Source organism: Zonotrichia leucophrys, unplaced genomic scaffold, assembly GCF_028769735.1.
Source record: "Zonotrichia leucophrys gambelii isolate GWCS_2022_RI unplaced genomic scaffold, RI_Zleu_2.0 Scaffold_53_334942, whole genome shotgun sequence".
NCBI classification, from domain to species: Eukaryota; Metazoa; Chordata; class Aves; order Passeriformes; family Passerellidae; genus Zonotrichia; species Zonotrichia leucophrys.
In genome coordinates, this window is record NW_026992258.1 from 158,142 (window position 1) to 298,175 (window position 140,034).

Here is a 140,034-nt window from a genome sequence, read left to right on the forward strand (position 1 = left end):
TCCCTCAGTGTCACAGCAGCCTTCACATGGAGCCCTGTGGGTCAGAGCATTTCCCAAAGGGGCCCTTGGGGCAAACAGGGAGATCTGGTCTGGCAGGATGTGTAAAACAATATCCTGTCAGATCTCCTTGCTCTCACACAGAATCCTTGGCTGCAGGGACACATTCCCATTGCTCCTGCCCAGGTTTCAGGACTCAGAGCTGTCTTCCTAGGAGCTGCTCCTTCAGCTGCCTCGGGAGGGCCTTTTTCAGGTCCCTGAAATTCAGCTAGGGCTATTTTAGACCCACACTCTGACTCCATTATTAGGGCTGCTGGATCCAAACCCTTTATCTCCAGTGGTGACTGGAGCTGGATCTCCTTTTTTCACAATCGTTCTTAAAATTGCAAGATCAATAATTGTGCTACCCTGTCATGGGGTTGAATAATCCAATCCTGATCACTATTGTTTAACAGAATTACTGTAATTTCTCCTTGATATTCTGCATCAATTCCTCCTGACATGACAGGAACACTTTGCAAGGCCAACTCCAAGAGAGCAGTTACCAAAGCAAAGTGTCCTGGAGGAATCTGAATTCCTGTTTCAGTATTGATAGCTCTCATTTGCTTTGAATTTATCCTAATGAATTCCAATGCATGAAGGCCCAGCCCTGCAGCCTCTGGGCTGGCCCTGCCAGGGGCCATCACAGCCAGAACAATTTCCCAGGCAGCCCAAGTCTCACTGCCCATGGTTGGATTTGCAAGTTGGGGGCAGCCGTGCACAGCCAGGGGGTTTCCATTTCCCCAGTAGGCCATTGTTAAGGGCATGGAGTACATCTGGGAGATGGGTTCTCCATGGGCAAAGGTTCCCATCTCCTCATTTTTTCAACTGCTCTTTTAACAACCCCTTCACCCTTTCAACCAATCCTGCAGCTTGTGGATAGTCTGGAACATGAAAAACCCTGCAGGCAAAACCACTGTATTTTTCAGAGGAACAGACAAAGCACTCTGCATCACAGTATCAGCAAACCCTGTAAAAATAGCCAATTTCCTCCCTTCTTCCTTTTTCCATTGTATACAATCTCACTAAGTTGACCACTGACATTAGGGTCCTGGCCAATCCTGTTCTGTAGGGTATTTAGTGTTACATCCCTGAGCAGCCAAAGATACCAAATTAGTAATGTCAGCACTATTTCACATTATTATTATATGTACATATTTATATAGAAATATAGATATAGACATACATATATATAAATCTATAAATATAAACATGAAGGTCTTATTATATTATAAATCTGTATATAGCTATTTATTATATTGCTATTTCACTTCCACAAGTGCATCTGAGCTCAAGATTAAAATCTTCTTCTGTTGCTCCATGTGGGAGCATTCCAACAATAATTGCCCCTTCTGAAGGTGCTGTTTCCTAGGTACTCTCAACAAATTCATCTTTGTCTGCCCAAACCCACAAGGTCTTTTCCTCTTCCATGTGCAATTTTTGGATGCATTTGAAGCCAACCAGGGGTGCAGCTTCTTTTACCCGACTGCCCCACAGCTCCCACGGGGCTCCGACCTCAGCCCAGTCCAGAGCCAGGGAACTCCAGGGAAGGGCTTCCCAGCTGGGAATTTCTGATGGGACTGATTCCTCGCATTTACACTGAACAAGTGACATTTTGTTGGCATCTGGCCGGACTGTGCCAGTTTTGTTTTACCAGTGTGCAAAATCCGCACCAAAGACACAGACTCCAACTGAAGGAATCAGTGTCATTTCCTGCAGTTCAGAGCAGCAAAGAATCACAAAAGGAGCAGCTCAGCAATGCATCCAACCATCCCCACCAAAGAGTGCCTGCAGTGATTAGGAAAGATCCAGCAGCATTTACCCTCAGCCTTTACCGTCCCCCAGACCCACAGAGCAGCTGGGGAAGCTGTCACAGCCAAGGGCTGCAGAGCCACTCCTGGGCACTGGGAACTCCTGCAGGTGCCTCCAGCCCCAGGAGAGGCTCCAACCCCGCTGGGAGTGGGCCCAGCTCTGACAGTGCTGAATGAACAAACTGACAGCACTGCTAGTGTGGCAACATCTGCTTTCATCCTCCTCTTGGGTCCCTCCCAAAGCCTGGCCAGGGCTCAAGGAGGAACCAAGGGAGGTGACTTTGACCATACAGCCCCAAACAAGGCCAGACGTCAGATTTCATGGCCTTGTCTGGCTTCTAAATATACAAAGGTCAATACATGTTTCACTAATGAGTGGCTACATCTATCACAGTGCTAATAACCATGCATATTTCATCAGGGAGCAGATACAAAGATAACCTTTGCTTGGAAGGTTCATCCAGAGGCCGCCTTTGGCTCAGGGCCTGCTGTCCAGGCCTCACTCAGGGCTGGTGTCCAGGCCTTGGCACTTCAGGGACATGGTTTAGTGCTGGGCTTGGCACTGATGGGTGAGCGGCTGCACTGGGTGAGCTCAGAGGGCTTTTCCTGTGATTCCATGATTCTATCCACTGCATTCAGCTGGGGCTATTTTAGCAGCATTACTTTGCTCCAAAAGTTCCCTCTTGCCCAGCTCCTGTGGCCTGAGGCTTCAGCTCCTGGTGCTGAGCTGCTCATGCTGAATGAGACGACTCAGAGAGAAGAACACAGTCCATGCAATTCCTTCTGGGACACGGAGAGGGGAGGCTGTGCAAACAGGAGCATTGTTTGCTGTGGCCTCCTCTCTGCCCTTCAAGCCTTTCAGTGCTTTGAAAGCCAAGAGCTTTCTCCAAGAGTGCAATGGAGCAGCTGTTCCTGCTCCCAGGCCTGGCTCTCTCCAGTCTCTGACCTTGCCTGGTTCTGTCCCTCGTGCTGTGCCCTCTGTTCCCCCAGGGCTCGCTGGCTGCTGCCCAGGACTGTGGCACTGGCACAGATCCAGTGCTCCAGAGCCTCCTTTCTGTGCCCTTGGAGCTGCTTGGGCACAGCAGCCTTTTCCATCTGGAAGTTCCCCAGGGACAGGGAGTGCCCAGCTCCGCTCCCTGCACAGCCTCCAGGAGCCCAGGGCTGCCATCTCCAGTCCCTGCTGGCACTGGGGGCTCCCAGGTGCCTCAGGCTGCTGTGACACTGCTGCACACGGGAGGGAAGAGGGGCAGGGGCTGTGCTCAAAGTCAGCTCCATCTGCTGCTGCTGCTGCTGCTGCTGCTGCTGCTGCTGCTGTGGGGTCACTTGTGCAGCCCTGGCCCAGAGTCAGGGATCAGATCCTGCCAGTCTCTTCCAGCCCTGGCTGCTCAGAGTTTGGGCCTTGGAGCCTCAGGTGGCCAAAGGCAGCTGCTGCTGGTCCCTCTGTGTGCCCGTGTTCAGCAGTGCTGCTCCATCAGTCTGTGCCCAGTAACAGGGAAAAGCCTCAGCCGTGCAGGGCCAGGAGCTGCCGGGCTCTGCCTGAGCAGCTCAGCCAGCAGGAAGGGAGCTGCTCCACACGGGAACCAGGAGCAAAGGACATTCCTTTGATAGGACATGTTTTCTATTGAAAGGAAAAAAAAAAGGAAAAAGGAATAAAATAGGTAAATTGTAAAACATAAGAATAAAATCATAAAATATAAGTGTTAGTGAAAAAACATAACATAATGTTAGTGAAAAAAACAAAACATAAAGGCAAAGTTAAATTCTTTGCATTAAGAGGTAAATGATCTTTTTAAAAAGAGAACCCAGATATTTAAATTGTAAATGTGCTGATGGCATGGATTCATCTTACTGACCTAAGCAGCCTCTTAAAAGATTTTGGGCTTTATTTCCAACATTGGTATTTGAAATTGTGCTCGAAGCAAGAGGAAATTCCTTTGTGCCCTTCCATCTCCAAGCAGGACTGGGAATGGAAACCCTGCCAAAGCCCAAATTCTTTACAAGATGACCTTCCTTCTCACCCTGCGAATGAGCTGCACATTCCTTTTGAAACTTACAGGGATTTCTTAGAGTCACAAAGTCCCACTTACGGCTTTTTGCTCTGGTTTGGAAGTGCAGAAGGGCAATTCTCCATCCACCAGCTCCAGAGTGCACTGCCTCAGGAGCACGGCCCACCCGCCAGCTTTGGCCCACTCGTGGCACTTCTAGAGGAGGAAGAAAGTGCAATTGCACAATTCCAGCCAATAAAGAGGGAAGAATGGGACAGAAAAAACACCCTGTACAGATCCAGGCGTTCAGCTGGGACTGTGGAGAGTTTGGGTCCTTGCCAGTTGGATGTGTGTCCCCAGCTGTAATCTCTGGGCCTGCAGCAGAGTCTCACTCACCTGCCAAAGCAGAAAGATCAGGTGCTGTGCTCGTAACGGGCTCACCTGATGCAGAGCTGTCAGAACAATGTGAGGGCAGAGCCAGCCCAGCTGGGCCCAGGGCTGAGCCCAGCAGAGCCCTGGCAGAGCCCAGAGCAGCCTCAGCACCCGCAGAGCCCGGCTGCAAGGAGAGAAAGCAGAAAGTGCCCGTCAGCTGAGGGCTCCTGTGCCCTTGTGCCAAGGCCTGCGGTGCCCAGGCCATGCTGGCTGTGCCCAGAGCTGCGCCCAGAGCTGCCCATCCCTGCTGCCTTTGGCAGCAGAGCAGGAGGGCAGCACATGTGCCCAGCCTGCAGCCAGCCACGGCACATCCAGCCCTCAGCAGCTCCCCAGAGCAGGATGCTCCTGTGCTTGCTGCCATCTCCCAAAAGCTCTGATCCCACCCTGCCAAGCACACAGGGACCCACCTCACGCCACCCACGGCTGGAAGAAAAGCTGCTCCCAAACCATGGCCTCAGCCTTCTCCAAGGGCACGGCCCATCCAGACCACAGCTGCTCCCCAGCACTTCCCCATCCACACTGGACCACCTCAAATGCTTTCTCTGGAAAAACAAAGAACACATTCTTGAAAAGAGATTAGAGACAAAAAGGCAAAACAAGAAAACAGTAAAAACTCTTATCTCTGTCAGGGACTTGAGGAAGGCCCAACTCCTGCATGCCAGGGAAAAACCCAGCCATGGGTGAGGGAAGCCCACACTTTCTCTCTTCCCCCCTGCACTGCTCCCAAAATCACGCTGACCCCAAAGCAAACAAGGGCTGTGGAGCAGCCCAAGCGCTTCCTTGCCTGCACAGCAAAGCTGCTGTGCACAGGTTCTGGAGCCCCACCTCTGCTCCCACCATTGGGTTTGTTTGTGTCGGGCTGGCTGCCCCAGGCCCAGCCCGGGGCACGGTGGGTGCTGGGGGCCGTTGGCAGGGCCAGGAGCCCACTCCCATTTCGTACCCACCCCAGCCCATCCTCCCAGCCCTGCCAAAAGCAGCTGGGCAGCGACTGAAGAATGAGTTGCATCTGCCCCAGCAAAGGGGGAGCCTTTGGTTCCCAGCAAGGCTGGGCCATGCCCAAATCTGGCAGAAATTCCCCAGGTGCGGACTCATCTGCAAATTCCCCGTGGAGTTTGGCTTTCAAAAAGGTGCCAGAATCAAAGTCATTCACCTTCAGCCTCCCGTGGGGTGAAGGCTGAGGAAGAGCTTGTCATCCTTGATGTCACCCTCGCTGTCTCCAGCAGCAGCATCCCCACCCGGTACAGTTTCCCCAGGGCCTCCTTCTCCTTCCCTGGGGGGAGCCCAGGCTCTCAGGGCTCCGCCGACGGCCCCAGCTGTCAGAGAACCAGGACAAGCAAAATCAGCTCAGGCGACGGCCACCAGTGCTGGGCAGAGCAGTTCAGCTCCAGCACAAGGGGTGCCTGTTCCCATCCCATGAGCCAGGTGCAGTGACACCAACAGCACAAAAAGGGCTGCATTCCTTTCTATCTGACTGCCAAGGCATGTGTGGAGCAGGAAATTACCAGGGCCCCATTTTACACCAGGGACCTGGAGAACCATTCCCAGCAACTGGGAAAATCCTAGGTGGTCCAACCACCCATAGATGAGGTCTCCAAATTTGCCCCGAAAGTGGGTCCAGCTTTTATAGGCCAAAAAGAGCAAGTCCAAGTGTCCTGATGATATTTTCAGCCCAGAAAGCCCTGCTGCTGATGGCACACTTGACAACCAGCAGGAGACACAGCTAGGCAAAAGCCCAGACCTCTGCTGGGAGGCTTTCTCCTCAAACACCCTTCAACCAAGCCTCCATGCAAGTCAGTTGGGAAAGTTTCTTCAAATGATCCATGTCTGGCATATAACTACACAGGGTTATGTGAAAGATTCTAAAGCAGCAGCTCTGGACTCAAAGAGCCAGCACTAAGAGTCCCTGTCATCTGTTTGTAGCTAAATCACACGTTGGGGGAGCTGAAGGAGTTTGGAACGAGCTAGAGAGCGGACCTCTGAGTGTTTTAGATGATGCCATTGCTTTTTCTTCTCTTCTACATAGACAGGCAGGGTGAGTTTGGCTCACATCTCCACCGCATGGCTCACAGGGCCGCAAGACTTGTAGTTACAAGAGCTTTGAAGGATTTCTTGGCCAAGAAGACACGGCCAACAAGGATATTTATGTTTTACACCCAATCCTTCAATATTTCGTCTTACGGACTCATGCTCTGGGGGTCTCTAGCTGGTCAGAGTGACTCCAGATAAGTTAGAAAGTCTCTTTTCCCAGCCCGGCGGTTGAAGAAGGAGTCGGAGCTCTTCATTTCTCGGTCTCAAGGTTGTTTATTGTATCTTATCTATACCATTCTTTCTCCTGTCCTGCCGAGGTCCGCTCAGCAAGACAGTCTAAGGCACTCTGCCTCCCCCGGGGCGGTGTTATCTTTTTATACTAAAAACAACTACGTGTACAATATTTGCAGTTCCTTTCCAATACCTATCATCTACGTTAGACAGTGAGCTTCTACACTAAACCAATCTAAAAGTGCCAACATCACAGCAGAAGATGGAGGCCAAGAAGAAGAAGGAGAAAGGCTGGACATGCCCAGAGTCCTCCATCTTGCCCCCTGAAGCCCCATTCTAAAAACCCCCAAAATCAATTTTTCCACTCTGTGATAAATTCACTATCATTCTACTTAAGCTTTTGTGGCTTGTCATTCTTCCTACAAGGTTGGTAATTGTTTTTGCCAAGGGCTAAATCAAAGGCACAAGGGTCTTGGGCTCTGTGTCAAAGTCTCTGAGCCCTCTGACAGGGTCTCGAGTCTTGCAGGGCAGCCAGAGGAATTTCCTGGGTTCCCACATCATGCTACATTGTAAGCCTCCTTAGCCAATCATGCTATGGCACACAAACCTACCGCGCTGCATCCTAAACTTCTTGTTTACAATTGTAACTACTTGGATTTTTTCTAGATCTTGAACTCTAAAACCCTTAACTTTCCTCCCTGTGTCTCTGCTATAAACTAGAAATCCGCATTCTTGCTTCTAGCACCTAAGTTTGGGAGCCCTTTCCAAGGTCTCCGATCAAATCCTGTGTTTAATTCTAAGCTTTGCTGACAAGACCAAAGGTCTGAGGTTTCCCTGCATTTGGGTTTCCAACAACACTGATGCTGTTAATTCCAGAGTGCCCGGGATGCGTCTTGCAAGTCAACTCTGGCAGGATGAAGGCGGCCGCCGGGGGGCTGCTTGTGGCCTCTGACAGCCCATTGCTCGGGGTTTGCCAGCGCCCCAGCCCTTCAGGGGCTGCCCCAGCCCGGCCAAGCTGCCCGGCAGCAGCGCCGCAGCCCCACCGCAGCTCCAGAGCAGCCCCATCCAGAGGCACCTGGGAGCCCTCAGCAAGGCAGCCGGCAGCACACGGGCACGAGGACACGGGTGGCGCTTCCTGCCTGGCACAGGGCTTGTGGCCATCTCCAGGCACCGCTCTGGCAGGGATGCCCGCAGCTGCGGCCCCTGCCCAGCCGCTCTGTGGGCAGCACAAAGGCTTCAGCAGAAGCACCACAGGCCAAGGGGCTTCTGGCCATTTTCCCTGCAGCACTGCACGCCTGGGCAGCTGGCTGAGCACGAGCACCCTTTTCCCCCTCCTCCCCTATGCCCTACGGACCCTGGGCAGGAAAAGAAAGATCCTGGGAGTCTGTTTATTGTAACACATTCTATATTTACATCGTAAAGGAAAACAAAAGAAGAAAATAACAGTCTTGAACACAAGGAAAATCCCTGCTGGCTCAGGGCCCAGCAGACAGAGCCTCTGGGATCATCTCTCCATAGAGCTCCAGCAGCAGAGGCGGCCAAGCCCTGAGAGACGAAGCCTTTTTTTCCACGCCCTGCGGAGCCGATCCTCCAGGTCCTCCAAGATGGAATATCGAATTGTAGCTTCTGCCCTGAGAATGTGTAAAGTTTGAAGAGCGAGGCTTCTGACAGAAAGGCTGATGTCATCTGCCATTTCTTCAAGGGCTGCAAGAGAGAGGAACAGAATCACGGTCAGACGCCGGATGGGCGGGGAGCCGAGGAGAGCCCCCTGCCAGGGCCATCCCAGCCGGCTCTTGCCATGGCCAGGAGGGAGCAGGGAGCAAGGGGATCAGCCCGAAGCTGCTGGCCACCAATGGCCCTCGTGGCCCTGAAATCTCAGTGTGCTCTGCCCACGGGAGCAGAGCCGTCCGCAGCCAGGGCAGGGCTTGCAGCTCCCCCTGGCAGTCCCTGCTGTCAGCCCGCTGCCCTCACTCACCAGTGCAGATCCGCTGCAGCTCCTGCTGCTGCCCCCTCAGGTGCCGCCCGGCCATGCCTGTGAACACAGAGCCTGTCACGGCTCCAGCGGCACAGCTCCCTGCCAGCGGCGCTGCCGGCGCTGTGGCCACACGGGCTGCTGGCCCGGCAGGGCTCAGCCCGGCCCTTGCCTCACGCTGCCGCCCCAGGGCACGGCTGCCAGAGGCGGCAGCAGCAACGCCCAGGCCAGGCGGGGCTCCACGGTGCCGCGCCCGGCTGGCGCTGCCGGGGCAGCAGGCGGGGCCGGGGATGAGCTGCTGCGGCGCGGCGGGCCGGGCCGGCGAGGGAGCCCGGGCTCGGGACTCACCCATGAACCTGATGGCCGCCTCTCGCAGGGGCTCCTGTGGGCTCCGCAGGTAGCGCAGGGCCCGGCGCAGGTGCTCGGCCGCTCTGCTCCTGTCCTCTGCCAGCTGCAGAGAGCGGCAGGAGGGAAGCGTTGGCGTGGGCTCAGCCCCTGGGCCGGGCGCCGCCTGCACCCGGCCCCGGCCTCCCCTGCCCGCACAGCCCTGAGGCGCGGCCCGCAGCCGCTGGCCAAGGGCTCCCGAGGGCAGGGGGCAGAGGGCGGGCTGCTGCCCGGGGAGCCGCGGTGCCGCCCCGCAGCCCCGCCGGGCCGGGGCTCCATGGGCACCCGGCTCGGGCCCACGGGAGCCTGGAGAAGAGCGCGCGCGGCTTCTGGCTGCAGCAGCGGGCAGGGGCACAGCTGCCCGGCCTGCACACTGAGCACTGCCCTCAGGGCCCTTCTCCAGGCTGAGGATTCTTGGCTGCTCTTACCAGGCTCTCGCCGAACCTCCATGTCTCATCCACCTTTGGCATTTGTTCGAGATTCCTTCTCTTCAGGAATCTGGCTGCAGAATGCAGTACTACACAGGAGGCCTGGAGAGCAGCAGAGACGTGCAGATGGCCCCACAGGCCAGGGCAGGGGAGCATCCCAGTGCCACAGCCTGGAGGAGGCTGCAGCCCGCAAGGTGCCACGGCAGGAGGCAGCCCAGCCCCTTCCCAGGGGGACAGCAGCTGGCCACAAGTCCTCACCTCAGCAACAATCTGATTTTCATCATGGCAGTGGAGGTAGAGTGGGACCAGGCTCTGGCGCACGTGGGACTTCAGGGCCTTTCTTCCATCTTTGCTTAATGAGTCCAGAATCTCTTGAAAGATACACATGGAGCTCAGCTGCACCTGGCTATCATCCTGTGTGGGAGGAAGGGCAAAAGACCTCAGCATCAGCTGCTTCAGGCCCCCCAGGGCACAGGCCTGCATCTCCACAGGGCACCAAGTGTCCGGGCAGCAGCCAGTGGCCGTGGCTGTGGACACAGAGCCTTACATGGTCAAAGAGTGGCAGGAGTGCCGCAGCCAGCCGCAGGGCAATGGGGGTGGGTATTAGGGCACCATCATCCAGGAGCAAATATCTTAAAAGAAGAATGGTCATCCCAATCATGTCACTATCATTTTCCTGCAGGAGCTCCACAAGACTTTCAGTCAGGCTCCACATTTTTTCAGCCTGTGTGGAACACAAGTTTGTGAAAGGCCGCCCTGCTGCCGCAGGGCCCAGAGGCCAAAGGCCTGTCCCGAAGCACTGGGGCAGCTGAAGCGGGAGGCAGGAGAGCTGGGAGCAGCTGCCCCAGCGCCTGAAGCCCAGGCAAGGCCAAGCGACTGCGTTGCCCAGCCCCACGCTGCCTGCACGGCTTCAGCCACTGCCCCCTTCTCACCATCAAGGGATTCTTGCCCAGCACTACGAGGCCTCTGAGTGCCAAGTAACGCCTGGCGCTGTGCTCGCTCTGCAGGTTCTGTGCCATGATCTCCAGAACGCTGTCACTGCATTCCCTCAAGTCCAGGCACTCGAGGACCTGAAAGGCACAGGGCAGTGACAGGGAGCCGGCCGGTGACAGGAGCCCGGAGCCACACAGGGCCGGGCCCAGGCAGCAGCACAGGGCACGGGCACCGTCCTGGCAGCTGTGCCTACGAGAGGGCAGAGAGCTGGGAGGCAGCTCAGCCAGGCAGCGCTGGCCTTGAGGCTCACCTCCACAAGGAACGCCAGGGCAGGGAAATCCCAGTATTGCATCTCTTCACCGAGCATGGCGAGCAAGTAAAATGCAATCCCGGAACAAAAGTGTATGGCTGAATGGCAAAGTATCCTGACGAGAGGAAAAGGAAACAAGACCCTGAGCCAGTGGGGCAAACCTCTCCCAGGAGTGACTCACAGAGTCCTCATCTTTCCCCACCACCTTTCCAGCAAGGGGAGCTGGGCCACTTGAGAGTTGGTTGCTCATGGGCACCCTCCTCTCCCAGCCTTTTCCAGTGTGCTTGGCTGTGCCTCAGTGACAGGGCCTCCTGGCCCATGACCACGGGGACTTTGTGGGACACCCTGGGCAGAGAGCACAAATGTCAGAGGCAGTGGGGAGAAGGGGCTCTCACCTGGCCAGCAGAGCCACGGCAAAGTGGTGGGTGTCAAGAGAGAGCAGTGTGTCCCAGCCACACCTGCGTTCCATTGCCACCACCACATCCTCACAGCGGAGAAGGCAGAGCAGGGACTTCAGGGTGCGCACTGCAAACCTGTGTGCGCAGCAAAGCCCAGGTCACACTGGCAGCACTGGCTCCTTGGCAGGCCACGTGGCAGGGACAGGAGGAGTGGGATGGAGCACCTGTTGGGGCTGGTGGCAAGGCCGTGCTCTTCCTGGCATGCCTTCCAGAATGTATCGACCTCCTCTGGCATATCCAGAGTGCTGAAGAACACTTGGAAGAGGAGATGCACAAATAGGCGGGGGAAATACACCTTTAATATCCGTGGCAGACAGGGCACCTGGAGGATCTTCCACATCACCACGGTTGCCTGCAAAGGACAAAGCCCCCCGAGACAGCGCTCAGTGCCGAGGTGTGCGTGTGGCTGGGCCCGAGCGTGGCAGGGAGAGGCCTGGAGAGACCTTGGCAGGGAGAGCATGGGGCCTGGTGGGCCTGAAGCTGCACTGGGCCAGGTTTCAGGCCCAGGGGCCTGAGGCAGGCAGATGCAGTGGGGGAAGGAGAATGGAGAGCTGCTGGAGAGGTGGCCTCGGGGCCAGCAAAGGCCGGTGTCAGAAACTCACAGCCAGGGCAAAGACAGCCGTTTCGTCCCCATCGGAGGTGCACGTGCTGTGCTCTGGCCAGCTCCCCAGCACATCCAGGAGGATCAGCTGCGCCAGCTCCGCAGTCCTGGCTGAGCCCATGATGGTCTTCCACATGGCCATGGCAGCTCTGCGGGGTCAGAGCTCTGTCTCAGGGGTGTCTCAGACACAGCACCGGGGGGAGCTGAGCTGGCTGCCAGTTCTGCCTCTGCCCACTGGCCCTGGCCAGCAGCAGCCAGGCAGCCCAGCCCTGTGGGCGCAGAGCCCTGAGGGGCAGGGAGGGAGCATGGCAGCAGGCTTGGGGGCTGACGTGCCTGGGCTGGGAAAGGCAGCAGCCAGAGGGCCCGGGAAGTCTCTGTTGGTCAGACACCTGGGACAGGCTGTACAGGGTGTTGGGCTGGGGAGGCCTGAGCCCTGTGGGCAGGTGGGCCCCATACCTGTCACAGGACGGGGCCACACGCAGGAGCGTCATCACTGCGTCATCTGGCTGTGCTTCCGTGAGATCCAGCAGGGCCTCGTCCAGCCTGTGCTCAGCACAATCATTGGCCAGGAGCCACTGGTGGATGAACCTCACCATGGCGGGCACCTGGATAGTTGGATAACAAGCACCAGGAGACTTGGAAAGCTGCCAGAGGGAGCAATGTTCCCAGCTTCCCCAGAGAAGTGCTTCCCTTCCCAGCCCACTGCCATGTGGCCCAAAGGCTCACAGCAACCAGCATTGCTTGGCTTGGGAGGCCAAGCAATTCCTGGGAGGATCAAACCCTGCCCACAGGCTGCTTACTTGGTTTGGATAGTAAAACTTTTCCTCTACAAGCATACACAGGAGGGCAGCGCTGGGCTTGGTTTGGAAGATGGGAGAGTAGGGTCTGAGCCCAGTGCCCATGGCGATGGTCTCTTCCTCCTGCATTCTCTTGATGAATTTCCAGACAAGCTGTAGGAGAAGGGCAGGAAGCCGGGGATGTCGCATGGAGCGCTGCACACGCGGTGCTGGGCTGAGCAGGGACAGCAGGCCCCGCCCAGGTGAGGGTGGCTGCAGGTACCTGGGCTGTTCTGCGGAAGCGGCCACGGCTGGATTCCTGCTCTTGTGTGCGCTCCAGGGCTGCATCTGGCAAAGAGCGAGCGCAGCCAGAGCTGAGGGGCTGCGGGAGAGGCCAGGGAACACAGCCCAGCCCTGAGCTCCCCAGGCAGGGAGAGCCCCGGGATGCCCCAGGGGATGGAGCAGGGCCACTGCGGCGTGTCTGCCCGGCCCCTCTTCCGTCCTGTCTGTGGGCATTTCCTCAGGGGATTGCATGGCATGGCATGGCATGGCATGGCATGGCATGGCATGGCATGGCATGGCATGGGGCCAAGCTGGCTGCAGGCACCAGTCCCACAGTCAGGCTCTGCCACTCACCCTCCTGCGGTGGATTGAACGGCACCACCTCCTCGGTCTCCTGTGATGGGGCAGCTCGTGGGCCTTCTTCCTCCTCCTCCACCCAGGCCATCTTGGGCACTACCGGGGGTCTCTGCTCCATAGCTTTGACTGGGTTTGGGGCAACTTGCAGGAGAGATGCCTTGGAAAAGCTCCAAGTCACCAAGTCCTGCAGTTGTGCCTGGAAGGCACCTTCAAGAGAGAAGCCTCAGGAAGGCTGCAGGACAGCAAGTCCTGCACTCGCTCTCAAGGGCTCCTGCCACAAGGACAGGAGACTCCTGTCAAGGATTGTGGTCTGGCCTCGAGGCCACCTGCAGAAAAGAAGCCTCAGGGAGACCACGGCTCAGCAAGTCCTGTGGTCTGGCCTCGAGCTCAGCTGCAGGAACAAGGCCTCGGAAAAGCTCCGGGTGGAAGTGAACGAGCGCGCTGTGCGGGGGCTCCTCACGGCACCGCTCTGTCCCGTCCCGTCCCGTCGCGTGCTCCGAGCACTGTGGCCTGCTCTTGTCACTGCCAGCTCCTATGTCACCACGTGTCACAAAGGGCCCTTGGACACCCGGTTCCATGTCACAGTGACTGTGCTGCACCGTGTCACCAAGGGCCCTTGCACACCCTGCCGCCCGCCCTGGGGCCGCCCCCAGCCCAGCCAAAGTGGCCCAGGCTGGACGGAATGCCTGGCCCCAGGTGTCTAAGGCAGCCCGACAGGATCTTTAGGAAGGGCTCAGAGCATCAGCAAACGCCGCCTGGCTCTGCCGGCTCAGTCCTACCCCCATATCTTTTCCTGAGAGCATTTGAATTTCTAAATGAGAATCATTTGAAGGGAGGGGATTTACATTTTCCATTTCAGAGAAGGCTTCTGCCTTCCTTAGCAGACACGTCTCTCTTCAAACCAAGACAACTGCTTATCATTTTGCAGATGTGCAGTTGCTGGGCAGCCCCATTTTACACCAGGGACCTGGAGAACCATTCCCAGCAACTGGGAAAATCCTAGGTGGTCCAACCACCCATAGATGAGGTCTCCAAATTTGCCCCGAAAGTGGGTCCAGCTTTTATAGGCCAAAAAGAGCAAGTCCAAGTGTCCTGATGATATTTTCAGCCCAGAAAGCCCTGCTGCTGATGGCACACTTGACAACCAGCGGGAGACACAGCTAGGCAAAAGCCCAGACCTCTGCTGGGAGGCTTTCTCCTCAAACACCCTTCAACCAAGCCTCCATGCAAGTCAGTTGGGAAAGTTTCTTCAAATGATCCATGTCTGGCATATAACTACACAGGGTTATGTGAAAGATTCTAAAGCAGCAGCTCTGGACTCAAAGAGCCAGCACTAAGAGTCCCTGTCATCTGTTTGTAGCTAAATCACACGTTGGGGGAGCTGAAGGAGTTTGGAACGAGCTAGAGAGCGGACCTCTGAGTGTTTTAGATGATGCCATTGCTTTTTCTTCTCTTCTACATAGACAGGCAGGGTGAGTTTGGCTCACATCTCCACCGCATGGCTCACAGGGCCACAAGACTTGTAGTTACAAGAGCTTTGAAGGATTTCTTGGCCAAGAAGACACGGCCAACAAGGATATTTATGTTTTGCACCCAATCCTTCAATATTTCGTCTTACGGACTCATGCTCTGGGGGTCTCTAGCTGGTCAGAGTGACTCCAGATAAGTTAGAAAGTCTCTTTTCCCAGCCCGGCGGTTGAAGAAGGAGTCGGAGCTCTTCATTTCTCGGTCTCAAGGTTGTTTATTGTATCTTATCTATACCATTCTTTCTCCTGTCCTGCCGAGGTCCGCTCAACAAGACAGTCTAAGGCACTCTGCCTCCCCCGGGGCGGTGGTACCTTTTTATACTAAAAACAACTACGTGTACAATATTTGCAGTTCCTTTCCAATACCTATCATCTACGTTAGACAGTGAGCTTCTACACTAAACCAATCTAAAAGTGCCAACATCACAGCAGAAGATGGAGGCCAAGAAGAAGAAGGAGAAAGGCTGGACATGCCCAGAGTCCTCCATCTTGCCCCCTGAAGCCCCATTCTAAAAACCCCCAAAATCAATTTTTCCACTCTGTGATAAATTCACTATCATTCTACTTAAGCTTTTGTGGCTTGTCATTCTTCCTACAAGGTTGGTAATTGTTTTTGCCAAGGGCTAAATCAAAGGCACAAGGGTCTTGGGCTCTGTGTCAAAGTCTCTGAGCCCTCTGACAGGGTCTCGAGTCTTGCAGGGCAGCCAGAGGAATTTCCTGGGTTCCCACATCATGCTACAGTGTAAGCCTCCTTAGCCAATCCTGCTATGACACACAAACCTACCTCACTGCATCCTAAACTTCTTGTTTACCATTGTAACTACTTGGATTTTTTCTAGATCTTGAACTCTAAAACCCTTAACTTTCCTCCACTTCAACTTTCCTCCCTGTGTCTCTGCTATAAACTAGAAATCCGCATTCTTGCTTCTAGCACCTAGGTTTGGGAGCCCTTTCCAAGGTCTCCGATCAAATCCTGTGTTTAATTCTAAGCTTTGCTGACAAGACCAAAGGTCTCAGATTTCCCTGCATTTGGGTTTCCAACAACACTGATGCTGTTAATTCCAGAGTGCCCGGGATGCGTCTTGCAAGTCAACTCTGGCAGGATGAAGGCGGCCGCCGGGGGGCTGCTTGTGGCCTCTGACAGCCCATTGCTCAGGGCTTGCCAGCGCCCCAGCCCCTCAGGGGCTGCCCCAGCCCGGCCAAGCTGCCCGGCAGCAGCGCCGCAGCCCCACCGCAGCTCCAGAGCAGCCCCGTCCAGAGGCACCTGGGAGCCCTCAGCAAGGCAGCCAGCAGCACACGGGCACGAGGACACGGGTGGCGCTTCCTGCCTGGCACAGGGCTTGTGGCCATCTCCAGGCACCGCTCTGGCAGGGATGCCCGCAGCTGCGGCCCCTGCCCAGCCGCTCTGTGGGCAGCACAAAGGCTTCAGCAGAAGCACCACAGGCCAAGGGGCTTCTGGCCAATTTTCCTGCAGCACTGCACGCCTGGGCAGCTGGCTGAGCACGAGCACCCTTTTCCCCCTCCTCCCCTATGCCCTACGGACCCTGGGCAGGAAAAGAAAGATCCTGGGAGTCTGTTTATTGTAACACATTCTATATTTACATCGTAAAGGAAAACAAAAGAAGAAAATAACAGTCTTGAACACAAGGAAAATCCCCGCTGGCTCAGGGCCCAGCAGACAGAGCCTCTGGGATCATCTCTCCATAGAGCTCCAGCAGCAGAGGCGGCCAAGCCCTGAGAGACGAAGCCTTTTTTTCCACGCCCTGCGGAGCCGATCCTCCAGGTCCTCCAAGATGGAATATCGAATTGTAGCTTCTGCCCTGAGAATGTGTAAAGTTTGAAGAGCGAGGCTTCTGACAGAAAGGCTGATGTCATCTGCCATTTCTTCAAGGGCTGCAAGAGAGAGGAACAGAATCACGGTCGGACGCCGGATGGGCGGGGAGCCGAGGAGAGCCCCCTGCCAGGGCCATCCCAGCCGGCTCTTGCCATGGCCAGGAGGGAGCAGGGAGCAAGGGGATCAGCCCGAAGCTGCTGGCCACCAATGGCCCTCGTGGCCCTGAAATCTCAGTGTGCTCTGCCCACGGGAGCAGAGCCGTCCGCAGCCAGGGCAGGGCTTGCAGCTCTCCCCCGGCAGCCCCCGCTGTCAGCCCGCTGCCCTCACTCACCAGTGCAGATCCGCTGCAGCTCTTGCTGCTGCCCCCTCAGGTGCCGCCCGGCCATGCCTGTGAACACAGAGCCTGTCACGGCTCCAGCGGCACAGCTCCCTGCCAGCGGCGCTGCCGGCGCTGTGGCCACACGGGCTGCTGGCCCGGCAGGGCTCAGCCCGGCCCTCGCCTCACGCTGCCGCCCCAGGGCACGGCTGCCAGAGGCGGCAGCAGCAACGCCCAGGCCAGGCGGGGCTCCACGGTGCCGCGCCCGGCTGGCGCTGCCGGGGCAGCAGGCGGGGCCGGGGATGAGCTGCTGCGGCGCGGCGGGCCGGGCCGGGGAGGGAGCCCGGGCTCGGGACTCACCCGTGAACCTGATGGCCGCCTCTCGCAGGGGCTCCTGTGGGCTCCGCAGGTAGCGCAGGGCCCGGCGCAGGTGCTCGGCCGCTCTGCTCCGGTCCTCTGCCAGCTGCAGAGAGCGGCAGGAGGGAAGCGTTGGCGTGGGCTCAGCCCCTGGGCCGGGCGCCGCCTGCACCCGGCCCCGGCCTCCCCTGCCCGCACAGCCCTGAGGCGCGGCCCGCAGCCGCTGGCCAAGGGCTCCCGAGGGCAGGGGGCAGAGGGCGGGCTGCTGCCCGGGGAGCCGCGGTGCCGCCCCGCAGCCCCGCCGGGCCGGGGCTCCATGGGCACCCGGCTCGGGCCCACGGGAGCCTGGAGAAGAGCGCGCGCGGCTTCTGGCTGCAGCAGCGGGCAGGGGCACAGCTGCCCGGCCTGCACACTGAGCACTGCCCTCAGGGCCCTTCTCCAGGCTGAGGATTCTTGGCTGCTCTTACCAGGCTCTCGCCGAACCTCCATGTCTCATCCACCTCTGGCATTTGTTCGAGATTCCTTCTCTTCAGGAATCTGGCTGCAGAATGCAGTACTACACAGGAGGCCTGGAGAGCAGCAGAGACGCACAGATGGCCCCACAGGCCAGGGCACAGGAGCATCCCAGTGCCACAGCCTGGAGGAGGCTGCAGCCCGCAAGGTGCCACGGCAGGAGGCAGCCCAGCCCCTTCCCAGGGGGACAGCAGCCGGCCACAAGTCCTCACCTCAGCAACAATCTGATTTTCATCATGGCAGTGGAGGTAGAGTGGGACCAGGCTCTGGCGCACGTGGGACTTCAGGGCCTTTCTTCCATCTTTGCTTAATGAGTCCAGAATCTCTTGAAAGATACACATGGAGCTCAGCTGCACCTGGCTATCATCCTGTGTGGGAGGAAGGGCAAAAGACCTCAGCATCAGCTGCTTCAGGCCCCCCAGGGCACAGGCCTGCATCTCCACAGGGCACCAAGTGTCCGGGCAGCAGCCAGTGGCCGTGGCTGTGGACACAGAGCCTTACATGGTCAAAGAGTGGCAGGAGTGCCTCAGCCAGCTGCAGGGCAATGGGGGTGGGTATTAGGGCACCATCATCCAGGAGCAAATATCTTAAAAGAAGAATGGTCATCCCAATCATGTCACTATCATTTTCCTGCAGGAGCTCCACAAGACTTTCAGTCAGGCTCCACATTTTTTCAGCCTGTGTGGAACAGAAGTTTGTGAAAGGCCGCCCTGCTGCCGCAGGGCCCAGAGGCCAAAGGCCTGTCCCGAAGCACTGGGGCAGCTGAAGCGGGAGGCAGGAGAGCTGGGAGCAGCTGCCCCAGCGCCTGAAGCCCAGGCAAGGCCAAGCGACTGCGTTGCCCAGCCCCACGCTGCCTGCACGTCTTCAGCCACTGCCCCCTTCTCACCATCAAGGGATTCTTGCCCAGCACTACGAGGCCTCTGAGTGCCAAGTAACGCCTGGCGCTGTGCTCGCTCTGCAGGTTCTGTGCCATGATCTCCAGAACGCTGTCACTGCATTCCCTCAAGTCCAGGCACTCGAGGACCTGAAAGGCACAGGGCAGTGACAGGGAGCCGGCCGGTGACAGGAGCCCGGAGCCACACAGGGCCGGGCCCAGGCAGCAGCACAGGGCACGGGCACCGTCCTGGCAGCTGTGCCTACGAGAGGGCAGAGAGCTGGGAGGCAGCTCAGCCAGGCAGCGCTGGCCTTGAGGCTCACCTCCACAAGGAACGCCAGGGCAGGGAAATCCCAGTATTGCATCTCTTCACCGAGCATGGCGAGCAAGTAAAATGCAATCCCGGAACAAAAGTGTATGGCTGAATGGCAAAGTATCCTGACGAGAGGAAAAGGAAACAAGACCCTGAGCCAGTGGGGCAAACCTCTCCCAGGAGTGACTCACAGAGTCCTCATCTTTCCCCACCACCTTTCCAGCAAGGGGAGCTGGGCCACTTGAGAGTTGGTTGCTCATGGGCACCCTCCTCTCCCAGCCTTTTCCAGTGTGCTTGGCTGTGCCTCAGTGACAGGGCCTCCTGGCCCATGACCACGGGGACTTTGTGGGACACCCTGGGCAGAGAGCACAAATGTCAGAGGCAGTGGGGAGAAGGGGCTCTCACCTGGCCAGCAGAGCCACGGCAAAGTGGTGGGTGTCAAGAGAGAGCAGTGTGTCCCAGCCACACCTGCGTTCCATTGCCACCACCACATCCTCACAGCGGAGAAGGCAGAGCAGGGACTTCAGGGTGCGCACTGCAAACCTGTGTGCGCAGCAAAGCCCAGGTCACACTGGCAGCACTGGCTCCTTGGCAGGCCACGTGGCAGGGACAGGAGGAGTGGGATGGAGCACCTGTTGGGGCTGGTGGCAAGGCCGTGCTCTTCCTGGCATGCCTTCCAGAATGTATCGACCTCCTCTGGCATATCCAGAGTGCTGAAGAACACTTGGAAGAGGAGATGCACAAATAGGCGCGGGAAATACACCTTTAATATCCGTGGCAGACAGGGCACCTGGAGGATCTTCCACATCACCACGGTTGCCTGCAAAGGACAAAGCCCCCCGAGACAGCGCTCAGTGCCGAGGTGTGCGTGTGGCAGGGCCCGAGCGTGGCAGGGAGAGGCCAGGAGAGACCTTGGCAGGGGGAGCACGGGGCCTGGTGGGCCTGAAGCTGCCCCTGGGCCGGGTTTCAGGCCCAGGGGCCTGAGGCAGGCAGATGCAGTGGGGGAAGGAGAATGGAGAGCTGCTGGAGAGGCGGCCTCGGGGCCAGCAAAGGCCGGTGTCAGAAACTCACAGCCAGGGCAAAGACAGCCGTTTCGTCCCCATCGGAGGTGCACGTGCTGTGCTCTGGCCAGCTCCCCAGCACATCCAGGAGGATCAGCTGCGCCAGCTCCGCAGTCCTGGCTGAGCCCATGATGGTCTTCCACATGGCCATGGCAGCTCTGCGGGGTCAGAGCTCTGTCTCAGGGGTGTCTCAGACACAGCACCGGGGGGAGCTGAGCTGGCTGCCAGTTCTGCCTCTGCCCACTGGCCCTGGCCAGCAGCAGCCAGGCAGCCCAGCCCTGTGGGCGCAGAGCCCTGAGGGGCAGGGAGGGAGCATGGCAGCAGGCTTGGGGGCTGACGTGCCTGGGCTGGGAAAGGCAGCAGCCAGAGGGCCCGGGAAGTCTCTGTTGGTCAGACACCTGGGCCAGGCTGTACAGGGTGATGGGCTGGGGAGGTCTGAGCCCTTTGGGCAGGTGGGCCCCATACCTGTCACAGGACGGGGCCACACGCAGGAGCGTCATCACTGCGTCATCTGGCTGTGCTTCCGTGAGATCCAGCAGGGCCTCGTCCAGCCTGTGCTCAGCACAATCATTGGCCAGGAGCCACTGGTGGATGAACCTCACCATGGCGGGCACCTGGATAGTTGGATAACAAGCACCAGGAGACTTGGAAAGCTGCCAGAGGGAGCAATGTTCCCAGCTTCCCCAGAGAAGTGCTTCCCTTCCCAGCCCACTGCCATGTGGCCCCAAAGGCTCACAGCAACCAGCATTGCTTGGCTTGGGAGGCCAAGCAATTCCTGGGAGGATCAAACCCTGCCCACAGGCTGCTTACTTGGTTTGGATAGTAAAACTTTTCCTCTACAAGCATACACAGGAGGGCAGCGCTGGGCTTGGTTTGGAAGATGGGAGAGCAGGGCCTGAGCCCAGTGCCCATGGCGATGGTCTCTTCCTCCTGCATTCTCTTGATGAATTTCCAGACAAGCTGTAGGAGAAGGGCAGGAAGCCGGGGATGTCGCATGGAGCGCTGCACACACGGTGCTGGGCTGAGCAGGGACAGCAGGCCCCGCCCAGGTGAGGGTGGCTGCAGGTACCTGGGCTGTTCTGCGGAAGCGGCCACGGCTGGATTCCTGCTCTTGTGTGCGCTCCAGGGCTGCATCTGGCAAAGAGCGAGCGCAGCCAGAGCTGAGGGGCTGCGGGAGAGGCCAGGGAACACAGCCCAGCCCTGAGCTCCCCAGGCAGGGAGAGCCCCGGGATGCCCCAGGGGATGGAGCAGGGCCACTGCGGCGTGTCTGCCCGGCCCCTCTTCCGTCCTGTCTGTGGGCATTTCCTCAGGGGATTGCATGGCATGGCATGGCATGGCATGGCATGGCATGGCATGGGGCCAAGCTGGCTGCAGGCACCAGTCCCACAGTCAGGCTCTGCCACTCACCCTCCTGCGGTGGATTGAACGGCACCACCTCCTCGGTCTCCTGTGATGGGGCAGCTCGTGGGCCTTCTTCCTCCTCCTCCACCCAGGCCATCTTGGGCACTACCGGGGGTCTCTGCTCCATAGCTTTGACTGGGTTTGGGGCGACTTGCAGGAGAGATGCCTTGGAAAAGCTCCAAGTCCTGCAGTTGTGCCTGGAAGGCACCTTCAAGAGAGAAGCCTCAGGAAGGCTGCAGGACAGCAAGTCCTGCACTCGCTCTCAAGGGCTCCTGCCACAAGGACAGGAGACTCCTGTCAAGGATTGTGGTCTGGCCTCGAGGGCACCTGCAGAAAAGAAGCCTCAGGGAGACCACGGCTCAGCAAGTCCTGTGGTCTGGCCTCGAGCTCAGCTGCAGGAACAAGGCCTCGGGAAAGCTCCAGGTGGGACGCGAACGAGCGCGCTGTGCGGGGGCTCCTCACGGCACCGCTCTGTCCCGTCCCGTCCCTTCGCGTGCTCCGAGCACTGTGGCCTGCTCTTGTCACCGCCAGCTCCTATGTCACCACGTGTCACAAAGGGCCCTTGGACACCCGGTTCCATGTCACAGTGACTGTGCTGCACCGTGTCACCAAGGGCCCTTGCACACCCTGCCGCCCGCCCTGGGGCCGCCCCCAGCCCAGCCAAAGTGGCCCAGGCTGGACGGAATGCCTGGCCCCAGGTGTCTAAGGCAGCCCGACAGGATCTTTAGGAAGGGCTCAGAGCATCAGCAAACGCCGCCTGGCTCTGCCGGCTCAGTCCTACCCCCATATCTTTTCCTGAGAGCATTTGAATTTCTAAATGAGAATCATTTGAAGGGAGGGGATTTACATTTTCCATTTCAGAGAAGGCTTCTGCCTTCCTTAGCAGACACGTCTCTCTTCAAACCAAGACAACTGCTTATCATTTTGCAGATGTGCAGTTGCTGGGCAGCCCCATTTTACACCAGGGACCTGGAGAACCATTCCCAGCAACTGGGAAAATCCTAGGTGGTCCAACCACCCATAGATGAGGTCTCCAAATTTGCCCCGAAAGTGGGTCCAGCTTTTATAGGCCAAAAAGAGCAAGTCCAAGTGTCCTGATGATATTTTCAGCCCAGAAAGCCCTGCTGCTGATGGCACACTTCACAACCAGCGGGAGACACAGCTAGGCAAAAGCCCAGACCTCTGCTGGGAGGCTTTCTCCTCAAACACCCTTCAAACAAGCCTCCATGCAAGTCAGTTGGGAAAGTTTCTTCAAATGATCCATTTCTGGCATATAACTACACAGGGTTATGTGAAAGATTCTAAAGCAGCAGCTCTGGACTCAAAGAGCCAGCACTAAGAGTCCCTGTCATCTGTTTGTAGCTAAATCACACGTTGGGGGAGCTGAAGGAGTTTGGAACGAGCTAAGAGAGCGGACCTCTGAGTGTTTTAGATGATGCCATTGCTTTTTCTTCTCTTCTACATAGACAGGCAGGGTGAGTTTGGCTCACATCTCCACCGCATGGCTCACAGGGCCGCAAGACTTGTAGTTACAAGAGCTTTGAAGGATTTCTTGGCCAAGAAGACACGGCCAACAAGGATATTTATGTTTTGCACCCAATCCTTCAATATTTCGTCTTACGGACTCATGCTCTGGGGGTCTCTAGCTGGTCAGAGTGACTCCAGATAAGTTAGAAAGTCCCTTTTCCCAGCCCGGCGGTTGAAGAAGGAGTCGGAGCTCTTCATTTCTCGGTCTCAAGGTTGTTCATTGTATCTTATCTATACCATTCTTTCTCCTGTCCTGCCGAGGTCCGCTCAGCAAGACAGTCTAAGGCACTCTGCCTCCCCCGGGGCGGTGGTACCTTTTTATACTAAAAACAACTACGTGTACAATATTTGCAGTTCCTTTCCAATACCTATCATCTACGTTAGACAGTGAGCTTCTACACTAAACCAATCTAAAAGTGCCAACATCACAGCAGAAGATGGAGGCCAAGAAGAAGAAGGAGAAAGGCTGGACATGCCCAGAGTCCTCCATCTTGCCCCTGAAGCCCCATTCTAAAAACCCCCAAAATCAATTTTTCCACTCTGTGATAAATTCACTATCATTCTACTTAAACTTTTGTGGCTTGTCATTCTTCCTACAAGGTTGGTAATTGTTTTTGCCAAGGGCTAAATCAAAGGCACAAGGGTCTTGGGCTCTGTGTCAAAGTCTCTGAGCCCTCTGACAGGGTCTCGAGTCTTGCAGGGCAGCCAGAGGAATTTCCTGGGTTCCCACATCATGCTACAGTGTAAGCCTCCTTAGCCAATCATGCTATGGCACACAAACCTACCTCACTGCATCCTAAACTTCTTGTTTACCATTGTAACTACTTGGATTTTTTCTAGATCTTGAACTCTAAAACCCTTAACTTTCCTCCACTTCAACTTTCCTCCCTGTGTCTCTGCTATAAACTAGAAATCCGCATTCTTGCTTCTAGCACCTAAGTTTGGGAGCCCTTTCCAAGGTCTCCGATCAAATCCTGTGTTTAATTCTAAGCTTTGCTGACAAGACCAAAGGTCTCAGATTTCCCTGCATTTGGGTTTCCAACAACACTGATGCTGTTAATTCCAGAGTGCCCGGGATGCGTCTTGCAAGTCAACTCTGGCAGGATGAAGGCGGCCGCCAGGGGGCTGCTTGTGGCCTCTGACAGCCCATTGCTCAGGGCTTGCCAGCGCCCCAGCCCCTCAGGGGCTGCCCCAGCCCGGCCAAGCTGCCCGGCAGCAGCGCCGCAGCCCCACCGCAGCTCCAGAGCAGCCCCATCCAGAGGCACCTGGGAGCCCTCAGCAAGGCAGCCAGCAGCACACGGGCACGAGGACACGGATGGCGCTTCCTGCCTGGCACAGGGCTTGTGGCCATCTCCAGGCACCGCTCTGGCAGGGATGCCCGCAGCTGCGGCCCCTGCCCAGCCGCTCTGTGGGCAGCACAAAGGCTTCAGCAGAAGCACCACAGGCCAAAGGGCTTCTGGCCAATTTTCCTGCAGCACTGCACGCCTGGGCAGCTGGCTGAGCACGAGCACCCTTTTCCCCCTCCTCCCCTATGCCCTACGGACCCTGGGCAGCAAAAGAAAGATCCTGGGAATCTGTGTATAGAAGACAGTCTATATTTACATCGTAAAAGAAAACAACAAAGTGAAAAGAATATTCTCGGAGTAGAAGAAAATTTCTCCTGACTCAAGTGGCGTGTTCTGGTTTGACACTGGCACAAGGCCAAATGCCCACATGAAAATACACCTTCTCTGGTGTCTGCTGTGAGATTTTGACCAGGAATAAACAAAGCAGGCTCTCACTTGAAAAAGAAGAAAAGTTTATTAACTAAACTACAAAGACAATTACTAAACTACACACAAAAGGAAGAAAAAAGAAAAAAAAGAAAAACACAAGGAAAATGAAACCTCACAAAAACACTCTCCTCCTCCTCTTCCCCCCCAAATTCCCAATACAATACAATCCAAAATCAATTCTGGGTCCAGCACCACCCTTTAGAATGCTCAACTTCAGTTCCTCGAGAGGAGAGGGAGTCCTTCCATGTGTCGTGGTGGCCTTTTCTGTCCTTGTTCCGGTGCTCTCACCACCGGACCAGAAATCAGGGCTGCTTCCAGGGTTGTCCTTTAAAGGAGGCTGTGTCCAGTTCCAGAAAAGCTCAGTCTCTCACCTCTGGGACATCTGTCCCCCCCATATTTTATATACCCCCTGGGGCCGAGGGGTACCCACACTGAATCTTCTTTGGCTCTGGGACATTTCTCCCCCTGGTCTCAGTCTCTGTATTCCAGGGGAACATAGCTCTGTCCATGGCTACACAAAAGAGTCCAGCATAAAATGCCACTCCCTCTTCTCCATCTTCCTAACATCTCTCACTCTCTCTCTCTCTCTGGTCCAGACCTTCATCACTCGCTTATTTCCTTCGTCCTCCTCCACTCTTATCTCTCATCTAGGAAGGGTTAGTGTTCTGTGAAGTTTTCATTGTCCAAAGAAAGGGTTAAAAACTCCTCCAAGCGGCTGGACTCCTGGCTGCACCCCCCCTCACCATCTCCTCAGCCGGGCTGCCTGCTGCCAGCACATGTTTACTGCTTTCAAGGTAACGGCACACAAACACCGGCACACAAACACCGGCTGCACTCTCTCTGTCTGTCTCCAAGGTGGCGGGGGGGGAACAGGCTGCCCATTGCTTCCCGGCATTTCCTCTTCCTTCCACCCTTGGGGGGGGGCCAGGCCTACCTCTCCCGGGCCGGGCCGCATGGCTTTTCCCCTCCCCCAGCCCAGCCAGCAACTGGGCCGGGGGAGAGACTCAACTCCTTCACCGCCGGAAATCCAAAGAGGAGCTGCCAGGGGGAGAGCCCTGCTTTTACCCTGTGTTCTCGGAGGTGGACCCAGTGCCCAGTGGTTAGGCCAGGTGGCAATATTCAAATCTGAACACTCATTGGCCCCATCCACACAGCATCTCAGAAATCCTGTTTCCGGGTCAAACCATGACATGGCCCCAGCAAAAAGAGCTTCTGGGATCAGCTATAAATACAGGTATTTATAGGGATACTCATCAGATTTTTCATCAATTTCTATTTTTAATTTTTACTCATCAGCAGTTTCTATTCCCAATTTTTACGTCACAATTCTATACACAATTGTGATTTAATTTTTCTCAGGATGTATCTTCATGGAGTATCCCCAGATGGTTGGGGTCCGGTTTCCGAAAGAAGAAAGACGAATCCCATCTGGTGGGGTCCAGCTCTCCAGATGTGAGTCCACTTTTTAATTGCAGAGACTATAAATCTAATAACAGTGATGTCCAGCTTCCCTTGGTTGAAACCATAAATCCTTGAGGTGATGTTCATCTTCCTTTCTCAAGCTGTTTTTCTCTGCTTCAATAAGGCGTGAGATAAGCATGTTTCCTTTATAAGTATGGTAAAGCTATAGTTTCAAGGACACCAGCAATATTCTAAAATTTAACTTCAAAAGGTTATTATTGCAGAACTATTTAAGGATTAACTACAAGCAAAAAGCAACATCCTTAACGCTTTAATTCCAGTGCTCCTAAATCAACTAAAGATAATTGCAAACAAAGGATAGGTTCAAAGGCCTTCTTCCACGCTTTGCTTTCCTCAGTTATTATTGGAATTTGCAACTGTCCCATTGTCGGTCTCCACACATATCACAATCACAAATACCCACATTGCCTGTATGTAGCTGACACGAAACACAGCTTTGTATTTCACACTCCCAGCTGCTCCCTGCCCTGGGCCGTGCGGGCCGGCTCGGCCCGTGCTGGGCACAGGGAGCGCCCGCCCGAGGGGCAGAGCCCGCACCGAGCCTCCCCTGTCGGCGCTCCCCGCAGCTGCTGCAGGACGAGAGCCGAGCGGCCGAGCACCTGCGCTGGGCCCTGCCGCGCCTGCGGAGCCCACAGAGGCCCCTGCAAGAGGCGGCCGTCAGGTTCATTGCTGAGCCCCGAGCCCGGCGCCCCTCCCTGTCCCCGGCCCGGCTGCTGCCCCGGCTACAGCGGGAGCCGCGGCCGGGCCGCTGCAGCCCCGCCCGCCCTGGGCGCTGCCGCCGCCCTCCCGCAGCCGTGCCCTGGGGCGGCAGCGCACGGCAGGGCCCGGCAGGAGCCCTGCCCGGGAGGAGGGCGTTCGGCCGCAGGGCTGGCAGAGCCCGTGTCGGGCAGCTGTGCCGCCTGGCGCCGCCACATGATCTGTCTTGCCAGGGGTGGCCGGAGTGCTCATGATGGGGCAGAAGGAGGAGCTGCACGTCTTCACTGAGGGTGAGTCAGGGCAGCCGCGTGGCAGCGAGCACTGCTGGGCGGGGGCAGCTCCAAATGCCGGCTCCGCAGCTACAATCCCTGCCCGGGCTGCCCAGGGCTCTGCTCCCTGTACGGACGAGGGGCGGCGGGGACAGAGCCCGGAGAGCTGCCAGGGACACGTGGGGGATCCGTGGCCAGCACCTTCCGGCCGAAGCCATGGCAAGAGCCGGCTGGGATGGCCCTGGCAGGAGGCTTTCCTTGAATTCCCTCAATCTGGCCTCTGACCTTGGCTCTGTTCCTCTCTCTTCTAGCTCTTCAAGCCCTGAAGGAAGATGAGAGTCCATCGTGCATAAGCAAACTGCTTCAGATGACCTTTGATAGAAGATCTGCAGGACTTTGTTTGTCTGATGGATCAGATGTACCAGCGTCCATTAGCGATTTCCAGTGCCCATTGAAGATGGGAGCACCTGCAGAGCAGGATGGACCCGCTGGAGCTCCAGGCACAGCTCTGGCTGCTCAGAGATGAGCCTGTGCGAAGCTCCAGGAGCTCCTGCCATCTCTCTCCCTGTTGACAGCTCCTTCCCTTCCCTGCAGCCCTCAGGCCCTGCTCATCCCCTTTTCTGCCTCCCACCTCACCCCTTCGCTTCGCTTTCCCTTAATAAACTGTTTGGGTTTTTCACTTGACCCGCGTCTCCGTGGAGCTGAAGCGACGCAAAACCTGAGCCTGGGGACACGCAGGGCCCTGCTGCCGTTCTCCTCCGCGCTGCGTTCCGTGCACGGACAGAGAGGAACAAGGGCAGCTCAGGCTGCAGAGGTTCCTGTCCCGCTGCTCCCGGGGCCATTTCCAGCCAATCAGAGCGTTTGTCGCTGATGACTCATCAGTTGCCAGGAGAGGAATTTGGGGCGGGAGAGGTGGCCCCGGGGATGGGGATGGGGCGTGCGGGGGCAGCCGGGGCCGCACTGGTGGCACTGGGGGTGCTGGGAGCCCCCCCGGCCGCGGGGGGAGCGGGGGGCTGGGGGAGAAGGTGGGCCCCAAATTAACCCAAAGGGGGGTCGGGACTCCCAAAGGGAGCAGGAGGCGCCTGGAACCCCCAAAACCAAGCACGGGGGAGGGGACTGGGGACTGGGGGAACGATGGGGAAGGGGCGGGAGAGCGGGGGGAAGGAGGGGGAGGAGCCCCCAAACAGGATCAAGCCAACTTGATGTGGCCACCTTCAGAGGGGGACGGCAGCCAAAGGTAGCTAATGGTAGCCAGAGCTTTTTCCCAGTCCGTGTGAACCCAGTCTGTGCAATCCCAGTCCATATAATCTCAACCCAGTTTATCCCAGTCTGTATTGTCCTGGTCTGTATGGTCCCATTCCATATGGTCCCAGCCCATATTTGATCCCAGACTGCGTGGTCCTGCACACACGCCCAGGGTCTGGAATTCCAGTTCCCAGCCATGAAAAAATGTTCCTACCCTTGAAATTCCTTCCTATCCTCTCAAAAAAATGAAATAAAATTATAAACAAAAAAAAATTAAAATTGAAATTGAATAAATTATTATAAAAATACAATATAAAAATTTCAAGTCTTCTTTACAATACTCCAACAATGATTCAACCCAAACCAACAACTATTACTATAATATTACCAATGCATATAAATAAACAAATTATATACCAAGAAATAAGTTTGAAAGTCTTAACTCAATAACTAATATACTTTAGATAAAAAATATCTAAAAAAACTAACATACAATCTAACACACCTTAGGAAAACAATTCATATTACAAATACACTAAACAGAAAACCAAACACCACTATAATTTTTCATACATTTTAAGCAAACAATTAAACTTTAATAACATCCTTAAGTACTCTTGGGAAATTAATTTTTTTTTCAAACTTCTAATTTCAGGTGCGTGGTTTTATTTGGATATTGGTTTTTGGATTGTTTGGGTTAGATGATTTAAAAAATGAGATTTTTATAGGAATTTAATCAGCTGAGAAGGCAGCACTCTGCAAACAGAACTGACCGAAAATGAATCGGACAGAAATAAGTAACTCTGAAAGTTTTCTTTGCTATCAGATACATTCCACCCAGCCACCCTACACAATCCCCATCCCACTGCTCCAAATTGGGATCCCACTTCTACCAATCACCTCCCAATCCCAACTCACCCTGGTGGCGGTGGAATCAAGTGAGTCTGGCGTGAGACTGAGTTTTTGTGAGGCAGGAATAAGCAATTTGAGGTGGGATTGAGCCCTGTTGGGTTAAAATCCAGTTGTTTTCAGTGGGATTTGAGTGGTTTTGAAGTGACAGATTGATCCCTCTTGGCTTTTGGAGAGCAAAGACATGCAGAAGAGAAAAACATTTAAGCCAAACCAAAAGGAGAAGCAGCCAGGTGTGTTCCCAACATGGATCACAGGGAATGTGAGTGACCAGGGCTGTGCCCAAAGTGCCTCCTCCAGTGGGGGATGGAGCTGGAGCAGCGCAGGAAGCTCTTCCCGCACTCAGGGCACTCACAGGGCTTCCCTTAGTGGCGCCTCCGTTGGTGTCGGGTCAAGTGAGAGCTCCTGGAGAAGCTCTTCCCACACTGGGGACACTCGTAGGGCCTTTCCCCAGTGTGGATGCACTGGTGTCTGACGAGGTGGGAGCTGTCCCTGAATTGGAAGGGCCTCTCCTCTGTGTGAATCCGATAGTGCCGGAGGAGACCTGACTTGATCTGAAACCCCTTCCCACACTTGGAACACTCACAGGGCCTCTCCCCTGTGTGGATCTTGTGGTGATGAATCAGGCTGGAGCTGCGGCTGAAGCTCTTCCCACACTCCCCACACACATAGGGCCTCTACCCAGTGTGGGTCCTTCGGTGCTGTGTCCGGTTTTCGGCTGTTTGAAGGGCCTGGAAAGGCCCGGGGTGGCCTTGGGGCAGCCCGCGTATCAAAGGACGAGAAGAGGCTTCAGTTCTTCTTTCGGTCTCTGTGTTTATTAATTGTTTATCTAAAAGATTTTCTTTCGGCCCGACAGAGCTCTGCTCAGCAGCCAGCCATGAGCACACTCCCGTCCCCTCCGGACAGTCACCTATCTTTATACCCAAAGTTGCGTGCACAATATTTATCATTTTTCCCCAATACCTTTCACCCTTATTGCCCGGTGCACTTTTAGTAATGACCAATCCCAAAGTGCCACCATCACCACAGAAGATGGAGGAGAAGAAGAAGAAGAAGAAGGACAGGACACGCCCCAATTCCTCCATCTTACTTCTCTAAACCCCCCTGTACAGAAATCCTAAACCCTGTGTCTCACTCTCTAACTAACTAATCCCTTCACCATTCACCCCGGTGAAACCCTCCTATCCTCATACAGGTGTCGTCTCCTGTGTAGGATCAAAGTCCAGCCACCAGACACTTCTGGCAACATTCCAGGACTCCCGAGCCCCCCAAGGGTGGTCTCGGTGACTCGGCACCTCAGTCCTGAGGTGCTGAGATCCCACAGTGCTGGATCAGAGTGGACCCTCAGACTGAAGCTCTTCCCACATTCCTCACACTCATGTGGTCTCTCCCCAGTGTGGATGCGTCGGTGCCTGACAAGACTGATATTCTGCCTGAAGCCCTGCCCGCAGTCGGGGCAGCGGAAGGGCCTCTCCTCTGTGTGCGTGCACTGGTGCTGGAGGAGATTGGAGCTGGTCTGAAACCTCTTCCTGCATTGATCACACTCATAGGGCCGTTCCCCAGTGTGGCTCCTCTGGTGCAGGATCAGGTTGGAGTTCCACCTGAAGCTCTTCCCACACTCCACACACATGTGGGGCTTCTCCTCACCATGGAGCTGCTCATGGAGCACCAGCTCCGAGCTCTGGCTCCATCTCCATTCCCCCAGGAGATCAGGTGTGTATGCTGGCAACCGTTTTGCTAGCACTGAATCAGTTCCCTAAGGGAGATGAAACAAATAGTCCCGTTCAAAAACACTGGGCCAACCGAACGCTAGAGGAGGGCCCACAGGTGGTAATTAGAAACGAGCTGGGCGAATGGGAACGGGGCAGGAGGCTGATGCTCACGGGGAGAGGGTACGCAGCTGTCAAAAAGGACGGCAAAATCAGGTGGTGTCCACTTAAGTCAATTAAGGTGGACCTTCATCACGAGCAGAATGAGACTGACGAGAGTTGCGAGTTTCTGTTTACAGGACATGCTCATGGGACGTCCTCATGACGCGTACATGCCCATTCCAGAGGAAAGTGACAGACCACCAAGCCGCCAGACAGCGCCCGAGAGACCCGCATGGGTCAGACCCAAGCATCAAGGGTGTTTCTGTGTGATTTTGCTGTTGGGGCTTGTCACCAGAGGGCAAACCAGCCCAGACCACTACCCCCATTGGCCATTCAGGTGGGTCATGCGACACCTTAGTAGCAACAAGGTGCTCAGGGAAATCACCACACCAAACACCCCATCCTTCGTGCTCCGCATTACCGACCTGTTCCCAGGACAACCAAAGGTAGACCCCAATTCCCCACACGCCACACACATGTACCTATCCTACTGGTGCCCAGCTTCAAACCCAGGAAAAAGCTACTGCAATCAACCAGGGTGGGGATATTGTGGGCACTGGGGCTGCGAAACCATTGTTACAGATGCCAGACTGTCGGGGCCTGGGTGGGATCCACAAGAGCCCGACAAATTCTTACAGTTCACCTGGGAACCCAGCGGATGCAAAACACCTGTCTTCCTCCAGGGAAGCTTTTATCGCAATCGCCATAAAATCCCAAAAATTCGGAAATGCACTAGCTATAACATGACGGTCTTGCAGCCATATCACCCCAGTTGGGCCATAGGCAGAACGTGGACAGTAGTCCTTCAAGGGTCAAAAGAGAGAGTGAATGTGCGAATTATCAGGCTCCAACTGTCGGCGCCCCGAGCGGTCGGACCCAACAAAGTGATTAAAAGGGTGCTGAAAGGGAGAAACGCAACTTACCCTAAAACCTTACCCACAGGGGTCAGCAAAGTCCCAACCGGCCATGCGGAAGCCTTTCAGATAGACCCCTCAGCCAGGTCGGACTCGGACACAATCCTTCGTATGTTAGAAGCTACCTTTATATCCCTGAATGAATCCAACCCTAACCTAACCGAATCCTGCTGGCTTTGTTACAATGTCAAACCCCCCTTTTATGAAGGAGTCGCTTTAAACACTCCCTTCAGTTACTCCACAGCCGATGCCCCTCACCAGTGCAGATGGGAAACCCCTCGGAAAGGAATCACCCTGAGTCAAGGCACAGGCCAGGGCAGATGCTTTGGCAATGCAACCCTAGCTAGGCGGAGAGGCAACGTCTGCACCAAAGTTGTCGAGCCCGACAGGAAAAACAATAAGTGGGTAGTCCCATCCGCATCTGGGATGTGGGTTTGCCAGCGATCTGGAGTGAGTCCCTGTGTGTTCCTTGCCAAATTCGATGACTCTAACGAATTTTGTGTCCAAGTTCTGATTGTTCCTAGGGTCCTGTACCACTCAGACGAAGAAGTGTACCACCTTTTTGAGGAACCCAGCCGACTCCACAAAAGAGAAATAATAACAGGTGTAACTATTGCGATGTTGCTCGATTTAGGAGCAGCAGGAATGGCAACGGGTGTCTCAGCCCTAGCGACCCAGCACCAAGGACTGTCCCAGCTGCAAATGACCATCGATGAGGACCTGCAAAGGATTGAGAAATCCATCTCCTTCCTGGAGAAGTCAGTCTCCTCACTCTCGGAAGTGGTCTTGCAGAACAGGCAAGGTCTGGATCTCGCACAAAGAGGCCTGTGTGCCGCCTTGAGAGAGGAGTGCTGCTTCTATGCAGACCACACAGGAGTCGTAAGAGACTCCAGGGCAGAACTCCGAAACAGACTGGCTCAGAGGCAGAAGGACAGGGAAGCCCAATAGGGCTGGTTCGAGTCCTGGTTCAATCAATCACCATGGCTAACCACTCTGATTTCTACCCTAATAGGACCGCTGGCATTGCTGCTTCTAGCGGTTACCTTCGGACCATGCCTGCTGAACAAGTTGGTCTCATTCGTTCAGACCCGCCTGGAACGGGCCAACATCCTGTTCATCGGCCGGCGAATCCAACCAGGGAACACTGCCAGCCACAAGTCCTAAACTTGTCTGGCAAAAACTTACTCAGGTTTACCAAACCCCTTTCCCTTACCGAACTACAACCTTATACCTCATTTCAGTACCTATGTATATGACTACCTCATTCATTTGTGCAAAAGGAGGGGGGAGATGTGATAGATAGGGTCAGGCGTTTGGAAGTTTTCGCAATGTTACGGGAAGGCAGGGCCCCTGTCTCCTTAGATAAGAAAATTAACATAGCAATGCAACCCCCTAAACCAGATGCGGGTAACTTTCCATTCCCTACCCAGTAACTTTCTACCACTTACTAACCATAGATGGTAAAGACAGACCCCCTATGATGTAGAAAAACCCTAAATTATAAAACCCCACGAGAAGAGATAATAAAGGCCATTTGACCGTCCACCACATTGGTGTCTGCGTGTTTCATAGGCCCGAGCGACCCTGGAGAGTGGGTCGCCGTGCCGCATCCTCAGAACTAGGTCGCCAGCCTTGTATCAGAAGGCTACAGTTGTGAATACTGCTTGTAATGTAATAGAGTTTAGAATTGCCTATTCTTGTGTTGCAGAGAGTGTGACACAGTTAGCCCATAGAACTTTGCTTCTTCCAAAAAAAAAAAACAGGGGAAATGTTGGGAATTTAGCTGACTAGAGACTGGAAAACTACAAGGCCATGGCTATTCCAAGTCCTGCACCTGCAAGATAGTGTGTCCTTGGGCCTAGCTGAGTATCATAACCAAGTGGACAGAGAGACGTGAGAAGTAGAGAACGTAAGCCCAAAGAAATGAGGAAGAGTTGATGGTATAGTTCAACCAATAGATCGCTTGGCTTACAGAATATTCCTAAGCTTACTACTTGCTGTATAAGTGTTTGATGCTTTCTTCAATAAACGGGACCTGTGGTGAACCATCTGGTGTCCTGGTCTCCATCCTTCGACAGTCCAGTCCCTCCCAGTATGATCCCAAGATGAGCTCAGTGTGCTCCCAGTCCCTGGCAGCATGAACCAGTTGTGCTCCACCTTGTTCCAGTTGCTCTCTTTCACACTCACTTTCCTTCCAGTCACTCCCAGTATGTCCCAGTGTAGCCCAGTTCCCTCCAGCATGTTCCCACTCACTCCCAGTTCCTTCCAGTATGATCCCATTTCCACCCAACCACTCCCAGTCAACCTCAGTGTAGTGGAACTCACTGCCAGTATGATCCCTGTCACCTCCAGCATGATCCCAGTTCTTCCCAGTATAAGTCCAGCAGTTTCCAATCACCCCCAGCATGCAGTCAGTCACTCCCAGTGTATCCCATTTGCCTCTAACATGGTCTCAATTTCCCCTTTTCAAGCTCCTGCTCACTCCCAGTATGATCGCAGTGCAGCCCACTCCCTGGCAGTGCTGTCACTGCTGGGATCCCCCAGCCCTGTGTGAGTTCCCCCCTGGCGGATGTGCCGAGAGGAGCCCCAAGGGCTGGCAGTGGCCAGGCAGGGTCCCCAGCAAGGCCCAGTTTGGATGTGCAGCCCCCAGTTTGCCCAGTTTGCCTCTCCTTTGGCCGGGGCTGGGTTCCCCCCGCCCGCAGCGGCTGGGAGCAGCCGAGAGCCCCGCGCTGCCCATCCCGACCTGTCCCGGCTCCATCCCCGCTCCTGGCACGGGCTGCGAAGGCTGTGGGAACGGGGCAGCGAGGGTGTGGCTGCTGCTGGGGGAGGAGGAGGAGGGAGGGAAGGGCAGGGATGAAGGGGGAGGAGGAGGCGGGGTCGGGGGGAAGAGGAGGAGGAGGGGGAATGGAAGGGGTGGGATGGAAGAGGAGAAAGAGGTGGAGATAAGTCAGAGGAAAAGGAAGAGGGGGAATGGAAGAGGGGGAGCGGGAGGATAAAGAAGAGGGAAGGAGGCGGGGTTAGGGGGAAGAAGGAGAGGGAGGAGAGATGGAGGAAGAGAAGGAGGTGGAGATCAGACAGAGGAGGAGCAGGAAGAAGAGGAAGAGGAGGGACAAAGGCGGATCAAGGCTGAGCAGACGGAGGCGTGCTCGAGCCCTGCCTAAATTCGCAGCTCCCACCTGCTGGATCATCGCCCCGCCCCCGTCGCGCAGGTGAGCCAGGAGGGGGATCGCGGCCCGGATATCCCGGGGGTCCCTGGGTTGGGTTTTTGGGGGGATGTTTGGAGAATGAAGCAGTCCAAGGCTGAGCGGAAAAGGCCCCTCGGGGGGACATCGGGGGGTGCCGGTGGCGGCTGCCGGCAGAGGCAGCCTGGAGGAGCAGAGCCCTGTGTCCCCCAGGAGCCCAAAGTGGGGAGCCCAGAGAGGGGGGAGCGCCGCCATTGGCGGGAGCCTCAAGAGCCTGGAGAGGGGCAGGGGGCACTCCTTGGAGCCGCTGCAGCCCCGAGCAGAGAATGAGGGGAGAAGGGAGCCCGGGAGCCCAAAGAGCCCCGGCATCCCGAAATGGGGAGAGCCAAGAGGGGGCAGCTTTTGGCATTGCTGGGACTGCCAGCAGCCTGGGCAGGGCGGGCACCGAGGAGAAGGGGGAGCCCCAGTCCAAGTGTGACCCCAGCAGCGGGGACAGGGGGGAACCCCCAAATACCAAAGGGGAGGGACCAGGGACAGGCAACTCCTGTGAGGCTTTTTCAGGGCTGAATCTTGGTGTTTGGGAGGGATTTCTGGAGCCTAGGTGTCCGGTGACTTGTACAGATGGACTTGGGCAGAAGGACCTTGAAACTCATCATGTGCTGGGGGAAGATAAAACAGGGAAGCCTTATAAATATGATTGTCTGGCAAAAGAATTTGGGAATATAGAAGCTATAAGCAAGATTGAGATGAAAGCAAACTTTGGGATACCTTAGTTACTGAGCAACTGGAAAACAATGGTGTGGCCCAACTGAAGGTAATCCCCTTTTGATGAAGCAATTCCCTCTGCTTGCAGCCTGATCCAAGGGTCAGAGCAGACCCTACTAGCTTAGCACAAGGGGTCCAAAGTGTAGTTTGTAGGGCTTGAAATGTAACACAGTGTGGTGATGTAATGCTTCTTAAAGGCTGTATGTAAATGCTCTAGGATTTGTATCTTGTACTAGATTGGTTAGTGAGAAATAGAATATTCAACCCAGAAGAATATTTATTGTGTTGTAACGGGAACCTTACTCTCTTACACTCTTACCCTCTTCCTATCTCACCCTCTCATGCTCTCTACCCCTCTTTTCTCTCGGACCTGCTCCAAGCTGTGGCTGGCAGCTCCAAGCAGGCCTGCACCCAGGCCTTTGCAATAAACTGCAAGTTCCATGACCTGCTTCAGAGATCCTCGTCTCCGTCCGTCCGACTGCTACCCCCCAACCTCTACAACGTGCTCTCCCTTGTTTCCCAATCCGGGATTTCCATTGCTAACGCCTGGAGGCTATGAGGAAGAGGAAGATGCCTGGGACACTGAGGCAGGTGAGGAGAAGTCAGTGCCCCATTTCCCTCTGTGCTGCTCATCCCACCCAGCATGGCCCAGCTGCAGCTCAGCCACGGGGATCTCTTGCCCTTGCCTGTGGCACGGAGCAAATCCCATCCTGTCTTGTCCTTCCTCCCCAGAGCAGGAGCTGAGCATGGAGAGCAGGGAGGACAAATGCCGCGGCAGAACCTGTGGCAGAGCGTTTTGAGCGCTCACGGCCACGAAGCCAACGGAGGAAAGCCGCGAGATGCCCACGAGGAGTGGCTGCAAACGCAGCTGGCGGATCTGAGAGGGAAGAGCCAGCCTGGCCGGAAGGCGGCCGAGATGGAGCCAAGCTCGGAGCTGGTGCTCCATGAGCAGCTCATGATGGGAGAAGACCAACGTGCGTGGAGTTGGAAGAGCTTTAGTGAGCTGCAGGCTGATCCAGCACCAGAGCCCCACACTGGGACTGGCTCTACAAGTGTGGGGAGTGTGGGAAGAGCTTCAGGGAGCTCAGCCTGATCGTCCATCAGAGGAGCCACACTGGGGAACGGTCCTATGAGTGTTCAGAGTGTGGGAAGAACTTCAGCTGGAGCTCCCAACTGATCACGCACCAGAGGATCCACACTGGGGAGAAGCCCTATGAGTGTGGGTGTTGGGAATTTAGCTGAATAGAGACTGGAAAAGTACAAAACTGTGGTTAATTCCAAGTCCTGCACCTGCGAGATAGTGTGTCCTTGGGCCTAGCTGTAGTATGATAACACATAGTGAAAGAGACATGAGAAAAGAGAGATGTAACCCCTAAGGAATGAGGAAGAGTTCATGGTATAGTTTAACCAATAGATTGCTTGGCTTACAGAATATTCATAAGCTTATTATTTGCTGTATAAGTGTTTGATGCTTTCTTTAATAAACTGGACCTGTGATGAACCAGCTGGTGTCCTGGTCCCCTTCCTTCGACATGTGGGGACTGTGGAAAGAGCTTCAACCAGAGCTCCCACCTTATCCAGCATCAGAGGATCCACACTGGGGAGAGGCCCTATGAGTGTGGGGAGTGTGGGAAGAGCTTCAGCAGCAGGTCTGACCTGTCCAAGCACCAGAGGACCCACACTGGGGAGAGGCTCTATGACTGTGGGGAGTGTGGGAAGAGGTTTCTGACCAGCTCCAATCTCCTCCGCCACTATCAGAGTCACACAGAGGAGAGGCCCTTCCAGTGCCCTGAGTGCAGGAAGGGATTCAGGGACAACTCCACCCTCATCAAGCACCGGCGCATCCACACTGGGGAGAGGCCCTACAAGTGTGATACGTGCAGGAAGAGGTTTCAGACAAGCTCCCATCCCCTCCAGCACTATTGGATTCACACAGAGGAGAGGCCCTTCCACTGCCTCGACTGTGGGAAGGGATTCAGGGACAACTGCACCTTCATCAGACACCGGCGCATCCACACTGGGGAAAGGCCCTAGGAGTGTCCTCAGTGTGGGAAGAGCTTCTCACAGAGCTCTCACTTGAACAAACACCAATGGAGGCATCACTGAGGGAAGCCCTGTGAGTGCCCCAAGTGCGGGAAGAGCTTCGTGTGCTGCTCCAGCTCCATCCCCCACTGGAGGAGGCACTTTGGGAACAACCCTGATCACTCACATTCCCTGTGATCCATGTTGGCAACACACCTGGCTGCTTCTGCTTTTGGTTTGACCTTAATTTTCTTCTGCTTCATCTTCATCCCTTAGAAACAGCCAAAACAGGGTTAAATAAAATAATGTGATCAAAGATGTCTAAAGTCCTAGAATTTCAGAGGTTTTTAAAGGGGAATTGATGGTTAGGAGACAATATTCTGGAAGATTTGTGCGGTCTGTGAGGGGGTCTGTGTTCTCCATCTCTTTGCAGTCCAAAAGCCAATATGGTCATCCCAAAAAAATTAAATCCCGTGCCAAACAACTGAATTTAATTCATACAGGCTCAATCCCACTTCAAAATGCCTTGTTCCCACACTAAAAAACTCAGTCCCATGCCAAACTCACTCCATTCCACAGTCACCAGAGTTAGATGGGGTTGGAAGGAGATTGAGAGAAGTGGGATTGCAATTTGGAGCGGTGGGATGGGGATTGTGTGGAGCTGGCTGCGTGGGATATATTTGATAGTAAATAAAACTTTCAGAGTTAGTGATTTCTGTCGCATTCATTTTTAGTCAGTTGCAGTTCTGTTTGCAGAATGCCACCTTCTCAGCTGATTATTTTTGTGTCTTCCTTTCTCTTCTGCCTCTCTTTCCTGCTCTGTTTCTCTCTCAGTGTCTCTCTTGAGCCAGGGCAGCTGCCACCAAAGATCCTCCCCTGATTTAGGTGCCGGTCCCGGTCTCAGTCTTGGTCTCAGAGCGGTTCTGGACCCAGTGCTGCTACGGGTGCTGGTCCGGGTCCCGTGCACTGCCAGTCTCGGTGCTGGTTCTGGTGACGGTCTCGGTATCAGTCCTGGAGGGCTCCCGGTCTCAGTCCTGGTCCCGGTCCCAGAGCAGTCCTGGTACAGGTGCCAGGTTCCAGTCTCGGTCCTGATCCCAGTCCTGGAGTGCTGCCGGAGCCAGTCCCAGTTCCAAAGTGGTCCTGGTGCCAGGCCCAGTGTCAGGCTTGGTGCCAGTCTTGCTCCCAGTGCCAGTTCTGGTGCTGGTTCTGGTCTGGGTCTCGGTCCTAGTCCTGGTGCTGGTCCTGTAGCGCTGCCAATCCCAGTTCCAGTGTCAGTCTCAGTCTTGCTGCGGGTGCTGCTGGTTCTGCTGCTGGGTTTGATCTTGTTCCTGGAGAATTTGGGTCCATTTGGGTGATTTTAGGCCAAACTGGTCAGGTTTAGGGTGGGCGTCAGATCCCTTGCAGGGATTTCAAGCCTTTTGGGTGGATCTTAGGCCTCTTTGGCTGATTTTAGGCCAAATCTGATGGGTTTGAGGGTGGATTTTAGATCCCTTTGGATGATTTCAGGCCCATTTGGGTGGGGGTTGGGCCTGTTTGAGTGATTTTAGGATAAACTGGGCAGGTTTAAGGTGGATTTTAGATGCCTTTGGCTGATTTTAGGCCCATATGGGTGGATTTTAGTCCTCTTTGGGTAATTCTTACCTTTTAACGGTGATTTTAGGTCCCTTTGTGTTATAGATGGCTAATGAGATGATTGGCTCTCACAATTAAGGGATGAATGCTGTGTGAATATTAAGAGAAGCTTTATTGATGTGTGATTATGTTTTTGCAGTCTGTTGGTTAGATGTCCTCTCTTCTCCCCACAGTCCCCTTTTCCCCCTATTGTTGCCATCAGACAGCCTGAGCCATCCAGGACAGGTGGAAGGAAGGCAAGTACAAAAACTTGTTTCGCGGGGAGGGGGCGTGGCATGACAGCACCTGACCCTCCAATGAAGCTGCAGGAAATCAGAGTCCACCAATAAACAGCAAAGAAGAGTTGACTGACAGACTGGGGGAGGGGCCAGGGTTGGCTGATGCAATTCCCTGGGATATAAAAGGCAAAGCGTCCATCTTGAGGACGAGCCAGGCACGTGGTAGGCAGCCATGAGGGAAGCTCCCAGGCCTGTTCTTCCTTATTTAGTCCTTTTGTTTTAATTTCTGTTAAGGTTGAATAAACCTTTTAAAATTTTGAAAGTCAGCAGGCATTTCTCACAGTAACCACGGGTTCCTTTACTGGAGTTTGGTGTGCCAGAGAAACACCAACCATATATTCTCAAGAGGTCAAAATGACAGAAACTTTTACTGGCAAAGTACAGAAAATCAAGAAATTTTCGACAAAGATTTAATAAAAGATCCAATTCAACATAAAACACCATAGCAGTAACTTCATTAACTCAGCCCGTTGCACCTGGAAACATTTAATCACTTAAGTTGTTGAGTTATCACAAAATGTTCCGTATCAAGAGCATTAGAAGAAGAAGACAGAGAGACAGGAGGACAGAAGCTCTATAGAAAGAAATGCACATGGCTACCAACTGCTGGGGTTCCAACGTGGGTGAGACACAAACCCCAACCACAGAGCCCCTGTGACACATCAAGGCCCCTCTGGAACAAAGAAACCATTGCTGACAGTCCAGAAACTCATGGAACCAAGGGCCATTGTGACAATGCAGATCCAAGGACACCACGGTGGCACTATGGAACCTCATGGGAGCAGAGAGACCATTGTGACACTCTGGTGCCTCACGGAGTCGGAGGGGACCATTGTGAAACTCAGGCCCCCTGTGGAACCAAGGGCCAAGGATGAAGCTGTGGGGCCCATGGAACCAAGGAGCCATTGTGACACAGTGGGGCCATGGGGAGCCGAGGGGCCATGGGGACACATTGCAAGGGCTCAGGGAAGCCAAGGGGGTGTTGTGACACTGCAGAAGAAAGGAGAACACTGTGACACTACAGGATTCCTGGAATCAAGGAGACCATTGGGACACTGTGGGGCCCCATGGAACCAAGGGCACAGGGAGCAGGTGTGGCTGGTTTGGCCTCCCGGGGGCTGCTGGACTGGTCTGGTCGACCTTGGCATGTGGAGGGTTGCTCCTCATCTGCCCCTGAAGCACTGGGGCACTGGGCTGTCCTTCCTATGGGAGACAACTGTCCTGATCCTCCTCCAGGGCCCTATGGCCAAAACTGGGATTCCTTCTCCAAATTCCCTTACATGCACAGATTGTTCCCAGATGAAATCTGCCAGGAGAGACAGATCTGGCTGCCTTGGCTACCAGGGGCCACCTCTCATCTGCCTTTGAAACCCTGGGACCATCTGCTTTTCTTTCTTATGGGAAAAAAACATCCGTCTCAACCAGGCACTTATGCCAAAATTGGGCAACTGCCTCTGGAATTCCCTATATCCAAGGATAGCTCCCAGACAAAAGCTGCCAGGACTGACAAGTCTGGCTGGCCTTGGCTTGCTGAGGGCTGGCCCTCATCTGCCTCTGAAACACTGGGGCTCTCTGCTTTCCTCCCTAGTAAAAAGAATTCTTCCTGTTCAGGCGCCCATAGCCAAAACTGAGATTCCACCTCGAAAATGCCCTATGTCCAAGAAAAGCCCCTAGACAAAAGGTGCCAGGAGACACAGGTCTGGCTGGCTTGGCCTGAGGGTGGCCACCTCTCATCTGCTTCCAAAACACTTAGACTTTTTGTTTTACTTTCCTATGGGAAAAAAACCAGCTATCTTGACCATGGCCAAAATTGGTATTCCATGCTCAAAACTCAGTACATGCAAGGATTGCTCCCAAGTGAAAGCTGCCAGGACAGACAGGTGTAGCTGCCCTTGTGCTCCTGGGGGTGCCTCTCCCCTGCTGTCCAAACACTGGGGCTTGGTGCTTTCCTTCCTATGGAAAAGAACCATCTTTATCCATGCAGAAACAGCCAAAACTGGGGTTCCACCTTCCAAATTCCCGATATCCAAGGGTTGCTTTCAGACAAAAGCTGCCAGGACAGAGAGGTCTGCCTGGCCTAGGCCTCTGATGGCCCCCATTCATCTGCCCCGGAAACACCACTGGTGTTCTGTGCTTTCCTTCCTATGGAAAAGAACCATCCTTCTGCAGTGTCCATGTCTGAAATTGGGATTCCACCTCTGAAATTCTGAATATCCAAGGGTTGCTCCCAGGCAAAAGCTGCCAGTACCGTCAAGGCTAGATGGACTTGGCCTCTGGTGGCTGCCCCTGCAACACTGGGGCTGGGTTCTTCCCTTCCCATGGAGATCCCTGGGACACTGTGGGGACCTCATGGAACCAAGGGGGTCATTGTGGCACAGAGGGGCTTCATGGACCCAGAGACCATTATGACTCTGTGGGTCCTGATGGAACCTTGGAGACCATTCCAACCTTCAGGGCCTCGTGTCACCAAAGAGACATTATGACACCTGAGGGCCTCATGGAAGCAAGGAACCATTGGGACACTGTGGGGCCCCATGGAACCCAGGGAACATGGAACAGTTCTGGCTGGCTTGGTCTCCCAGGGGCCACCTGACAGCTCTGGCTGATCTTGGGATGTCAAGAGCTGCCTCTCATCAGCTCCTGGAGCAGTGAGGCTCCGTGCTTTCCTTGCTATGGAAAGGAAGTCTCTGACTTTTCAGATGCCTATTGCCAAAATTTGTACTCTCTGTGGAGAGTTTGGGATATGTGTGTGGAAGAATTCAGGCTGTACGGTCAGTCAGGACATCCCCCCCCCTGCAGTCAGACCTTTGCTCCGTACCTGGCCACACCCAGCTGGACATGAGCAGAAGGAAATGACACTGACTGCCCAAGCCATAAAAACCCCTGAGACCCCTCAATAAACACCATTTGCTGTCCACCACATTGGTGTCAGGAGCATATGGACCGAGTGACCCTGGGGTTTGGGCCACCGTGCCGAAAACCCGGGACACAGTCACCGCCCGGGGTTCGGGGATCGCCGGGACGAGGAACCGGGGGCTGCACAGCTGGCCTAGTGCAGCGGGTGGGACGCTCCCGGACCAGTGAGGAGCATGGACGCTATCGCGAAGGTCGTAAGTCAGATCCACACGCAGTGGGGTATCGAGTGTAAGCTTAAGGATATTTTTCTCGCAATGCCGAGACTGATAAAGCTAGGGGATATAGAAAGCCCGGCAGAAATTCTCCATCTGGAGATATGGGATAATTGCACGAAGGCTCTGGCCAAGGAAACCATGTACTCAGGCTACGGGAAAAACCTCAAATTGTGGAGCAGAGTTATCCAGGCTCTGCAAAAAGCTCAGCAAAAGCAAGAAACCTGGAAAGCCACGCAAACTTGTCTATTAGCCACGCTGCAGCTGGGGGTAGGAGCAGCAATGCAAACCACGGAGGACTTTGACCCTATCGGGCGCACGGAGGCGCGAACGCCGGAACTCCCTCAGTGACCAGGCTCACCATTGGAGGGGGGAAGCGCATGCGGACGTTTTGGGAGGAGCTAGCAGAGGAGGCGCGGAATGCTGCTATAAAATCGGACCCCGAAGCGGTTGATAAAAATGCACCCCCGCCATATGCGTTTGAAAATGGCGCCGGAGCGTGTGACCAGGGCTGGAATGATGACACGGGGGGTGGAAATGCAGAAGGCTCACTGAACAGCGCCAGCGTGGGCGAGCGGGGAGGTGGGGCGGCCCCTGAGAAGGTCAAATTAGGTCCTTATAGGGCAAGAACTTCCCCCAGCAGGAGGCGGGGGAACCCAGGGGGAGGGAATGGCCAGACCCCAGCAAGAAGGGGCGGGGTCGGGGCCCGAGGAAACGGCTGAGCAGCCTGGAAATGTCCGGCCAGTCGGCTTCCAGCTCGGACTCTGAGTCGAGCTGGGACGGGCTCGGAAGGTGGTCGAAGGATTCCGACACCAACTTGGGCTTTAACAAAAAGGGAGCAGCGGCATACAAGATCACTAGCTGCAGCGCTCCGGTGTGGGTTAAGGAGATATCAGAGAAAGATCGAACCCCGCTTACAGACTGGTGGAAAATAAAAATGGCTTGCACGGAGTGGGCTCCGTCTGCCATGCTGGTGTTCCGGGTCCGTGTGGGGGGTGCAGGCAGAAATCAAAGAACCTACTCCCGGTAAACCCGAAAGATGTACAACCAATTATTAAAGTGATGGCAGACAGGGGGATAAATTCTGCCATGGTTTCCACACTCATTGACAGCGTTTTTGGAGGCGATGATATGCTTCCCTTTGATATCAAACAGACTTGCAGCCTGATTTTCGATGGGGCGGGGATGATCGTTTTTAAACAGGAATGGGAGGACAACTGTGTAAAGCAGCTAGCCTTAGTAACAGGGGCAGACCATCCACTGCACAGCTCCAGCATACAGAGGCTAATGGGCACAGACCCCACTATGATCACCCCCCAGGCTCAGGCTGAGGGCCTGCAGGCCCATGAGGTTATGACAACAACCCATGCTGTCCGAGAAGCCATCCGTGTTGCTTCCAAAGTAATAGCCAGACCATCGCCATGGTCCACTATAAAGCAGAGTGAGAGTGAGAGCTTCACTCAGTTTGTGGACCGCCTTCAGGCAGCATTAAATTCCTCTGCATTACCCTCAGAGGCGAAGGGTCCTGTGCTAGCAGACTGCCTACGCCAACAATGCAACTCAGCCACCAAAGACATTTTAAGATCACTGCCACCTGGGTCCAATGTTGCTGCCATGATCAGACATGTTGCAAAGGAAGAACACCTAGCTCCCATCCAAGCAGCAGTTCGCACTGCAATAATCAGTGTGATGGCATGCTTTAAGTGTGGCCAGGCAGGCCACGTGGCAGTAAACTGCCCCCAGTCAGGACGCCCACCAGAAGGGGATCGCAGCTAACAGTAGTTCTAGCCACAAAACAGAAACGCTTAAACTTACCTCCTCCGCATCCTATCCCTTAGCCAAACCAACCCTCTCCAATCCATTCTTAAGTGTGGTAAATGCTACCTTCTTATCATTAAACCAATCCAACCTGAACCTCACAGAGTCATGCTGGTTATGCTATGATGCACCACCCCCTTTTTATGAAGGTGTTGCCCTCGATCTCCCATTCATCTTCTCAAAGTCAGACAATCCACGCCAATGCAGATGGGACACTCCCCGGAGAGGCATTACCCTAAGTCAGATTACGGGCTAAGGCAAATGCTTTGGCAATGCAACCTTGGCAAAGCAGATGGGCAACGTCTGCCGGGAATTCGTCAAACTTAAGGAAGGGAAGTTCCACTGGGTGATCCCAGCTGCATTGGGAATGTGGGTCTGTCAACGATCCGGGGTAAGCCCATGTGTACTCCTTGACAAATTCGATCATTCTACTGACTTTTGTGTCCAAGTTTTAATTGTCCCCAGAGTCCTGTATCGGCCAGGAAGAAGAGGTGTACCGCTTGTTCGAGGAACCCGACTGGCTCCACAAATGAGAAGTGATAACAGGCATCACCATCGCAATGCTCCTTGGTTTAGGAGCTACCGGCGCTGCCACAGGCATCTCGGCCCTTGCAACACAACATCAAGGACTGGCACAACTGCAGATGACTGTCGACGAGGACTTGCAGAGGATCAAGAAATCCATCTCTTCCCTTGAAAAATCCCTTTCCTTGCTCTCAGAGGTTGTCCTCCAAAACAGGCGAGGACTGGACCTCTTGTTCATGCAGCAAGGAAGCCTGTGTGCCTCCTTGAGAGAGGAATGCTGCTTTTATGTGGACCACACGGGAGTCATCAGAGACTCCATGGCCGAACTTAGAAACCGACTAAACCTAAGAAAAATGGACAGAGAAGCTCAACAAGGCTGGTTCGAGTCATGGTTCAACCGGTCGCCATGGCTCACCACCCTGATTTCTACCCTAATAGGCCCACTCACTATAATCTTACTAACCCTAATCTTCGGGCCTTGCATATTAAACAAACTGGTACTATTCGTTAAAAAACGTTTAGAAACGGTTAACATTATGTTTGTTGAGTGCCGACAATTACTTTAAGGTGTGCCAGTTACTAACACACTTACAATTTTATTCTAATTTTACTAAGCCATGAAATTTTGTAACCTCTACTGTTGCGGTGTGTTGCAATGTCCTGTTTTACCTTCTCCCTTCCCCCTCGCCCCTCGCTGAGTGTGCCCTGTCAATCAGGCTAACATACCAGCAAGGCGTCGTGTGATTGGTCCCTCAGGCCTGGGGGACATTGGCCCGTATAGGTGTCCCTAGTCCCTTGAGACCCTGCCCCTTCACCTGGTTGGTGGCTCACCTGTCCCTTCCCCTTCCCCTGCCCTGAGCTTATAAGGTTAATGAGACCATGCGGCCTCTATTCTGTTGGAGGAATTGCCCCGGCTCAGACCTCTGTACCCGTGGAATAAACATCTGGATATAACCCTCCAGCAGAATCCACTCCTTTCTTCTCTTCACCATCGCCAGAAGCTCTCTCTCCTGAGGTAAACTGAGTTCCTGACAAGCCTGGACTTGCGTCTGTGTCCCGCTGCAATCTCCGCCAGCCAAGGTATCTCTGGGGTAAAACACCACAGTGCTGCCTTTGGCCCAGCAGCGAGGGTCAGAACTGGCCCAGGCACCATCTAACTGGTTATATTGGGATTCATATTCCAATATATTGGCGTCCCTGTGGGTGGGCAAAGTGACTTCGCAGCCCGAGAATGGACTCGCAGTTCCTCAGAGAAGTTTCTGCCAGCCGTGCATCTAGCTGAAAGGAGCCTGGCTTCAAGACTCCCAGCTAGAGACTTTGGGAATATTCCCAGAAAAAGTTTCGTGGACTGTTCGGCGCTTCTGAAAAGCCCAGCTTCATTGTAGTGAGCAGATTTTCCAGAGGAAGAAAAGGGTAGCCTCTCTTGCACCCAGAGAGAGGTACTTTTCCGGTGGAGACCTGCCTGCCTAGACGCAGCCTGCAGCTTCCATTTCACGTGAGTATCTCTGCTTTCGGTAGAGCAGAAGCTCAAAAACAGACTCTGCCGCGAGTTCTGTTCCTTTTTTGCCTTTGCATTTTTGGCTGCGCAGCCCCACAGACGGGAATTCATAGCGTTCTAGCTTTATTTTTTGCCGCGTGGTTTCACTGTCTTTTAGAATTCGCGCCGGAGCGGGATCGCTCTCTGCCCTTCCCCCCCGGCTCAGCAGCGTGCTCGGACACGTGTTAGGAGACTCTCTTTCTTCCTCTGCTCCGCGGGGGAGGGGGGGGCGCTCTCTTTCTACGTGGCCGGGGGAGGGGGGGGCTCTCAGCTCTCCGCGGAGGACTCTCTCTCTTTCTCTGCACGCGGCGGGGGGGGGCGTCCCAGTTTCGGCTGCCACGTGGAGTGGCTGCTGCCTCTGCTCCGCGGGGGGGCTGCATTCCACGGCAGGAGAGGCTTTATTTCTGCCTCGGCTCGGCAGGGCGTGCCCTGCTGCTGCTGCCCGGGAATTTTAAAAGCAGTATATACAGCTGCATTGTGAAGCTTTTGTCTGCTCGTTATCGCTTTCTATCTGTGTTTTTTTTTTAGAAACTGGTAGCTGATTTTAGCTTTGTTTTTGGTCAGGCAGGATTAAGTACTTTGCTTTTTACATCTAACATGGGTTCCAAACTTAGCATTGTACAAAGGGGAGTGTATTATAATATTGTTAGCATTTTAGTCAAGAGTAATGTGAAATTCTCTAAAGGAAAATTGAAACAGTTTATAAGATGGCTTTTTCTGCAGTTCCCAAACATTTCCCCTGAAGAAATCCACAATATTCAATTCTGGGATAAAGTTGGGAATGAATTGATAACCTTAGGACAATCTGGCAAATCACCCTCAGCTAAATTTGTGTTCTGGAGTTTACAAATTCGAACAGCATTGCTCAAACAAAAGGAAATGGAGAAAAAGCCAAATGTAAAGCCATGTACCTCTGCTCTCCCTGTTCCTCCCTCTCCTAGCCCTAAAACCCCTAAACCTCTTTCCCCAAAACTTGGTATTTTAAAGAGTGCAAACTCATTGGGAAGTCGGCTCCCAGAGTGTGCAAGAATACCTGAGTTGTTTTGTTCACAAAGCCCTGGCCAGGCTGCGTGTCTTTCCCAATCCCCTGTATCCCCCTCCTCTAAAACCCAGAGCACGTGTTAGCTTTCCGGAGAGCAGTGATGTCCAAAATGGCCCCCAGTCCCTAGGGGGTCCACAAGATGGTGGATGCCATGTGGCATCTTCCCAAACCTGGTCTTCTTCTTCCCAAAATCCTCTTAAGCATCCCAAAATTCCTGCCCCATCCCCCTCTCCTCCTGTTCCTCGTGACCCATTCCGCCCTTCCCCCGCCTTTCCTGCAGTACCCTCAGCTCCGCCCCTCTACTCCTCCCAGGGGGCGTCTGCTGACGTGATGTCACCAGGCGTCCCCGCCCCCTGTTCCAACGGTATCCCCGCCCCCTGCCAGCTCCTTGACCCCGCCCCCTGTTCCCATGGTTTCCCCGCCCCTTGCCGGCTCCCTGTCCCCGCCCCCTCCCCGGGTTCCCACGGTGGGGACACACCCACTGCCTGTCCCCAAACCTGTAGCTGTGATCCCAATGCTTCTGATTCCAGGGATACAGAGCAGGGGACAGCAGACCCAATGCACAGTCCCATGTTGTCACTAGCCCCTGTTACGTTTCAGCCTGCAGCTCAGGGAGGAGCAGCCCCAACTGCTAATTGGAGCTCCTTTGGACGACAATTGATTAAAGAGATCTGTAAATCTCATAAGGAATATGGTCCACACAGTCCATATTTCCGTGGCCTTTTAAATTCTGAATTAGGTAGGACTGTTGTAATTCCACATGATTTAAAACAGCTTTTTTCATGTCTCATGACATCCACGGAATTCAAATTATGGGAATCAGCATTGAAACAACTGCTAAAAGATGCTCTCCCAGGCTTACAGGCTGATCCAAACACAGCGAAAGACAACAGTGGTAACCCTATCACCATAGAGCACCTCTGTGGTGAGGGTCAATGGTCTTCTCCCTCAGTCCAAGCTGCTGCATTTCCTGCAGAAACACTTGAGAAAGTAAAAGAAGCAGCTGAAAAATCATTCTTTTCCCTCCAACCTGAGGGGCTTTTTGAGCCCTATAGTAAAATCAAACAACTACCATCAGAGCCTTTTTTGAAATTTGTAGAAAGGCTAACTAGAGCCATTGAAATACAGGTTAAAAAGGAAAATGCTAGGGAAGCAATTTTAGAAGAAATAGCGTTTACAAATGCAAATGAACAGTGTCGAGCGGCAATCCTGAGCCTTCCTATGGAACCTTCCCCTACATTAAAAGATATGCTTCTAGTCTGTAACAGGAAAGTGCCTCTGATGACTGTGGCTGAAGACACCAGACCAAGGCTGCTGCCAAGACCACTCCAGCGTGTTGCTGTTGCCAGCCCTGCATCCTTTCCCTCAGCACAGCAGTACCCTGGGCAGCAGCGGAGACCAGCAATAGTTGAGCCCACTAAACCATGCCTGCTTTGTAATAAGCTAGAACACTGGAGTAACCAATGCCCCCTGAAAAAGGAATTTGATGAATTTAAAAATAGCAGGGGAGGAGAACTACAAGCCCTCCCTGAGGGTCAACAACAAAAAAACGAAGAATAAAGCGCCAGCCTGCCAGGCGTGCAGACATAAAAAGAGCAGGCCAAGAGAATAAGAGTAGCAAAACAAATCGAGCGCACGATAATATTAACATTTGTGTAAGTGAAGCAGGTGCTTCAAAGACCAAGTCTGCTAGTCCACTGTTGAAAGTGAAACAAAATAACCTTTGTTATGATTTAAGTGATTCTGTATTAACCACATCTTCCGTCAATGAGCCTTACAGGTTGCAGCTGACAGAGTCACTCCACCTGAAGGACACTGATTGGCATTTTGTCTCTGTAAATCCTGAACAGAAGGGTATTTGGAACCAAATTCGTTGTAAGTACATCGTCATTGGGGACAAAAACACACCACAAGAGATCGAAATTTCTCCGGGAATGACAACATCAGATCCCAAGCAATTTGTTCTCAGCCTGCACTGTTTCCACCCACCCCTGTTTCTTCCCAAGGGACAAATTGTTGCTCAAGCTATCCCTGTGCCATCTTTACCTGAAAATGTCGAAAAACAGGGGCCCACAGTCTCCCGGGTCCAAGTTATTGGGACAGATAAACCCAAATTGTGGTGCAATGTCAGTGGGGGTGGGGAGTCTAAACGCATTGAGATGCTTGTAGACACAGGTGCAGACTGCACAGTGATTCCAGTACAAGACTGGCCAGCACATTGGCCTTTACAAAATGTTGCTGGTCACCTTCGAGGTGTAGGAGGTCTGCAATTGGCAAAACAATCCAAAAGCATTATTCAATTCGAGGGTCCAAACGGACAATTGGCAAATATCCGTCCATTCGTGTTAGATTATTCAGAACCTTTGTTAGGGAGAGATATAATGGCCCAGTGGGGTGTCACAATTAATATTCCAGACTCTCCACAGCATTTTTGTGCAGCAGTCATTGAACAACAGTGCCCCACCCAAAAACTTAAGTGGAAAACAGACGAACCAGTTGATGTGAAACAGTGGCCACTCAGTAAACAAAAAATAAAGGTGCTTGAAGAACTAGTAGAAGAGCAACTAAAAAAGGGCCACATTGTGGAGACCATGTCCCCATGGAACTCTCCAGTGTTTGTCATCCAAAAGGCTGACAAAAAGAGGTGGCGACTCCTCTGTGACCTCCGACAAATTAATAATGTAATTGAAGATATGGGTTCTCCCCAACCTGGTATGCCTTCCCCAACAATGCTTCCCCAAGATTGGAAATTAGCTGTTATTGATATTAAAGATTGTTTTTTCCAAATCCCATTGCACCCTGATGATGCACCGCGTTTTGCATTCTCAGTCCCTTCTATCAATTCAGAAGCTCCTATGAAAAGGTACCATTGGACCGTTCTTCCTCAGGGATTAAAGGTGTCTCCAGCTATCTGCCAGTGGTATGTCTCTTCCCTGCTTTCCCCAGTGCGTGCAGCCGCAGAGAAGGCCATCATCTATCATTATATGGATGATATCCTTGTGTGTGCCCCCAATGATGATTTACTCACACATGCGCTTGACCTAACGATCGATGCATTGATTGTTGCAGGGTTCGAGCTCCAGGAAAAGAAAATTCAAAAGATGCCACCTTGGAAGTATTTAGGCTTAGAAATTGGAAATAGGACCATTGTTCCTCAAAAACTAGAAATCAATCCAAAGATCAAGACCCTTGCGGATGTCCACAAGTTGTGTGGGTCTTTGAATTGGGTAAGACCATGGCTTGGTCTGATTAATGCAGACCTTGCCCCTCTTTTCAATTTATTGAAAGGGGGAGAGGACCCAGGGGCTCCTAGGTCTATTACCCCAGAGGCACGGAAAGCTCTAGAAAAGGTTCAGATTACAATGTCCACAAGACAGGCCCACCGATGCCGGCCTGACCTGCCATTCAAATTTATCATCCTAGGTAAGTTGCCACACCTCCATGGAATTATTTTCCAGTGGGAGAAAAAACAAACACCTAAGGCAAAGGACACACCAAAAAAAGGACCAGGACCAGAGGGACTCTCTCTTGATCATAGAATGGGATTTCCTCAGTCACAAAAGGTCCAAGAGACTGACAAAGTCTCAGGAACTGGTAGCAGAACTGATCCGGAAAGCAAGGACCCAGATCAGGGAGTTAGCAGGATGCGATTTTAAGTGCATTCACATTCCAGTTGAGTTAAAATCAGGTCAAAATACTATGAAAATACTGGAACAATTGTTTCAAGAAAATGAAGTGTTGCAGTTTGCTCTGGATTCCTACTCAGGACAATTTTCGGTAGCACGACCTGCTTGCAAATTGTTTGAACAAGATGTTCAATTTACTTTAAAATTAAGAACTGCTCTAAGTAGGAGACCTTTAAAAAGGGCTCTAACTGTTTTTACAGATGCGTCCGGGACGTCCCACAAGTCCGTTATGACTTGGAAGGATCCTCAAACCCAGCAGTGGGAGACGGACATTGCTGAGGTGGAAGGTTCACCTCAGGTTGCTGAATTGGCTGCGGTTGTTAGGGCTTTTGAAAGGTTCTCAGAACCATTTAATCTGATTACAGACTCTGCATACGTGGCAGGAGTAGTATCCAGAGCAGATCAAGCAATACTGCAAGATGTATCTAACATCGTACTTTTTGAATTGCTTTGCAAACTGGTAAAGTTAGTCACTCACCGAGAGCAACCCTTTTATGTGATGCATGTCAGGTCACACACTGACTTGCCAGGGTTTATCGCTGAAGGCAACAGAAGGGCAGATGCTCTTGCTGCACCTGCAGTGATGGCCACTCTCCCAAATGTTTTTGAACAGGCAAAAATCAGCCACCAGCTTTTCCACCAAAATGCACCTGGCCTGGTTCGCCAGTTTAACATCACTCGAGAACAGGCCAAAGCGATTGTGGCCACGTGCCCAAATTGCCAGCAACATGCACTCCCTACAGTGAGTACGGGAGCAAACCCAAGGGGACTGAACAGTTGTGAACTGTGGCAAACAGATGTAACACACATACAGGCTTTTGGACGGCAGAAATATGTTCATGTTAGTGTAGATACGTTTTCTGGAGCGGTCTATGCTTCTGCCCACACAGGAGAGACATCTATTGATGCTATTAAGCACCTCTTACAGGCTTTTTCTTTCATGGGTATCCCCAAGGAGCTGAAAACTGATAATGGGCCTGCTTATAAATCCAAGGAATTCGGGAGCTTCCTGCAGCAATGGGGAGTAGAGCACAAAACTGGCATCCCCTACTCCCCTACAGGTCAAGCCATTGTAGAAAGAACTCACTGTGATATTAAAAGGGTCCTGGACCAGCAACAACAGGTTCTGAAAGTAGAACCTCCCCACATCCGGTTAGCCAGGGCACTATTCACAATCAATTTTCTGAATTGTTCTTTTGACAGCCTGAACCCACCCATCCTACGCCACTTTGGGGGGAGCAGTCACAGGTTGATAAAGGAAAAACCTCCGGTTTTAGTAAAGGACCCTGAGACTTGGAAAATGGTGGGACCTTACAAATTGGTTACTTGGGGACGTGGATACGCCTGTGTGTCCACCCCTCTGGTTTAAGGTGGGTTCCTTCCAAATGGGTAAAGCCCTATGTTCCCAAAGTCTCAGAGAAATCTGCAGAAGCGCCCCAGGTTGCTCACGCTGCCTGGAGAAGAAAACGCCGCACGCGTTCTCTGGAGGAAATTCCATTTAAGCCTCCTATCTGGAATAGCTTGTAATATATGTCTGTCTCAAGTTCCTTGTACCAGTTTAGATCCCACTGTTCGTGTGAAGCCTCGAGATGCCATGAGACCAAGCCTGCTTCTCGTCCTACTCGTGATCATCCCACCTGCGATCTCCTACCGCAGCCCAAACCACATATGGACTACCTTGACAAAGGCTCTCGGACATCAACAGAGAAACTGACAATGAGCTGAATGGACTGTTCAAAGGCTGGGGACTCGCGGGCTGGTTGGGATCTATTCTGAAAACTGTGTTTTTAGTGCTGTTTATTTTAGTTATAGTTATTGTAGTTTTTAGCATTGTTTTTGGACTAATCAAACACATGGTTCTCAAGTTAATCTCAAGCTCATCTCCCCCTCCTGAGGTCTACCATTTGGAAGCCCTCAGTGCTCCAGTGGATGACCTGGAAGCCTCAGTAGAAAACACTGACCCTCCTGTAGAAGAAGAACCGATTTGCCAACCATGGTTTGGCAATCATTCTGCACCATAAACACAGTCCTCTTCTTTTTAAACAAAACTAGGGGGAGATGTTGCGGTGTGTTGCAATGTCCTGTTTTACCTTCTCCCTTCCCCCTCGCCCCTCGCTGAGTGTGCCCTGTCAATCAGGCTAACATACCAGCAAGGCGTCGTGTAATTGGTCCCTCAGGCCTGGGGGACATTGGCCCGTATAGGTGTCCCTAGTCCCTTGAGACCCTGCCCCTTCACCTGGTTGGTGGCTCACCTGTCCCCTCCCCTTCCCCTGCCCTGAGCTTATAAGGTTAATGAGACCATGCGGCCTCTATTCTGTTGGAGGAATTGCCCCGGCTCAGACCTCTGTACCCGTGGAATAAACATCTGGATATAACCCTCCAGCAGAATCCACTCCTTTCTTCTCTTCACCATCGCCAGAAGCTCTCTCTCCTGAGGTAAACTGAGTTCCTGACAAGCCTGGACTTGCATCTGTGTCCCGCTGCAATCTCCGCCAGCCAAGGTATCTCTGGGGTAAAACACCACAGTGCTGCCTTTGGCCCAGCAGCGAGGGTCAGAACTGGCCCAGGCACCATCTAACTGGTTATATTGGGATTCTTATTCCAATACTCTACATTTTATAATTTTATGTGACTTTTACTAATCATGAGGGAGGGGGGAAATGTGTAGAGTTAGGGACATGTGTGCGGAAGAATTCGGGCTGTACGGTCAGTCAGGACATCCCCCCTCCTGCAGTCAGACCTTTGCTCCGTGCCTGGCCGCACCCAGCTGGACGTGAGCAGAAGGAAATGACACTGGCTGCCCAAGCCATAAAAACCCCTGTGACCCCTCAGTAAACGCCATTTGCTGTCCACCACGTTGGTGTCAGGAGCATATGGACCGAGTGACCCTGGGGTTTGGGCCACCATGCCGGACTAAGAACCAGGTCGCCATGCCTTGAGAAGGCAACAAAAAGCCATCCCGATTTCCCCAAAAGCCCTCGCAAAACCCAAAAATCCCCCCAGACTCAGTGGGGCAGGCCTGGATCAGGGGGCATTGGCCAGTGGAACAGGAGCCACTTCAGGGGGCCCTCGGAGCTTTATGGGGAGGGGACACCATGGGAGAACCCCCAAAAACTGGGGGGGAGGGGAACCCCTGCAGTGCTTCCTCCACCTGAAACCCCCAGACCCCGGTTCAGGGTGGGCCTGAGACCCCCCAGGGCCCCCAAATCTCCTCCAGGACCCCTTCAGGAACCCCAAAGCTGTCAGAGCTCCCCCAGTGTTGGCCCAGAACCACCCTGGACCCCAAAAACCTCCCCAGGACTCTCAGACCCCCCCATTTCTGCCCACAAAATTGACCCCAGACTCACCTGAGACCCTCCCGGAGGAGGGTCTGGGGAGCTCTCAGGGGGTCCTGGGCCAACACTGGGGGTCTCTGGAGGGTTTGGTGTTCTGGGAGGGGTCTGGGGGAGATTTGGGGGTCCTGGGGGGGAACCCCCACCTGAACCAGGGTCTGGGGGTTTTGGGGGGAGGGGGCACTGCAGGGGTTCCCCCCTCCGGTTTTTGGGGGTTCTCCCATGGTGCCCCCTCCCCAAAAAGCTCCGAGGGCCCCCTGAAGTGGCTCCTGTTCCACCGGCCGGTGCCCCCTGATCCAGGACGGCCTCTCTGAGTCTGGGGGGATTTAGCCAATTTTGGGGGGCTTTTTTTGGGATTTGGGGATTTTTGGTACATTTGGGGACTGTGAAAAATTCCAATAACTTGTTTTTAAAATTTTTACAAGTTTAATAGTAATAAAATGGTTCAAAAAATAGTAACACAATTAGTGTAATAACAATTTGGACAAATTGAATTAGGACAATATGAGACAATAGAAACAAAGAACTATGGACATCCGGGTACCTTTTTCTGGGCATAAGGAGCCCGAAAAAGGACCCCCGTTAACAAAGGATTAACCATTAAGAACAATAGCCCGTTGCATATTCATACACGTCATACATGATGCATAAATTCCATTCAAACACAGGATTCTGTCTGGTCATTGTCAGCTTCTTCCTTCTAATCCTAACAGCGCCTTCAAGGTGAGAAGAAGTTCGTTTCTTCTGATAAGAAGGCAATAAATTCTTTTCTCTGAAAGATTTAGGTGTCCTCTGGCTGCTATCTCACTGCAAGCCCTTTCTGTTAAACAAAGCATCTTACATAACATAGTTTCTATTTTAACAATTTTTGTAACCTAAAACTATATTTAACATAGTACTTAAGGGAATTAATACAGCATTACTTTCTAACACAACACATATTAATTTTAATATTAGCCAAAAGCCAATCATAAAAGACATACATTTTTCACAATCCCCACTCTTATTCTTTGTAAATCATTTGGCTTGAGCAATATTTCTTATCTACTTGCATCTTCTGGACCAATTTTAACACAAGATGTATCACATCTATTGCTTTTTGCTTTTTCAGCAGCATTTAATTGTTTTAGCTTTACAAACTCATCCTTCAGGAAAAAAAAAAAAACCTTCTCTTTAACATCAAGCAAAACACACAAAAGAAAAAACAAAAAAACCCCTCTTACTTAAGGAAAACAAACCACTTTGTGAGGTTTGGGGAGTCAGCAATCTCTGCTTTGATTTTATCTTTCAGTGCTGGCCCCCTCCCCCTCTTTCACAGCCTCGCTGTCAATGCGGTTCTAGGCCCTTCCCCCGGTGCTGCCCCTTGGCTGCAGGGCCGGAGCCGGGGAGAGCAGCCCCGGGCATGGGGACCCTGGGGGCTGCCCTGGGTCTCTTTTGCCCTCTCTCTCTCTTCTCTCCTTTTCTCTTTCCTTCTCTCTCTCGGCCCCCTTACCGGGCCCACGCTGCCATCCTGGGCTCGGGATCCCCACAGTCTGGGAGCACCCCCGGCAGTTCCGCCCCGGAGCCAGCCCGCTCCTGGCCGCAAACCTGTGTCCTCTGCTGCAGCACCGCCCGGGGCACCTCCATGGATCGGTCCCCGCCGCAGCCCCCGAGACCCCGCCGCTCTAGGGAGCGCTCAGACACCTCCCAGCCTTGACAACCCCAAACTTGGCGTCCCCACGTGCTCCTGGCATTCTTTCTCTAGGCAACTTATCCTCTTTTCTCTTCAAGGAGGGCCCGTTCTGCTAAACCCTTTCTGAACCTCAGTTCGGCATTGAATAACCTCCTAACAACCATGTGTTAAGACACTTCCCTGCCTTTCATGCAAAAACCTAGCATTCACACTCCTGCTCTTTTCTAGCACCAAGATGCCATCACTTCACATTCCAACATGTCAGAGTTTCTTAACCACCTCCCTACTTCAACTTCTCTCTTCTCTTGTTACTTTTTTTTCTTTCTCTGATTCAACACACCTCAGATGGTACGAGGTGAAACTAACTAATTTCCTTCCAAAAGTAAGCTTACAACTTTCTTTTACTAGGATTGCAGTAGCTGTTATAACTTGAATACATACTGGCTAGCTGTGGCTTACTGGGTCTAACATCTTTAATATATAAGCTACTAGATATTATTTGCTCTTTCTCACTCCTGAATTGAAATTTTATGAGCTACTCCATTTTCTGTATTTATGTATAAATGATAAAGGATTTTTCAAGCAAGGATAAGCTTAAATCTGGAACTTAGACTAGTTTTAACTTTACTCTTTTAATTTAACAATATCTTCCTTGGTCCATTTTATAACATCTCCTTCTGTCAATTCTTTTTCATACACAAATTTTGCTACCTGTGTGTACCCCTCAATCTATAATCTATAATATTTCAATAATCTAGGTAATTTTCTGATCTCCCTCTTTGAAGAGGGAGAGAGAAGGAATAAAATTCTTGCAATTTTCTCATGGTTGGGTTTTCCAGCTACTTTTATTTATTAAGTGTCTAAAATATTTTGCCACTGGGTAGTGAGTTTGGGTTCTTTTATTAACCTCCCTTAAATCTTGTACTAGTCTATAACTCCCATCAGACTTTACTGGGAGGATAGGGGTATTATGAGGAGTCATACAAGGTTCCAATGCCCCATCCTTTATTAGTCCTTCTATTGCTGGCTTCAAACCTTCCCATCCTTCTAAAGATACAGGATACTGATGTACACATATGGGACAATCTTCTCTCTCAATTGTGACCCTTATGGGGTCGATATTTAATCCTCTCCTATTTCCTTCTCCAGACCAAACCTCTTTGTTGATTTTTTTTTTCTCTTGGCCTAATTTTAAAACCCTAGCTGTCATTTTCCCATTTTCTGATATAACTCCTATTCTTAATTGCACTTGTAAGACTCTTCCCAATAAATTGCTACCTGCCCCTTGGACCAATAAGACATCTCCCATCCAAATTCTAGTTTCTTCCCTCAATTACCACATCTTTAATGACCACAAATGTAAAACTTTCTCTTTTTGCCCCTGTTACTTTCACTGTATGTTTGCTCACACTATAACCTTTTGGAATATTTAACAGGCAGGTTCTCTCTGCCCCTGTGTCTATTACAAATTCCAATTCTTCTTCTTGGGGACCCACTTTTAGAGTTATCAGAGGCTCCAGATGGTATTTGTCCCCTAAAAAAAAAATAGAGCCTATGACCTCCCTATTCCTCCTCTGTGCCCATCTCTTTAAAGATTTTCAGATCATCCGCTTACTTAGGACCATTTTCCTTTTTCTCTTAAGTTTGTTTATCTATTTAGTTGGAGTTTATTCTTTCCCCTCTAAAAGCTGTCCTTCAAAAACTTTTTGTTTCGCATTTTGCCTTTGATATGCTGTCTCATTTATTCCCTTGGTTATGTAATTACGATAATTATTCATGTGTTTACTCCCCTCCTCATTATTTTTGCCCCACTCAGGAGGTACAGTTGGCATTTTGTCTTCTCTGAGGGTCCTTGCAGATTATCTTTTATTTCAGTTGCTCTGATGAATTGCTTTTCCTCTTGAGAGAAATATTATTTTCATTACAGACTACATCTCTTCTCAAGTATAAATGTTTGGACCTAAAAATTGGTCTAATTGTTCAGCTATGCCTATGGGATCCTCAAAATATCCCTTTTATTTCTTTCTTAAAATTTTAGACCTCAGACAAAGTCAAAGGAGCATTTACAAACCCTGATCCATCCCCTCCTATGAGAAGCTCTCTTAATGGAAATAGATCAATCCCTTTATCCTGTTTTTTTTTTGATTTTTATCTTCTATAGCCTTTTTCCCGCATTTTTAGGAAGAATTAGGAGAGGGCTTTCTTTTAACTGAACTTTTAGTGTTGGGATAAGGTGATTCCTTCAGAGAGTTCCCCTGGCCAGCCGGAGCTGTGGTTACCAAGGGAATGGAGCTCGGGGCAGGACGGGGAGACTCGGCACAGCTCAGGGTGTGGGTGCTCCAAAGGCGGGGTGTGCAGCCGGGACGGCCCGAGGGGATCGGCACAGCTCAGGGTGTGGGTGCTCCTAAGGCGGGGTGTGCAGCCGGGACGGCCCGAGGGGATCGGCACAGCTCAGGGTGTGGGTGCTCCAAAGGTGGGGTGTGCAGCCGGGACGGCCCGAGGGGATCGGCACAGCTCAGGGTGTGGGTGCTCCTAAGGCGGGGTGTGCAGCCGGGATGGACCGAGGGGATCGGCACAGCTCAGGGTGTGGGTGCTCCTAAGGTGGGGTGTGCAGCCGGGATCGCCCGAGGGGATCGGCACAGCTCAGGGTGTGGGTGCTCCTAAGGTGGGTGTGCAGCCGGGATGGACTGAGGGGATCGGCACAGCTCAGGGTGTGGGTGCTCCTAAGGTGGGGTGTGCAGCCGGGATGGCCCGAGGGGATCGGCACAGCTCAGGGTGTGGGTGCTCCAAAGGTGGGGTGTGCAGCCGGGATGGACCGAGGGGATCGGCACAGCTCAGGGTGTGGGTGCTCCTAAGGTGGGGTTTGCAGCCGGGATGGCCCGAGGGGCTGTTCCGGTGCAGACCGAGCTGGAGCGGGGATCGCCCTCACTCGGCGCACGGTGGCTGATCCGGCACAGACAAAGCCGGGACTGACCCCGCCTGCAGCGGCGGGAGCCGACAGAGTCAGGGCAGCCGGGGACGGGACAGACGGGACTCCCCTCGGTGCGGTCAGCGCGGTAACTCCGGTCTACACGGCAGGACAGACCCCCAGCCCCTGGCACGAACTGCGGAGCGGGACTGGGACAGACGGACTGCGTCGCAGCCCGCACAGGGGCTGGGAGGGCTGGTGCGAACGAGTGGGGGAACGGACGGGAATGGATGAGGTAATTTGTTCTCAGCTTTATCTTTCTCCGTTTTGCTTTTATTGCCTTTCAAAAATGTTATTTTCTTACGCCCCCCCCCCCTCCCCAGCATGTGGTATACTCTTTTTCTTCTGGATAAAACGGTTTTTACAAATAAATCCAGAGCTTAACAAATCTAAACTTCTGCTTGAATACTTTGAAATGGTCGACGAGCTAACTCATGACCTTCTCATATTGTTTTTCTCATCACCCTTTTATTTATCTTTTGGCAAATTATACATCTTTCAGGTACTTGTTTTTCTATGCTAAAAATCTCAGTGCACCCATAGTTCTTTAAAAAATGATCACACAAAGCCTGAGTATCCCACCGGGCTTTTTGATGCATGTCCTCTGCTATTCCCTAGTAAGCATTTTATTATCTAATTGTCTTCCATCAAGATGTTTCCCCGATTTATCTTGTTCACCACCTTACTTGTTTTAATTCCTTTTTTCTCTGCTTCCCTAAACTTTGGAATTTCCAATTTTTCTTTCAACTTGGAATTTCAACTCTATTTAGAGTTAATATTAACTCTTTCAGCTCCATTTTCTGCTGCATCTTTAGCTTCCTGATCTGCCAAATTATTTCCTCTTATTTCTGGGTCTTTACCTTTTGGTGTTCCAATATGTACTATGGCTATCTCTCTAAGGTATTTTAATTCCTCTAAAACCTCTAAAATAAGTTTCTCATGTACTAATCCTTTTCCTCTTCAATTAAGTAATCTCCCTTTTAAAATTTTTCTTAAGGTATGTGCTACTCTAAAGGCATCCCTTGAATCAATATATAACTCCTTTCTTTTGTGTTAAATATTCTAATGCTCTTTTTAAAGTATGTAATTCACAAGTTTGCATGTTTTTTTCTCATCAACTTCTGCATACCCTGTATTTTGCAAGGAGCTGTATTTCTGTTTGCTAACATAACTCCCAAAGGGCTATCTTGGGGTATTTCTGTTGGTAATTTTTTCCCACTTCTCTTTCCTGTATCCAACTTACTGGATTTCTGTCTCATTTTTCAATATTCTATCTATTCATCCCCTGCTTCTGTTTTTCACTTTTTACTAACAACTTTAATACTGCTTTTCTTTCAACTACTCACACCCAAAAAACCCTCTTTTTCTCACACTGCTTTTCAATACAATCCACCTCCCTCCAAGGAGATATGGTAAGGCTTAAAATGCACAATCCACATTACCTATACCTTCATTCGTCTACATTCACTCACTTTTATTTCTCATTCACTTTCACACATTCCTTCACACCCTCAAGACACAAAGTGGATCCTTATTGCTAGAAAATCACGGGTCCCTGTGGCCCCCCTCACCTTGGGGTTGGCCTCTAGGTCTCAGTGTCACCAGGTCCCCTAGAAGGGCCCTGACTCTGGTGGCCTCTGGTGCCCGTTCACCTGTGAGGCTGTCTGCATGTCTTTCTTCAACTATGGCCCCCTCACATGCCCGGGGAGCACTAGCTTAGTTTGCAGGTCACTCATATCCTTCGGCCCAAAAGTCCCCACCTACCCAAGAACTATAGCCTGGTGTGCAGGTCACTCACTCCTCTTTGCACTGTCTCCCCCTTCCCACCCACCTGGGAAGTTGAGGCTGACTTTGTGTGTGACTCACTCTCACACACCACAAAACAACAATAAGGTACCGTTTACTTTCACATCACCTATTACAAGTTTAGGTGTTACTGGCCAGTCCCGGTGCTATTGGATATCCCTCAACCCAGCTGTGTTGTCCAACCCCAGATGCTCTTGGGCATTTTCTGTCCCTCAACCCAGCGGTGTGGTACAACTACAGATGCTCTTGGGCATTTAATTTGTTTTGCTGTTGTCCAACCCTGGAGGTTCTTGGGCATTTTTTTATCCCTCAGTCTGGCTGTGTTGTTCAACCCTGGATCCTGTTGGGCAAAATTTTCATCCCTCAATCTAGTTGTGCTGTCCCACCCCGAGTGTTCTTGGGCATATCCTCACTCCGACAGAATTCTGCTCAACCCTGCTCTTGGATGCTCTTGGAATATAAATCCCTCAACCCAGCAGGTTTTAGGGGCCCCTCCTGTCCCGTTTCCTAGTGGATTGGGCTAGGAAACATTGCTCCCTACCTCTGAGGGGTCCAACTCCTCCCTGAGACCCAGTCCCAGTTACCCCGGGGGATTCTTTCAGTCTCTTATCACTCACTTTGTCTCTTTACTGGCCGTTTTTCTCGTGGAGAGTGGGAAACGCAGTGTGGGAGACTGCGCACTCACTTGGCAGGTCTGGGACAACCAGCCCGCCTCTCATTCACACACATTCATCCCCCTGTACCTGCCCCCCCGCCCCCCCCGAAATACTTACCAATCCCTTTCCCTTCCCGGGTTCTTTGTGCACACTATTAGTCTTAGGGGGCCAATTACCACTGTTGTAGGGAGCCTTTTTCACTTCTATTTGTGTTATTGTCTCCTTTTGTCCACAGATCATAACCTGCATCTGTCGGTCACTTCAGGGGAAACAGAGCGAGGCTGCCAAAGACAGCAGGGCACACCATCCCCACTCTGACTCTCCTAAAGCACAGGCAGCGAGGTGTTAGTGACCATCCTCTGCCACCAAATTGTGAAAAACGCCAATCACTTGTTTTTACAATTTTAAAAGTTTAATAGTAATAAAATGGTTATAAAAATGGTAGTACAATTAGAGTAATAACAATTTGGACAATTTGAATTAGGACAATATGCAACAATAGAAACAAAGAGTTATGAACGTCTGGGTACCTTTTCTGGGCATGAGGAGCCTGAAAAAGAACACCCGTTAACAAAGGATTAACCCTGAAAAAAAATAGCCTGTTGCATATTCATACACGTCATACCTGATGCATAAATTCCATTCAGGATTCTTTCTGGTCAGTGTCAACATCTTCCTCTGAATCCTAACAGCGCCTTCGAGGCGGGAAGAAGTTCATTTCTTCTGATAAGAGGGCAATAAATTCTTTTTCTCTGAAAGATTTAAGTGTCCTATGGCTGCTATCTCACTGCAAGTCCTTTCTTTAAAAAAAGAATTCTACATAGCATAGTTTCTATTTTAACAATTTTTATAAACTAAAACTATATTTAACACAGTACTTAGGGGAATTAATACAGCATTACTTTCTAACACAACACATATAACATTCATTTCAATATTTGCGAAAAGCCAATCATAAAATACAAGCATTTTTCACAAGAAGTAACCAAATAAAACAATGTAGCAATAAAGAAGAGTGTTGGCTTGTGGCTTCTTTCTTCTTTGCATGAGACGAAGCATTTCATGGGGAAGAATTGCCTCTTCTAACAATTTTGCGAGAGTGGACAGGAGTAGAACATTTGATTTTCAAGTAGAAAAGGGAAATCGTGTCAGTAATGTCATCTCTTTTTATCCTCTGTTGACACAGTTGCAGGCTGCCAAAAGACATGGTCTGCAGTGTGGAACTTGGGGCCAAGTTTTTTTTCTGCCAGAGGATGAGGAGGGGAAGTATGCCAGAATCATGGAGTTGTGGCATGGTTTGGCTTGGAAGGATCTGAAAAATCTCATGGCTGCAACCCTTCTGCATGGCTGGGGACCCCTTGCACTGGACCAGCTTGTCTAGAGCTCCATGCAGCCTGGCCTTGAATATGCACACTTTCTCTGTGCAACCTCTTCTAGGAGAATCTTTTTTCTGAATCCCTTATCTAAACCTACTCTCTCTCCATTTGGATCCATTCTCCCTTGTCCTGTCCCTGCTTGCCCTCGTACAAAGTCCCTGTCCAGCTTTCTTGCAGGTTGCCCTCAGGTACTGGAAGGCCACAGCTGGATCAAGGCTCGGACTCTTTCCCAGGCTGCAGAAGCTGAGCTGTGTCAGCCTTTCCTTGCAGGAGAGGAGCTGCAGCCCTGGCACCATCTGGGTGTGCCTGCTGGGCCCCTGCTGCAGCGTGCCCATGTCCTTGCTGTTATAAATAGACTCAAGAGGAGTGAAATTTCCAATTTGAATTCATTAATTCAAGGCATACAGCATAAGCAAAAGTTTCAGCGCTGGACGGCAGGGGAGTCTCCGCTCCACCAACTGCCGCACCCTCATCCCCAACGACCCCCCTTTTTAAGTCCTTAGTGCTTCCGGACTGCTATGTCATTTTGAAGTACTCTGTGCCTGCGTTGATTGTTGCTAGGGGGTCTTCTCTCGCCTCCTGGTGGTTTATGATGAAGGTCTTGGTAGTCTTCCTCGGTTGTGTCCTTTGACCTGATTCCATATTTGGTAGAAGAGCTTCGCCTTTTCTCCTATAAAACGTACTTAAGACCTTATGATTACCACGCGATTATGCAAGCAAAAAAAGAATTGTGCAAGCTAGATAAATCAAACAGGCACTTAACCACATCCTTATTCTTGAGGGTTTTTTTGTGTAGCAAGCTAGACAAGCACTTAATCACATCTTCTATTTTTAAGGTTTTCTGTGTAGCAAGCTAGACAAGTTAGATAAGCACTTAATCACATCTCCTACTTTTGAGGTTTTCCGTGTAACGAACAAGAGGTTTTATCTGTTTCACTTGCCGTCCATGCCGGGGAGCCCGGCAGAGCCGGCGGCAGTGCTGCAGGTGCAGGGTCAGCGGCAGGGAGGAGACACGGCCCTGCAGCGGCTCTGGGAGCAGCGATTGGCGCTGGGCCGCCCGCACTGCAGAGAGCCAGGGCCCTTGTGCCTGCCCTTGTGCCCAGGGCACCTTTCCCCGCCGCTCGCCTGCCCGCCCGCTCGGGGGAAATGCCCCCGTGCCGCCCCCCAGGGCCGCCCCTCGCCGCTGCCCCGGGGGCTCCCCGGCGGCAGCTGGAGGGCCCCAGGCCTCGGCCGCACCCTGCTCAGCCCAAGGCCTGGAAAAGCAGATTCAAACACCCACCCAGAAAGTGCCCCAGGATGCCAAGGTCAATCTTTTCTCTACAGCACGGGTTTGTTTTCAGAGTCTGCACGGGAAAATCACCAGGAGAAAAGAGCATGAACAAGTTCTGCCTTGGCAATCCCTCAAGGCTTTGAGGGAGAGGCTCTGTGGTGCTTACTCGCTCACAGGGACGCACAGAAATTGTTGAAATGGTAAAAATAATCAAAACCCCTTAGAAAGAGACCTAAGGGAGCTTGGCCCCGCAGAAATGATGCTGGGGAGAGGCCCTTTTGCTGACCCGCAAGCTCAAGCATGTTCGCATACTGCTATTTTGCACCAGTCTCAGAAACTTGCAGGAGAGGCTTCTCATGCAGTTCCAGATATGGGACTACCACCTCCATCTTATACCACCACTGGACAAGAGGCAAATGAGACTTTCATGAGTTTCTGAGATCGCCTCAGAAATGCAATAGATCGGGCTCCAGGAATGTGCCCAGAGGTTAAAGCTGTGCTAGGAATGTAATTAGCAGTAGAAAATGCAAATCTCACCTGCAAAAGGATCCTGCAAACTTTGCCCAGAACAGCTCATTTGGTAGACACAGGAGAAGCTTGTGCCAGAGTAGGAACTCCAGAGGACAAGGCCACCTATCTAGCAACGCAATGGCAACTGCCCTTGAACCACTTGTGCAGCACACGAAAAACAGCCCCCCCCGATCGAGTTTGCCTTCGGTGTGGCAGCCAGGGGTGCAAAGTTAGAGCTGTAAAGAAAAGTAACAAACAGCAACAGCTACTGGTTCCAAGGGAAAGTGCAGCAGATGTGACAAGCACGGGCACCAAAGCAGCAAATGCAAATCCACAGACAAGAGAGACGGAGCCCCTGGGAACCGTGGCACCGAGCGCTAAAGGGGGCACGCGTGCCACAAATGCTCCCCACAACCAGGTGGCTGCCTGGACATTCCTCAATCAGCCCCAGCAGGGAGTGCAGGAGTCGATGTGGCAGCAGCAGTAGAAGCTACCTTGGAAAACACTGACGTGCAAATCATCCCACCTACAACAAATGGACCTTTGGAACACTGTCCTAGGGTGATGTTATGATGCTTGTATCCCCATTCGTGTGTTGTTTTTATGCTGGATATTATGTTCTGTGCCTTCAAGACTGGCTCTGAAGAGTGAAAGTTTTGGTTTCTTATCAGCCTGCTCCCTCACGGCTGGCGGGACGCACAGATGGGGCAGTACATAGTGCTGCTTTTGCTTTTCGTTTGGCTTTTTGCTTTGCCCCTGCTCCTGCCTTTTGCTTCTGCTCATTAGTTAGTCCAGCTAAGCAGTCCGAATTTTTCCCTGGACTGTTTTTCCTTTCCTTTTCTTGGACCTACTCGAACCTGCTCCAGACTGGGATCTGGGAACACCGAGAGTTTGCACCTTGTGGCTGCAGCAGCTGCCCCAGTGCCGGAGGGACTGAGAAGAGAATGATCAACCCCAAGAGAGACTTTCTGAATTTGTCATCTTTTTCAGAGTGGTGTCATCGGGTATTGTTCATTTTGTGTGCTGGGGGTGCTGTGCCTGTTCAATAAACAGGTTCTTTCCACATCTCTGCAAGGAATTCCTCCTGAACCGGTTGTGGGGAGGGGCTGTGTGGGTTTGCTTTCTGGAGGGGCCCTCCTTTGGACATTCTCTACCAAATTTGCCCTCAACCAGGAAACCTTCTTTCCACCTGTCCTGGATGGGTCAGGCTGTCTGATGGTAACAACAGGGGGGAAAGGGGACTGTGGGGAGAACAGAGGACATCTAAACAACAGACTGCAATAACATAATCACACATCAGTAAAGCTTAATATTCACACAGTATTCATCCCTTAATTATGAGAGCTAATCATCTCATTAGCTATCTATAACACAAAGACACCTAAAATCACCATTAAAAGGCTTGGTTCAACATAAAATTACCCAAAGAGGACTAAAATCAGCCAAAGGCATCTAAAATCCACCTTAAACCTGCCCAGTTTATCCTAAAATCACTCAAACAGGCCCAACCCCCACCCAAATGGGCCTGAAATCATCCAAAGGGATCTAAAATCCACCCTCAAACTCACCACATTTGGCCTAAAATCAGCCAAAGAGGCCTAAGATCCACCCTAAAAGTCTTGAAATCACTGCAAGGGATCTGAAATGAACCTTAAACCTGCCCAGTTTGGCCTGAAATCACCCAAATGGACCAAAATTCTCCAGGAACAAAACCAAACCCAGCAGCAGAACCAGCACCAGCAGCAAGACTGAGACCAACACTGGAACTGGGATTGGCAGCGCTGCAGGACCGGCACCAGGACTAGGACCGAGACCCAGACCAGAACCAGCACCAGAACTGGCACTGGGACCAAGACTGGGACCAAGCCTGACACGGGGACCAGCACCAGAAGCGCTTTGGAATTGGGACTGGCACCGGCAGCGCTCCAGGACTGGGAGGAGGAACTCAGGACTGAGACTGGAACCTGGCACTTGCACCGGGGCTGCTCTGGGACCGGGACCAAGACCGGGAGCCCTCCAGGACTGAGACCGAGACCGTCACCGGAACCAGCAGCGAGACTGGAAGCGCTCTGGGACCGGGACCCAGACTGAGATCGGCACTGGGAGCACTTCGGGACCAAGACCGGCACCTGTCGACTGAAGGGGACCAGGACACCAGTTGGTTCATCACAGGCCCTTCAGGTCCGGTCCGGTCCCGGTCCCGGTCCCTCAGGTCTTTCTGGTCCAGTTTATTGAAGAAAGTTATACAGCAAATAATAAGCTTATGAATATTCTGTAAGCTAAGCAATCTATTGGTTAAACTATAGCATTAACTCATCTTCATTCCTTAGGAATTACATCTCTCTTTTGTCATGTCTCTTTCACTGTTTGTTATTATACTACAGCTAGGCCCAAGGACACTGTTATCTGTGCAGGTGCAGGACTTGGAATTAGCCACAGTTTTGTACTTTTCCATTTTTCTAGCAGCTAAATTCCCAACAGGCACCAGCAGCAGCACTGAGTCCAGAACTGCTCTGAGACCGAGACTGAGACCGGGACTGGCACCGCTCTGTGATTGAGATTGACACAAGAACCAGAATCAGCACTGGGAGTGCTCCGGGACTGAGATAGAGACCGAGGCTGGCACTGGGATCGGGATCAGCGCCAGGATCACTCTGAGACTGGCACCAGGATCGGAAATGGGATTGGAAATGGGATTGGCACTGGGATCCCTCCCAGACCTCTGTGTTCGTTCCAGGGAGCTTTGGCTGCACCCCTGGGCAGGATGGGGAGGGACCCCTGGGCAGGGCGGAACCCTCTCGGTTCACATTGATCCAGTGCAGCCATCCCGGTCTATATGGTCCAGTTTGTATGATCCCAGTCTCTGCTCCTAATCCATACGGTCCCAGCCTGTGAAATTCTGGTCCACGTGATCCCAGTCTGTACAATCCCAACACATACAATCCCAACCCATACAACCCCAGCCGGCATGACTGCAGTCTGTACGGTCCTGATCCGTATGATCCCAGTTTGTATGATCCCCGTCTGTATGGTCCTGATCCATACGGTCCCAGTCTGTGCAGTCCCAGTCTGTGGGATCCCAGGCCATATGATCCCAGCCTGTATGGTCCTGCACGGCCCACACCCCAAGGGTCTGGAATTCCAGTTCCCAGCCAGGAAAAGTTGTTCCTGCCCTTGAAGGCAAAGCTCTTAAGAAGGGGCCGAAAGCCAAGTGGAGCAAGATCCTACAGTGACATTTCACTGCCAGCCTTCAGAACTTCACCCATGGCTGCTGTAGCTCCTGCACTGGGAATTAAATCAGGGCAGGGTCTTTGGTGGCAGCTGCCCTGGCTCAAGGGAGACACTGAGAGAGAAACAGAGCAGGCAAAGAGAGGCAGGAGAGAAAGGAGGACACAAACTCAATCAGCTGAGAAGGTGGCACTCTGCAAACAGAACTGCAGTCTGAAAATGAACGGGACAGAAATCAGTAACCCTGGAAATTTTATTTACTATCAAATATATCCCACGCACCCAGCTCCACACAATTCCCATCCCACCACTCCAAATTGGGATCCCACTTCTCCCAGTCTCCTCCCAACCCCATCTCACTCTGGTGGCTGTGGAATGGAGTGAGTTTGGCAATGAACTGAGTTTTTTAGGGTGGGAACAAGGCATTTTGAAGTGGGATTGAGCCTGTATGAATTAAAATTCAGTTGTTTGGCATGGTATTCAGTTGTTTTGAGGTGACCCTCTTGGCTTTTGGAGTGCAAACAGATGGAGAACACTGTGAAAAATCTCCCCCCTCAGACCACACAAATCCTCCAGAATATTGTCTCCAAACCATCAATTCCCCTTTAAAAACCTCTGAAATTGTGGAACTTTAGACATCTATGATCAATTTATTTCATTTAACCCTGTTTTGGCTGTTTTTAAGGGATGAAGATTAAGCAAAAGAAAATTAAGGCCAAACCAAAAGGAGAAGCAGCCAGATGTGTTCCCAGCATGGATCACAGGGAATGTGAGTGACCAGGGTTGTGCCCAAAGTGCCTCCTCCAGTGGGGGATGGAGCTGGAGCAGCGCACGAAGCTCTTCCCGCACTCAGGGCACTCACAGGGCTTCCCTTAGTGGCGCCTCCGTTGGTGTCGGGTCAAGGTAGAGTTCCTGGAGAAGCTCCTCCCACACTGGGGACACTCATAGGGCCTCTCCCCAGTGTGGATGCGCCGGTGCCTGACGAGCGTGCAGTTGCGCTGGAATCCCTTCCCACAGTCGAGGCAGAGGAAGGGCCTCTCCTCTGTGTGAATCCAATAGTGCTGGAGGAGATGGGAGCTGGACTGAAACATCTTCCTGCATTTATCACACTCATAGAGCCCCTCCCCAGTGTGGATGCGCCGGTGCTTGACAAGGGTAGAGCTGTGCTTGAATCCCTTCCCACACTCAGGGCATTGGAAGGGCCTCTCCTCTGTGTGAACCTGAAAGTGCTGGATGAGATGGGACCTGATCTTAAACCCCTTCCCACACTTGGAACACTCATAGGGCCTCTCCCCAGTGTGGATCCTCTGGTGCCTTATCAGGATGTAGCTCTTCTGGAAGCTCTTCCCACACTCCATGCACGTGTGGGGCTTCTCCCCATCATGGAGCTTCTCATGGAGCACCAGCTCCGAGCTCTGGCTCAATCCCCAGCCGCCTTCCCGGCCCACGCTGGCTCTTTCCCCCTCAGATCCCCGCCAGCTGCGTTTGCAGCCCCTCCTCGTGCGGCATCTCCGCGGCTTTTCCTCCCCGTTGGCTTCCTGTGCCGTGGAGCCGCTCAAAACGGCCTCTGCCACCAGGTTCTGCCGCGGGCATTTGTCCTCCCTGCTCTCCATGCTCAGCTCCTGCTCTGGGGGAGGAAGGACAAGGACAGGATGGGATTTGCCTCCGTGCCACAGGCAAGAGCAAGGAGATCCCCCCAGGGCTGAGCTGCAGCTGGGGCCGTGCTGGGCTGGGAGATGGAGCAGCACAGAGGGGAAAGGGGCACTGACTTGCTCCTCACCTGCCTCAGTGTCCTGGGGCATCTTCCTCTTCCTCACAGCCTCGCTGGGGTTGGGAATGGGAAATCCTGGTTTGGGGAAAACAAGGGATGAGCATGTTTGCAGGAGCGTCGTGGGGGAGGACAGTCAGGACGGACGGAGACGAGAGATCTCTGAAGCCAGGTCATGGAACTTGCAGTTTATTGCAAAGGGCCTGGGTGCAGGGCCCTGCTTGGAGCTGCCAGCCACAGCTTGGAGCAGGCCCAAGAGAAGAGATGGGTACAGTGGAGGAGAGGGTAAAAGAGTAAGAGAGTAAGGTTCCCGACAGAATACAATAAATCATTTTTTGTGTTGAATATTCTATTTCTCACTAACCAATCTAGTACAAGATACAAATCCTAGAGCATTTACATACAGCCTGTAAGAATCATTACATTACCACACTGTGATACATTTTAAGCCCTAAAAACTACACTTTGGACCCCTTCTGCTAAACTAGTAGGGTCTGCTCTGACCCTTGGATCGGTCTGCAAGTAGAGGGAATTCTTTCATCAAAAACGGATTACCTTCAGTCGGGCCACACCATTGTTTTCCAGTTGCTCAGTAACTAAGGTATCCCAAAGCTTGCTTTCATTACAATCTTCCCTATAGTTTCTCTATTCCCAAATTCTTTTCTCAGACTATCATATTAATGAGGCTTTCCTGTTTCATCTTCCTCCAACACACGTTGAGTTTCAAGGTCCTTCTGCCCGTGTCCAGCTCTACAAGCCACCGGACACCTAGGCTTCAGAAAGCCCTCGCAAACACCAAGATTCAGCCCTGAAAAAGCCTCCCAGGAGTTGCCCGTCCCTGGTCCCTCCCCTCGGGTGTTTGGGGGTTCCCCCCTGTCCCATCTGCTGGGGTCACACTTGGACTGGGGCTCCCCCTTCTCGTCGGTGCCTGCCCTGCCCAGGCTGCTGGCAGTCCCAGCAACGCCAAAAGCTCCCCCCTCCTGGCTCTCCCCATTTCGGGATGCCGGGGCTCTTTGGGCTCCCGGGCTCCCTTCTCCCCTCATTCTCTGCTCGGGGCTGCAGCGGCTCCAAGGAGTCCCCCCTGCCCCTCTCCAGGCTCTTGAGGCTCCCGCCAATGGCGGCGCTCCCCCTTCTCTGGGCTCCCTACTTTGGGCTCCTGGGGGACACAGGGCTCTGCTCCTCCAGGCTGCCTCTGCCGGCAGCCGCCACCGGCACCCCCCGATGTCCCCCCGAGGGGCCTTTTCCGCTCAGCCTTGGACTGCTTCATTCTCCAAACATCCCCGCAAAAACGCAAACCAGGGACCCCCGGGGATATCCAGGCCCAGCTCCCCTCCCCGGCTCACCTGCGCGATGGGGGGAGGTGGGGGGGGGGGTGGGCGATGATCCCACAGGTGGGGGCTGCGAATTCAGGCAGTGCTGGAGCGAATGCTTCTGTCAGCTCAGCCTTGATCCGCCTTTGTCCCTCCTTCCTCTTCCCCCCGCTCCTCCTCTTCCATCCCCCCTTCCGCTACTCCGTGTTACCTCCGCCTCCTTCTCTTCCATCCCTCCCCTTCCATCCCTTCTCCTCGTCCTCCTCCTCCATAACCCCACCTCCTTCTCCTCCTTCCATCGCTGCTCTCTTTCCGCCTTCATCCCTCCTCTTCCATCTCCCCTGCCCCTCCTCCTCCGCCTGGAACCCTGAGGGGAAAGGGAGCAGGGAAAGGGCAGAACCGTGAGGGGAAAGGGGGCAGGGAAAGGGCGGAACCGTGAGGGGAAACGGGGCAGGGAAAGGGCGGGAACCGTGAGGGGAAAGGGGGCATGGAAAGGGCGGAACCGTGAGGGGAAACGGGGCAGGCTCACGCCAAGGGCGGCAACTCTGAGGGGATACTCTGGGAGCGGCACTCTGCAAACAGAACTGCAACGGACTGAACATGAACGGAAGATAAATCAGTAAGTCTGAGAGTTTTATTGGCTATTGAATATCCCACACACCCAGCCCCTCACAATCCCCATCTCACCGGTCCCAAATGGGAATCCACTTCTCCCAATCTCCTCGCAAACCCATCTCAGCCTAGTGGCTGTGGAATCGAGTGAGTTTGGTGTGGGACTGAGTTTTTATGAGGTGGGTGTGAGCACTTTTGGGGTAAGACTGAGCTGTTTTCAGTGGGATGTGAGTGGTTTTGAGGTGACAGAGGTATCAATACTGGCTTTTGGATTGCAAAGACATTGAGTATAGAAAGAAATTAAGGACAAACCAAAATTAAAAGCTGCCAGGTGTGTTGCCAACATGGATCACAGGGAATGTGAGTGACCAGGGCTGTGCCCAAAGTGCCTCCTCCAGTGGGGGATGGAGCTGGAGCAGCGCACGAAGCTCTTCCCGCACTCGGGGCACTCGCAGGGCTTCCCTTACCGGTGCCTCCATTGATGTTGGGTCAAGTTAGAGCTCTGTGAGAAGCTCGTCTCACACTGAGGGCACTCGTAGGGCCTCTCCCCAGTGTGGATGCGCCAGTGGGTGACAAGGGTGTATTTTTACTTAATCCCTTCCCGCAGTCGGGGCATTGGAAGGGCCTCTCCTCTGTGTGAATCCGATAGTGCTGGAGGAGACGGGAGCTGGTCTGAAACCTCTTCCCACACTTGGACCACTCGTAGGGCCTCTCCCCTGTGTGGATCCTCTGCTGCTTGATCAGGTCAGACCTCCACCCGAAGCTCTTCCCACACTCCCCACACTTGTAGGGCTGTTCCCCAGTGTGGGTCCTCGATCCAGTGTGGTGCACGATCAGGATGGAGCTGCATGAAGCTCTTCCCACACTGCCCAGATTCCAAAGGAGCCCAAATCCCCAGGAGCCCAAATTCCTGGGACTCCCGCAATTCCCCGTGACTCCAAACTCCAGTGACCCCAAATTCCAGCAACGTCCCCAAACTCCCGTGACTTCCGGTGACCCCAAATTTCCCGTGACTTCCCCAGTTCCTCGTGACTTCCCCAAATTCTGCTTTTGGGGTTCCCCCCAATCCCCCAATTCTCCCCCATTTCGGGGTCCCCTCGTTCCCTGTTTTGGGGTCCCCCTTGTCCCCAGTTTTAGGGTCCCTCGTTCCCGGTTTTGGGATCCTCCAATCCTCCCAAATTCCCTCCAAATTCTCACAATTTTGGGGTTCCACATTCCCCCATTTTGTCGTCTCCTAATTCTCCTCCTTTCCTTTTTTGGGATCCCCCAAATTCCCCCCATTTTAGGGTCCCCCATCCCCATTTTTGGGAACCCCCGTCTCCCCCAATTTCCCCCAATTTTGGGTTCCCCTCAATTTACCCCATTCCCGGTTCTTGGGATCCCAAATCCCCTAAAATCTCATTTAGGGGTCCCCATTTTCCCTTTTGGGATCCTCAATCCCTCCAAAAACTCCCACAATTTTAGGGTGTCCGTTCCCATTTATGGAATCCCGAATCTCCCCTGAACTCCCCTAATTTTGGGGTCCCCGTGTCCATTTTTAGGGTCCCCTGTTCCCATTTTGGGATCTCCCTGTTCCCAGTTTTTGGGGTCACTCCGTTCCCGCTTTTTGGGGTCCCCAATCTCCCCAAATTCCCCCAAATTTTGGGGTCCCAGTGCCCATTTTGGGTCTCCCATGCCCATTTTTGGGGTCCCTCCATTCCAGGTTTTTGGGGTCCCAAATCGCCCCAAATCCTCCCAAATTTTGGTGTCCCCGTGCCCATTTTTGAGGTGCCCTGTACCCGTTTTTGTGGTGTCCCGTTCCATTTTTGGGGTTCCTCCATTCCCGATTTTAGCACCCCAAATCCCCCCAAACTCTCCCAATTTTGGGATCCCCGTGCCCGTTTTTGGGGTGTCCCGTGCCCTGCTCCATTGCCAGCCCTAGCGCGACCCGCCCGGTTCTGCCGGTGGCTCTGAAGATCGCGATCTTCATCCCCCGCGCCGTGAACCGAACCGGACCGAACTGGATCAAACCGGTCCGAACCGGGAACGGGATCGGGATTTGGGATCGGCATCGGCACCGGGAACGCTCCGGGAGCTCCGCGATTGCTCCGAGGAGTTTTGGCCCCACCCCCGGGCGGGACTGGGAGGAACTGGGAGGGATGGGGCGGGAATTGGGAGGGACCCCCTTTACTGGGAGGGACGAAGGGGGGCGGGACCGCCTCGGTTGGCACGGTTCCGGTTCAGCCAACCCGGTCCGGATGGTCCCAGTCCCTGTTTGATCCCAGTCCCTGTTTGATCCCAGTATATATGATCTCAGTCCAGTTTATCCCAGTCAGGATGATCCCAGTCCATATCTGATCCCAGTCCAGTTTATCCTAGTCAATTGTTGATCCCAGTCTATATTTGATCCCAGTCCATTTGATCGCAGTATTGGAATATGAATCCCTATTCGATCCCAGTCCAGTTTATCCCAGTCTGTATTTGATCCCAGTCCATCTAATCACAATCCATATTTGATCTCAGTCCATATCTGATCTCAGTCCCTATCTGAACCCAGTTCCCTATTTGATCCCAGTCCATATTGCCCTGCACACATTGCAAAAGGCTGGAAATCCAGCTCCCAGACAGGAAAAGATGTTCTCGCCCTTGAAGGCAAATGGAGCAAAATCCTATAGAGATATTTCCCTGCCAGCCTTCAGGACTTCAGATCCTGGGACTGGGAATTAAAATAATAATTGGGAAATAAAATAATAAAAAAATCAAGGGAGGATCTGTGGGGACAGAGGGGACAATTAAATCAGGGCAGGGTCAGTTAAATCAGGGGATGGACTTTGGTGGTCCCTGGGGCAATTAAATATAGGGAGGGTCTCTGGTGGTCCCTGGGACAAGGGAGACACTGAGAGAGAAACAGAGCAGGCAAAGAGAGGGAGGAGAGAGCAGGGGACACAAACACAATCAGCTGAGAAGGCAGCACTCTGCAAACAGAACTGCAACGGACTGAATATGAACAGGAAAGAAATCAGAAAGTCTGAGAGTTTTATTTGCTATCAAATACATCCCACACACCCAGCCCCACACAATCCTCTTCCCACCACTCCAAATTGGGATCCCACATCTCCCAGTCTCCTTCCAAGCCCATCTCACTCTGGTGGCTGTGGAATCGAGTAAATTTGGTATTGGATTGGGTTTTTCTGAGGTGGGTTTGAGGATTTCTGGGATGGGATTGAGCTATTTTCACTGGGATTTGAGTGGTTTTGAAGTGAGAGATCCATCCCTCTTGGCTGTTGGAGTACAAAGAGATTGAGAAGAGAAAAAAATTAAGGTGAAATGAAAAGGAGAAGCAGACAGGTGTGTCTTGCCAACATGGATCACAGGGAATGTGAGTGACCAGGGCTGTGCCCAAAGTGCCTCCTCCAGTGGGGGATGGAGCTGGAGCAGCACACGAAGCTCTTCCCGCACTCGGGGCACTCACAGGGCTTCCCTTAGTGGCGCCTCCGTTGGTGTCGGGTCAAGGTAGAGTTCCTGGAGAAGCTCTTCCCACACTGGGGACACTCATAAGGCCTCTCCCCAGTGTGGATGCGCCGGTGCCTGACGAGCGTGCAGTTGCGCTGGAATCCCTTCCCACAGTCAGGGCAGCGGAAGGGCCTCTCCTCTGTGTGCTTGCGCTGGTGCAGGACGAGATTGGAGCTGGTCTGAAACCTCTTGCTGCATTTATCACACTCGTAGAGCCTCTCCCCAGTGTGGATGAGCCGGTGCTTGACAAGGGTAGAGCTGTCCTTGAATCCCTTCCCACACTCAGGGCATTGGAAGGGCCTCTCCTCTCTGTGAATGTGATAGTGCCGCAGGAGATGGTACTTGATCTTAAACCCCTTCCCGCACTTGGAACACTCATAGGGTCTCTCCGCAGTGTGGATCACCTGGTGCCTTATCAGGATGGAGCTCCTCTGGAAGCTCTTCCCACACTCCACACACGTGTGGGGCTTCTCCCCATCATGGAGCTGCTCATGGAGCACCAGCTCCGAGCTCTGGCTCAATCCCTGGCCGCCTTCCCGGCCCAGGCTGGCTCTTTCCCCCTCAGATCCCCGCCAGCTGCGTTTGCAGCCCCTCCTCGTGCGGCATCTCCACGGCTTTTCCTCCCCGTTGGCTTCCTGCGCTGTGGAGCCGCTCAAAACGGCCTCTGCCACCAGGTTCTGCCGCGGGCATTTGTCCTCCCTGCTCTCCATGCTCAGCTCCTGCTCTGCAGGAGGAAGGACAAGGACAGGATGGGATTTGCCTCCGTGCCACAGGCAAGAGCAAGGAGATCCCCCCAGGGCTGAGCTGCAGCTGGGGCCGTGCTGGGCTGGGAGATGGAGCAGCACAGAGGGGAAAGGGGCACTGACTTCCTCCTCACCTGCCTCAGTGTCCTGGGGCATCTTCCTCTTCCTCGCAGTCCACCAGAGTTCGGGAATGGGAAATCCTGCTTTGGGAAAAACAAGGGATGAGCATGTTTGCAGGAGTGTCGTGGGGTACCCCAGTCGGGACGGACGGAGACGAGAGATCTCTGAAGCCAGGTCGTGGAACTTGCAGTTTATTGCAACGGGCCTGGGTGCAGAACCCTGCTTGGAGCTGCCAGCCACAGCTTGGAGCAGGCCCGAGAGAAGAGAGGGGTACAGAGGATGAGAGGGCAGGAGAGTAAGAGAGTAAGGTTCCCGATAGAATACAATAAATATTCTTCTGTGTTGAATATTCGATTTCTCACTAACCAATCTAGGGCAAGATACAAATCCTAGAGCATTTACATACAGCCTGCAGGATTAATTATGTCACCATATGTGTTATATTTTAAACCCTAAAATGCACACTTTGGACCCCTTCTGCTGAGCTAGTAGCGTCTGCTCTGACCCTTGGACCTGTCTGCAAGCAGAGGGAGTTGTTTCATCAAAAGGGGATTACCTTATATCGGGACACACCACTGTTTTCCAGTAGTTCAGTAAGTAAGTTATCTCAAACCTTGTTTTCATTTTATCTTGCTTTTACTTTCTATATTCTCAAAATCATTTGCCAGACAACCATAAGGCTTTCCTGTTTCTTCTTCCCCAACACACCTTTAGTTTCAAGGTCCCTCTGCTCGAGTCCATGTCTACAAGTCACCAGCCACCTGGGCTCCAGAATATCTTCCAAAACCACAAAGATTCAGCCCTGAAAAAGCTTCCCAGGAGTTGCCCGTCCCTGGTCCCTCCCCTCGGGTGTTTGGGGGTTCCCCCCTGTCCCAGCTGCTGGGGTCACACTTGGACTGGGGCTCCCCCTTCTCGTCGGTGCCTGCCCTGCCCAGGCTGCTGGCAGTCCCAGCAATGCCAAAAGCTGCCCCCTCTTGGCTCTCCCCATTTCAGGATGCCGGGGCTCTTTGGGCTCCCGGGCTCCCTTCTCCCCTCATTCTCTGCTCGGGGCTGCAGCGGCTCCAAGGAGTGCCCCCTGCCCCTCTCCAGGCTCGAGGCTCCCGCCAATGGTGGCGCTCCCCCCTCTCTGGGCTCCCCCCTTTGGGCTCCTGGGGGACACAGGGCTCTGCTCCTCCAGGCTGCCTCTGCCGGCAGCCGCCACCGGCACCCCCCGATGTCCCCCGAAGGGGCCTTTTCCGCTCAGCCTTGGACTGCTTCATTCTCCAAACATCCCCCCAAAAACCCAACTCGGAGCAACTGGGAGTGACTGGGAACATGCTGGAGGGAACTCCTCCAGCATGGGAGGACATACTGGGAGGGACTGGAATGAAAGTGAGGGTGAAAGAGAGCAACTGGAACCATGTGGAGCACAACTGGTTCATAGTGGCAGGGACTGGGAGCACACTGGGCTCATCTTTGGATCTTACTGGGAGGGACTGGACTAATACTGGGAGTATCTGAGAGCGACTGGGAACACATCCTGCACATCATCCCCCATACTGGGCCTGACTGGGAGCAACTGGGACCATACTGGGGGAAACTGGAAACAACCAGGATCACACTGGGAGGGCTGCCATGTGACTGGGATTAAACTGGAGCCTACTGGGATCACATTGGGGTTGAAAGTGAGTGACTGGGATCACAGTTTGGGCCACTGGGAACAACTGACAGAAACTGGGATGATGCTGCAAGCAAACTGGAGGAACTGGGAAGGACTGGATGCATGCTGGAGGCAACTGGGACATACTGGGCATGACTGGGGGATCATACTGGGAGACCTGACACCTTACTGGGGCCACTGACAGTGTCTGGAAATGACTACAGACATGCTGGGAGCAACTGGGATATACTGGGAGTGTCTGGAACCATACTGGGGGGACTGGAACCACACTGGAAACAACTGGGACCACATTGGGGGCGACTGGGAGTGAGTGGGACCATGCTGGGAGGGACTGGGATCATATGGGGAGTGACTGGGACTGGAGCAGGGACAACTGGCTTCAACTGGGACCATACTGGGAGTGTCTGTAACCACAGGGGAGCGATGGAAGCACACTGGGAACAGCTGGGCCCATGCTGGGAGCAACTGGGATCACACTGGGGGCACTGGCATCAGACTGGGAGTGACTGGGAGAAACTGGGATTAGACTGCAGGTGACTGGAATCATACTGGAGTGGCTACACTCATACTGGGATTATACTGGGCATGAATGGAACCTGACTGGGGCTTACTGGGAGCTACTGGGCCCATGTTGGGAGGAAAATGTGTCACACTGGGAGGAAGTGGGATCGACTGGAAGGTACTGGAACCATGCTAAGAGGACTGAAACTACAACTGGGGCAACCACGATTATACTGGGAGCAACTGGGGCCACTCTTTGAGCAACAGATGGAAACTGGGATTATGCTAGAGGAAACTGGGAGTAACTGGGTGTCATGGTTTGACCTGGAAACAGGATTTCTGGGATGCTGTGTGGATGGGGCCAATGAGTGTTCAGATTTGAATATTGCCATCTGGCCCAACCACTGGGCACTGGGTCCACCTCCGAGAACACGGTAAAAGCAGGGCTCTCCCCCTGGCAGCTCCTCTTTGGATTTCCGGCGGTGAAGGAGTTGAGTCTCTCCCCCGGCCCAGTTGCTGGCTGGGCTGGGGGAGGGGAAAAGCCATGCGGCCCGGCCCGGGAGAGGTAGGCCTGGCCCCCCCCCAAGGGTGGAAGGAAGAGGAAATGCCGGGAAGCAATGGGCAGCCTGTTCCCCCCCCGCCACCTTGGAGACAGACAGAGAGAGTGCAGCCGGTGTTTGTGTGCCGTTACCTTGAAAGCAGTAAACATGTGCTGGCAGCAGGCAGCCCGGCTGAGGAGATGGTGGGGGGGGTGCAGCCAGGAGTCCAGCTGCTTGGAGGAGTTTTTAACCCTTTTTTGGACAATGAAAATTTCACAGAACATTAACCCTTCCTAGACGAGAGATAAGAGTGGAGGAGGACGAAGGAAATAAGCGAGTGATGAAGGTCTGGACCAGAGAGAGAGAGAGAGAGAGAGTGAGAGATGTTAGAAAGATGGAGAAGAGGGAGTGGCATTTTATGCTGGACTCTTTTGTGTAGCCATGGACAGAGCTATGTTCCCCTGGAATACAGAGACTGAGACCAGGGGGAGAAATGTCCCAGAGCCAAAGAAGATTCAGTGTGGGTACCCCTCGGCCCCAGGGGGTATATAAAATATGGGGGGGACAGATGTCCCAGAGGTGAGAGACTGAGCTTTTCTGGAACTGGACACAGCCTCCTTTAAAGGACAACCCTGGAAGCAGCCCTGATTTCTGGTCCGGTGGTGAGAGCACCGGAACAAGGACGGAAAAGGCCACCACGACACATGGAAGGACTCCCTCTCCTCTCGAGGAACTGAAGTTGAGCATTCTAAAGGGTGGTGCTGGACCCAGAATTGATTTTGGATTGTATTGTATTGGGAATTTGGGGGGGGCGGGGAGGAGGAGAGTGTTTTTGTGAGGCTTCATTTTCCTTGGTTTTTTTTTCTTTTTCTTCCTTTTGTGTGTAGTTTAGTAATTGTCTTTGTAGTTTAGTTAATAAACTTTTCTTCTTTTTTCAAGTGAGAGCCTGCTTTGTTAATTCCTGGTCAAAATCTCACAGCAGACACCAGAGAAGGTGTATTTTCATGTGGGCATTTGGCCTTGTGCCAGTGTCAAACCAGAACACTGGGAAAGACTGGGATCATTCTGAGGTAACTAAAACATACTGGGAGTGTCTCTAACCATACTGGGGGGATTGGAACCACACTGGGAACAGCTGGGATCATGCTGGGAGCAACTGGGACTATTCTTGGGGAAACTGGGATCATAATGGGAGGAACGGGCAACAACTGGGATCACACTGGGATCCATCCCAGTGAGAGCAGCTGAGTCCATACTGGGTTACACTGGGATCTCATTGAGTGCAACTGGAATCATACTGGGATTGACTGGGAGTGGCTGGTTTTGTGGATTTTGGGAGGGAATTTTTCTGGGCGTATTTGGGGGTTTATTGAATTTTTTTGTGGCTTTTTTTGAATTTCGGGGCTTTTACTGGGATTTAGTTGGGATTTTTTTGATTCTCAGAAATTCTGGGGGTTTTATTGGGATTTTTAGGAGATTTTGGGGCATTTTATTGAAATTGTGGTGGCATTTATTGGGATTCATTGCGGATTTGGGGTTTTTTGGGATTTTTTGTGAGATTTGGGGGTTTTGTGGGGTTTTTTGGGTGTTGCCAGGATTTCCTTGGATCTTGGGGGAGATTTTGTGGGACTTTTTAAGGTTTTGGGGATATTTTGGGGGGATTTGCAGAGTTTAATCAGGATTTTTGGCTTTATTGGGATTTCACAGGATTTTGTAGGCATTTATTGGGATTCTAGGGTGTTCTAATGGGATTTGGAGAGATTTAATTGGGATTTAGTGGGTTTTATTGGGACTTTTGGAGGTTTTAAGGAGATTTTGGTGCTAATCAGCCCTTCCCTACACCCTGGGAATGCCCCAAAGCCCCCCTAAAATTCCACAAAAACCCCACAACATCCCCAAAAATTACAAGAAAACCCTCAAAAACCCCAGAGAATCTCCAAAAATCCTAGTGGAACTCAACAAAATTTAAAAGGACTCCCAAAAATGTCAACAAATCCCCCCCTCCCCCAAAAAACCCCCACAACCCCAATACAATCACCCACAATCCAAAACCCCCCAAAACAACACAATCCCCCAAAATTACGTAACCATCTCAAAATCCAATAATTCTCCCCAAAAACCCTAACAAAAATTCCCCCCAAACTCCCAAAAAAAAACCCCAAGCCCAAAAAAGCTCCTCCTGAAATCCCCAAAAACCCCTCTCAAAATCCCCCAAAAATGCCCACAAATCCCCCCAGACTCAGTGGGGCCGGCCTGGATCAGGGGGCACCGGCCGGTGGAACAGGAGCCACTTCAGCGGGCCCTGGGAGCTTTTTGGGGAGGGGGCACCATGGGAGACCCCCAAAAACCGGGAGGGGAACCCCTGCTGTGCCCCTTCCCCCCCCGAAACCCCCAGACCCCGGTTCAGGGTGGGCCTGGGACCCCCCAGGACCCCCAAATCTCCCCCGGACCCCTCCAGGAACCCCAAACCCCCTAGAGCTCCCCCAGTGTTGGCCCAGAACCACCCTGGACCCCAAAAACCTCCCCAGGACCCTCAGACCCCCCCATTTCCCCCCAAAATTCACCCCAGACCCACCTAAGACCCCCCCAAATCCATCAGACTGCCCCAAATCCCCCTCAGGCCTCTCAGTCTCCCCCAAACCCTATGAAATCCCCTCAGATGCCCACACATTTTTCCAGAGCCACCTCAAATTCCCCCAGATCCACTCGCAACCCCACAGTTCCTCTCACAATCCCCCAAAAGCCCCTCAGACCCTCCCAATTCCCCTCAGATCCTCCTAAACCCACCTGAGAACGCTCCAGACATCTCAAGCTCCCCCCAAAGCTCCCGAGAGCCCCCTCAGACCCCCTCATTCTGTCCAAACCCACCGCACACCCCGTTGTTTCCCGTCGATGCCCCCAAAAATCCCCAATTTCCCCTCAGACCCGCCCCAAACCCCCCCAGCTTTCCCCGCACCCACCTCAGCTCCGCTCTCCCCTCACAATCTCCCGCCTCTGCCGCGTGCGAGGACTACCAACAATGGCGGCGCGCCCCGCCCGGAACCAACCAATCACCGCGCTGCAAGTCCTGAAAGCAACCAATCACAGCGCCGCTCCCCTCAGCAATGCCCGCCCCCCCGCCTCAGCCAATCAGAGGCGACCCGAAAGCGGCGCCCCCATCCCCGCCGCCGCCGGGACCCGCCGGGCTCGGGACAGGAGCGGGAGGGGCCTGAGAGGGGATCGGGGAGAGCGGGGGAGGGTCCGGGGGGGTCTGGGGGGGCTTTGGGGAGGGGTCCGGGGGTGTCTGGGGGGTCTGGGGAGGGGTCCTGTGGCGTTGTGGGGGCACATGGGGGGTGCATATAATATGTATAATATTATATTTTAAAATAATAAAATGTATATAATATTATATACATATATTATATGTATCTATAACAATGGCTGCAGGGCAGGGAGAGCCGAGCTCAGGGCCCATGCAGAGGGATGGTCTCTTAGGAAGTGGTGTTATAAGCCAGTGCATCTCACACAGAGGTCACCCTGATTGCTGAAACCCTGCAATTTGTAGAAGCTGTAAAGCCAGTATGATTGATTTCAATGCTGCCCTAAGGACATGGGCACCCCCGAAAATTCCCAAGTCTATTTTACCTCTTAACTTGTTGCATATGCATAAAAGACATGTGCATATGAGAGGAATGAGGGATTTGTCTTTACAAACCAGCTGTGGGTCTGCTGCTAGATAAAACCAGCACTGATAAAAGAAACAATGGGAAGGATTCCAATCATTGATAAATGGCAAAAGATATGTGTTTTTACAAATAAACTTTAGGGTTGCTGATAAATGAAATTGTTGCTGTAAATGAAATTGTTGAAAGATGAAAGAAACAATGGGGGGAAACCTAAATTCCATAAGAATTGAAAATTAAAAGAGAGGGTTATACATCAGACGGGAATCTCTGATATCAGATGTTTTGGGAAGTCTGTACCTCTCAAGTACCTCAGCCACTGGGGAAAGAGAGAAGGGAAATTGGGGTAAAAAGGAGGCTGCATCCTCCAAAAATTGGAGAGACCCCAGGGGAATGCCCCGTGGCCTCTCCCTTTATTCAAATAAAGTCAAAGGCCTCCTCTGTGTCCTTTTTGGACATAAACCTCTGATGTTTGTGGATTCATTTTCCTGGCACATGTGTATTAAACTGTCTTATAAATTCTATGAGCCTGCCAGTTGTTCAGTCACATAGTTGTAACCCAGATCCAGTTTTTCCATCTGCTTCAGCCCCAGGGTCGGTGGGTGCCCCCTCTCCTTATCTCTCTTCAGCTTGGATGTTTGCATTCCTTTCTAGGTAGCCTTGAATCTCCTTTGTTTTCTCTGCAGGCTTTTTTGGGAGCACACAAGTTAACAGACTACAGGAGATTAAACAGCAGACTTCAGCTAAATCTAAAATTGGTTTCTACCCTGAGTTAAATTTCTAACCCACAGCTGGAGAAGCAGCTCTGGGCTGGGCTCAGGAGAAACTCCCAGATAAGAGAAGTGCAGCCAGGTGCCCTCATCCCTGAGCTTGGTCACATCTTTTGTTTTCTGAAGTATCCAGTTGTTAGTGTTTCCTAGCAATTCTCTAAGTAAAAAGGAACAAAAGGACCCCCCAACATACCTTTGCTCCCTAAAAATTCTGCTCTGTCCAATCGTTTCTTCTGGTGGCATTGAGCATAGCTGGATGATCCTTGGAGGTTTTTCCAACCTAAATAATTTCCATCTTTATCCCATCAAAACACCCAGAATTGAGGTAAAAATAAAGAAATTAAAGAAAGAGATCTAAAGCTGCACCACTTCACTGGGATTTGGAGGTGAATTTGGGGTTCAGAGGAATATCCAGGAGGATGAGGGTCTTGTAGGGCTGTGGGGCCACAGTCTCGTAGCTGTGCTGGCAGAGTTTGTCCCCCTGAGCCCGTCTGTTCTCCAGGAATTCTGGTTCTGTCCCAGTCCCTGGCCTGGCTCTCCCTGTTTGGGGTGTCCCCCCAAAGTGCCCAAATCGCTGCTGAAGTGCCTGGGCTGCTCCTGGCTGGGGATGTTCCTGCCCACCAACCTCTCCTGGTCAGTGCCAGGGGGGTGGGAGGGGGTTTGGGGGGTCCTGGGGGAATGGGGAGAGGCTTCTGTGGCTCTTGGGGTGTTTGTGGTGCTGGGAGGGGTTTGGGGTCCTGGCTGGGCTGTGTGGCTTGGAGAGAATTTGGGTGGGTTTTGGGGCAGATGGGAAGGGGTTTGGTGGCTCTTGGGGCCATTTACATTGCAGGGAGTGTCACGCACATATTTTCTAAAAAATCCTTTCGCTAGGAGTTTTCTCCTGAGGAGCTGAGAAGCCTCAGAAAAGAAATGTAAACAATAACTTTGTGATGGCTGTGGAATGTGGTCTGGAGATGGTCTACCAACAGGTGCATCTTTGATTGGTCTCATGTGGTTGTTTTTAATTAATGACCAATCATAGGTCCAGCTGTGTCAGGACTCTGAGCAGTCACAAGATTTTATTCCTTTCTTTGCTAGCCTTCTGATGTCTCCTTTCTCTTTCTTTAGTGTAGTTCTAATTTATCATTTTCTTATAATATATATCATAAAATAATAAATCAGCCTTCTGAAACACGGAGTCAAGATTCTCATCTCTTCCCTCGTCCTGGGCACCCTCAAACACCAGCACACAGGGAGTGCTTTGGGGGAGTCCAGGCCAGGAGCTGTGGGGTGGTTTGGGGGTCTGGGAGGGGTTTTAGGGCAGATGTGACCCCCCAAAGCAGCCACCACACCCCACCCCCACGATGCTGCCAGGGCTCTGTGGCTCCATGTTGGGGTTCATCCTCCTGGTGCTGCAGCAGCAGGTGAGGGGGGTCCCCAGGGGCTGTGTGTCCCCCCCATGCCGGTGTCACCCCCTTGTCCCTCCCCACAGGGCTCCTGCCCCAGCTCCTGCTCCCCAGAGGGAATTTGGGGAGGAGACAGAGGGGGTGCACAGCCCCCACCAGGGGATGACCCCAGCCCAGCCCCTTTGCTCAGCACCAGGCTGGGCTCAGGGCTGATGGGAAGCAGATCCTGCAGCTGGGACAGTGTTGCTGTGATGTTTTCTGAAAAATCCCTTTGCCAGCGTGAAAAACGCCAATCTTTTTTTTTTTTTAATTTTACAAGTTTAATAGTAATAAAATGGTTATAAAAATAGTAATATAATTGGAGTGATAATAATTTGGACAATTTCAATTAGGACAATATGAGACAATAGAGACAAAAAGTTACAGATATCCGAGTACATTTTCCTGGGCGGCACCCATGTTAACAAAGGATTAACCCTTAAAAACAGCAGCCTGTTGCATATTCATACACCTCTTCCATGATTCATAAATTCCATTCAAATACAGGATTCTGTCTGGTCAGTGCCACCTTCTTCCTCTGAATCCTAACAGCGCCTTCAAGGCTGGAAGAAGTTAATTTTTTTGATAAGAGGGCAATAAATTCTTTTTCTCTGAACGATTTCAGTGTCCTGTGGCTATCTCACAGTGAGTCCTTTCTTTAAAAAAAGAATCCTACATAGCATAGTTTCAATTTTAACATTTTTTATAACCTAAAACTATATTTAACACAGCACTTAAGAGAATTAATACAGCATTACTTTCTAACACAAGACATATAATATTCATTTCAATATGTGCCAAAAGCCAATCATAAAATACACATTTTTCGCATGCAGGCAAAGCCAGCGAGACAGCAGAGAAAGCGAGAGAGCAGAGCAAGCGACACAACAAACACACTGAGAGCAAGAGAGCAAGTTTGAACAGAGCTCGCAAAGGGCAAAACCAGCTCAAACCAGGTTAGACTGGAGAAAAAGGAGCACCAGGCATGGGCTGATGATCCAGGTAAAAAGTTCCAACGTGAGGAGGATGACAGAAGCCTTCATCAAAAGAGCACCAGAAGACTGACGAGCAACAAAGGGGGAACTGACACAGGCACTGAGGCCACCCAGGGTTGTAAAGACGTGACACAGCTTTATGCAAATGTGAGTATGGTAATGAAGTGTTACAATTGTGACTTTTAAAATATAACTGAAGGCTAAAGGAGATCAAATGGGTGACACCGTGGAATCTCATGGAACCAAATGTGAATTGTTCCAGGACCCAGGAGACCATGGTGACACCGTGGTGGAATCTCATGGAACCAAATGTGAACTGTTCCAGGACCCAGGAGACCATGGTGACACCGTGGTGGAATCTCATGGAATCAAGTGCCCATGAGTTTCATGGCTCAGCCTCATGGAACACTGGAGACCATTGTGTCCCAATGGGAACACATGGAACAAAGGCTCCTTAGTGACACAGCAGGGCCTCATGGAATGCAAGAGATCATCCTGATGGAATGGAAACTCATGGATTCAAGGGTCCACTGTTTTACAGCGTGGCCTCATGGAATGCAAGAGACCATTGTGATGGAGGGGAAACTCATGGAACCAAGAGTCCACTCTTTTGCTGCATGGCCTCAGGGAATGTTGGAGACTGTTGTAATCTTCGCTGCAGTGTTGTTCTTGCCTCTCTGCTGAGGCTCTTCTCCATTCTCTGCAGCACAGTCCTTCCTGTCTTCTCAGGGGCTCCTCTTGGACTCTCGACCCACCCCTATTTATTTCAGTTACCTTCACGAGCTACAGCTGCTGCCCAACTAAGGACCCTGCAGCTGCAGCTCGTTTGGAGCAACTCAGACCCACACAGGTCTTACAATACAACATATATTCAGGCCCCCACAGGAGACCATTGTGGCACCATGGAAACGAATGGCACAATGGCTCCACTATGACACAGCAGGTCCTCATGGAACCAAGGACACCTCATGATACAATGGATCTTGTGGAACCAAGGTCCAGTTGTGACAAAGCTGGGCCTTGTGGAACTAAGGACATGGCCATGATCCTATCGAATCTCTAGGATCCAAGGATCAATTGTCCACACATCAGGTTCTCATGAAACCAAGCACAACATTTGGACACAGTGGAATCTCATGGGAGCAAGGCTCTACTTTGATCAAGTGGGGCCTTGTGGGACACAGGTGCCACTGGGACATTGTCAGGCCTGGTAGGAACAAGACACCACTGTGGCAGACCAAGGCCTCATGGAATTTAGGAGAGCACTGTGACACAATGGAACCTGATGGAACCAAGGGCCCATTGTGATACGGCAGGGTCTCATGGAACCCCTGTGCCACTGGGACATTGCCAAGGCTCGTGCAAGCAAGGTTCCACTGTAACAAAGGCAGGCCTCGTGGCACCCAGGAGACCATTGTGAGACAATGGAATCTCATGGAACCAAGGCCCCATTGTGACAAAGCACAGCCTCATGGAAGCCCAGTGCCACGGGGACACCTCCAGCTTTGGTGGAAGCAAGTGTCCATTGTGACACAGCACAGCCTCAAAGCACAGGAGAGCAGAGGGATGCCATGGAATCTTGGGGAACCAAGTGTCCATTCTAAACACAGTGAGGACTCGTGGAACCAAGGAGACCATTGTGACACTGCACTTTGTCACAATGGGGCCATGCTTCTATGAGAATCCATGGGCCCACAATGTTCTCCTGGGTTCCAAGAGGCCCCGCTGTGTCACAATGGCCCCTTGCTCCCACGAGCCACAGCACGGTCCCCGTTGCCCTTGGGTTCTGTGAGGCCATGCTGCTTCCATGAGATTCCATTGTGTCACAGTGGTCCCCATGTTTCCATGAGGTTCTGCTGTGTCACAGTGGACACTGGGTTCCACAAGAGCTGGCAATGTCCCAGTGGCACCTGTGTCCTGTGGGCCCCACTTTGCCAAAGCAGAGCCTTGGCTCCATGAGATTCCAGGCTGTCCCAGTGCTCTGCTGAGTTCCATGAGGCTGTGCTGTGTCACAATGGACACTGAGTTCCACTTGCCCTGGCAATATCCAAGTGGCCCCTGGCTTCCATGAGGCCCCATTGTGTTTGCAGGTGACACTTGGTTCCCCAAGATGTCATTGTCACGCCACTCTCCTGGGCGCCCTGAGGCCTTGCTGTGCAATAATGGAGCCTTGTTCCTACCAGACCTGGCAATGTCCCAGTGGCACCTGTGTCCCATCAGTCCCCACTTGGTCACAGGAGAGCCTTGGCTTAACAACTGACCCTTGTTTCCTTGAGATTCCATTGGTGAAAAACACGTTCACTCTTATGTGAGAATGTAAAAAGTTTAATAAAGGACAATGGGAGACCAGGCCCATGGAGCAAATGTTATTATGGCTGGGTGCATCTTGGCACTCAGCCAGGAGCACCCTGTTACCTTCGGGGAGCCCCTGAAATACCTTTTCCTTACATCAGCCTGTTGCATATTCATAGACCCTCATGCATATCCATAAACTACTTTACATATTCCAGGAACGATTTTACATGGCCCCTCCTTGGGTCTGTCTTTTCAAAGCATGTGTGTTTCTTGGCTGTGATTTTGGCTCCTTCTCTTTATCACCTCCAGTTTTTGGGCCTTGGTCCACTCTGCCTTCAGACGGTGAGTGCTGATAGTCGGCAGATCTGTACAGGTGTCCTCATCCTGTGTGCATTGGACGTTATCCCATCCAAGCAGGCAGTTTAACACAAGCACACCCCTATCAGCTATTTCACTACTATGTCTAAGCTCAATTAACAACAGAAATAAAAACTATATCTTTACAACAAAGTTACTGTAACATAACACATACAAAATCCATTTTAATATTTGCAAAAAGCCAATGTTATGATGTTTATCTCTAACAGGGTGAAGGAGCTCTGGCCCAGGCTCTGGCCCTGTGGGACACAGGGACGCTGCCGGGGGGTCCCTGTCCCCCTGTGCCACTCCCAGGGCCCCGGCCCCCCGTCCCCGTGTCAGGCTCTGGGGTCGATCTCGTGGAACATCCTCTGGGGGAGGCTGCGGGGCCGGGGGCGGGGGGGACCCGGGGGGACAGGGGACCCTGCTGTGCACGAGAAGGCTTGGAGTGCTCTGGAGGGAGCTATGAGGGGGGCTGGGGCAGAGTGACCTCCCCAGTGACTTCACACAGCCCCTGTGATGTGACACTGCCCCTGTGATGTCACATTGCCATATGTGATGAGGGGAGAAGGGAGCCCGGGAGCCCAAAGAGCCCCGGCATCCTGAAATGGGGAGAGCCAAGAGGGGGGAGCTTTTGGCATTGCTGGGACTGCCAGCAGCCTGGGCAGGACAGGCACCGAGGAGAAGGGGGATCCCCAGTCCAAGCGTTACCCCAGCAACTGGGACAGGGGGGAACCTCTGAATACCAAAGGGGAGGGGAAGCCCTTGGAGGCTTTTTCAGGGCTGAATCTTGGTGTTTGGGAGGTTTATCTGAAGCCCAGGTGTCCTGTGACTTGTAGAGATTGACATGGGCAGAGGGACCTTCAAACTCATCGTGTGTTGGGGGAAGATAAAACAGGGAAGCCTTATAAATATGAATGTCTGGCAAAAGAACGTGGGAATATAGAAACTATAAGCAAGATTGAGATGAAAGCAAGCTTTGGGATACATTACTTACTGAACAACTGGAAAACAATGGTGTGGCCCGACTGAAGGTAATCCCCTTTTGATGAAACAATTCCCTCTACTTGCAGACAGACCCAGGGGTCAGAGCAGACCCTACTAGCTCAGCAGGAGGAGTCCAAAGAGAAGTATTTATGGTTTGAAATGTAACACAGTATGGTGATGTAATGATTTTTATAGGCTGTATGTAAATGCTATAGGATTTATATCTTGCCCTAGATTGGTTAGTGAGAAATAGAATATTCAACAGAGAAGAAGATCCATTGTGTTGTAATAGGAACCTTACTCTCTTACGCTCCTACCCTCTTACTCCAGGATTTCCCATTGCCAACCCCAGGGAAGGCTGCAAGGAAGAGCAAGATGCCCCAGGACACTGAGGCAGGTGAGGAGGAAGTCAGTGCCACTTTCCCCCTGTGCTGCTCCATCTCCCAGCCCAGCACGGCCCCGGCTGCAGCTCAGCCCTGGGGGGATCTCCTTGCCCTTGCCTGTGGCACGGAGGCAAATCCCATCCTGTCCTTGTCCTTCCTCCCGCAGAGCAGGAGCTGAGCATGGAGAGCAGGGAGGACAAATGCCCACGGCAGAACCTGGTGGCAGAGGCCGTTCTGAGCGGCTCCACGGCACAGGAAGCCAACGGGGAGGAAAAGCCCTGGAGATGCCGCACGAGGAGGGGCTGCAAAAGCAGCTGGCGGGGATCTGAGGGGGAAAGAGCCAGGCTGGGCCGAGAAGGCGGCCAGAGATGGAGCCAGATCTTGGAGCTGGTGCTCCATGAGCAGCTCCATGATGGGGAGAAGCCCCACACGTGGTTGGAGTGTGTGAAGAGCTTCAGCTGGAGCTCCAGCCTGATCCTGCACCAGGTGATCCACACTGGTGAATGGCCCTATGAGTGTGGAGAGTGTGGGATGAGCTTCAGACGGCGCTCTCACCTGATCAGGCACCAGGTGATCCACACCGGGGAGAAGCCCTACGAGTCTGGGCAATGTGGGAAGAGGTTCAGCAGGAGCTCCAGCCTCATCGAGCACCAGAGGACCCACACCGGAGAGAGGCCGTACGACTGTGCGGAGTGTGGAAGGAGGTTCAGCCACTATTCTGCCCTGATCGTGCACCTAAAGATCCACACTGGGGAGAGGCCCTACGAGTGTTCCAAGTGTGGGAAGAGGTTTAAGACCAGCTCCTATCTCCTCCTGCACTATCGGATTCACACGGACGAGAGGCCCTTCCAATGCCCTGAGTGCGGGAAGGGATTCAGGGACAACTCCACCCTGATGCAGCATCAACGCATCCACACCACGGAGAGACCCCATGAGTGTGAGGAGTGTGGGAAGAGCTTCAAAAGGAGCTCCTACCTGATCAGCTACCAGATGATCTACAATGGGGAGAGGCCCTACGAGTGTTCTGAGTGTGGGAAGAGCTTCAGCCGCAGCTCCAGCTTGAGCGTTCCGAGTGCGGGAAGGGCTTTACGAAGCAGCTCCCATCTATTCCTGCACTATCGGATTCACACAGAGGAGAGGCCCTTCCGCTGCCCCGACTGCGGAAAGGGATTCATGCAGAACTCCCACCTCATCATCCATCAGCGCATCCACACTGGGGAGAGGCTCTATCAGTGTCCCCAGTGTGGGAAGAGCTTCTCCAGCAGCTCTAACTTGACCCCACACCAACGGAGGCACCGGTAAGGGAAGCCCTGGGAGTGCTCCGAGTGCGGTAAGAGCTTCGTGTGCTGCTCCAGCTCCATCCCCCACTGGAGGAGCCACTTTGGGCACATCCGTGGTTACTCACATTCCCTGTGATCCATGCTGGCAACACACTCGGCTGCTTCTCCTTTTCCTTTGGCCTTATTTATTTTCTCTTCTCCCTCTCTGCAGTCCAAAAGCCAAGAGGGATGGATCTGTCACCTCAAAACCACTCAAATCCCAGTGAAAACAGCTCAATCTTACCCGGAAAAGATTCAGGCCCACATCAAAACGGTTTTTTCCCACCTCAAACAAACTCTACCTCTTTACAAATTCACTTGATTCCACAGCTACTGAGATGGCTTAGATCGAGTTGGGAAGAGATTGGGAGATGTGTGATCTCAATTTCAAGTGCTGGGATCTCAATTTCAAGTGCTAGGGACTGGGTGTGTGGGATGTATTTATAGCAAATAAAACTCCCAGACTTACTGCTTTCTCTCTCGTTCATGTTCAGTCCGTTGCAGTTCTGTTTGCAGAGTGCCGCTCCCAGAGTATCCCCTCACAGTTGGCGCCCTTGGCGTGAGCCCGCCCCTTTCCCCTCACGATTCCTGCCCTTTCCCTGCCCCGTACCCCCTCACGGTTCCGCCCTTTCCCTGCCCCCTTTCCCCCTCACGGTTCCCGCCCTTTCTCTGCCCCCTTTCACCTCACGGTTCCGCCCTTTCCCTGCCCCCTTTCCCCGCACGGTTCCGCCCTTTCCCCGCCCCTTTCCCCTCACGGTTCCGCCCTTTCCCTGCCCCCTTTCCCCTCACGGTTCCGCCCTTTCCCTGCCCCCTTTCCCCTTAGGGTTCCAGTGGGTTATGGGAGGAGGAGGGGCAGGAGGGATGGAAGAAGAGGGATGAGGGCAGAGAGAACAGCCATGGAAGGAGGAGAAGGAGGTGGGGTTAGGGAGGAGGAGGAGGAAAAGGAATGGAAGGGGCGGGATGGAAGAGGAGGAGGAGGTGGGGATAACACAGAGGAGCGGAAGGGGGGATGGAAGAGGAGGAGCGGGAGGAAGAGGAAGAGGAAGAGGAAGAGGAAGAGCAAGAGGAAGAGGAAGAGGAGGGACAAAGGCGGATCAAGGCTGAGCTGAAGGCGCAGCACGGTTTCGAGTCCGGCCTGAATTCGCAGCCCCCACCTGCGGGATCATCGCCCGCCCCCCATCGTGCAGGTGAGCAGGGAGAAGGAGGCCGGCCCAGATATCCCTGGGGGTCCCTGGGTTGGGTTTCTGGAGGGACGACTGGAGAATGAACAAGTCCAAGGCTGAGCGGAAAAGGCCCCGCGGGGGGACACCGGGCGCAGCGGGTACCGACCGTCCTGGCAGGGACGCCCTGGGGGGATCTCCTTGCCCTTGCCTGTGGCACGGAGGCAAATCCCATCCTGTCCTTGTCCTTCTTCCCCAGAGGAGGAGTTCAGCATGGAGAGCAGGGAGGACAAATGCCCGCGGCAGAACCTGGTGGCAGAGGCCGTTCTGAGCGGCTCCACGGCACAGGAAGCCAACGGGGAGGAAAAGCCCTGGAGATGCCGCACGAGGAGGGGCTGCAAACGCAGCTGGAGGGGATCTGAGGGGGAAAGAGCCAGGCTGGGCCAGGAAAGCAGCCGGAGATGGAGCCAGAGCTCGGAGCTGGTGCTCCATGAGAAGCTGCGTGATGGGAAGAAGCCCCACACGTGTGAGGAATGTGGGAAGAGCTTCAGGTGGAAGTCCAACCTGATCCTGCACCAGAGGACCCACACTGGAGAGAAGCCCTATGAGTGTGGAGAGTGTGGGAAGAGCTTCAGCCGGAGGTCCGGCCTGATCAGGCACCAGAGAACCCACAATGGGGAAAAGCCCTATGAGTGTGGGGAGTGTGGGAAGAGCTTCAGGTGGAGCTCTAGCCTGATCCTGCACCAGAGGACCCACACGGGTGAGAAGCCTTACGAGTGTGGGGAATGTGGGAAGAGCTTCAGCGAGAGCTCCAGCCTGGTGAAGCACCAGAGGATCCACACTGGGGAACGGCCCTACAAATGTGGGGAGTGTGGGAAGAGCTTCAGCTGCAGCTCTTACCTGATCAGGCACCAGATAATCCACACTAGGGAATGGCCCTACAAATGCGGGGAGTGTGGGAAGGGTTTTATTCAGAGCTCCCACCTGATCAGCCACCAGAGGATCCACACTGGGGAACGGCCCTACGAGTGTAGGGAGTGTAGGAAGAGCTTCAGCTGCAGGTCTGACCTGACCAAGCACCAGAGGATCCACACTGGGAAACGGCCCTATGACTGTGGGGAGTGCGGACAGAGCTTCAGGTGGAGGTCTGACCTGACCAGCCACCAGAGGATTCATACTGGGGAGAGGCCCTACGAGTGTGGGGAGTGTGGGAAGAGCTTCAGAGAGAGGTCCAGCCTGACCAAGCATCAGAGGATCCACACTGGGGAGAGGCCCCATGAATGTGGGGAGTGTGGGAAGAGCTTCAACTTGAGCTCTAGCCTGATCAAGCACCAGAGGATCCACACTGGGGAAAGGCCTTTCACGTGTTCCATGTGCGGGAAGAGCTTCAGCCAGAGCTCCCACCTGATCACGCACCAGATGACCCACACTGGGGAGAGGCCCTACAAGTGTTCCAAGTGTGGGAAGGGGTTTCAGTCCAGCTCCCACCTCCTCCGCCACTATCAGATTCACACAGAGGAGAGGCCCTTCCAATGCCCTGAGTGTGGGAAGGGATTCAAGCGCAACTCCACCCTCATCATTCACCAGCGCATCCACACTGGGGAGAGGCTTTACAAGTGTGATAAATGCAGGAAGAGGTTTCTGACCAGCTCCAGTCTCGTCCTGCACTATCGGATTCACACAGAGGAGAGGCCCTTCCGCTGCCCTGACTGTGGAAAGGGATTCCAGCGCAACTGCAACCTCGTCAAGCACCGGCGCATCCACACTGGGGAGAGGCCCTATGAGTGTCCCCAGTGTGGGAAGAGCTTCTCCAGCAGCTCTCACTTGACCCAACACCAACAAAGGCACCGGTAAGGGAAGCCCTGCGAGTGCCCCGAGTACGGGAAGAGCTTCGTGCGCAGCTGCACCTCTACTGCACGGGTAGTGATTGTGTGGGGCTGGCTGTACAGGATGCATTTGCAGCAAATAAAACTCTTAGACTTACTGATTTCTCTCCCGTTCATGTTCAGTCCGTTGCAGTTCTGGTTGCAGAGTACCGCCTCCCAGAGTGTCCCCTCACAGTTGCTGCCCTTGGCCTGAGCCCGCCCCTTTCCCCTCACGGTTCCGCTCTTTCCCTGCCCCCGTTGCCCCTCACGGTTCCGCTCTTTCCCTGCCCCCGTTTCCCCTCACGGTTCCAACCCTTTCCCTGCCCCTTTCCCCTCACGGTTCCTGCCCTTTGCCTGTCCCCTTTCCCCTCACGGTTCCGTCCTTTCCCTGCCCCGTTTCCCCTCAGGGTTCCGCCCCTTCCTCGCCCCCTTTCCCCTCACTGCTTGGCCTTCCGGAATGGAGCGGAGGAGGAAGGAGGGAGGAAGAGGCCGAGCGGCGGCAGCACAAGAGGAGAGGGAGAATCTCGTGGCCCGGGCGCTCCTTGAAAGTGCCACAGCCCCGGGAGCATCGCCCCCCATTTTGCAGGTGCCCGGGCAGGGGGAGCGCGGCGCAAATATCCCAAGGGGGGTTCCTGGGTTTGGGGTTTTTTGGGGGGGAGGTTTGCAGCTGGCAGGGCTCCAAAGCCAAGCTGCAGATGCCCCTCGGGGGAACATCGGAGGGTCCCAGCGCCAGCAGTGGCTGCTCCCAGTATGAGCCCAGTTGGTCCCTCCGTGTGCTTCCAGTTTCCTCGGCACTCCCAGTGTGAGCCTGGTCATTCCCAATATGGGCCTGTGCACTCCCAGTATAATCCTGGTCACTTCCCCTGCGTCCCTGCAGGATCCCAGTGACTCCCAGACGAGGTCAGTCCCTCCCAGTCCTTCCCTATGATGATGCAAATTTCTCACAGCATGGTCCCAGTTGCTCCCAGTTCCTCCCACTTTCATCCAGTGTGTTCCCAATTCTCCCAGTTGGCCCTAGCATAGTCCCAGGCACTCCCAGTATGATCCCAGTCTCTCCCAGCAGGTTCCCAGTCACTCCCACTTGCCCCCAGTGTGTTCCCAGTTCCCACAGCACATTCCCAGTCTGGTCCCAGTCCCACACCCAAATGATCTGAGACCCTCCCAGTATATCCCAGTTGCCCTGAGCATTCTGGCAGTCATTGCCAGGCACTCCCAGTCACCTCAGTGTGGTTCACTTGCCCTCAGTTATCTCCCAGGTGCTCCCAGTTGCTCTAATTATGTCCCCAGTTGACTCCCAGCAGGGCCTGGTAGCTCCCAGTAACCCCCAGTCAGGGTCCAATCACACCCACTCTAATCCCAGTATGATTGTAACCACTCCTGGTATGATCCCAGTCACTTGCAGTCTAATCCCAGTTGCTACCAGACACTCCTGGTACAATTCCAGTCCCTCCAGTGTGATCCCAGTTGCTCCCTGTAAATGCCAGCAAGATTCCAGTCACCCTGAGAGTGATCCCAGTGGCTCCCAGCATGGGCCCAGCTGTTCCCAGTGTGCTTCCATCACTCCGTTATGGTTACAGACACTCCCAGTATGGTCCCAGTTGAACACAGTTGCCCCTGCTCTAGTCCCAGTCACTCCCCATATGATCTCAGTTCCTCTCAGCATGGTCCCACTCACTCCCAGTTTTTCCCAGCATAGTCCCAGTTGTCCCCAGCATGGCCCTGGTTGTTCCCAGTGTGATTCCAGTCCCCCCAGTATGGTGACAGACAATCCCAGTATAATCCCAGTTGTCCCCAGCATGTCTGTAGTCTTTTCCAGACACTGCCAGTGGCCCCAGTAAGGTGTCAGTTCTCCCAGTATGATCCCCCAGTCATGCCCAGTATATCCCAGTTGCCTGCAGCAGGCATCAAGTCCTTCCCAGTTCCTCCAGTGTGCTTGCAGCATCATCCCAGTTTCGCTCAGTTGCTGCCAGTAACCCAAAGTGTGATCCCAGTCACTCCCTTTAAACCCAAATATGATCCCAGTAAGCTCCAGTTTGATCCCAGTCACATGCCAGCCCTCTCAGTAAGGTCCCAGTATAATCCCATTTGCTTCCTATTTCTCCCAGTATGGTCCCAGCTGCCTCTAGCATGGTTCCAGTTGCTTCCTAGATCAGCCCAGTCAGTCCCAGTATGATGCCGCTTGCTCACAGTGCGCTCCCGGTTGCTCCCAATAGGGCTCAGTATGGGGGATGATGTGCAGGGCGTGTTCCCACTCACTCTCAGATACTCCCAGTTTTAGTCCAGTCCCTCCCAGTATGATCCAAAGATGAGCCCAGTGTGGTCCCAGTCTCTACCAAAATAAACCAGTTGTGCTCCACATGGTTCCAGTTGCTCTCTTTCACCCTCACTTTCCTTCCAGTCACTCCCAGTATGTCCCAGTGTAGCCCAGTTCCCTTCAGCATCTTTCCAGTTCCTTCCAGTATGACCCCATTTCCTCACAAGCACTCCCAGTTAGCCTCAGTGTAGTGGCACTCACTGCCAGTATGATCCCTGTCACCTCTAGCATGATCCCACTTCATCCCAATATAAGCCCAGTTGTTTCCAATCACCTTCGGCGCGCACCCAGACACGCCCAGTTCCTGCCAGTTGCTCCTAGCATCTTTCCAGTTGCTCGCAGCAGCTCCCAGTCACCCTCAGTATAATCCCAGTCACTCCCAGTATATCCCATTTGCCCCTAACATGATCTAAATTGCTCCTCACGGGCTCCTGCTCACTGCCAGTATGATCCCAGTATAATATCAACACAAACCCAGTACAGTCCCAGCATGATACCAGTGTGATGTCAGTACAAAGCCAGTACAGTCCCAGTCACTCCCAGTAGGATCTCAGTGCAGCCCACTCCCTGGCAGTGCTGTCACTGCTGGGATCCCCCAGCCCTGTGTGTGTTCCTCCCTGGCGGATGTGCCGAGAGGAGCCCCAAGGGCTGGCAGTGGCCAGGCAGGGTCCCCAGCAAGGCCCAGTTTGGATGTGCAGCCCCCAGTTTGCCCAGTTTGCCTCTCCTTTGGCCCGGGCTGGGTTCCCCCCGCCCGCAGCGGCTGGGAGCAGCCGAGAGCCCCGCGCTGCCCATCCCGACCTGTCCCGGCTCCATCCCCGCTCCTGCCACGGGCTGCGAAGGCTGCGGGAACGGGGCAGCGAGGGTGTGGCTGCTGCTGGGGGAGGAGGAGGAGGGAGGGAAGGGCAGGGATGAAGGGGGAGGAGGAGGCGGAGTTAGGGGGAAGAGGAGGAGGAGAGGGAATGGAAGGGGCGGGATGGAAGACGAGAAGGAGGTGGAGATCAGACAGAGGAGGAGCGGGAGGAAGAGGAGGGACAAAGTCGGATCCGCGCTCGAGCCCTGCCGGAATTCGCAGCCCCCACCTGTGGGATCATCGCCCCTCCCCCACATCGCGCAGGTAAGCGGGGAGGGGGATCCCGGCCCAGATATCCCGGGGGTCCCTGGGTTGGGTTTTTGGGGGGATGTTTGGAGAATGAAGCAGTCCAAGGCTGAGCGGAAAAGGCCCCTCGGGGGACATCGGGGGGTGCCGGTGGCGGCTGCCGGCAGAGGCAGCCTGGAGGAGCAGAGCCCTGTGTCCCCCAGGAGCCCAAAGGGGGGAGCGCCGCCATTGGCGGGAGCCTCAAGAGCCTGGAGAGGGGCAGGGGGGACTCCTTGGAGCCGCTGCAGCCCCGAGCAGAGAATGAGGGGAGAAGGGAGCCCGGGAGCCCAAAGAGCCCCGGCATCCCGAAATGGGGAGAGCCAAGAGGGGGCAGCTTTTGGCATTGCTGGGACTGCCAGCAGCCTGGGCAGGGCGGGCACCGACGAGAAGGGGGAGCCCCAGTCCAAGTGTGACTCCAGCAGCTGGGACAGGGGGGAACCTCCGAATACCAAAGGGGAGAGGAACTCCTGGAAGGCTTTTTCAGGGCTGAATCTTGGTGTTTGGGAGGGATTTCTGGAGCCTAGGTGTCCGGTGACTTGTACAGATGGACTTGGGCAGAAGGACCTTGAAACTCAACGTGTGTTGGGGGAAGATAAAACAGGGAAGCCTTATAAATATGAATGTTTGGCAAAAGAATTTGGGAATATAGAAACTATAAGCAAGATTGAGATGAAAGCAAGCTTTGGGATACATTACTTACTGAACAACTGGAAAACAATGGTGTGGCCCAACTGAAGGTAATCCCCTTTTGATGAAGCAATTCCCTCTGCTTGCAGCCTGATCCAAGGGTCAGAGCAGACCCTACTAGCTTAGCACAAGGGGTCCAAAGTGTAGTTTTTAGGGCTTAAAATGTAACACAGTGTGGTGATGTAATGCTTCTTAAAGGCTGTATGTAAATGCTATAGGATTTGTATCTTGTACTAGATTGGTTAGTGAGAAATAGAATATTCAACCCAGAAGAATATTTATTGTGTTGTAACGGGAACCTTACTCTCTTACACTCTTACCCTCTTCCTATCTCACCCTCTCATGCTCTCTACCCCTCTTTTCTCTCGGACCTGCTCCAAGCTGTGGCTGGCAGCTCCAAGCAGGGCCCTGCACCCAGGCCCTTTGCAATAAACTGCAAGTTCCATGACCTGGCTTCAGAGATCTCTCGTCTCTGTCCGTCCCGACCTTGCTACCCCCCAACACTCCTACAAACATGCTCATCCCTTGTTTTCCCCAATCCAGGATTTCCCATTGCCAACCCCTGGGAGGTGGTGAGGAAGAGGAAGATGCTCCAGGACACTGAGGCAGGTGAGGAGGAAGTCAATGCCCCTTTCCCCTCTGTGCTGCTCCATCTCCCAGCCCAGCACAGCCCCGGCTGCAGCACAGCCCTGGGGGGATCTCCTTGCCCTTGCCTGTGGCACGGAGGCAAATCCCAACCTGTCCTTCCTCCCCCAGAGCAGAAGCTGAGCATGGAGAGCAGGGAGGACAAATGCCCGCGGCAGAACCTGGTGGCAGAGGCCGTTTTGAGCAGCTCCACAGCGCACGAAGCCAACGGGGAGGAAAAGCCCTGGAGATGCCGCACGAGAAGGGGCTGCAAACGCAGCTGGCGGGGATCTGAGGGGGAAAGAGCCAGCCTGGGCCAGGAAGGCAGGTGGAAATCGAGCCAGAGCTCGGAGCTGGTGCTCCATGAGCAGCTCCATGATGAGGAGAAGCCCCACACGTGCGTGGAGTGTGGGAAGAGCTTCAGGTGGAACTGCAGGCTGATCCAGCACCAGAGGACCCACACTGGGGACTGGCCCTACGAGTGTGGAGAGTGTGGGAAGAGCTTCAGGAGGAGCTCCAGCCTGATCGTCCATCAGAGGATCCACAATGGGGAACGGCCCTATGAGTGTTCAGAGTGTGGGAAGAACTTCAGCTGGAGCTCCCAACTGATCACGCACCAGAGGATCCACACTGGGGAGAAGCCCTATGAGTGTGGGGACTGTGGAAAGAGCTTCAACCAGAGTTCCCACCTTATCCTGCATCAGAGGATCCACACTGGGGAGAGGCCCTATGAGTGTGGGGAGTGTGGAAAGAGCTTCAGCAGCAGGTCTGACCTTAGCAAGCACCAGAGGACCCACACTGGGGAGAGGCTGTACAACTGTGGGGAGTGTGGGAAGAGGTTTCTGACTAGCTCCAATCTCCTCCGCCACTATCAGAGTCACACAGAGGAGAGGCCCTTCCAGTGCCCTGACTGCAGGAAGGGATTCAGGGACAACTCCACCCTCATGAAGCACCGGCGCATCCACACTGGGGAGAGGCTGTACGAGTGTGATAAATGCAGGAAGAGGTTTCAGACCACCTCCCATCTCCTCCAGCACTATTGGATTCACACAGAGGAGAGGCCCTTCCAATGCCCTGAGTGCGGGAAGGGGTTCAGGGACAACTGCACCCTCATCCGACACCGGCGCATCCACACTGGGGAAAGGCCCTACGAGTGTCTCCAGTGTGGGAAGAGCTTCTCACAGAGCTCTCACTTGAACAAACACCAACGGAGGCATCAGTAAGGGAAGCCCTGTGAGTGCCCCAAGTGCAGGAAGAGCTTCGTGTGCTGGTCCAGCTCCATCCCCCACTGGAGGAGGCACTTTGGGCACAGCCCTGGTCACTCACATTCCCTGTGATCCATGTTGGCAACACACCTGGCTGCTTCTACTTTTGGTTTGACCTTAATTTTCTTCTGCTTCATCTTCATCCCTTAAAAACAGCCCAAACAGGGTTAAATGAAATAACGTGATCAAAGATGTCTAAAGTCCCAAAATTTCAGAAGTTTTGAAGGGGGAATTGATGTTTTGGGGACAATATTCTGGAGGATTTGTGCGTCTGTGAGGGGAGATTTTGCACAGTGTTCTCCATCTGTTTGCACTCCAAAAGCCAAGAGGGTCACCTCAAAACAACTGAATCCCGTGCCAAACAACTGAATTTCATTCATACAGGCTCAATCCCACTTCAAAATGCCTTGTTCCCACACTAGAAAACCCAACCCCATGCCAAACTCACTCCATTCCACAGCCACCAGAGTGAGATGGGGTTGGGAGGAGACTGGGAGAAGTGGGATCCCAGTTTGGAGCGGTGGGGGTGGGGATTGTGTGGGGCTGGCTGGGTTGGATACATTTGATAGTAAATAAAACTTTCAGAGTTAGTGATTTCTGTCCCATTCATTTTCAGTCAGTTCCAGTTCTGTTTGCAGAGTGCCACCTTCTCAGCTGATTGTGTTTGTGTCCTCCTTTCTCTCCTGCCTCTCTTTGCCTGCTCTGTTTCTCTCTCAGTGCCTCCCTTGAGCCAGGGCAGCTGCCACCAAAGACCCTGCCCTGATTTAATTCCCAGTGCAGGAGCTACAGCAGCCATGGGTGAAGTTCTGAAGGCTGGCAGTGAAATGTCACTGTAGGATCTTGCTCCACTTGGCTTTCGGTCCCTTCTTAAGAGCTTTGCCTTCAAGGGCAGGAACATCTTTTCCTGGCTGGGAACTGGAATTCCAGACCCTTGGGGTGTGTGCCGTGCAGGACCATACAGACTGGGGTGTTGTCTTCTCAAGGCATGGCGACCTGGTTCTTAGTCCGGCATGGTGGCCCAAACCCCAGGGTCACTCGGTCCATGTGCTCCTGACACCAATGTGGTGGACAGCAAATGGCGTTTACTGAGGGGTCACAGGGATCCTTTATAGCTTGGGCAGTCAGTGTCATTTCCTTCTGCTCATGTCCGGGTGGGTGCGGCCAGGCACGGAGCAAAGGTCTGACTGCAGGAGGGGGGATGTCCTGACTGACCGTACAGCCCGATTTCTTCCGCACGCAGATCCTTGGCTTTCCACATTTCCCCCCTCCCTCATGATTAGTAAAAATCGTATAAAGTTATAAAATGTAGAGGTTTCAAAATTTCGTGGGTTAGTAAAATTAGTGTAAAATTGTAAGTGTGTTAGTAACTGGTACGCCTTAAATAATTGTTGGCGCTCAACAAACATAATGTTAACCGTTTCTAAACTCCTTTTAACAAATAGCACCAGTTTGTTTAATATGCAAGGCCCGAAGATTAGGGTTAGTAAGATTATAGTGAGTGGGCCTATTAGGGTAGAAATCAGGGTGGTGAGCTATGGGGACCGGTTGAACCACGACTCGAACCAGCCTTGTTGAGCTTCTCTGTCCATTTTTCTTAGGTTTAGTCGCTTTCTCAGTTCGACCATGGAGTCTCTGATGACTCCCGTGTGGTCCACATAAAAGCAGCATTCCTCTCTCAAGGCAGCACACAGGCCTCCTTGCTGCACGAACAAGAGGTTCAGTCCTCGCCTGTTTTGGAGGACAACCTCTGAGAGCGAGGAAAAGGATTTTTCTAGGGAAGCGATGGATTTCTCGATCCTCTGCAAGTCCTTGTCAACAGTCATCTGCAGTTGTGCCAGTCCTTGATGTTGTGTTGCAAGGGCTGAGATGCCTGTGGCAGCGCCGGTAGCTCCTAAACCGAGGAGCATTGCGATGGTGATGCCTGTTATCAGTTCTCGTTTGTGGAGTCGGTCGGGTTCCTTGAACAAGCGGTACACCTCTTCTTCCTGGCGATACAGGACTCTGGGGACAATTAGAACTTGGATGCAAAAGTCAGTAGAATGATCGAATTTGTCAAGGAATACACATGGGCTTACCCCGGATCGTTGACAGACCCACATTCCCAATGCAGCTGGGATCACCCAGTGGAACTTCCCTCCCTTAAGTTTGATGAATTCCCGGCAGACGTTGCCCATCTGCTTTGCCAGCGTTGCATTGCCAAAGCATTTGCCTTGGCCTGTAACCTGACTTAGGGTAATGCCTCTCCGGGGGGTGTCCCATCTGCATTGGCGTGGATTGTCTGACTTTGAGAAGATGAATGGGAGATCGAGGGCAACACCTTCGTAAAAAGGGGGTGGTGCATCATAGCATAACCAGCATGACTCTGTGAAGTTTGGGTTGGATTGGTTTAATGATAAGAAGGTAGCATTTAACATGGTTAAGAATGGATTGGAGAGGGTTGGTTTGGCTAAGGGATCGGATGGGGAGGTAAGTTTTGGCATCTGTGTTTTGCGGCTAGGACTACCGTTAGCTGTGATCCCCTTCCTGGGTCTACTCATTGCTAGAACCGGATTGGGTCCAACTGATTGGGATATTGGAGCTGGGAGTCTGATAATTTGTATGTTCGTCCAGATGTGGCGAGAGAGATGAACAAACGCTGTCCACACTTTGCCCGTGGCCCAGCCATCATGGGTCGGCTGCAGGATTGTCATTATATAGCCTGTGCAGGTGTGCTGTTTTCTGCCTTGGGGCGAAAGCACATACCCCTCCATGTTGCAGTGTGTTGTTATAGCCTCTTTTAAACTTCCGGGTCCTTTCCCCAGGTGTGCCAATACCCCTCTTCCCCTTCCCCCCTCGCCCCCTACTGGGCTGTCAATCAGGCTTAACATTCCAGCAAGGCGTCGTGTGGTTCTTCACTTTCAAAGGATGCCCCTCAGGCCCAAAGGTCATTGGTCTGTCTGGGTGTCATCCTGCCCTGCGACCCCGCCCCTCCCACCTGGTTGGTGGCTCACCTGTCCCCTCCCCTCCCCCTGCCCCGGGAGGTTAAAATGTGAATCAGCCCATGCGGTCGCTATTCTGTTGGAGCTGTTACTTACATTCAGACCTCTGTGACCATGGAATAAAACTCTGGATATAACCCTCCAGCAGAATCCATCTCCTTTGTCTTCACCTTCGCCTGAAGCCTTCTTCCTGAGGTAAACGGAGTTCGTAACAAGCCTGGACTTGTTCGGCTGCCCAGCAGCAGTCACCAGCAAGCTAAAGGTGTCTCTGGGGTGATACACCGCAGCTGTCGCCTTTGGCCCAGCAGCAAGGGTCAGACTGGCCCATGCACAATATACCTGGTAATATTGGGATTCATATTCCAATACCTCCATATCAAATTTTGGTTCGAGGCAGCCATGGGGAGTATACTTAATTTGCAGGAACTTATCAGGCTGTTGTGGTTTCCATCTATTGCTTTTCACAATAGTTTCACAACCCCAATATCCACACCCTGGGTAATTACAATAACTTTTTCCTGGGTTGGAAGCAGGACACTAGTAGGTCTGAAATAATGTCGTCTCCTGAAATCTCGGGTGCCCTGTATGCAAGGGAAACATGTCTTTTAGCCCGAACTCGAAAGATGGAGTGTCGGCTGTAACAATTTCTTTGACGACCCCTTCACCTGAGAGATGGCATAGAACCCACCTGAATGGCTGGTGAGGGTAATGTTTTGTGTCTGCCTGTCCTCCGCCTACTAACCCTAGAAACAAGATCACACAGAGATACCGTTGCTGCTTTGATTTTGATGGTGCAAGCTTCTCAGGTGATGACCTGCTCAGTGGTCTCTCTCTCTTTCCCGGTAGTGGGGCATATGGGTTGTGGGGGTGTACAATGATCCAGTCCTGCAAACAAAGTCTCACAATTCTCATGAGTTTCACTTAGAAGGTCTGGTGTAATAGATTTGAGTGGACACCATTTAATGTCCCCATCTTTTTTAACGGCCGCATATCCCCGCCCCGTGAGCACTAGTCTCCAACCTTGTTCCCACTCCCCTAGTTCATTTTTGATCACAACCCGTGGGCCTTCCTCTAGTGCTCAAGTGGCCCAGTGTCTCTGGGCAGGACTGTTTGTTTCATCCCCCCTAGGGAATTGATTTAACTCTAGCAGCGCAGTTGCTAGTATGCGTGCCTGGTCACTCGGGGGAATGGCATTGGTGAAGCCTTCTGTCTTTGCTAGTACTTCCAGCTTAGTTTTCCAAGTCTGGTTTGCTCTTTTGATGATGGCTTGTCCGGTGCTGTTGTATGGGATGCCATGTACCAAGGCGATGTTCCATTTCGAGACAAATGCTTGGACCGTCTTTGAGATGAAGTTTGAGCCGTTGTCTGTTTTGATTTGTTGTGGAACCCCAAGCCATACCATGGCTGTTAGCCAATGTTGGATGGTCACTTTGGAATCGGTCTTGAGATGCTGTGTGGCCACAATCATGCCACTGTACGTATCTACGGTAACTGCAAGCCCCGCTCGGGGTCTCAACAGCTGGCATTGGGTAAAGTCTGTTTGCTATATTTCTGAGGCTTTGAGGCCTCGGGGGTTGACGCCACTTGACCACAGTGGCGACTTCTGGCAGTGGGGGCACGTGGCGACAATGTGCTTTGCGTCCGCAGTAGAAATCCCGCACCTTTTCGCAAGCGCTTTAGCTCCGATGTGAAGGGATTCATGCAACTGATGAGCTTTTTTCGGTGTCCATACGCCTTTTGCAGTGGCGTCAGCCTTGTCGTTGCCAATTTGGTAGAATCCTTTGATCGGGTCATGGCTGTTGACGTGGATGACTGATATGGTGCCTTTCCGTGAATAGAGTGCTTCCTCCAGCATCAGTTGCCACTGTGGACACTGACACACCTGGTCTGGACATGGCTAGGCAGAACTTGGCCACAAATATGAAATCAGTCATAATGTTAAGGTGTTCTTCTGGGAACAGTCCACACGCTAGCACTACGGCTGCTGCTTCAAGCTGTTGGGCCGAAACCATGGGGTCGGTTGTCTTGACACATTGCCACTGTTCTCCTGACTGCCATACTGCTGCTGCGGTGGAGGTCTGCGATGATGCGTCCGTGAAGATGGTTAGTCCTGCCTGCGGTCGGTCGATTACCTTTGGTGGGAGGTCGATGTCAATGACCGTGAGCAGCCGAGTCCAAGGGGGTTTTTCCGTGTAGCAAATCTCTCCTCCAAAGCCTGCAAGGGCCATGGCTAGATATTCTGATATTGTTGTTGACTGCGCGGAGAGCTGTTTGCAGAAGGGCAAGTGTATCTTGGAAGGTTCGATGCCCAGATGTCTTAGGGCGAGTTTCCTGCCTTTCATGATGAGGCTGCTGAGGCACTTGACTCCCGGGGAAAAGGCACGTGACGGTTTCCCCAAGACCACCCATAGTATCGGTTGGGCCTTGTCGGGGAGTCCTTGGTCTAAGGCTTGCACTCCCCCCTTTTTTGTATAGTGGACATACAGATCAACTGGTGTACTCAATTCCCAGCTGGTAAGCATGCTCTCTGACATCTGGCATTCGATGAAGTTGAGTGAGCTTATCGCTTCCAGTGTCAGGGTTTTCTGCTCCCATGGGTTCTTTCCTTTCAAGAGGAAATTTAGAGGGTCCATGACCTCGGGAGGAATCAGGACGATGTTGCGGAGCCACTGTAAGGACCCTACTAGTTGCTGCACATTGTGGAGTGTCTTGATGTCTCGGTGGATTTTCATCTGGGGAGGAGTTATGTAGGAGCTTGTGATTCCCACTCCTAGGAAGGTCACGCATGGTCCCTTTTTTATTTTCGCACTCGCTACCTCGAAGCCATTTGTCTTTAAGGTCTTGGAGATGGTTGATACCAGCTGGTCTACTTGTCTCGTGGATGGCGCGGCGATCAGGGTGTTGTCCATGTACTGCATGATGGTCACAGTTGGATTGCTCTGCCGGACTGGTGCTAGCGCTTGGTCCACTGTGATCTGGCAGATGGTGAGAGAGTTGACCATTCCTTGGGGTAACATTCTCCACTGGAAGCGTAGGTTGGGCCGCTGGCTGTTTGGAAAGGCGATGAAAAAGGTGAACCACTCCTTGTCATCTTCGTGCAGGGGAATAGAAAAGAAGCAGTCTTGGATGTCAAGCACTGCACAGGGTTGTCCTCTCGGTATCATCGAGTTCATGGGCAGCGAAGTTTGTACGGGGCCCTTGGGCTGGATTCTCTTGTTCACTTCCCGCAGGTTGTGCAGGAGATGAAAGCCTTCACCAGACCGCTTAGGTATTGCGAAGATTGGGGTGTTCCATGGGCTCGTGGACGGTTCTATATGATTCTTGTGTAACTCATGGCTAGCTCAATGAGAGCAGTCATTCGAGGCGTTGACAAGGGCCACTGCTTGATCCACACCGGATCGACTGATTTCCAAGTCAGCTTGATGGGCAATGGCGGGTATGCGACAGTGGCCCTTAGAATAAATTTGTCACCCTAACGTCCAGCAGGGCTAAGGCATCCCTCCCCAACAAGGGTGGGCAATCCGACATAACATATATAGTGAGGGTGATAGTTCTTCCTGGTCCTCTCTCGGTGCAGAGGGTTCTTGCTACTGGTTGGGTGCTTTTGTGGGCTCAGGACAGCCCTCCAACTCCGCCCACCATGGGGGCTTCTTCTAGCTTCCATGGTAGAGGCCAGTGTATGTCTGGGATGACGGTGACATCTGATCCTGTGTCCACCCAAAAGGGAAGGCAGATGGCCAAGTCATCGGAGCTGTTGTGGAGACAACACACTGCCCACACGATCAGTGGGTGCTTGCCCACCTTCGTGGCGAAGGCCACCCATGGGTCTCGTTCCCCTGCTTTCATGGCCAAAGCCACCCAGGGGCCCAGGGAGCTGTTCTTGGTATATCTGAGGTACAGATGGGTTTGATTGAGCCATTGGTTGGGCAACGAAGTTGGTCATTTCTTCAGGGGGTGGTGGGCATGGAAGCCCTGTGCCCCATTGAGAGTTGTTGTAGCTGGGCCGCTTCATGTTCCAGGTGGGAGGAGGCTGGGTACGGCCCAGCTGCCCACTCCCTCTCCTGTTTCCCTGAGGCCTGGATCTGCGTTCCTTAGCTAAATGCCCCTTCCTTCCACATGCCCAGCATGGTCCCCTAAGTTTCCCCTGGCGTGGTGGAGCAGCTGCTGGTGGGCGTCCTGACTGGGGGCAGTTTACTGCCACGTGGTCTGCCTAGCCAGACTTGAAGCATGCCATCACACTGGTTATTGCAGTGTGAACTGCTGCTTGGATGGGAGCTAGGTGTTCTTCCTTTGCAACATGTCTGATCATGGCAGCAACATTGGACCCAGGTGGCAGTGATCTTAAAATGTCTTTGGTGGCTGAGTTGCATTGCTGGCATAGGCAGTCTGCTAGCACAGGACCCTTCGCCTCTGAGGGTAATGCAGAGGAATCTAATGCTGCCTGAAGGCGGTCCACAAGCTGAGTGAAGCTCTCACTCTCACTCTGCTTTATAGTGGACCATGGCGATGGTTTGGCTATTACTTTGGAAGCAACACGGATGGCTTCTCGGGCAGCACGGGTTGTTGTCATAACCTCATGGGCCCGCAGGCCCTCAGCCTGAGCCTGGGGGGTGTCATAGTGGGGGTCTGTGCCCATTAGCCTCTGTATGCTGGAGCTGTGCAGTGGATGGTCTGCCCCTGTTACTAAGGCTAGCTGCTTTACACAGTTGTCCTCCCATTCCTGTTTAAAAACGATCATCCCCGCCCCATCGAAAATCAGGCTGCAAGTCTGTTTGATATCAAAGGGAAGCATATAATCGCCTCCAAAAACGCTGTCAATGAGCGTGGAAACCATGGCAGAATTAATCCCCCTGTCTGCCATCACTTTAACAATTGCCTGTACGTCTTTCGAGTTTACCAGGAGTAGGTTCTTTGGTTCCCGCCTGCCCCCCCTCCCCCCATGGACCTGGAACACCAGCGTGGCAGACGGAGCCCAGTCCGCGCAAGCCATTTTTATTTTCCACCAGTCTGTAAGCGGGGTTCAATCTTTCTCTGATACCCCCTTAACTCACGCAGGAGCGCTGCGGCTAGTGATCTTATATGCCGCTACTCTCTTTTTGTTAAAACCCGAATCCATGTCGGAATCCTCCGACCACCTTTCGAGCCCGTCCAAGCTCAAGTCAGAGTCCAAGCTGTAAGTCGACTGGCCGAACATTTCCGGGCTGCTCAGCCGTTTTCTCAGGCTCTGACCCCGCCCCTTCTTGTGGGGGTCGGGCCGTTTCCTCCCCCTGGGCTCCCTCCACCTCCTGCTGGGGGAGGTCCTTGCCCTATAAGGACCTCATGTGAATTGAGCGCTCTGATTGGTCTTACGCTCCTTCTTGGGGGCCGCCCCTCCTCCCCACTCACCCACGCTTACGTTGTTCAGCGAGCCTTCTGCATTTCTGTCCCCCGTGTTTTTCTTCCAGCTGTGCTCACGCACTCCAGCGCCATTTTTCAAACGCATATGGCGGGGGTGCCTTTTTATCAACCGCTTCGGGGTCCGATATTATAGCAGCATTCCGCACCTCCTCTGCTAGCCCCTGCCAAAACGCCTGCGCGTGCTCCCCCCCCGATGATGAGTCCGTTCGCTGAGGGGGTTCCAGCATTCACGCCTCTGCGCGCCCGACCGGGTCAAAGTCCTGCGTGGTTTGCGTTGCTGCCCCTACCCCCAACTGCGGCATGGCTAATAAACAAGTTCGCGCGGCTTTTCAGGTTTCTTGCTCTTGCCAAGCTTTTTGCAAAGCCTGGATAACTCTGCCCCACGATTTGAGGGCTTTCCCTGAGCCTGAGGACATGGTTTCCTCAGCCACAGCCTTTGTGCAATTATCCCAGATCTCCGGATAGAGAATGTCTACTGGGGTTTCTATAGCCCCAAGCTTAATCAGTCTCGGTATTGCAAGGCATAAATCTTTAAGCTTACACTCGATACCCCATTGCGGGTGGATCTGACTTACGACCTTCGTGATAGCGTCCATACTCCTCGCTGGTCCAGGGGCTTTCCCCCCCCTGCACGAGGCCAGCTGTGCAGCCGCTGGTCCCTCGACCAGGCGATCCCTGAACCCCGGGCGCTAATCGGTCCCGAGGTTTTGGCACCACTGGGGTCATGTGGACTGGGATCCCACAGACGGGGACTGCACAGACTGGGACCATATGGATCAGGACCATACAGACTGGGATCATGTGGACTGGGATTTCACAGACTGGGACCATATGGATCAGGACCATACAGACTGGGGTCATGCGGACTGGGATTCTATGGGTTGGGATTGTATAGGTTAGGATTGTACAGACTGGGATCACGTGGACCAGGTTTTCACAGGCTGGGACTGCGTGGGGGCGTGAACGGCCTTGGAATCTGGCTATCTGGTGAGGGGCGAAGGCCAGGGCCCCTGCGCATCAGAAAACAGCTCCTTTCGGCGGCTTTGGCTTCGGGCTGAGTTGAGTGTTAGCTCGGAGCAGCGCGGTGAGAGACGAATTAGGAGGCGACTACTTGCTGGGGGTAAACTGTCGGTTTATTACAGAAGAACTAACAAAGGAGGGGAAACATCTAGCAAATGGCCCCGAACAAGGGGCAGGAGAGGGTTTTAAGGGAAAAGGGGGGAAGAAGGCAGGGAAACTCGGCTATCTAATAGAAATACATATTTGGAGGTACGAAACATAATTGATACACTAAAGTAACTAACTGTTATAAATCATAGGAGGGGCTCCAGGGCTACAGCCAACCATACCTCCCAGAGAAAGGAAAATTCTCGAAACCTGGGAGGAGAAAAAGAGTGATTGACTGACCCCAAGGAGGAAACAACTTTCACTTTATAAGAGAAACCAAGGGAGGAGCAGTTTCATTTCCATAGCAACATAACTGGCAGGGTAGCAGCAGGAAGTAATACAGAAAATGGGGGGAGCAAGCTAACGAACTTAAGAACACACCACAGCATCTCTCTGTTTCTTATTAAATAAAATTAAAATTTTCTATGTAACTCAAAAGGAAGGTGTCTGCGGCTTGTCTTGCTAATTTTCGCTTTCTTCGAGCTGGAGTTTGCTAGCCCACTTACGTTCTTGAGGCAGCTTAGTGGATTTCTCTTCGTCTGAATCTCTTCTGGCTTCTGAGGAGAGGTCTTCTAGCTTAAAATGTTCTTCCAGAGGAAGTGCGGCATGATTGACAGTCGTTGAGGTGGCTTTAGCTATTAGTCTTTTGATTAAATTACGGATCAGTACGATTAAAATGCAAAATACAATCAAGCTCAAAACTACTTTACAAACTGATTCTAACACTGAACTGGCTCACTTGCTAAGGCTTCAACTCTTGAATATGTTTTCTAGCTAGTCTGATGTCTCTTGTCTGACTTGATGGACGAGGTCTTGGAGTTTTTTGATGAAGTGTCTGGCGTCTTCGGCCTGAGAGGACAGGTTCAGACAGCAGAGGCTCTCAAACTCTTCACAGTGATGGTGATGGAGCAGTAGTAGAAAATCTATTGCTGCTCTGTTTTGGAGCGTTGCTTTCTTTGTAATTTCTTCATCTTTAAGGAGGTTGTATAACGCGGCTGAAGTATAATTGGCTTGTTTAACTACTCAACACTTTAGGCGGCTCAATTCACTTAGAGATTTCGCTACTGATAACTATGGCAATAAAATGGTAAAGGTGACGGATTTAGAATGAGACTAATGGGTAACTTTATCATCACAATCTTCAGTGAGATCTTTAAGATCTCTTTTAGATCTGGCTAATTCGGATGTGATGTTATTCTTTTTTTAATTGATAATTTGGGTGATGTTGGGGGTAAACAGCGTCAGCCGGCTAAATGTGTATGGCTCTCTGATCAGACTAGAGGGGATGCTTGCTCACGCTCGATCGCTACAAATCAAGAACACTCTCTTGGGAAGGGCGTAAGGGGTTTGCTTGGTAGAGGTGGGGCTCATGATTTTTAGAACAGCGCGGCACTACTGGTTCGTTTGATATTGTTTTTTTGTTTGTCGGACTACTTTACTGCTCTTATATATGGGGGCATAACTATATTCAAACTGAAAACAAATTGAGGAGTTGGCGGAATTGAGTAGATGCAGCTCTGTGGTCTCAGAGGGCGCAGGACTGAGTTTAGCTACTCTACTTTTCTAGGCATTACTGGGTTCAAAACTGGGGAGGAAAGTTAGGCTCTGGGCCAAAACGGGGGAAAGGGCAGACTGGAAGGCAGGGGGGAACTCGCCTGGGGAGAAAGGGATCTTTACAAGGCAAGACGACATTGGGTCTTCTGCTGCGCCGGTGTCGAGGCATATACTGTCTTGTCTTAATGATTGGGCTAAGGCACGCTAGACGTTGATTTTTGGCTGGGGGATGACTCACGGCTCCGCAGGTGGCAGAAGGAATCTGTAGGTTATCAGTACGGTCAACAACAAACAAGGATTGAGAGCTAGCGTAGTTAATTCGAAGATTATTCAGGGAGATAAAACTGAAATGAAAGGAGAGCTGTAAAAGTATGCAGGATTCACAGATATGGTTCTTCTCTAAACAACTAATTTAAGTAAAACTCACGAGGGGTAATGGTTGGAGCTGGGGGGAAAAAGGAGGAAAGGTGGTATAAAAGATCAAGGGGTGGAGGAGAAGCTGGGGGAGAGGGTTTTTCAGTAACTGGAGTGAGATCTGGAGAGAATGAGGAGGATTGATGGGATAGTTTCTTCTGCCGACGCCAACATGCTTGCTGGACTTGTGGTACTGCCTCCTTCTTGATCCCCTGCTTTGGGACGAAGGCCTGACCCACTTAGATGGTACCCACTTGGGACTTGAGGGAGTGGACACGCAGGCATATCCCCTCCCCCAAGTTACCAGGTCAAAGGGGCCCTCCGTCTGCCAGGTCTCCGGATCTTTTACAAGAACCGGTGGCCTGGTTTTAGGCTGCAGCTGCTGGTGATTGCCGAAATGTCGGACTATCGGAGGGTTTTGGCTGTCAAAAGAGCAATTCAGGAAGTTGAGTGTATACAATGCTCTTGATAGCTGGACTTGGGGGGTCTCTGCTTTTATCGTCGGTAGTTGCTGGGATAGGACTTTCTTAAGGCTCTGGTGAGTTCTTTCTACTATGGCTTGGCTTGTCGGGGAATAGGGGATGCTGGTTTTATGCACTATTCTCTATTGCTGCAGAAAGCTTTGCAGCTCTTTGGAAACATACGCAGGGCCGTTGTCTGTTTTTAAGGTCTTAGGGATGCCTAAGACAGCGAATGCCTGGAGCAGATGCTTCTGAACATCCGCTGCCCTTTCACCTGTGTGGGCAGAAGCATAGATCGCCCCGGAGAAAGTATCCACTGAGACGTGGACGTAACACAATCGGCCAAAAAATGGAATGTGCGTTACATCTATCTGCTACAACTCACAGCTTGCTAAACTTCGGGGATTAGCTCTTGAGGCTATGGTAGGCATTTGATCTTGCTGGCATTGGGGACATGTGGCCACTATTGCTTTGGCCTGCTCCTGCGTTAGATTGAACTGACGAACTAGGCTAGGGGCATTTTGATGGAACAGTTGGTGGCTGATTTTAGCCTGACTGAACACATCTGGGAGGGGGGCCTGCGAAACAGCAGCCGCTGCTAAAGAATCGGCGCGACGGTTTCTTTCTGCAATGAACTCAGGTAGATCTGTGTGTGATCTCACATGCATGACATAGAATGGATGCTCGCGGTTAGAGACTAACTCGACGAGCCTATTCAGCAATTCAAATAATCTCTTATTAGTGATCTCTTGAAGAACAGCTGACTCAGCTCGAGACACTACACTTGCGACATACTCAGAATCTGTGACTAAATTGAAAGGTCTGGGGAATTTCTGAAATGCTCTGACGACTGCATCTAACTCAGCAACTTGTGGAGAGCTCTCTACAACAGCAACATCGGACTCTCACTGCTGAGTCTGAGGATCTTTTCAAGTCATCACTGACTTGTGGGATGCTCCAGACGCGTCAGTAAAAACTGTCACAGCATCTAGTGGCTTCTTGCTCTGAAATTTTTTCAACGAGAATTTAAACTCTGAATTGAATAATTTGTGGGACGGCTGATTTACTGTGATGCGCCCAGTGTAGCTGTCGAGTGCAAACTGAAGGTATTCATTAGTTTGCAGCAGTTCTTCAAAGATTTTTAGTTTAAATCGGCCCGATTCTAATTTAATTGGGATTTGTATGCATGAGAAATCACAGCCCGCAAGCTCTCTGATCTTCGATCTTGCTTTGAGAATCAGTTCTGCTATCAACTCTTGTGGCTGTGTCATTCTTTTGGACTTATGGTGGTTCAGAAAGACTCATTCTATAATTAAGAGCTTGTCTCTTAATCTTTGGTCTTTCAGACTAACATTTCATTGATGTATTATGCCATGAAGGTGTGGCAATTTTCTCAGTATAATAAATTTGAAAGGCAGGCCCGGATGGTATCGGTGGGCCTGCCTGGCCGAAATATCTTTTTGTATTTTCTCCAGAGCTACTTCTGCTTCTGGGGTAAGAGTCTTAGGAGAACTAAGCTCTTCTCCCCCTTTCAACAAATCGAAAAGAGGGGCTAAATTTTCGGTTGAAATGCCCAACTAGGGTCTCACTCAATTTAAGGATCTACACAGTTGATGGGCATCTGCTAGGGTCTGGACTTTTGTCTGAATTGCCAATTTTTGCGGCACAATTGTCCGCTTTGTAATTTCGAGGCTCAGGTATCTCTAAGGTGGCACTCGCTGAATTTTGTCTTGCTGGAGCTCGAACCTTGCAGCAGCCAACGCATTGGTTGTCAGGTCAAGCGCATGGGCAAGCAGACTGTGGTCGGGCGCACACACAAGGATGTCGTCCATATAATGATGGACAATGACGGCATCCCCGAGGGCTGTACGAATGGGTGACAGCAGCGAAGCGACATACCACTGGCAGATCACAGGGCTGACCTTCAGGCCCTGCGGAAGCACCCGCCAATGATAGCGCTTGGCTGGGGACTCACAGTTGATGGACGGAACTGTGAATGCAAATCGCGGGGCGTCCTCTGGGTGAAGGGGAATTTGGAAAAAGCAATCTTTTATATCAATCACAGCTAATTCTTAATCTCGGTGGAGCATTGCTGGGGAGGGCATCTCTGGCTGAAGGGAACCTATGTCAATTATTAACCTATTAATTCGGCGAAGGTCGGTCAGGAGCCGCTACTTATCCTTGTTAGGCTTTTTGATGACAAACACTGGGGAGTTCTAGGGTGACATGGTCTCTTCCAGGTGGCCTTTCAACAACTGCTCCTGAACGAGCTCGTTGAGTGCCTTTAGTTTTTGCTTGTTAAGTGACTACTGCTTGACCTGTACTGGTTTATCTGAAAGCTAATTTAGTTTTTAGGTCCGGCACTCCTCAGTGGCTACCATCATGGGACAGGGCCGGATTACCTCAAAGACTCGGGAGTACTTCTGATATTTCCCTCTCCCATTCTCTCACTCAGACTCTGAATTCTATAGGCCTTATAAGGCTGGAGAAGAGTGCCCTCAGATCTGCCGGAACTAAATCTCTCTGGGAAAGGGTATTATGTAGCAAACCCCGGAAGTATTCTGACCTTCGGGAGTAGTCTTTCTGTGCCTTGCACAGCTCTTTAATTCGTGCCTCCGCTAAGGGCACCTACCGAGCCTGAATTGTTCCCTCTCCCCCCAGGTTATAGGTAACCGGGGCCGCTTCTAGTAAAGGCATTTGCTGTGGCTTGTGGGCAGGCACTGCCCCCCCGCCCTCCGTAGGCACTCCCTCCCCTAACGTCATCGCCAAACCCCGCCTCAACGTCCTCCACTTTCAGTTCCAACTCCCTCCCCCCCCATTCGCTGCACAACGCTGCACAAGGGGGGGAGCGGAGTAGATAACCTTGCACACTCCTTCCCCTAACGTCATCGCCAAACCCCACATTAAACGCCACACTGCGCGGGGGCGTGAACGGCCCTGGAATCCGGCTATCTGGTGAGGGGCGAAGGCCAGGGCCCCTGCGCATCAGAAAACAGCCCCCCTCGGCGGCTTTGGCCTTGGGCTGAGCTGGGTGTTAGCTCGGAGCAGCGCGGTGAGAGACGAATTAGGAGGCGACCACTTGCTGGGGGTAAACTGTCGGTTTATTACAGAATAACCAACAAGGAGGGGAAACACCCAGCAAATGGCCCCGAACAAGGGGCAGGAGAGGGTTTTAAGGGAAAAGGGGGGAAGAAGGCAGGGAAACCCGGCTATCCAATAGAAATACATATTTGGAGGTACGAAACATAACTGATACACTAAAGTAACCAACTGTTATAAATCATAGGAGGGGCTCAGGGGCTACAGCCAACCATACCTCCCAGAGAAAAGAAAATTCTCGAAACCTGAGAAGAAAAAAAGAGTAATTGACTGACCCCAAAGAAAAAACAACTTTCACTTTATAAGAGAAACCAAGAGAGGAACAGTTTCATTTCCATAGCAACATAACTAGCAAAGTAGCAGCAAGAAGTAATACAAAAAATGAAGAGAGCAAACTAACGAACTTAAGAACACACCACAGCATCGGACCATAAACATTAGGAGCAGACATTGGGATCATCCAAACTGGACCATATGGACCGGGATGGCTGCACCGGATCAATGTGAACCAAGGGGGTCCCGTCCTGCCCAGGGGTCCCTCCCCATCCTGCCCGGGGGTGCAGCCAATGCTCCCTGGGATGAACACAGAGGTTCAGGAGGGATCCCAGTGCCAATCCTATTTCTGATCCTATTTCCAGTCCTGGTGCCAGTCTCAGAGTGATCCTGGCGCTGATCCCGGTCCCAGTGCCAGCCTTGGTCTCTCTCTCAGTCCCGGAGAACTCCCAGTGCTGATTCTGGTTCTTGTGTCAATCTCAATTGCAGAGCGGTGCCTGTCCCGGTCTCAGTCTCGGTCTCAGAGCAGTTCTGGACCCAGTGTTGCTGCTGGTGCCGGTCTTGGTCCCAGAGTGCTCCCAGTGCCAATCTCAGTCTCGGTCCCGGTCCCAGAGCGCTGCCAGTCTCAGTGCTGGTTCCGGTGACGGTCTCAGTCCTGGAGGGCTCCCGGTCACGGTCCTGGTCTTGGTCCCAGAGCAGTCCCGGTGCAGGTGCCGGGTCCCAGTCTCGATCCTGATCCCAGTCCTGGAGCGCTGCCGGTGCCAGTCCCAGTCCCAAAGCGCTCCTGGTGCCGGTCCCAGTGTCAGGCTTGGTGCCAGTCTTGCTCCCATTGCCAGTTCTGGTGCTGGTTCTGGTCTGGGTCTCGGTCCTAGTCATGGTGCCGGTCCTGTAGCGCTGCCAATCCCAGTTCCAGTGTTGGTCTCAGTCTTGCTGCTGGTGCTGGTTCTGCTGCTGGGTTTGGTCTTGTTCCTGGAGAATTTAGGTCCATTTAGGGTGATTTTAGGCCAAACTGGGCAGGTTTAGCATGGGTTTCAGATCCCTTGCAGGAATTTCAACCCTTTAGGGTGGATCTTAGGCCTCTTTGGCTGATTTTAGGCCAAATCTGGTGGGTTTGAGGGTGGATTTTGTATCCCTTTGAATGTTACAAGCCGATTTGAGTGGGGTTTGGGCCTGTTTGAGTGATTTTAGGATAAACTGGGCAGTTTTAGGGTGGATTTTAGATCCCTTTGGATGATTTTAGGCCCATATGAGTGGATTTTAGTCCTCTTTGGGTAATTTTACCTTTTAACGGTGGTTTTAGGTCCCTTTGTGTTATAGATGGCTAATGAGATGATTGGCTCTCACAATTAAGGCATGAATGCTGTGTGAATATTAAGAGAAGCTTTATTGATGTGTGATTATGTTTTTGCAGTCTGTTGGTTAGATGTCCTCTATTCTCCCCACAGTCCCCTTTCCCCCCTATGGTTGCCATCAGACAGCCTGAGCCATCCAGGACAGGTGGAAGGAAGGCGAGTACAAAAACTTGTTCCTCGGGAAGGGGGCGTGGCAAGACAGCACCTGACCTTCCAATCAAGCTGCAGGAAAGCAGACTCCACCAATAAACAGCAAAGAAGAGTTGACTGATAGATTGTGGGAGGGGCCAGGGTTGGCTGATGCAATCCCTGAGGTATAAAAGGCGAAGCGTCCGTCTTGAGGACGAGCCAGGCACGTGATAGGCAGCCATGAGAGGAGTTCCCAGGCCTGTTCTTCCTTATTTAGTCCTTTTCTTGGCATTTGTGTTAGGGTTGAATAAACCTTTTAAAATTATGAAAGTCAGCAGTCATTTCTCACAGTAACCAAGGGTTCCTTTACTGGAGTTTGGTGCGCAGGAGAAACACCAACCATATCTTCTCAAGAGGTCAAAATGACACAAAATTTTACTGGGAAAGTACAGAAAATCAAGAAACTTTGGAAAAATATTTAATGAAACATGCAATTCAACATAAAACACAATAGCCGTAATTTCATTAACTCAGCCCGTTGCACCTGGAAACGTTTAAACACTTCAGTTGTTGAGGTATCAAAAAATGTTCCATATCAGGAGCATTAGAAGGAGAAGATAGAAAGGAGGGCACAAGCTCTATGGAAAGAAATGCACATGGCTACCAACTACTGGGGTTCCAGTGTGGGTGAGACACAAACCCCAATCACGGAGCCCTTGTGACACATCAAAGCCCCTCTGGAGCAAATAAACCATTGCTGACAGTCCAGAAACTCATGGAACCAAGGGCCATTGTGATAATGCAGATCCAAGGACACTACGGTGGCACTATGGAACCTCATGGGAGCAAAGAGACCATTGTGACACTCTGGTGCCTCACGGAGTCGGAGGGGACCATTGTGAAACTCAGGCCCCCTGTGTAACCAAGGGCCAAGGATGAAGCTGTGGGGCCCATGGAACCAAGGAGCCATTGTGACACAGCGGGGCCATGGGGAGCGGAGGGGCCATGATGACATTGCATGGGCTCAGGGAAGCCAAGGGGCCGTTGTGACACTGCAGAAGAAAGGAGAACACTGTGACACTGCAGGGACTCCTGGAATCAAGGAGACCATTGGGACACTGTGGGGCCCCATGGAACCAAGGGCACAGGGAGCAGGTGTGGCTGGTTTGGCCTCCCGGGGGCTGCTGGACAGGTCTGGCTGACCTTGGCATGTCAAGGGCTGCTCCTCATCTGCCCCTGAAGCACTGGGGCTCTGGGCTCTCCTTCCTATGGGAGACAACTGTCCTGATCCTCCTCCAGGGCCCTATGGCCAAAACTCCTTCTCTAAATTTCCTCACATGTGAAGCCCTAAAGCAGATAGCCTTCCAGAAGTAATGGGTTAAAACATGGAATGAGAAGCATGTAAAGAAGGGCCTAGCACTAGAACACACGGAGAAAGCACAGCACTAGGAAAACAGAGCAATAAATTAGATAAAAGGTAGAGCATCATGACAGGAGAAGAGATAGGTATAGGAGAAACTAATAAGCTAAGCAGGTTTAGAGCCAGCAGTGTCAAAACGACCCTAAAGGTTTTGCCAAGCCACGAGATCTAAGCCAAATACACCGAGAATTGACCAAATTAAGAAAAGAGTTCAAAAGTTTAAAGAGGAAGACTCATCGGAAAGACCCCGTCTATGGTGAAGGCAACAAGAACGACCACCTGAAAATTCCCCAAAAGAGATGTCTCCACCTACGCTCCGCCCACGCTCCGCCTACACCACGCCCCATATGAATATGCATGATTATGTATCTGATCTGATGTAATCCTATACCCAAAATTGTATATAAGGCTTGCTTTTGCTATGTGAACTCAGAAATCCATTTTGTGATTTCTCCGACGCGTCGCTAATAAAAATACCTCCTGCTTAATTGACTTAAGCTGAGTCTGATTAGGCAGTCACTCTGCCTGTTTGGGGCAAAATTTGGCATCATTTTCTGGCGAGCCAGGCAGGAGATATGGCACCAGACAGGAGATCCAAGCCTTAAGGGTCCTCTCCCGAGCCGGGTCTGGGGTCGGGGTCTTCTGGGCGCCTCTGACGGCTTTTCGTCGGGAGAAGCTCCTTCCCTGGACCGGTGCTCTCGGATGGACGCTGGCTGCATCTCCTGCTCAATTAAGAGGTATTTTAATTGCCTATTGGCTTTAAGAGGTATTTGAATTGTTTGTTGGTTTTGAGATAAAGCGCTTTGTTTAGAAAACGAGGGTCAGACGTGACCGCTCGCAGGGTAAGCCGGAGGGACGCCTCGGTAAAAATCCCTGATTTTACGGGTTAAAGTCCCGTAAATACAGTACGGGTTAAAGTCCCGTAAATACGGTACGGGTTAAAGTCCCGTAAATACGAGTTAAAGTCCCGTAAAAAGAGTACAAAAGGAAACGACTAGGTTATGGTAGAGAAGAGTTGAACTTGGTATCTTTGGTTTGTTTTGCTGTATGGGAGATTGCCTACTGTTCTTTGAGAACGGGAGAAAGATGTGTTAATTGGTGGTTTTATGTGTTTGTTTTATGTGTCCGTTGTAAAATCTTATAGGGGACGCTTTTATTACTTTCTATGTAAACAGATTAGAAATGTATGTGCATGAACTTGGGAACCCGGTATTTCACGGTCTATCGGCGACCAAGGCCATAAGGTAAGAACCTTTCACTGTACGAGTGTGTGTAGAGTAAGTGAGACGCAGCATCGCTGCAAAACGAGAGCGGAGTCCCGATCCACATTTCCTGGACGAAGCGAATGGAAATTGTGTGAATGAAGTGTTAAGGTATATTGGCATATAGTACTTGTGGAAAAGAGCACGAATACAGAGAATAGCCATAGGAAGCCAACAGAGTAAAGATATAAATATGAAAACCCCTTTAGGATGTATCCTAAAACACTGGAAGGACCTGGGAGGGATTCCAGGGGGAAACATAAGTAAAAAAACACTTCTTAAGTATTGCACACAATGGTGGCCCCTGTACCGTCTTGATGACGGAGAAAAATGGCCACCAGAGAGGACGACTAACTATAATACCATTTTACAACTTATGCTCTTCCTCCGGCGGCTCAATAAATGAGATGAGGTAATATACGCAGACATGTTTTTCACCCTAAGGAATAAACCTGAGTGGCAAAAGGAATGTAGAATTAATGTAGCCCCTCAGGACCCCCTAGTATTGGCTTTGGAAAGAGATAAGAAAGGTCCGAAGTCAAAGGACCGTTGCTGTGATGCATGCAGTATTGGACAGCAGTGTCTCAAGTTAACAAGGAGGGATAGTGGAAAGGAGAGCGAAATAAGCTTGTGGGAATACCATCCATTCGCTCCAGGGCGGGAAGGACCCCTTCCCAGACCAAAAGAGGAACAAGGGGATCCTAGCCCATTAAAGGAATTGGAGCAGTGGTAGAAATCTAAGTTTGGATGCAGTCCTCAGAAGCTAGACAACGGCTGAGAGGAGGGTAGCCCATCAAAATCAGGGATTAGCGAGAGAAAGGGCAGCCCTCAGGAACTAGGTAGCCCACAGGGGTCGGGGAGCTATGTTGACAGCCCACCCAGACTGGAACTCGAAAGAGAAGAAGGCAGTCCGTCGAGAGTAGAGAGCCGGGGGGAGACACACAGCCCGCCCGAGCTTAGTCCATACGGGGATAGTAACACATCCAGAAATGGAGGTGACTGTAGAATGGAAACTAGCACACCAAGGACTGGTGTTTGCAGAATGGAAACCAGTTGGTACCTAAAAGTGATGAATTTGTACAAGTTGTGGGAGCAACAGGCCAACCAGAAAAAGCTTACTTTTTGAAACCCATTAAATACAAAATTGGGAAACAAATGGGAATACATCAGTTCCTGTATTTACCAAATTCGCCAAAGCCCTTATTGGGAAGAGACCTATTGGAAAACCTGGGAGCCATAATAAAGTTCAACAAGGACAAATTGGAATTTCAAGTAAACGATGAACAACTGATTACAGCCCTAAGCCTAACAATCAGTTGTGTGGAACCCAAACCTGAGAACCACAATTTCGAGCGAATCCTGAGCAAGACTTATCCATTGGTATGGGCTACGGATATACCTGGAAAATCAAAACGAGCGACACCGATTGTTGTCGAACTTAAGGTCGGGGCAAGACCGGTGGTAAGAAAACAATACCCTCTGAAGATAGAAGACAGAAAGGGAATTGAGCCCATAATCAAAAGGTTTTTAGAACTGGGGTTATTGGTAGAATGTGAATCGGATTTTAATACACCGATCTTGCCAGTAAAGAAACCTAATGGAACGTATAGGCTCGTTCAGGATCTGAGGGCAGTAAACGAAATAACCAAGACATTACACCCGGTGGTTGCTAATCCATATACGCTTTTAACTAGGCTAAAGGATAGCCTGGCCTGGTTCACCGTATTAGATTTGAAAGACGCATTCTTCTGCCTTCCCTTAGCCCCCGAGAGTCAAAGGATTTTTGCCTTTGAGTGGGAATCAGTAGATAGGGGGAGAAAGACCCAACTTACCTGGACACGGTTGCCCCAAGGCTGGTCTAACTCGCCCACGATCTTTGGGAATCAGTTAGCCAAAGAATTAGAACAATGGGAAGGGCCGCCGGGAGATGGCGCTCTCCTGCAGTACGTAGACGACCTCCTAATAGCGACAGTGACGGAGGAAGAATGCATTGAATAGACTATTTCCTTGTTGAATTTCCTGAGTTTAAGTAGATATCGAGTCTCTCAACAGAAAGCACAACTGGTGCAAAAGGAAGTGGTGTACCTGGGATACGAAATCTCCAGAGGACAGCGATCCCTGGGAGCAGCCAGGAAAGAGGCCATCTGCCAGATGCCCAAACCAGAGATGGTGAGAGACCTGCGCGCCTTTCTGGGGATGACAGAAGGAAGAGCTCCAGCAGAACCCATCGAACATGACTGCCTAGAAACAATTGAAGCCGTCTACTCCAGTCGCCCAGATCTCAAAGAAGAGCCGTTCGAAGACGCGGACAACTGGTTTTCAGATGGCAGCAGCTTCGTGAGGCAAGGAGTAAGAATGGCTGGCTATGCAGTCACCACTACAGAAAGGGTAATTGAGTCAAACCCCCTGCCTGCAGGGACTTCATCTCAAAAAGCAGAGCTGATAGCCCTGACCCGAGCCCTAGAATTAGCAGAGAACATGCAAATTAATATATGGACAGACTCTAAATATGCCTTTTCTGTTGTACATGCTCATGGAGCCATCTGGAAAGAAAGAGGACTGTTGACTACACAAGGAAAAACAGTCAAACATGCAGAAGAGGTTCTGCGACTGCTGGAGGCAGTCCAACTCCCAACACAGGTGGCCATAATGCATTGCAAGGGGCACTTGAAAGGCAATACTATTCCAGAAATAGGGAACAAGAAGGCAGATACAGAAGCTAAATTGGCGGCCATAAGAAATAGGGAAGCGGAAATAGCGGCCCTAATACCAGGGGAGCTGGATATCAATATCCAGCCAGATTACCAAGAATCAGATCATAGGTGGATTCAAAAGAATAAGGGCAAAATACTAGAAAATGGTTGGGGTCGATTAGAAACAAGACAGTTAGTGATACCAAGAAACGTGATGTGGCAGTTTGTGAAGGCAGAACATGAGAAGGCCCATTGGAGCCTAGATTCGCTTTACCAATATTTGCAGACCAGAATAGCAGGACCAAAATTATTTACTACTATAAAACATGTTACGTCCCAGTGTGAACAGTGTCTGAAGAACAACCCAAACACAGGAACAAAAGTACACCTAGGAGCTATAAACCGAGGTAAATTCCCAGGTGAGATATGGCAAATTGATTTTTCTGAACTCCCAAGAAAAGGGGGGTTTCGGTACCTGTTGGTATTAACTGACACATTTTCTAGGTGGCCTGAAGCATTCCCCTGTAGGACAAATAAGGAAAGAGAGGTAACTAGAGTACTGTTGAATGAAATTATTCCACGGTTTGAGGTACCGAAGAGCATTTCTTCAGATAGAGGTACACATTTCTGTGCAAAAGTAGTGAAAGCAATAAGCAAAGCATTACAAATCAATTGGCAATTGCACACGCCCTACCGTCCACAGGCCAGTGGGCAAGTAGAAAAGATGAATCATCTTATCAAACAGCAAATTGCTAAAATATGCCAAGAGACTAATTTGCAGTGGTATCAAGCTTTGCCTATTGCTCTGCTGAGACTGAGAGTCAAGCCAAGATCGAAGGAAAAGTTAAGTCCTTTTGAAATTCTATATGGTAGACCTTATGCTATGCAAGCTGTAAATGGGGATGTCATAGACCAGATTAGTAATCAATACATTTACGATTATGTAATTGCGGTGGGGAAACAGTTTGATAAGAATGCTGCTGTGATGATAGAGCACCAACCTAAGCAACCGGATTGCAAATTGCATCCGTTTAACCCCAGTGATTGGGTGTATGTTAAGAATCTTTTAAGAAAACCCCTACAAGAAAAGTGGGAGGGACCTTTCCAAGTGCTGCTGACTACCTTCACCGCAGTTCAGATCAAGGAACGACCTACGTGGATCCACTATTCACGAGTCAAGAGAGCTCCGGAAAACAAACAAGAGGAGATTAAACCTGCCCTAGATGTACAGACTTCTGAGTCAGCTGTCTCCGCAAGATCACGTGAGAATCCAACATAAACTAACATTGACTTTGCCAAAACCTTTATCTCTCATAGCAGAATTTAATGCCGAAGCTAGAGCTGCATTGCGTAGCACGCCAATACAGTAGACAGGGTGGGTTGAAACATACAGTCAACAAGGACCTGACCCACAGGACCCTATTCGCGATCAGCCATGTTTTGGGTGTGAGGAAAAAAATTGTGTGAGACTAATTGGATTTCTTTGTGGAAGTTGCGATAGAAAATTTTGGAACGTACAAAGTTGTTTACTGGACCTCCAATGTTATGAGTGTAGCTGCAAAGAAGCAAGGGAAAATGACGACTATTTGGCCTTAGAGAAATTCGCCAACAGACCCATTTTAGAGGCTAGGGAATTGTTTGAAGCTCCCGAACAAATTGTATTAGGGTGGTGCCATTAGAAAGTACACCGCTGGTTACAATATTGTTTGAAACTTAGTCGTTCTAAAGTTTTATCGACCCGTTGCTATTCTTCTGTCCCACGACATCCACTAACAAGTAGGCCAGCATCACTGGTGGGATATCTTTACAAGATACTCCCCAACAGCTACACAAGTCTTCCATTACCTAGTGCACCCAATGCTAGTAGTAATTGTAGCTTTGTTATTACTAACTCTTACAAACATTTGTTTGTAGTAGAGACTAAAGAGCATAATGAAGAAGACCCAAATGATTTGGGCAATGGTACGGGCCTATCAGCGTCCTGTGAGACCAGAACTTGACGAAAGAATTCGTAAGTTACAAGAAAAAGGGGGGAAATGAAGCCCTAAAGCAGATAGCCTTCCAGAAGTAATGGGTTAAAACATGGAATGAGAAGCATGTAAAGAAGGGCCTAGCACTAGAACACACGGAGAAAGCACAGCACTAGGAAAACAGAGCAATAAATTAGATAAAAGGTAGAGCATCATGACAGGAGAAGAGATAGGTATAGGAGAAACTAATAAGCTAAGCAGGTTTAGAGCCAGCAGTGTCAAAACGACCCTAAAGGTTTTGCCAAGCCACGAGATCTAAGCCAAATACACCGAGAATTGACCAAATTAAGAAAAGAGTTCAAAAGTTTAAAGAGGAAGACTCATCGGAAAGACCCCGTCTATGGTGAAGGCAACAAGAACGACCACCTGAAAATTCCCCAAAAGAGATGTCTCCACCTACGCTCCGCCCACGCTCCGCCTACACCACGCCCCATATGAATATGCATGATTATGTATCTGATCTGATGTAATCCTATACCCAAAATTGTATATAAGGCTTGCTTTTGCTATGTGAACTCAGAAATCCATTTTGTGATTTCTCCGACGCGTCGCTAATAAAAATACCTCCTGCTTAATTGACTTAAGCTGAGTCTGATTAGGCAGTCACTCTGCCTGTTTGGGGCAAAATTTGGCATCACATGCACAGATTGTTCCCAGATGAAATCTGCCAGGAGAGACAGATCTGGCTGCCTTGGCTCCCTGGGGCCACCTCTCATCTGCCTTTGAAACCCTGGGACCATCTGCTTTTCTTTCTTATGGGAATAAAACATCCATCTCGACCAGGCACTCATGCCAAAATTGGGCAACTGCCTCCGGAATTCCCTATATCCAAGGATAGCTCCCAGACAAAAGCTGCCAGGACTGACAAGTCTGGCTGGCCTTGGCTTGCTGAGGGCTGGCCCTCATCTGCCCCTGAAACACTGGGGCTCTCTGCTTTCCTTCCTAATAAAAAGAACTCTTCTTCCTATCCAGGCGCCCATAGCCAAAACTGAGATTCCACCTCCCAAATGCCCAATGTCCAAGCAATGCCCCCTCGACAAAAGGTGCCAGGAGAGACAGATCTGGCTGAGGGTGGCCACCTCTCATCTTCTTCCAAAACAATTGGACTTTGTACTTTACTTTCCTATGGGAAAAAAACACCCATCTTGACCATGGCCAAAATTGGGATTCCATGCTCAAAACTCCGTACTTGCAAGGATTGCTCCCAAGTGAAAGCTGCCAGGACAGACAGGTCTGGCTGCCCTTGGCCTCCTGGGGTGCCTCTCCCCTGCTGTCCAAACACTGGGGCTTGGTACTTTCCTTCCTATAGAAAAGAACCATCCTTATCTATGCAGAAACGGCCAAACTTGGCGTTCCACCTTCCAAATTCCCGATATCCAAGGGTTGCTTTGAGACAAAAGCTGCCAGGACAGAGGGGTCTGTCTGGCCTAGGCCTCTGATGGCCGCCTTTCATCTGCCCCTGAATCACCACCGGTTTTCTGTGCTTTTGTTCCTATGGAAAAGAGCCATCCTTCTCCTTCAGTGTCCATGTCTGAAATTGGGATTCCACCTCTGAAATTCTGAATATCCAAGGGTTGCTCCCAGGCAAAATCTGCCAGTACCATCAAGGCTGGCCGGCCTTGGTCTCTGGTGGCTGCCCCTGCAACAGTGGAGCTGGGTTCTTTCCTTCCCATGGAGATCCCTGGGACACTGTGGGGACCTCATGGAACCAAGGGGATCATTGTGGCACCACTGGAGCCCATGGAACCAAGGGGATCATTGTGGCCCCACTGGAGCCCATGGGACCAAGGGGCCTTGGTGGCACAGAGGGGCTGCATGGAGCCAGACACCATTATGGCTCTGTGGGGCCTGACGGAACCATTGTGACCCTTCATGGCCTCATGTCCCCAAAGGGGCATTATGACACCTGAGGGCCTCATGGAAGCAAGGGACCATTGGGAGGGACACTGTGGGGCCCCATGGAACCCAGGGAACATGGAACAGCTCTGGCTGGCTTGGCCTCCCAGGGGCCACCTGACAGCTCTGGCTGATCTTGGGTTGTCAAGGGCTGCCTCTCATAAGCTCCTGGAGCACTGGGGCTCCATGCTTTCCTTGCTTTGGAACTCTCTGACTTTTCAGATGGTCATTGCCAAAATTGGTACTCTCCCTAAAAAATTCCTATTTGCAATGGTATCTCACAAAACAAAAGAAAACCTGCCAGCTCTGGCTGGCCTTGGCCTCTGATGGTCACCTCTCATCTGTGCCTGAAACACTGGAGCTCTGTTCTTTCATTCCTATATAAAAGAAATAGCCTTCTTGTCCAGGGACCATGGCTAAAATTAGAATTTAACCTCCCAAATTCTGTAAGTCCAAGGATTGCTCCAAGACAAAAGTAGCCAGGACAGACAGGTCAGGCTGGCCCTGTCCTCTGGTGATTTTCTTAGACTATGAGCTGAATGTTTTCATTTGGAAACACCTTGGAGAGGCCCCAGAGATGTTCCAAAGAGGGGTTTGGAGGCCTTGGGCACATGAGCACTGTATAGGGACAAAGGAGCTCTGTGGTCAGTGGGGTGGAGACTGAGGGCAATGGAGCAGAGCCATGAGAGGGTTTAAAGGGAGATTTCAGGGATGGTGGATCCTTTTGACATAGTGGAAAACAGCCAGAGAGAGAAAGAATTAATGCCAAGGGCAGCTGGGGAGGCCCAGACTGGCACCAGGAGAAAGGAATTTCCCTGGCAGGGCAGGGCTGTGGTGCAGCACGTCCCCAGCAGGAACCTGGAGCAGTCCAAGGCTCTGTGTGGGCAGGCAGAGGCAGGCAGGAGGCAGAGCTGTCAGCAAAGGAAGGGCCCAGCCAGGTGGGGCAGCTTGGGGATGCCGACAGCCTGCAGGGACAGAGGCGCAGGGCAGGGACACCGTGGGACAGCCTGGGCTGCACAGGGCACAGGGATGGGCAGCAGCTGCAAGACAGCCCTGCCAGAGCCAACTTGGGCAGCACTTTGGCCATGGCTGCTGGGCCTGGGCCTGAGGCCACGAGGAGGAGACAAGTGACCCTTGCAGGGCTGGAGCCTCATTGCCTCCTTGCCCCTGCTCAGCAGCCTGGCAGGGGCCGCCCCATGCTCCTGCCCCTGGCATTGCACATCCCCACATGCCGGTGCCCATCCCAGGAAGAGCCCTGAGCAAAGAGGGAGGGACAGGATCTGCCTGGCCAGGGGCTGGGGCTCAGGCCTTGGCCCTTTGCATTCCTCAAACACATCCAGGTGTGCTCAGCACCAGAGACACCTTTGCCTTGCTTGTCCCCACCTATCATTACTATCTCCAGTGTTCTGCTCCAACTGGAACCTGGGGTCACTTTCTCAGTCCTGTCCCCCACCGGGATCTATTTAAAGTACAAGAAACTTCAGTGTTACAATCTCACTTTGAGCTCTTGAGAAGTTCTTTGAGCACACTGTGAGGGACTGGGTCTGATGCAAAGAGCACCAAAGCCCCAGAGGCTCATTAAAGTCCCTGTGCTGTGTCTGTGCTGCTGAGCTGGGCTGGGCTCCTGGCCCAGAGGCAGCTCCTGGCAAGGGCAGCGCTGCAGAGAGACAGCTCTGGCCAGGAGCAGCTCCTGTGCACAGCCCAGCAGGGCTGGGGCCCTGCCAGGGCCCCTCAGGGACACGAGCAGGGCACAGACAGAGCTCACAGGGGCTCAGCACTGGCAGGGGCTGTGGGATGGCCCCAAGGGGGCTGTGTCACAGCAGCACAGAGCAGTTAACATGTCAGCAAGGGGCTGTAGGACAGCACAGAGTGGGCTCTGTGACAGCACTGAGGGGGGAGTGACATCACAGAGCTAGCTGTGACGTCATAGATGACAGCTCTGTGACATCACAATATGGGTTGTGACATAGAGTATGATATCACAGAGCAGCTGTGTGATGTCAAAAACAAGGCTGTGACTTCACAGGGTGACTGTGACATCACATATCAGCTGAATGGCATCATACGGAGGCTGTGTGACATATCAGAGTGGTTATGTGAAATCATAGGTTTTGTGTGAAATCATAGGAGGGTGTGTGACATCTCAGGCAGCCTGTGACATCAGAGGGGTTCTGTGACATCACAAGGATGCTGTGTGACATCACATGGGCAGTGTGACATCACAGATGGCCGTGTGACATCACAGGGATAGTGTGACATCACAGGAGCAGTGTGATGTCACAGGGGCTGTGTGACATCACAGGGGCTGTGTGAGGTCACTGGGGAGGTCACTCTGCCCCAGCCCCCCTCACAGCTCCCCCCAGAGCAGTCTAACCCTGCTTGTGCACAGCAGGGTCCCCTGTCCCCCCAGGTCCCCCCACCCCCGGCCCCGCAGCCTCCCCCAGAGGATGTTCCACGAGATCGACCCCAGAGCCTGACACGGGGACGGGGGGCCGGGGCCCTGGGGGTGTCACAGGGGGACAGGGACCCTCCGGCAGCGTCCCTATGTCTGCCAGGGCCAGAGCCTGGGCCAGGGCTCCTTCACCCTGTTAGAGATAAACATCATAACATTGGCTTTTTGCAAATATTAAAATGGATTTTGTATGTGTTATGTTACAGTAACTTTTTTGTAAAGATATAGTTTTTATTTCTGTTGTTAGTTGAGGTTAGACATAGTAGTGAAATAGCTGATAGGGGTGTGCTTGTGTTAAACTGCCTGCTTGGATGGGATAACATCCAATGCACACAGGATGAGGACACCTGTACAGATCTGCTGACTATCAGCACTCACCGTCTGAAGGCAGAGAGGACTAAGGCCCAAAAACTGGAGGTGATAAAGAGAAGGAGCCAAAACCACAGCCAAGAAACACACATGCTTTGAAAAGACAGACCCAAGGAGGGGCCATGTAAAATCGTTCCTGGAATATGTAAAGTGGTTTATGGATATGCATGAGGGTCTGTGAATATGCAACAGGCTGATGTAAGCTCTTGTGGAACCCAGTGTCTGCTGTGACACAGCAGAATCTCATGGAAACATGGGGACCACTGAGATGCAATACAATCTCATGGAAGAAAGTGTCAGTTGTGAATGCAGCCTGGCCTCACAGAACCCAGGGGCAACGGGGACCGTGCTGTACCTTGTGGGAGCAAGGGGCCATTGTGACACAGCAGGGCCTCTTGGAACCCCGGAGAACATTGTGGGCCCATGGATTCTCATAGAAGCACGGCCCCATTGTGACAAAGGGCAGTGTCACAATGGTCTCCTTGGTTCCATGAGTCCTCACTGTGTTTAGAATGGACACTTGGTTCCCCAAGATTCCATGGCATCCCTCTGCTCTCCTGTGCTTTGAGACTGTGCTGTGTCACAATGGACACTTGCTTCCACCAAAGCTGGAGATGTCCCCGTGGCACTGGGCTTTCATGAGGCTGTGCTTTGTCACTATGGGGCCTTGGTTCCATGAGATTCCAATGTCTCACAATGGTCTCCTGGGTGCCACGAGGCCTACCTTTGTCACAGTGGATCCTTGCTTGCACGAGCCTTGGCAATGTCCCAGTGGCCCAGGCGTTCCATGAGACCCTGCCGTATCACAATGGGCCCTTGGTTCCATCAGGTTCCATTGGGTCACAGTGCTCTCCTAGGTCCCATGAGGCCTTGGTCTGCCACAGTGGTGTCTTGTTCGTACTAGACCTGACAATGTCCCAGTGGCAGCTGTGTCCCACAAGGCCCCACTTGATCAAAGCAGAGCCTTGCTCCCATGAGATTCCACTGTATCACAATGTTGTGCTTAGTTTCATGAGAACCTGATGTGTGGACAATTGATCCTTGGATCCTAGAGATTCCACTGCATCACAGGGTGTCCTTGGTTCCATGAGACCTAGCTTTGTCACAACTGGACCTTGGTTCCATGAGATCCATTGTATCATGGGGTGTCCTTGGTTCCATGAGGCCCTGCTGGGTCACAGTGGAGCCTTTGTGCCATTCGTTTCCATGGTGCCACAATGGTCTCCAGCATTCCATGAGGCCACACAGCAAAAGAGTGGACCCTTGGTTCCATGAGTTTCCATTCCATCAGGATGATCTCCAGCATTCCATGAGGCCCTGCTGTGTCACTAAGGAACCTTTGTTCCATGTGTTCCCACTGGGACACAATGGTCTCCAGCGTTCCATGAGGCTGAGCTGTGAAACTCATGGGCACTTGATTCCATGAGATTCCACGGTGTCACCATGGTGCCTCCTGGGTCCTGTAACAATTCGCATGTGGTTCCATGAGATTCCACCAGGGTGTCACCATGGTCTCCTGTGTCCCACGAGGTCCCTCTCTGTGTCACAGTGTTTTCCTTGGTTTCCTGAGAAGCTGATGTGTTCATAGTTGACCCTTGGCTCCTTGAGATTCCATTGCATCCCAGCGGTGTCCTTGGTTTCATAAAGCCCAGGTTTACCACAAGGGAGCCTTGGTTTCAGGATATTCCATTGTGACACAATGGTCTCACCACTCTCTGAGCCTGCACGGTGAAACAGTGGACACCTGGTTCCATGAGATTCCGTGGAGTAACAGTCAATTCTTTTGCTTCTTTTCTGCCAAGGTCGGGATGAAATCACAAGACAGCATTTCTTGTTTGCACTCAGGTGTTCATTAGCCCTTGTCTCTAGAACAGTCTCACAAGCTGTGAGCACTTGGCAAACAAGGTAAAAATGGAGCCCCATCTCTCTCTCTACAGGGTCTTCTAAGGATAAACTGTCCAATTAAGAAATGATACCTCAGTTATTTTTACTTTTAACCCAATAACCAACCACCCATGCCTGACAATGGGGACTTTTTTATTCAATTACACAATACCACCCAAACCTGAGGAAGAGAAGGAAGAGGGAGGAGGAGGAGAAGGAGAAGAAGGAGAAGGGGCAACAGGAGGAGAAGAATGTGAAGAAGGAAAAGGAGAAGGAAAAGAAGAAGGTGAGGAAGAAGAATAAGGTGAAGAAGAAGACAAAGAAAAAGATTCAGCCTCCACCCCAAAACCTCCATCTTGCTTTATATATATTACTGTATTCTAAAACCTTCATCTCCAAGTTTTCCACCATGTGATATTATACCCTTCTATTCAAACTCCACACCCAAAATCCCAGTTCTGTCATTCTATTTTGGAAGCCTTCTCACAGCCTCAGGTCAAATGCAATGTTCTCTTGGGGGTCAGTGTCTGTCAGCTCAGAAAGTCCGAAATTATCAGCAGCCAGGGTTCCAACAGGTAAAAATGTTCTCCTGTATTCCAGTAGGTTCCATCAGGCCCAGCTCTGTCCCCATGGACACCTGCTTCCATGAGATTCCATTGCCTAACAATGTTCTCCAGTGTTCCATCAGGCTCTGTCACCATGGACACCTGCTTCCATGAGATTCCATTGGGTAACAATGTTCTCCAGTGTTCCATGGCTCTGTCACCATGGACACCTGCTTCCATGAGATTCCATTGGGTAACACTGTTCTCCAGTGTTCCATTGGGCCCGGCTCTGTCACCATGGACACTTGGTTCCATGGACAGTGGCCGTGTTCCAGTGGCACCTGTGTTCCAGGGCACCCCTGTCTGACCAGGGACAGTTTGTTCCAGGACATTCCATGGAGTCACAGCGGTCACTTGGGCTCCATGCAGGTGCCTGGGGAGTGGGAGCTCAGCCCAAATATCCTGGGGGTCCTTGCGCTGGTGTTTTTGGGGAAAATCTTTGGATCTTGCAGGGCTCCAAAGCTGAGCCGTGGATGCCCCTTGTGACAGAGGGGAGCATCATGGAGCCAGGAGACCCTGACGGAAGCCAGGAGACCCTGATGGAGCCAGAAGACCCTGATGGAGACCAGGAGACCCTCATGGAATCAGGAGATCGTCATGGAAGCCAGGAGACCCTCACAGAAGCCAGGACAGCCTTATGGAGCCAGGAGACTCTGATGGAAGCCAGGAGACCCTGATGGAGCCAGGAGACCCTGACAGAGCCAAGGCTGCAGTGGGACACAGAGGGACCTCATGGGAGTCAGAAGAGTGTTGTGAGGCTGTGGAACAATGTGGCACCGAGGTTTCACTGGGACTTGACAGAAGCTCCTGGAGACAAGAAAGAGGCGCAAGGCTCCGGAATCAGCGTCTGCAGGAGGATTTTCTGCTTCCTCCTGGGATGCTGGTGGACAATAAAGCCTGAGGCAGCCTCCCAAGTGTCCAGCTGTGTCACCAGTGGGGGCCACATCTGGGGGGACGCCCTGTCAGCCCTGGCTCTGCTGCTCCTCCTGGCCGGGCGTGGAGCTGCTGGGAGCCCGGGCTGGGGGGAATCCTCAGGGCTGTGCAAGGAAAGGTTCCCCACAAGCAGCACTGGAGCGAGATGTGCAGGCAAAGGCAGTGAGACAGCAGAGAAAGCAAGAGAGCAGAGCAAGCGACACAACAAACGCACCAAGAGCAAGAGAGCAAGTTTGAACAGAACTCGCAAAGGGCAAAATCAGCTCAAACCAGGTTAGACTGAAGAACAAGGAGCACCAGGCACAGGCTGATGATCCCGGTAAAAAGTTCCAACAGGCGGAGGATGACAGAAGCCTTCATCAAAAGAGCATCAGAAGACTGACGAGCACCACAGGAGGAACTGACGCAGGCACTGAGGACACACAGGGTTTTAAACCGTGACACAGCTTTATGCAAATGTGAGTATGCTAATGAATTGTTGTAATTGTGACTTTTAAAATGGAACTGAAGGCTAAAGGAGATCGAGTGGGTGACACTGTGGAATCTCATGGAACCAAGTGTGAATTGTTACACGACCCAAGAGACCGTGGTGACACCTTGGTGGAATCTCATGGAACCAAGTGTGAACTGTTCCACGACCCAGGAGACCATGGTGACACCGTGGTGGAATCTCATGGAATCAAGTGCCCATGAGTTTCACGGCTCAGCCTCATGGAACACTGGAGACCATTGTGTCCCAGTGGGAACACATGGAACAAAGGCTCCTTAGTGACACAACAGGGCCTCATGGAATGGTGGAGATCATTGTGGCACCATGGAAACGAATGGCACAAAGGCTCCACTGTGACCCAGCAGGGCCTCATGGAACCAAGGACACCCCATGATACAATGGATCTTGTGGAACCAAGGTCCAGTTGTGACAAAGCTGGGTCTCATGGAACCAAGGACACCCTGTGATGCAATGGAATCTCTAGGATCCAAGGATCAATTGTCCACACATCAGGTTCTCATGAAACTAAGTACAACATTGTGATACAGTGGAATCTCATGGGAGCAAGGCTCTGCTTTGATCAAGTGGGGCCTTGTGGGACACAGCTGCCACTGGGACATTGTCAGGTCTAGTACAACCAAGACACCACTGTGGCAGACCAAGGCCTCATGGGACCTAGGAGAGAACTGTGACACAATGGAACCTGATGGAACCAAGGAGACCATTGTGACACGGCAGGGTCTCATAGCACCCCTGTGTGTCACAATGGCCCCTTGCTCCCAAGAGCCACAGCACGGCCCCTGTTGCCCCTGGGTTCTGTGAGGCCAGGCTGCATTCACAACTGACACTTGTTTCCATGAGATTCCATTGTGTCACAGTGGTCCCCCTGTTTCCATGAGGTTCTGCTGTGTCACAGTGGACACTGGGTTTCACAAGAGCTGGCAATGTCCCAGTGGCACCTGTGTCCTGTGGGCCCCACTTTGCCAAAGCAGAGCCTTGGCTCCGTGAGATTCCAGGCTGTCCCAGTGCTCTGCTGAGTTCCATGAGGCTGTGCTGTGTCACAATGTGTTGGATCTCAGCATGGTAGTCCTGATGTGCAGGGTCACCGAGACAACCCTTGGGGGACTCGAGGTCCTGGAACGTGGCCAGAAGTGTCTGGTGGTTGGACTTTGATGCAGCACAGGAAACATCACCTGTATGAGGATGGGAGAATCACACAGGGATAAGTGGTGAAGAGATAGATTAGTTATGGTGTGAAACACAGGGTTTAGAATCTCGGTACAGGGACGTGTTAGGGAGACAAGATGGAGGAATTGGGGCGTATCCTGTCCTTCTTCTTCTTCTTCTTCTTCTTGTCGTCCATCTTCTGTGGTGGTGGTGGCACTTTGAGATTGGTTCTTACTAAAAGTGCACTTGTCAATAAGGGTGAAAGGTATTGGGGGAAAAAGGTAAATATCTTATACATAGTTTTGGGTACAAAGATAACTGACCGCTCTGAAGGCACGCAGTGTGCTCATGGCTGACGTGCTGTGCGGACCTCTGTCGGGCCGAGAGAAGATACTGTAGATAAAAAATTAATAAACACTGAAGACCGAAAAAACCTGAAGTCTCCTTTCGTCCTTTGGAGCACGGGCTGCCCCAAGGCTATCCCAAGCCTTTCTAGGCCATCAAAACCAGCCGAGAACGGGACAACAATGGACCCTGAGTTGCACCTGCCCTGGCAATATCCAAGTGGCCCCTGGCTTCCATGAGGCCCCGTTGTGTTTGCAGATAACACTTGGTTCCCCAAGATGTCATTGTCACACTGCTCTCCTGAGCACCCTGAGGCCTTGCTGTGCAATAATGGGGCCTTGTTCCTACCAGACCTGGCAATGTCCCAGTGGCACCTGTGTTCCATCAGTCCCCATTTGGTCACAGCAGAGCCTTGGCTTAACAACTGACCCTTGTTTCCTTGCGATTCCATTGGTGAAAAACCTGTTCACTCTACTGTGAAAATGTACAAAGTTGAATAAAGGACAATGGGAGACCAGGCCCATGGAGCCAAGGTTATTACGGCCGGGTGCATCTTGGCATTCAACCAGGAGCACCCTGTTACCTTCGGGGATCCCCCTGAAATACCTTTCCCCTTACATAAGCCTATTGCATATTCACAGACCCTCATGCATATCCATAAACTACCTTACATATTCCAGGAACGATTTTACATCGCCCATCCTTTGGTCTGTCGTTTCAGAGCATGTGTGTTTCTTGGCTGTGGTTTTGGCTCACTCTCTTTATCACCTCCAGTTTTTGGGCCTTGAACCACTCTGCCTTCAGATGGGGAGTGCTGACAGTTGGCAGATCTGTACAGGTGTCCTCATCCTGTGTGCATTGGACGTTATCCCATCCAAGCAGGCAGTTTAACACAAGCAGGTATTTCACAGAGCTTAATTAACAACAGAAATAAAAACTGTATCTTTACAAAAAAGTTACTGTAACATAACACATATAAAATTCATTTTAATATTTGCAAAAAGCCAATGTTATGATGTTTATCTCTAACAGGGTGAAGGAGCCCTGGCCCAGGCTCTGGCCCTGGCAGACACAGGGACACTGCCAAGGGGTCCCTGTCTCCCTGCGCCACCCCCAGGGCCCCGGCCCTCCGTCCCCGTGTCAGGCTCTGGTGTCTATCTCGTGGAACATCCTCTGGGTGAGGCTGCGGGGCCGGGGGCGGGGGGACCCGGGGGGACAGGGGACCCTGCTGTGCACGAGCAGGATTGGACTGCTCTGGGGGGAGCTGTGAGGGGGACTGGGGCAGAGTGACCTCCCCAGTGACTTCACACAGTCCCTGTGATGTCACACTACACCTGTGATGTCACACTGCCCCTGTGATGTCACACTACCCCTGTGATGTCACACTGCCATCTGTGATGTAACATTGCCCCTGTGATGTCACACTGCCATCTGTGATGTCACACAGCCTCTGTGATGTCACACTGCCCCTCTGATGTGACACTGCCCCTGTGATGTGACACTGCCGCTGTGATGCCATACACCCCTTCTGATGTCACACTGCCACCTGTGATGTCACACAACTGCCTGTGAGGTCACACTGCCTCTGTGATGTCACACTGTCGTCTGGGATGTCACACTGCCTCTGTGATGTCACACATTGCCTGTAATGTCACACAGCCTGTGATGTCACACTGCCATATGTGACATCACAATACCACCTGCGATGTCACACATCCACCTGTTATGTTGCAAGCTGTGATGTAACACAGCCCCCCTTGTGATGTCACACAGCTGCTCTGATGTCACATAGCCATCTGTGTTGTCACAGGCTACCTGTAATTTCATACAGCCTCCTGTGATGTCCCCAACCACTGTGTTATGTCACACAGCCTCCATATGAAGTCATTGAGCTGCTGTGTGATGTCACAGAGCAGCTTTGTGATGTCACAGTCACACTGTCATGACAGCCTTCTCTGTGACAACACACATCTGCCCTATGATATCATATTCTATGTCACAACCGACATTGTGATGTCACAGAACCACCTTCTATGATGTCACAGCTAGCTCTCTGATGTCACAACCCCCTCAGTGCTGTCACACAGCCCCTTGCTGACATCACAGCTGCTCTGTGCCTCTGTGACACAGCCACAGAGGTGCTGCTGTGACACAGCCCCCTCAGGGCCATCCCACAGCCCCTGCCAGTGCTGAGCCCCTGTGAGCTCTGTCTGTGCCCTGCTCGTGTCCCTGAGGGGCCCTGGCAGTGCCCCAGCCCTGCTGGGCTGTGCACAGGAGCTGCTCCTGGCCAGAGCTGTCTCTCTGCAGCGCTGCCCTTGCCAGGAGCTGCCTCTGGGCCAGGAGCCCAGCCCAGCCCAGCTCAGCAGCACAGACACAGCACAGGGACTTTAATGAGCCTCTGGGGCTTTGTGCTCAGGCCCTGAACATCAGTCCCCGAGACGGAGCTGAAGAAACTTCTCCAGAACTCCAAGTCAGAATCCAACTCCAAAGTTTCTTGGACTCGTAATGGGTCACACTGAGGGACAGGACTCAGAAAGTGTCCCCAGGTTCCAGTTGGAGCAGAACACTGGAGATAGTAATGACAGGTGGGGACAAGCAAGGCAAAGGTGTCTCTGGTGCTGAGCACACCTGGATGTGTTTGAGGAATGCAAAGGGCCAAGGCCTGAGCCCCAGCCCCTGGCCAGGCAGATCCTGTCCCTCCCTCTTTGCTCAGGTCTCTTCCCGGGATGGGCACTGGCATGTGGGGATGTGCAATGCCAGGGGCAGGAGCATGGGGCGGCCCCTGCCAGGCTGCTGAGCAGGGGCAAGGAGGCAATGAGGCCCCAGCCCTGCAAGGGTCACTTGTCCCCTCCTCGTGGCCTCAGGCCCAGGCCCAGCAGCCATGGCCAAAGTGCTGCCCAAGTTGGCTCTGGCAGGGCTGTCTTGCAGCTGCTGCCCATCCCTGTGCCCTGTGCAGCCCAGGCTGTCCCACGGTGTCCCTGCCCTGCGCCTCTGTCCCTGCAGGCTGTCGGCATCCCCAGGCTGCCCCACCTGGCTGGGCCCTTCCTTTGCTGACAGCTCTGCCTCCTGCCTGCCTCTGCCTGCCCACACAGAGCCTTGGACTGCTCCAGGCTCCTGCTGGGGACGTGCTGCACCACAGCCCTGCCCTGCCAGGGAAATTCCTTTCTCCTGGTGCCAGTCTGGGCCACCCCAGCTGCCCTTGGCATTAATTCTTTCTCTCTCTGGCTGTTTTCCACTATGTCAAAAGGATCCACCATCCCTGAAATCTCCCTTTAAACCCTCTCATGGCTCTGCTCCATTGCCCTCAGTCTCCACTCTACTGAGCACAGAGCTCCTTGGTCCCTATACAGTGCTCATGTGCCCAAGGCCTCCAAACCCCTCCTTGGGAGATTTTTGGGCCCTCTCCAAGGTGTTTTGAAATGAAAACATTCAGCTCATGATCTAGGAAAATCACCAGAGGACAGGGCCAGCCTGACCTGTCTGTCCTGGCTACTTTTGTCTGGGAGCAATCCTTGGATATACAGAATTTGGGAGGTTAAATTCTAATTTTAGCCATGGTCCCTGGACAAGAAGGCTGTTTCTTTTATATAGGAATGAAGGAACAGAACCCCAGTTTTCAGGCACCGATGAGAGGTGACCATCAGAGGCCAAGGCCAGCCAGAGCTGGCAGGTTTTCTTTTGTTTTGTGAAATAGCCTTGCAAATAGGAATTTTTTAGGGAGAGTACCAATTTTGGCAATGACCATCTGAAAAGTCAGAGAGTTCCAAAGCAAGGAAAGCATGGAGCCCCAGTGCTCCAGGAGCTTATGAGAGGCAGCCCTTGACAACCCAAGATCAGCCAGAGCTGTCAGGTGGCCCCTGGGAGGCCAAGCCAGCCAGAGCTGTTCCATGTTCCCTGGGTTCCATGGGGCCCCACAGTGTCCCTCCCAATGGTCCCTTGCTTCCATGAGGCCCTCAGGTGTCATAATGCCCCTTTGGGGACATGAGGCCATGAAGGGTCACAATGGTTCCGTCAGGCCCCACAGAGCCATAATGGTGTCTGGCTCCATGCAGCCCCTCTGTGCCACCAAGGCCCCTTGGTCCCATGGGCTCCAGTGGGGCCACAATGATCCCCTTGGTTCCATGGGCTCCAGTGGGGCCACCATGACCCCCTTGGTTCCATGTGGTCCCCACAGTGTCCCAGGGATCTCCATGGGAAGGAAAGAACCCAGCTCCACTGTTGCAGGGGCAGCCACCAGAGACCAAGGCCAGCCAGCCTTGACGGTAGTGGCAGATTTTGCCTGGGAGCAACCCTTGGATATTCAGAATTTTAGAGGTGGAATCCCAATTTCAGACATGGACACTGGAGGAGAAGGATGGCTCTTTTCCATAGGAAGGAAAGCACAAAACACTGGTGCTGTTTCAGGGACAGATGAAAGGCGGCCATCAGAGGCCTAGGCCAGGCAGACCTCTCTGTCCTGGCAGCTTTTGTCTCAAAGCAACCCTTGGATATCGGGAATTTGGGAGGTGGAACCCGAATTTCGGCCGTTTCTGCATAGATAAGAAGGACCGTTCTTTCCAAAGGAAGGAAAGCACACAGCCCTAGTGTTTGGAGAGCTGGAGAGAGGCACCCTCAGGAGCACAAGGGCAGCTACACCTGTCTGTCCTGGCAGCTTTCACTTGGGAGCAATCCTTGCATGTACTGAGTTTTGAGCATGGAATACCAATTCTGGCCATGGTCAAGATGGGTGGTTTTTTCCCATACGAAAGTAAAGCACAAAGTCCAAGTGTTTTGGGAGAAGATGAGAGGTGGCCACCCTCAGCCAGATCTGTCTCTCCTGGTATCTTTTGTCTAGGGGCATTCCTTGGACATTGGGCATTTGGGAGGTGGCATCTCAGTTTTGGCTATGGGTGCCTGGACAGGAAGAAGAGTTCTTTTTATTAGGAAGGAAAGCAGAGAGTGGACAGCCCCACTATAGGCCAAATCACCGTGGACAAAGCACTGATGGCAGTCCGACACTCCCACCCCACCGCGACCATCATTCAATACATGGACGACATCCTAGTCGCTGCACCATCGACAAGCCAAGTAGATCACCTGGTGTCCACAATCACGGAAACCCTCCAGGCCAACGGCTTCGAGATCGTGAGCGCAAAGATCAAGAGAGGACCCTGCATGACCTTCCTGGGAGTGGGGATCACAAGCTCCTACGTGACCCCCCCGAGGCGAAGGTCCGTCGAGACATCAAGACGCTCCAGGACGTGCAAAGCCTGGTGGGATCGCTGCAGTGGCTTCGCAACATCATCCTAATTCCTCCCGAGGTCGTGGACCCTTTATATGACCTCCTGAAAGGAAAGC

The 140,034-nt window shown here is 52.4% G+C and overlaps 1 long non-coding RNA gene and 3 pseudogenes across 1 annotated transcript; 2 read left to right on the top strand and 2 right to left on the bottom strand.

The window, feature by feature from the left end:
* Positions 1-8,104: 8,104 nt before the first annotated feature.
* LOC135460523 (uncharacterized) lies at positions 8,105-8,931 on the bottom strand. Its single transcript, XR_010443240.1, has 3 exons — positions 8,844-8,931; positions 8,499-8,555; positions 8,105-8,227 (listed from the first exon to the last, which is right to left on the bottom strand). It is a non-coding gene; the product is annotated as an uncharacterized LOC135460523 (long non-coding RNA).
* Positions 8,932-29,329: 20,398 nt separating this feature from the next.
* Positions 29,330-80,866, bottom strand: LOC135460524 (zinc finger protein 569-like; annotated as a pseudogene).
* A 9,272-nt stretch (positions 80,867-90,138) lies between these two features.
* On the top strand, positions 90,139-91,374 carry LOC135460525 (zinc finger protein 135-like; annotated as a pseudogene).
* A 734-nt stretch (positions 91,375-92,108) lies between these two features.
* LOC135460526 (zinc finger protein 850-like) lies at positions 92,109-102,000 on the top strand (annotated as a pseudogene).
* Positions 102,001-140,034: the final 38,034 nt, after the last annotated feature.